General features: G+C 36.1%; 9 protein-coding genes and 1 non-coding gene across 11 annotated transcripts; 4 read left to right on the forward strand and 6 right to left on the reverse strand.

Moving 5' to 3' along the window:
• The first annotated feature begins 15,386 nt into the window (after positions 1–15,386).
• On the forward strand, positions 15,387–30,549 carry LOC137942044 (delta-1-pyrroline-5-carboxylate synthase-like). Its single transcript, XM_068787719.1, has 20 exons — positions 15,387–15,560; positions 16,170–16,241; positions 16,370–16,473; positions 16,964–17,066; positions 17,178–17,339; positions 17,432–17,709; positions 17,814–17,964; positions 18,066–18,230; positions 25,698–25,775; positions 25,984–26,073; positions 28,017–28,103; positions 28,207–28,293; positions 28,376–28,472; positions 28,583–28,686; positions 28,774–28,849; positions 29,371–29,521; positions 29,667–29,735; positions 29,872–29,938; positions 30,039–30,109; positions 30,236–30,549. The coding sequence occupies exons 1-20, from the start codon at positions 15,510–15,512 to the stop codon at positions 30,318–30,320; spliced, it is 2,148 nt and encodes a 715-aa protein (XP_068643820.1). The 5' UTR covers positions 15,387–15,509; the 3' UTR covers positions 30,321–30,549.
• Positions 30,550–35,918: 5,369 nt separating this feature from the next.
• Positions 35,919–38,271, reverse strand: LOC137942052 (NADPH-dependent aldo-keto reductase, chloroplastic-like). Its single transcript, XM_068787732.1, has 8 exons — positions 37,999–38,271; positions 37,748–37,912; positions 37,500–37,550; positions 37,296–37,372; positions 37,119–37,206; positions 36,764–37,039; positions 36,430–36,675; positions 35,919–36,123 (listed from the first exon to the last, which is right to left on the reverse strand). Exons 2-8 carry the CDS (start codon positions 37,883–37,885, stop codon positions 36,052–36,054), a joined length of 948 nt encoding a protein of 315 aa, XP_068643833.1. The 5' UTR covers positions 37,886–37,912; positions 37,999–38,271; the 3' UTR covers positions 35,919–36,051.
• A 5,409-nt stretch (positions 38,272–43,680) lies between these two features.
• On the forward strand, positions 43,681–47,498 carry LOC137943052 (uncharacterized). Its single transcript, XM_068788749.1, has 13 exons — positions 43,681–43,867; positions 44,286–44,307; positions 44,879–45,116; positions 45,232–45,381; positions 45,538–45,609; positions 45,801–45,836; positions 45,888–45,977; positions 46,089–46,225; positions 46,384–46,542; positions 46,677–46,750; positions 46,852–46,903; positions 47,077–47,128; positions 47,244–47,498. Exons 1-13 carry the CDS (start codon positions 43,681–43,683, stop codon positions 47,496–47,498), a joined length of 1,524 nt encoding a protein of 507 aa, XP_068644850.1.
• A 556-nt stretch (positions 47,499–48,054) lies between these two features.
• Positions 48,055–49,727, reverse strand: LOC137942063 (uncharacterized protein At2g39795, mitochondrial-like). The gene is made up of 3 exons (XM_068787741.1): positions 49,384–49,727; positions 48,517–48,863; positions 48,055–48,429 (listed from the first exon to the last, which is right to left on the reverse strand). Exons 1-3 carry the CDS (start codon positions 49,645–49,647, stop codon positions 48,270–48,272), a joined length of 771 nt encoding a protein of 256 aa, XP_068643842.1. The 5' UTR covers positions 49,648–49,727; the 3' UTR covers positions 48,055–48,269.
• Positions 49,728–50,094: 367 nt separating this feature from the next.
• Positions 50,095–55,358, reverse strand: LOC137942072 (uncharacterized). Its single transcript, XM_068787752.1, has 6 exons — positions 55,115–55,358; positions 53,475–53,514; positions 53,145–53,213; positions 51,345–51,516; positions 50,976–51,249; positions 50,095–50,464 (listed from the first exon to the last, which is right to left on the reverse strand). Exons 1-6 carry the CDS (start codon positions 55,166–55,168, stop codon positions 50,276–50,278), a joined length of 798 nt encoding a protein of 265 aa, XP_068643853.1. The 5' UTR covers positions 55,169–55,358; the 3' UTR covers positions 50,095–50,275.
• A 5,684-nt stretch (positions 55,359–61,042) lies between these two features.
• Positions 61,043–66,945, forward strand: LOC137942081 (uracil phosphoribosyltransferase). The gene is made up of 12 exons (XM_068787764.1): positions 61,043–61,186; positions 61,310–61,420; positions 61,537–61,615; positions 62,497–62,555; positions 63,103–63,180; positions 63,406–63,487; positions 63,691–63,739; positions 64,440–64,501; positions 64,795–64,862; positions 65,849–65,904; positions 66,069–66,116; positions 66,590–66,945. The coding sequence occupies exons 1-12, from the start codon at positions 61,094–61,096 to the stop codon at positions 66,639–66,641; spliced, it is 837 nt and encodes a 278-aa protein (XP_068643865.1). The 5' UTR covers positions 61,043–61,093; the 3' UTR covers positions 66,642–66,945.
• A 759-nt stretch (positions 66,946–67,704) lies between these two features.
• LOC137942423 (PRA1 family protein A1-like) lies at positions 67,705–73,076 on the reverse strand. The gene is made up of 7 exons (XM_068788061.1): positions 72,606–73,076; positions 71,662–71,702; positions 71,472–71,550; positions 68,358–68,444; positions 68,181–68,269; positions 68,018–68,089; positions 67,705–67,931 (listed from the first exon to the last, which is right to left on the reverse strand). The coding sequence occupies exons 1-7, from the start codon at positions 72,761–72,763 to the stop codon at positions 67,828–67,830; spliced, it is 630 nt and encodes a 209-aa protein (XP_068644162.1). The 5' UTR covers positions 72,764–73,076; the 3' UTR covers positions 67,705–67,827.
• Positions 73,077–73,140: 64 nt separating this feature from the next.
• On the reverse strand, positions 73,141–73,214 carry TRNAV-CAC (transfer RNA valine (anticodon CAC)). Its single transcript has one exon. It is a non-coding gene; the product is annotated as a tRNA-Val (tRNA).
• Positions 73,215–77,090: 3,876 nt separating this feature from the next.
• LOC137942090 (transcription factor ILR3-like) lies at positions 77,091–81,704 on the reverse strand. Its single transcript, XM_068787776.1, has 5 exons — positions 81,335–81,704; positions 80,346–80,414; positions 78,695–78,772; positions 78,443–78,605; positions 77,091–77,558 (listed from the first exon to the last, which is right to left on the reverse strand). Exons 1-5 carry the CDS (start codon positions 81,442–81,444, stop codon positions 77,295–77,297), a joined length of 684 nt encoding a protein of 227 aa, XP_068643877.1. The 5' UTR covers positions 81,445–81,704; the 3' UTR covers positions 77,091–77,294.
• Positions 81,705–98,465: 16,761 nt separating this feature from the next.
• Positions 98,466–109,922, forward strand: LOC137942118 (folylpolyglutamate synthase). Of its 2 annotated transcripts, XR_011110477.1 has the most exons (17): positions 98,466–98,811; positions 98,984–99,126; positions 99,276–99,341; positions 99,449–99,558; positions 100,101–100,161; positions 100,447–100,530; positions 100,662–100,718; positions 101,095–101,155; positions 101,431–101,477; positions 101,940–102,017; positions 102,157–102,318; positions 102,409–102,732; positions 102,826–102,904; positions 103,043–103,195; positions 103,598–103,746; positions 103,869–103,981; positions 109,619–109,922. XR_011110477.1 is itself a non-coding variant. In XM_068787809.1 (16 exons), the coding sequence occupies exons 1-16, from the start codon at positions 98,802–98,804 to the stop codon at positions 103,926–103,928; spliced, it is 1,644 nt and encodes a 547-aa protein (XP_068643910.1). In that variant the 5' UTR covers positions 98,466–98,801; the 3' UTR covers positions 103,929–104,231. The 2 variants fall into 2 exon arrangements, 1 of the variants encoding a protein (XP_068643910.1); XM_068787809.1 differs by lacking the exon at positions 109,619–109,922 and having other exon boundaries at positions 103,869–104,231.
• Positions 109,923–121,931: the final 12,009 nt, after the last annotated feature.

The following is a 121,931-nucleotide window of genomic DNA, read 5'->3' on the forward strand; positions in this document are numbered from 1 at the left end:
AGGACTTCCTCCCTCCAATCCCTCTCTAGTTGAAGTGAGGTGAAAACAATGATAGAGTGTTAAAGTAGTATGAGTGACATCTCTTGTAATTGAGTGAGTGAGTGGCATAAGTTATAACTATGAGAGTTTTTTAAATTCTTTTTTTTTTCTCTTGTATTAGAGTTTCTACCTTAAATCTATAAATAAGATGTCGAGGGCAAGGGCATATCCGACTCACGCCCTTCAAACCTCTTTTCCTCTCTTTTTGCCTCATGTGCTCATTGACTCTCTCATCTAATCTCTTCTTCTCTTATTTTTTTTTTCTTTCTTCTTCTCCTAAACACTAGTTTTTCTAAGCATGAAAACCTATAATCTAATATGGTACTAGAGCAAAGATTCTTGGATTTCAAACAAAGCTACTCCAAAAGTGTGCTAAGGAGGAATTTTTCAGTCATTGAAAGAAGTAAAGTACTGGGTTTTTTTAAAATTCTAGCATAGTTCTAAATAAGATAAGTGCCTTGTAGTCATTGCACTTCATTTTAATTCAACCAAAACCAAGTTCTAAACACTCAAAGTATGTTTTGATTTCATATATGCATGATATCTTGAAAATCATGCTCTTTTCTACCCATATTTGGCTGAATTCCCATTTTTTTTCTAGGCTACCCATTGCTCTATTATTTAGCCATTAAATTGATACAAAAAAAATCGGTCCTTAAAAATTTAAAACTCCTCTTTGTTGTTGGCTTCAATATCCTCTTAATGAATGTTAAGTTTATTTTTTAGATCAATGAAATCCTAAAGTAGGGTTTGAAGTTAATTGTAGAAGAAAATTATTTGTTAAGGCCAAGTTTCAATCTCATTCTAAAGCTCTGTTTTTCATGGGTTAATTATCAATATTTTCTGCACTGAATTAGCGTTTAATTTCTGGTATTGATTCACCTAAGTTCAAGTTCATTGTGTCATTTGCCTCTTACATAAATTCAGTTTTTTCATATAGTTGTTCATCATCTATGCAACCATACTTTGCGAATTGGTGTTGATTCTAGTTCTAAAATTGTGTGTTTACCTTGTTAATCTCTTAAGTTAATTACAAAACAAAGTATTTGTAATTGATCTAGCATAGCAAAAAAATTAAGCAATTCCTGTTCTTCCTCATCATATGCTGATTTCAACAAACATGATCCTTAAGAATCACTACGATTCCTCTCAAGGGTTTGAGTAACTTGTCTTAGTCTCAATCTATTAAACATTTTTTGATTACTAGGGACCTTGTTGGACATATAAAACCAGCCACCTATGCATGTTGATGAGCCTTCCTATCACAAGTGGTTGGGAAGATACCTTTGTTATCAATTGGCTAATAAATAACCTTGAAGAACCAATTGCAAACAATATTGTTCACTTGGAAACAACTAAGGAAATCTAGGATACATGTCTTGAATTATATTCTACTCCTAACAATATTCAAAAGTTTTATGATACAATTCATGAGATGTGCATGAAAAAGTATGGAGACAACCTTCATGAATATTTTGCCAGAGGTCTGCAACAAAAATGGAAGGTTGCCCAACCATATTCAACCGATATAGCAATCCAGGAAAGCAAAGAGAAGATCTGCTCTCAGCCATATGCCTTGCAAATCTAAAGCCTTATTTGATTGTTGCAAAGTCAAATGTACGTAGCTCTTTAGGTAGACCTTGTTTTAATGATGTATGTGGTTCCATTCATAGGATTCAAGTTAAGGGATCTCCAACTCAACAAAGAAAATTTAGTAAAGCTCTCCCCAAGCAAAGGGGAGTCACAACTATAGAAGAGGAAGAGGAAGAGGTGGCAAATCATGTGGGAGAGAAGAAGTGGTGATGAATCCACTTCTAACTCCCCAAATATTGGTTATGTTGGCCCAGGTGGTTTCTCAAGAGGGGGTGAATTGAGATTATAAATTATAATTTTAACTAAGCTAATCATTCAATAAGTTGTGGTAAAATTAAACGCATAAATCTCAATGTGAGTATAAAAACGATATAGATAAACACATTCAACACACAAGCACACACCATGGGGACACAATTTTTTTTGTTATAGATGTTCCCCTATTGGTAGTCTCCCCCTCCTCCTCTGAAGAACCTTTGCTTGGGAAATTTTCATTATATGCTCTAATAGCTGGAAATTACAAAGTGTTTTTAGCACTCATAAGCCATGTGCAATCCCAATTACACAAATTCCAATCTCCCAAGAGATTCAATTCAAAGGACTAGATTGTGACTCTACTCAAGCACTCCCCTTCTAAATTCCTGGTTCTAGAAACCAATTCCTCTAGCTTTCTAAGCACTAGAGAAATGAAATACAAAAGTAAAATAAAAACTTAAAATTTCTTCTTAATATGGGAGAAAACCCTTCTCCAAATGAGAACCAAGCTTCTAGATGTTTAATCATGAATGATTGTAGTGGAAGAGTTTGATAGATGTTAGAAGATATAGATAAGCTTGGGTGTCATTTATGTAATGTTTCCTATGATCTTTGTCTCTTATTCACTCATACCAGGGTGAAGGGGGAGGATTAGGACACAAATCCACAATCCTAAGTCTCTTCTCCTTCTCTCATTGACGTGCTCACTCCTCTCCCTTCTTCTCCTAGACGAGGTCTTCTTATCCTCTCTCTTCTCCTCTTCTCCCCTTCTCCTTCTACCTCCTCTCTTTCATCATCTTTAGTTGAAGACCTTAATGGTAGGGATAAAAGAATCCTTCACCAAACTTCTTGTATCTACACACCACAACAAAATGATGTGGTTAAAAGAAAGAATAGACACCTTTTTGTGGTTGTTCGAGCTCTTCTGCACCATATACATGTGCTTCACTTCTACTGACCACATGCCATCCTTACAACCTCTTTTCTCATTAACAAGTTTCCTTCCTCAGCACTTGGTAATGAGATACTATACACTCATCTCTTTCCTTTTGATGAGACGTTTTCCTTTCCTTTAAGAGTCTTTGGGTGTATTTTCTTTGTTTATGTTACATCCACACATACTACAAAATTGGATCCAAGGGCAATTAAATGTATCTTTTTGAGCTACTCTCATACTCATAAAGGATATGTGTGTTACAATCCTTCTCTCAAGAAGATGTTTATCTCTAGCAACGTAACATTCTTTGAAGAGCAGTCGTTTTATTCATCCACTCTAGCCCCACTTGGCTTCTCTATAAGTAATGATTTTCCTAAGCCTATTGTGTCATTCAATGACTCAACAGTTCATGGTCATGATGACATGTCTGTTTTGGCCCTTGAAACATTGGCTGACATTATACTTGTGGAGTCTCCAAACTCCTCTGAGGTAAGTTTTCCTTCTTCTCCTTGTATTTTTTGTCCTCCATTTGACACTTGACCAATCGTTCTTTGGAAAGAGCTTAGGTCATGCAGACGCCCATCTACCTCTCACCCCATCTCCTATTTTTTATTGACTCATCGGTTATCCTCATCTTGTTGTCAATTTCTTGCCTCCATTTCTTCTATTTCTATTCATCGGTCTTATCAAGAGGCCCTACAGTATCCAATATGGAAAATAGCAATGGATGAAGAGATGGCAACTCTCTATGAGAATCAGACTTGGTGACTTGTTACCCATCCATCCGATAAAAAGTCAATGGGTTGTAAATGGGTCTTCATTAAAACATAATTTGGATAGCTCTGTTGCCCGCCTTAAAGCCCAACTTGTGGCCAAAGGCTATAATCAGTGTTATGAGGTTGACTATGAGGAAACTTTTTCACTTGTCATGAAGCTCAACTCAGTACGTCTTTTATTATCTCTTGTTGCTAACTATCGATGGCCTATTTTTCAGCTTGATGTGAAGAATGTTTTTCTCAATTGCGATATTAGGTAGGAGATTTATATGTAGCAACCATGTGGATATGTGGTTGAGGAGGAGTTTCTATGTCGCTTACAAAAATCCTTATATCATCTAAAGCAATCTCTGCGGGCTTGGTTTGACAAGTTTACTCAAGCTATGCTTCGATTCGGGTTCACAAGGTGCTCTATGGACCATTATGTATTTGTCAAGCATACCAATAAAAGTGTGGTGCTACTTTTTGTGTATGTAGATGATATTATTTTGATAGGTAGTGCTACCGATAACATCAATCAAGTCAAACACAAGATACGCAATGAATTCAAGACTAAGCACTTGAGACACTTAAGTACCTCCTTGGTATTGAAGTTCTTTAGTCCATGCATGACATCTTTTTATCAAAAAGAAAATATGTGTTTGACTTACTCAAAGAAATAGGAATGATGGGATGTCTCTTTGTTGACACTCCTATGGATATAAATACAAAATTATGTATTGGTTCTGGAGAAGAAGTTGGTGTATACAAGTACCAAAGGCTAGTTGGGAAGCTAATTTATCTCACTATGACAAGACTGGATATTTCTTTTATTCATAACTTTGTTCCTTTCCAAAACAAGTTCAACCCCAGGGCTATCAAGTGTATTTTCTTGGGACACTCAAAAAATCAGAAAGGTTATGTGTATTATTCTCCTAGTCTCAGAAAGACATTTGTCTCTATTGATGTGTAATTTTTGAAGATCAGTCATATTTTTTTCACTAGCTCTCCTCCTAGGTTTACACCTTCTGCATGGATGCCCAAACCAGTTGTTTCATTAGATCACCACTTTCCGCATAATGGGGAGTCATTTTCGACATCATAGACTACTCTCTCTCCTCTGACCAACCACTTACTTGGGGAGTCTTTTGACGCTTTTGAGGTAAACTCTCCTTCATCTTCTCCTATTGTATTCAACACCATATGACACCAATCCAATTGCCCTTCATAAAGAACCTCAAACCATCACTATTAGACAACCATCTACCTCTCACTCATTGCTAACTATGGATGAGGAGATCAATGCCATGTATAAGAACCTTATTTGGGATTTGACCTCCCTTCCATTAACTAAGAAGGCAATGGGCTGCAAATAGGTGTTTACCCTCAAATATAACCCTGATGACACCATGGCCAAATATAAAGCTAGATTGGTTGCCAAAGGTTACACTCAGAATTATGGTACTGTTTATGATATAACTTTTTCTTCGGAAGCCAAGATGAATTTAGTACGAGTTCTTGTTTCTTTTAGCTACCAATTTTAAATGGGTTATCAATTAGTTGGATGTTAAAAATGTGTTTCTCAATGGTGATCTATGAGAGGAGGTCTATATAAGTTAATCACCAGGTTATGTAGTTGAAGGGGAGAACGTATGTCAACTAAATAAGATAATGTATGAGTTGAAACAATCCCCTAATGTTTGGTTTGATAAATTTACTATTGTGGTTATTCAATGTGGGTTCACATGATTTGAAAGTGATCACTTCATGTTTAAAAAAAAATTCACGACATTATTATTGTCGGGAGTCACACTACGGGTATTTAATAGGCCAAAAAGGATTTAAATAAAGAGTTTTAAACCAAAGACCTATTAAGTTGTGGAGCCTAATTAACACCTTACGCAGAGTTGGTCGCAAATCGACCTTCACAGTATGGTCGTTGTGGGGGTTGTAAGGGAACAGGAAGCCCCCATCCGATCCACGATATATTGAATGTTGTTTCATTAAGGGCAGTTTGGGAATTTTACTCTTGTATCACGGTTGCATTAATTTTCTCTTTATAATTGAAGGGCGCCGCTATTAGGGTTTGATCATCTTAATCTGAGGAGCATCTCGAGTTGCAGCCCGAGAGGTTAGAGAGAAACACTTGTAAGTGTGCAATTTCTCTTCTAAACTATTTCATCTTTATAGTGGATTATTGCAGCGACGAAAGACAGGACGTAGTCTCACTTTGAGGTGAACTTGTATAAATCTTGTTTTTTTTTTCGCGTTTGCTTTTCATTCCTTCTGAGATTATTATTATTGTTTTTGATAGTTTGGAATTAGGGCGTTTAATTCTTAACAAGACCTAGGACTACTCAAATATTTTATGGGTATAAAAGTTCTTCAATCCAATCATAGCATTGTCTTGTCTCGGAGGAAGTATGTCCTTGATCAATTAAAACAACTTGAATGCTTGGAAGTAAGCCCATTAATATACCAATAGAACCCAAGATTGAATTGTGTGTTGAATTTTGGGATACAATTGATGTTGGATGGTTCCAATGTTTGGTTGAAAAATTAATTTAGCTCACAGTCACAAGACCATACATATCATATTACGTAAGTGTTATTAGTCAATTTATGCACCAACCCCAGCAATCTCATTGGATGACATCCGAGAGAGTAATATAATATTTAAAGAAAAATCTTGGTCTAGGATTATTATATAAATGCCAAGAACATACTTATATCGAGGGTTTTACATATGCAAATTGGCCACTTCTCTTAATGATAGAAAATCAACTTTCGGTTATTGTACAATTGTGGGAGGTAATTTATTCACTTGAAGAAGTAAAAAATAAAATGTTGTGCTAGGTCAAGTGTCAAAGCAGAATGTAGGGTCATGGCTCATGCAATATGGTTTAAATTCTTGATGATAGGGGTCGAGTTTTAGACAATCGAGCTTATGCAACTACAATCGGGTTGCCATTCACATTGCAACCAGCTCAATTTTTTATGGAAGAACCAAGCACATTGAAAATAATTTTCATTCTTTTTAGTAAAAATTGCAAGCAGGTGTCATATCCATGCAATATGTTCTTCCCAAGAATCAGATAGCGGATATTTTCATGAAAGCTATCCCTACAAGTTCTCTCTCTACTAAATCTACCAAGTTGGGAATATTTGATGTTTTTGCACAAACTTGAAGGGGAGTGTTGAAGTAGTGTAAGTGGTATATCTTATAATTAAGTGAGTGAGTGACATAAGTTATAATTATTGGAGTTTCTCATGTATGGTTTCTACCCTAAATCTATAAATAAATGTTGAGAGGGAAGGCATATACAATTTGTGCCCTCCAAGCCTCTTTAGCCTCTCTAATCTAATATCTTTTTCTCGTTTTCTCTTCTTCTCCTAAACCCTAGTTCTTCTAAGCATGAAACCATAAAATCTAACATAGAGGTCCACCCCCACCTATACCATTACCTTCTGATCACACATTAAATTTAAATACTTATCCTTATGTAGAATTTATAACTTTACTTTGCATTTTAAAAAGAAATTTGGAATTACAATAAAAATTGACTACTAGATTGAAATAATTAAAGAAAAATAAAAGAAAACCAAGACTATTCCAAGTAAAATTTGAAAGGGCAAGACTGGTTATTATATATATAACTAATTGAAAAAAATCTTTAACATCCATCCATGGCTTGCTTAAAGAAAAAAATTTAAGCTGTCTAAAGTTTTCATTATTTGTATCATTTCCCATTATTTAATCTATGTTTTAATGTATACCATATTTATGTTTTTAAATTAATTTCGTAGTTTTTGTGGAGGAATTGCATCACCTATTTCTGATTTCGATGAAGTACTAAACTATCAATAGCCCATTGGGCGAGGCCACTCCAATCCTGGTCTAATGAGTTGGGATCAAACTTCAAAGACTATATCATATCTCATGGTATTGGTAATATATTTAGTTTTTAAGAGATTAAAGACAATTGTAATCAGGACTCCTATGCTAAACAACCCTCTCATTCTTTAACTTAGAAATATCCATTAAACGAAATAAAAATACCAGTTTCATTTTACAAGATGATTAGGTCATTCGGTAACATAAAGAGTAATAAAATACATTACACATTTTGAATAAATAAAATAATAGGATAAGTTTTAGTTAATAAGATAGGTAATAAAACAATCCTTATACATTTTCATTTTAGTCTAGACACCATAAATAAAATACCAATTTTGGGTATTTAATTTATTTCTCCTATTGGGCTAGTTCAGATTGTTTCTACTAGTTAGGTAGTCCAACCAACCTTTAATCAGTCAATAAGTCATATAGTAACTAAATTCTCTTTTATTCAATGCTTTTGTAAAGATATCACTTAGCAGCGATGACGAGTGAATACACCAAGTACAATTTTTTTTATTAAATATATTATCTCTGATAAAATGACAGTCCACCTCAACATAGTACTCTCATGGAATATGAGATTGCTTGTAATAAAAATAATGACATGATTATTATAGCTCATCTGCATTGGACCTATAACTGGAAATTGAAATTCCTCCATTAACAACGTCCGCCACATAAGCTCACAGGTTGTATAAGCTATTACTCTATATGTTACCTCAAAACTATATCAATTTCTACTTCTTATTTTTCTATATTACCAAAGTACCTCTAACAAAGTGCAAAATCCATTGGTAGATCGTTGAACTAACTTTGAACCAACCTAATTTCCCCATAAAAAAACATGTAATCTCAAGATTTTTACGAGATTCGTACAACAATCCCGTCCTTGGTGTGAACAATATTATGATGAACAACTCGTGGTGAATCCATAAACTAACTAATTACACTAACTACAAGAGAAATATTGTGGTGCATCACAATTATATACAATAACTTTACGACCAGTTGCTCATATTATGTTTTATCTTTTAGCATTAGACTATTTCGACAATACAAGTCATTGTAGTATCTAATAGTTTTGCTCCCAACAAATTAGTATCTTACAAAAGATTAGCAACATATTTTCGTTGTGACAAAGTATAGAGACCGATTTGAATTATTTGAATACTAAGAAAGTACCTCAAATCAAGTACACTAGGACTTGTACTTCAATTCCAGCTCTTTCTACCTCTTTTATCCTGTATTCTTTGTTTTGGCATTTTTTCCTTTTTCATTCCCCCTCCCTTCCCTCTTATCTCTCCTATCTATTTTGGCTTATATTGATTTCTTACCTAAAGTAGCAAGAATTCCTCTTGTTGTAAATCAGGTCGAATGCCACCCTGTCTGGCAACAATCACGCGCAAGTTCTGTCACTCCACAAACGAGGAGAGGGTAAAGGAAAACTTTGATGTATTTTGTTGGTCCATCTTTGAAGACTTGATGGGAAAGTTCGCAGAAATTGAACAGGCAAGTAGTTTTCTAGTTTCATTGCTTTTACTAACGATCTGTCATCAGATTGATTTAAGTCTTTGTGCGGTTAAAACTGTCCTGTATCAAAAGCGACAAAAAACTTGCACGTGAATATAGGAGACAAGGGTGATCTGTTAATTGAATCCATAACCGGATGATGTACTTCCAGCTTGCCTACTCTCCGAATGCAACTTGGTCTTTAGGGGGTGGTGAGAATGTGAAGGACTAAAAAACCTATTGAAAAACAAGAATTGGGGTATTTTGGTAATTTACCTTTTCGTTATTTATATTTCTTGATGTAATCATATTCTATATGTCAAACTGTATCTACAAACCAAATTTCATGTAAATGGGACACGTAGAATAGGAGATATAGATAATTAATGTTTTCACTTAAAGTAGGGGTACTATTGTAAATTGACCTCTCCTACTAAAATATAAATCTATAAATAGAAGTTGGAAGAAGTCCAACCACAAATTTTCAGTATTCTTTTCTCAATTTCTTTTCTCCAAGCTCTCTCCTTCTCATTCTCTCTGTTCAACCTTTCTTCTTCTTACGTTTTACTTGGCATCAAAATTGTAGATAACATCTAGGAAGGAGTTTTTTCTCCTCTTTGAAGCAAAAACCTATATAAAGAAATAACTTTTCGTAGGTTTTTGGTTATTGGTTATTAAAAATCCAATTTTTTCTCATTTTTCTCTGCCAAACCCTACGGTTACTAGTCCTATTGTTCTAAGAACATATTTTGATGTTCTAAATTGATCTGGAGGTGTGCGCCAAAATTCCAGAACTATAACTACTGACATCATCTTCACACTTGCTGACATCAACCTTGGTGTGGGTTCTAGTGCACTTTTTCTTTTGAATTTAATCCCCTAATTGGATTTTCTAGATTGTTTGATCTGCGAACATCTTATAATTGCCCCAATTTTTTTACGTGATGGGGCTCACTTGAGCAGGTTGATTTGGAATGTTTTTGAAAGGTTTATTTGATCTATTTATTTGATCTTCTATATATCTAATATGGTTGACTCTGGTGAGGTTAACACTCCAGCAAAGGGGTCATATAATCTTGATGGTAAAGATATTATCACTATCACCTCTGATAGGTTGAATGGTGGTAACTAACTTGGTCTAGATCTATTAGAATGTACTTGAAGAGCTGGAAAAAGTTAAAGTTTATTAGAGATGACCCTCCTATTCCTCAGGATGATGATTTGGAAGTTGAAGACAATCAAGTGATGATTTAGCTTCAACAACATGAAATCTAATATCAGGAGCCAAACTATGAACTTTGAAACAACCAAGGCTATGTGGCTGTCCTTGGAAGCTCTTAATGGACAAGAGAGCAAAAATTTTAGGGTTTATGAGTTATATACATAATTTTTTGGCATGAAAAGGAGTAACAGAACTGTTATAGACTACTATAGTTCTTTTTTGAGTATATGGCAGGCAATTAATGTAACAATAGAGTCAACTCCTTATGGCAATATTTCTAGATAGATTAGGTGCTGAATTTGACAACATAAAGGCACAAAAATTGGCCTAAAATGAAATACCCTACCTCTCTACTACCTTTAATAGGGTACAAAGAGTTGAAAAGACTATTGTGTCTAGAACTGGAAAATACACTAAAGCGTGGGCAAATGCTAGTACACATATAGGTACAACACCAGGGTCTGAAATTACAATCCCACATGGTGCACCAGATAAATTACAGAAATTGATCCAACAATAACAACATTTTTCATAGCAGCAACAACAGATTTCCCAAAATATGGCACAACTATCTATTCCCTCTGCATCCTTGGCACATACGATTCCTACTGCAGGTATGTTTTCACTTTCAGTGTTTTATTCCCCATTTTGGGTTCTTGACTCCAGTGCTACAAAACACATGTCAGGTATGTCTTCACTATTTTTTTATTTAAAAGAGTCTATTCTCATTAAGTATGTTAATCTTGATGATGAGTCAGTTTCACTAGTACATGCAGTGAGAAATGTTACCCCTACACCTTTTCTCTCACCTCAATCTGCACTATTACTTCAAAATTTCCTTTAAATCTATTGTCTGTTAATCAAGTGGCTAAGTCTATGAATTGTTCTCTCACCTTTTGCCCTACTTATTGTAGGTTTCAGAATCTTGTGACGAGGAAGATGATTGGTTCCGCTCAAGAGAGAGGGGGACTATACTATCTCGATGCAAAACTGATTCAAGTAGTTCCAGATGTTCCTTCTAGTATTACTTTCCAATGCGAGTCATGTCAACTAGGCAAGCACTACCGAAGCTCCTTTCCTATTTCATCTAATAAACTAGTAGACCTTTTGAACTTGTCCACTCATATGTCTAGGGTCATTGTCATGTGACTAGTCAGTTTGGTCATAGGTATTTTATTTTCTTTATTGATGATTTCAGTAGATATACTTGGATTTTCCTCATGCGAGAAAAATCTAAAGCTTTTGATATCTTTCAACTATTTTTTTGATAAAATAAAGAATTAGTTTGCAACTTCTATCTATATATTTTGCATTAAACAATGGTCTTGAGTTCATGAATCTTAAATTTGACTCTTTCTATCAGTCAAAAGGAATCATTCATCATACTTCTTGTGTGTATACTCCACAACAAAATGGAGTTTCTAAATGCAAGAACTGTCACTTACTTGAGGTAGCTCGTACTATACTAATTGACATGAATGTACTTAAGACTTATTGGGGTGATACTGTTCTTATTGCATGCTTTTTGATAAATAGAATGTCATCTTCTGTTCTTAATGGCAAGATCCCTATTCAAATTATTTTACCTACTGGACCTTTGTTTCCAGTGACACCTCAGGTCTTTGAGTGTGTATGCTTTGTACATGTTTTTTATCAGTCAAAGCATAAGTTGTTTCCACAGTATATCAAGTGTGTCTTTCTGGGGTTTTCTCGAACACAGAATGGCTACAAATGCTATCATTCATCTATGAGAAAAATATTTGTCTCTGTTGATGTTACCTTTTTTAGGATGTTTCCTTATTTGCATAGGTTCCACCTGCACCCTCTATACCTACTCCGGTTATTCCTCTTCTAGTTGATGAATGTGTTCCACCTTCATGAGACGCTCCTACTAAAAACCATTGTAGGTATACCAGTGCCGATAATAACCTTCTCATTCGGATACAGACCCCCTCCTCACATCCAACTATGACTCTTCATTGTCTCCTGATCTTGAGGTAAGTGATTTACACCTTCCTATTGCTCTTCAAAAAGGTGTTCGTAAAGATACTTGCCATCCTTTATCTCATTGTCTCATTCGATTCCTTGTCTAATAACTAACATAAGTTTGCTTTGCCCATCTCCACTTGCACTATTCCTTCTTTAGTGCAAGAGGCCTTTGTGCAACCTCATTAGAAGAAAGACTTGGGAGTTATGTAACTTACATCCAGGTGTTGTTATAGTTGGATGTTGATGAGTTATACTATTAAATATAACTCAGATGGATCAGTTGAACGGTATAAGACTCGTCTTGTTGCTAAAGGGTATACACAAACATTTGGGGTAGATATTTTTGAGACTTTTTCTCCAGTTGCTCGTCTCTATTTCAGTTGTTCGTTTACTTATTTTTTTTGTAGTCCATCATAGCTAGTCTCTATTTCAGTTAGATCTTAAAAATGCCTTCTAATATGGTGACCTTGAGGAAGAAGTTCATATGGATCAACCTCCAGGGTATGTTGCTCAAGGGGAGACACATAAAGTATGTCGACTAAAGAAGACCCTTTATGGCTTAAAACTGAGTCCACGAGCTTAGTTTAAAAAATTTAGCCAAGTGGTTATATCCATGGGATTTCGTAGAAGCCATTGTGACCACTCATTATTTATTGTGAAACAATCATATAGAATTATTATCTTAATGATATATGTAGATGATATCATTCTATTTGGGAGTGACGAATCATGTATTGAAACAATTAAATCTTAGTTGGCGAATCACTTTCAGATTAAGAATCCAAGTCAGTTGAAATATTTTTTAGGTATCGAGGTTACAAGAAGCAAAAAAGGAACAACACCAACTCAGAGGAAATATGTTACTGATATGCTTTAAGAATATGATCTTCTGGGAGCTAAACCTGTGGATACACCTAAGGAAGTAGGACTTGATCTTCATGATGATCAAAGTCCAGAACTAAAAGATAAAACAATGTATCGAAGGCTACTCGACAAACTCATCTATTCTACGGTTACTAGACTAGATATTTCATTTGTAGTGAGTGTAGATAGCTAGTTCATGGAGCATCGACGTAAAATTCACCAAGAGGTTGAACAAAGAATTTTGAGATATCTAAAGGGAGCACCAGGAAAAGGTCTCTTTTTCAAACCTAATAATCACTTGAGGATTGAAGCTTTCTCTGATGTTGATTATGCAGGCTCTAAACTTGACAGGAAACCAACCACTGGATACTGTGTATTATTGGGAGGAAATTTAGTCAGTTGGAAAAGTAAAAAATAAAATGTTGTTGCTCGGTCCAACGCAGAAGCGGAATATGGAACAATGGCCTACACTGTCAGTGAGCTAATATAGATAAAATATGTTGTCTATGAGTTTGGCCTGGATCAGTAGGATCCTATGACTATGTAATGTGATAACTAAACAACAATCTTTATTACAAATAATCTAGTATTTCATGAAAGAACAAAACATATGAGGTAGATTGTCACTTCATTTGAGATGCAGTAATGAGGAAAGAATTAACTACTTTGTATGTTCGGTCTAGTGATCAACTTAGCGATATCCTGACTAAAACATTAAGAAAGAGTGAATTCTTGAATTTTTGCAGCAAGCTGAGATTATTCGACATATACTCTCTAGCTTGAGGGAAAGTGCTAAAAAACAAGAATATGATCATTTTACCTTATCATTATTTATATTTCTTGATATAATCATATTCTACACGTCAAACTATGTCTACAGACCAAATTTCAGGTAAAAGGGGACACATATAATAGGATATATAGAGAATTACATTTCTCAATTAAAGTAGGGGCAATATTATAAATTGTTAACGAATAGTCTTACATGGATTAGTGAGAATAAATATATTGAGTTTATTAGTTGGAAAAAAGATTTCTTAAAAATGGTTAGTCATTTTAGAATAAGCCTTGGACCCAACTTCACATGGTATCAGAGCAGGTACTTATATGTGGGCCTCTACCCAAATTATCCACATGTAAGAGCCCAGAGGGCAAGGGGGAGTGTTAAGGAATAGTCCTACATGGATTAGTGAGAATAAATATGTTGAGTTTATTAGTTAGAAAATAGGTTTCCTAAGATGACTAGTCATTTTGGGATAAGCCTTGGACTCAACTTCACAATGTTGAATTTATGGAAAAGAGAAAAACTTCATTGACTTGATGTAATCAAAATACATAAACTCCTATTTATAATAGAAGAAAATAGTAGAATCCAATTATAATTAAACTACCCTTGTCCCAATTACATCCAAACTCTAACACTTAAAATATAAATCCTAACATAATTAAGTAACTCAACATAAATAGAAGATTAATATAATTAAAACACCTTTAAACTGAAACTCTTCTGTGAAACCTCGTTCCATAATAATTTTGGTTCTATAAGACTTCTTATTATAAGAGAGTCAAAATTAACCCCACCTATTCAACTTTAAATCTATAAATAGAAATCTCTTCTCGAAGCTATCCCCTTCTGTCACTAACTTCACATGGTGGGTCATACGGTCTAAAGGAAATGTTGATTACTAACTTCTACCCGGAATCGTGCCACGTATTGCCAGAGCATTTAATGAGGATGGTAGTCAAGGACAGTTTTGTGTCCATGACACTCTTAGTCCTTGCAAGAGCGTTAAAGAACCCGGCCTAATTGGTGGATTGCACGGTGGGTTTCATTGCAGTACAATGCCACCAGCCTGAGATTGAAAATAAGATGCTTTTTTTAGTGGAATATGCTACTTTGGAAGTTGCAGATTCACGGGGGTTTCCCTCCAAAAAATAATCAATTAGACTTATCTAATAATTAGATTTGAATTAATTTTTTATTATATTTATTCATTATTCCATACGTGTTAAAAGTTCATTCAGATATTCTAATAATTAAATATAAATATAATATTATTTTAAACATAAGGGTTTACATTGGGTTCACTCACGTCTTTTACAGAGTTGTAATGTTTTAGGGGGCAAATATACGAAGCTTATGAGAAGCCCAGATGGGCACTTACCGTTTAGGTTAGCGGTTACGTTTGGTGCGTTTACCTGCTTCTCACTTTAAAAGGTCTTTTTTTTCCTTGTCAAGGTTGCAGGAAGATTAAATCTTCTGGTAACTTAGGCGGCGCCAGCTACGCCATTGACGTTCCTTGTTCCACAACTCGGTTACAACTTAAAATACAGAAACGAAAAAGCCACTCTCGCGCAAGTTCTCTTATTTTTCCCTTTGGTTGGCTGAATCGGTCGCGCTGTCGACGGGCGAGGCAGAGGCCCAGGGAGTCTTCATCTTCTCTCATGGATCCGACTAGAGCTTTTGTCAAGGACGTCAAACGCGTCATCATTAAGGTATTTCTGCGTAGCTCTCTCGACTAAGATTGTTTGCTGCTCGACTAAGATTATTTGCTGCTAAGATTGTGTGACTTTCACTTATGGAAATTTTAGTGTGCTGGAATTGTCTGAGGTTCTCTTCATTATTGTAGGAGTGATAGTAGTAGCATTGCGACATTTTTCTACGGTGTTTTCCTTATCCATTCTCAGTAATAGCAAAGTTCTGTGTGTTGTTCTTTTTAATTGCATGCTCCCGATTTATTGTTACTTATAATGTGTATCTAAATTGTCAGATTTATGTAGCTGTGTCAACAGTGTAGCTTTTGTCTGTGAATACAGAAAAAGTGTCTCGACTTTTACGTTCGACGTATTAATGTAGCCTTTCTTCTACTTGATGTTTTATCTGTTTGTAGCAAATTAATGCTAAAGATTGTTTCAAGTTGTGATCTCGCACGTCTGTAAGTGTTTTAGCCAATTGCATGTCAAAAGTGCGATTTTTTGCCCTGTTTTAATTGATTGTCCCAAGGTTCGACTTTTAGTTGATCAATTTGGCCTTGGATATGTGTATGTAAACTTTCTTGGTTCGTCCTTCGAGCTCCTGCTAATGTCATTTCTTGAACTGTAAAGGTTGGAACAGCGGTTGTAACAAGAGCAGATGGGAGACTAGCCCTCGGCAGAATTGGAGCACTCTGTGAGCAGGTATGGTGTACATTTTAACCCACTTTACTACTTTAAGCTGTTTTAAAAGGATAATCTCTACTTTGTTACAAATTTTGGCTGCATGGTCTGGTTCTTACATCCTCTTGCACTCGATGCAACTTTTGTAGGTTAAAGAATTGAATTCTCAAGGCTTTGAGGTTATCTTGGTTACATCGGGTGCTGTTGGTGCTGGCCGTCAACGGCTTCGATATCGCAGATTAGTTAATAGCAGGTTCTTTTGTTGTTTTACTTTTTCTTGCTTCTGTTTTTTAAGATTTCATATATTAACTACTTTTTTTTTTTTCCATTGGAGATAATATTTCTTGACCCCTTATTGCAATTCAATAAATATTACAATTATATGGTGTATGAAATTGTCAGCTGTGATGTCTTATGTGGTGCAGAGATAAGGTATCACAAGCTGAGGAATTTACTGTGTTTTATAAAAAGTTGCAACTGGGCTCAGTTCAACGTCACTGAGTGATATGTTTAAGTATTAACAGGATACTATTAGGAGCTCAAGGGTGTTATTGAACATCATCTTGCAGTAGAGTGAACAATTTGATTTTTGAATTGTCCGTTCGTGCTTTTAAAAATAACACGTTATTACTTTATACTCTGACATCTATGCTATAATTTGTTGAAGGAAGTGCTACTGATTATCAAATGATGGTAGAGGTTCTCTTGTTTGAATGGTTTCCATTGCTTCTTGTATTTTGTAGCTTTGCTGATCTCCAAAAACCACAGCTTGAGCTAGATGGAAAAGCCTGTGCTGCAGTTGGACAGAGTGGTCTCATGGCTTTATATGATGCATTGTTTAGTCAGGTGAGACTTGTTTCCTTTTATTTCATGATTACACACTTTACTTTTTAATCTTGACTTCTGACCTATTCTTTTTTGACACTGTTTATGGGACTCTTATGTTCGGCTATGCAGTTGGATGTGACTTCGTCTCAGCTTCTTGTGACTGATAAGGACTTTCATAATCCAGACTTCAGGAAGCAGCTGTCTGAAACTGTGCAGTCACTATTAGCTTTGAGGGTTGTCCCCGTCTTCAATGAAAACGATGCAATTAGTACCAGGAAAGCTCCATATGAGGTATTTTTCATGGCAACATCTTTCATTCTTTTGCAGTTGAGTCTATCAAGCTACTTTCGGTTGACTTATGTGGAAAATAATGTTATGTGTAGGATTCTTCTGGGATTTTCTGGGATAATGATAGTCTGGCAGCTTTATTGGCTTTGGAGTTAAAAGCTGATCTTCTTGTCTTGATGAGTGATGTGGAAGGTTTATATAGTGGTCCTCCAGGTGAACCACATTCAAGGCTTATCCGTACATACGTTAAAGAGAAACATCAAGGAGAGATTACATTTGGTGACAAATCCAGGGTGGGAAGAGGGGGTATGACTGCTAAAGTGAAAGCTGCTGTTTATGCAGCTGATGCAGGTACCCCTGTGGTTATTGCCAGGTACTCAATCTTTTTTTATTTTCATGATAATGAAGGGTACAGATTTTTCAAGGGACAAATTCATGGTTGGACTTCATGGTTAACACTTCTTTTCTCTCTTGAAGTGGTTATGCAACTGATAGTATCATAAAGGTGCTTCAAGGAGAACGAGTTGGTACTCTTTTCCATCATGATGCACGTATGTGGATTCCTCTTAAGGAAATAGGTGCACGTGAAATGGCACTTGCTGCAAGAGATTGTTCTAGACGGATTCAGGTAGCAACTTTTGACAACTCCTCTTCCTTCTCTTTGCTACTTGTGCATTTTTAGGTTTTATATGGTAGTTCCTATAAGTGACAGGGTATTGTACGTTGTAGGGTCTTTCTTCACGAGAACGTAGGAAAATTCTGTTGGACATAGCAGATGCCTTGGAATCGAATGAGAGCGTGATCAAAGCTGAAAATGAAGCCGATGTTGCTTCTGCTGAACATTGTGGATATGAAAAATCTTTAGTATCTCGATTGATGCTGAAGCCAGGGAAGGCAAGTTACTCTCTTTCTTGTTGATGTGTAAATTTATATAGTTCTTTGTGTACTCTTTAGATATATTGACTGTTGTTTCATTAAGGGTAGTTTGGGGATTTCACATTTACATTTTGGTTGCCCTAATTTTCTCTTAGCATTTGGGGGCGCATTTATTAGGGTGATTGATGATCATGAATTTGCTGAGAGAGGTTAGAGAAAAACACAAGAGTTTGAGTGTGTGCAATTTCTCTTGTAAACTTCTTCTTCATTCTAATGAATTATTGTATCGGCGGAAGAACAAGACCTAATCTTACCTTGAGGTGAACCTGTATAAATATTGTGTGTTCGTGTTTGATTATTTCTTCTTTTGCAATTATTATTGTTTTCGATAGTATTGAATTAGGGTGTCTAATTCCTAATACTTTGGTCCTAGTTTTCCATTTGGCTTTTGTTTTTCAAATTGTAGTTTACTCATTTTTTAAAAATATTTTATGATTTTATTATTTTTAATCATTTTCTCGAAATGACGGAAATTTTTATTAAGGAAACAGAAGGCCACATCCTACAACAAAGAGCACCTCAAGGCCCAGCAAACACAAGAGAACAACAAAACAGAAAAATGCAGTAAAACAACACTATCTAACTACGCAACAATGTGAGGCTGAAGGTAGCTCAGCTTAGCAAACCGTCCACTGGAGAATTTGCAGATCTGAGAATGTGGGACTACTCAATTGACATAGATACAGGAAGGTCCTCTATTTCGAGGAACTTCAGTTGAATCTCCATCCATGATGCCCCTCTTCTTTAGCCCAAGAGATAACCGTTTTGGTGTCCCTGTTAACGATAAGAGGGATAGAGAATTGCTTTTTATAAATTGACATGCTGTGAAAAAGACTAAAACCTTCTGCAAATGTCAAATCAGAGAGTCCAAGAGGCCCCTTATATGACAAGAGAGTATGGCCATTGTAATCATGAACAACCCCCCAAAATCCAGACTGTGGTAGGTTCCCAAGTGAGGTCCTATTGAAATTAAGCTTCAAAGCACAGGCATGAGGGGGGTATACAATTCTAACATTTTTTCCCGCTTCTGTTGACCACTAAAAGCAATCACTTTCTAGTTTTGACGAATATAGGCACCCGACTTGTCATTAAACTCATCAATGAGCTCGTCCATTATGGGGTTAAGTACATAGCTTTCTCAATAACCCCACCAATGGAGCAGCCAGCAGCAGAGAACATTCAGTTGTTCTTCTCAAGGCAAGGACAACCAAGGAACTGCAGCAAGTGTGATTCGCCAAATGAGGATTCCCCTTCTTGGGAGGCCAAGTGATAAGCTCCCTGTGATCAGCTCTGCAGGTGTAGTAGGCACACAGAACTGGATCTCATATCTGTGTGAGGAGGCTCAAACTTCATTAGGAAAGGAGCAGTAAAGAAGAGAATGGTCGATAGATTCATCAACCTGGTTGAAGAATCTGCAGTTAGATCACATGTCAAAATTCTGCCTTTCATCAAGTTCCAGATAAAGATTTTGACTATTGGATGGCAATCAGCTTCCACGCATTGGCAAGCAAAGTGGGTTCCTTTGCTAGAGGTTGGTAACCAGATTGGACAGTATAAGTCCCAGATCTTTCAGCAGTCCTAAGGAGCCTGTCATCCCCTCTTCCTTTCATATAAAAAACTATTTAATCCTTCCAGCAACTGATCTCCTTGCTCCGATTCACGGTCAAATAGAGGTCTTCTCAAGTTCGGGTTCCATCCACCCCCCTCCTTAGGGACAAAGACTTGATAGTGCTAGGGGGATCCCAGCAAGTCTATAGATGTCTAGAAACTCAGTAGCAACAGTTTGGTCCCTAGCCACTTATCAGAGCAGAACAAAACCCCTGCTCCTGACCTGATACTGAATCTGGAGTGCCTGAAAATGATGTTAATGCTTTTGCTGGTGCTTTTCCAGAGGCCTGAAGTGATGGATGGTCTGATTTCTGGCGAAAGAATTACCTCAACTGAGATCGGATGTTTAGAGTGCATTATTTGTCTCCATAAGCTGGTTCTTTCAGCCCCGAATCTCCCATTTGACAAGAAAAGCAAGATTAAGGTTGTGGATCTTCCTGATGTCGAGACCCCTGAGAGCAAAAATCGTTGCATTTGATGAGATGGCGGTGGAAATTTTCATTGGTTCTATTCCACAGAAAGTGCCTGCCCAATTGCTTCAATTTTGAGTTCCACGCTTGCAGGGCAGTGCAGCAGAGAGAGCAAATAGTGTAAGGCAAGTAGCATGGGATAAGTATTTACCTTTCCAAGAAGAAAGCCTCCTTTCAAGCTTCTTGATGACTGGCACCCAAAGGGAGCGATTAATTCTACCATCGAATAGAAGCATTCCCCGGTAGTGGAAGGGGAGGCTATTGATTGAGCAGCCTAGAAGATCGGCAATGCCATGAACAGATACAAGTGCCATATTTTTTTTTTTTTGAAAAAAGATGTATATATTAACAAAAGAACAAAGAATTGCAGAGGGATGAGGAGCAATTCCCTAACAACAAGAGATTGTAAGGAAGCTCCTGCTTTGGCAAGCACATCTGCCACCGAGTTAACAGATCTCAGAATGTGAGACCAAATACAAGAAAATTAAGAAGAAATTTCAAGGATTTCCCGCAAAGAATCCATAGTTTTCCTCCTATTAACTTTATGATCCTATAGAAGCTCATGTAAAGTCAGAAGTGCCTTTGGGTTGAGGAGATGCTCCATGGTTCCATCACAAAAACAGATTGTCATGTGCTAATTCTAAAATGGGGATATCTAGAGAGTAATTGCTAGGATTGGCAGATAGTCAGTCTTTGCTCTGGGCACCTCTCAAAAATCTTATTTATAGTTTCTCTCACGAGGTTGAAGAGGAGGGGAGAGATGGGATCCCCTTCGCGCAAACCTTTGGAAGCTTTAAGTAACCGTTGGCAGTCCCATTAAACAGAATTGAGAACTTTGCAGAGGACACACAACTGTTAATCCATAGGCTCCAATTTGAGTCAAAACCCATTTTCTCCATGACATTATCTATAAAGGCCCTGTTCACCTGGTCAGAGGCCTTCTCTAGATCTAGCTTGAGGATGATTTCAGGATCTGGTTTCTTGAAATAGAAGTGGATTACCTCATGAGCCAAGAGGATGGAATCTAGGAATTGGCTATGTTTGATAAAGACACTTTGATGAGCACCAATCAGCTGACCAATAACTTTTCTTTGTATGTTTGCAAGCACCCTCAGAATCAAATTGTAAGCACTTGAGAGAAAATTGATAGGTCTGATTCAGAGGCCTGGACCGTTTAGAAACTGTTGGAATTAAACAATAAAGGATCCCCAATTGCTTTACATTTGATGCCAAACCTGCGAAAGTCATCAACCATTTGATTATGTCATTCTTGAGGAGGTCCCATTTTGTTCTAGCAGATTGAGAGGGTAGATCTTTTGAGCAAGATCACATTCACCTGATAATCTCCAATTTGTTTTGATGATCAGTCTTTTAGCCTCTTGTGAGCTTAAATTTGAGCAAGAAAGTTTTCAGTGGCGGGCCATCGTTTGGAAGGCTCGTCCATTCAGTCTTGACCCATTCAGGGAAGTCTTTGTCCTACATCCAAGAAACCTCAAATCCGAATGGACTGGGGCCTCATATAACTCCACAATCTAAGAAAATTGGGTAATGGTCCAACTTTGTTTTGGGAAGAATTCTGCAGCTTGGATTAGGAAAGATTGTGAACTATTCCGGGTTCACCAATTACTTCTCCAGCTTGGAGAGGATAGAAGGATTTTGATTGTTCATCCAGGTGAACTGGCCCCTTATAGTTGGAATTTGATACAAACAATAGTTATTAATAAAGGCTTCAAACTTTCGCATACCAATAGTGATTGAGCTCGACCATGGTATTTTTTATGATAGTGATAAATTGATTTAATGTCCCCATCGAAAAGCCAAGTTGTGTCTCTTAAAGTTCACATAAATTTCAAATCCCCCCTTTACAATCTCTAGAGCCTTCAAAATGTTCTTATCCCAAATTAGTACCCCCTACAAATCCAACCACATTAATTGATTCCCAATCCCAGAATTGGTCCCAAATCATGTTATGAATGATAGTCGCACAATAATTGTTCATCTTGGACTCTTGAAAGACGATAATATGAGGCCTTGAATGCCGAATGGCATCTCAGATGATGGCCCTCCTGGCGTAAGAGTCTAACCCTTTAACATTCCAAGACTTTCATTGATTTTCAATTTCTTTTCTTTGAATAGTACCTTGGTCCTCTTGAGTACCAAGCAGCTTCATGACCTTTTTCACTTCCTCAATACTTACTTTGAATTCATCAACAAACTCTATAACCTTTCTCCAAAGGACCCATTCTACTTCTTTTTGAATTAGTTGAATCGCGTGAGTAGGAGTAACCGTAATGGCTTCCTAGTTAGTGAATGTGGGTTTGTTTTGTAGTTGAGTCCCACCAACTGTCCTTGAAACATCCCTTGCTCACGAATCTGAGAGTGGGGCTATTGCTTGCGATGGAAAGAGATTGCATCTCATCAAGAATGGAATGAAGTCATCCGAAGGTGGATGTCATCGAGTTTGGGTTGGAATAAGATTGATGGGAGGGCCTTTGGCGGGAATAGGTTGGTTGACGACCGTTCTCCCCTTTCTTCTTCTTGATGCTGCTGAATCGGAATTTCTAGAGTTTTGTTTTGATACTCTTCTCGTTAGGGCTGTTTCACACTACATCGATTATCTGTTTCGTCCTTTGGATATGTAATCCTTCTTCAAATTTCATTGTTTTTTTAACACATAATGTGCCTCTCAGTGGGCCTGCTACCATTGCGTGACATGTATTAAATTTCCCCTATGATCTACATGGTCTTTGTTGTCCCCATCGATGAGGGTTGGGTGCACCCAGAGGATCATGCTCCATCTGCTGCCACATGTGCCAAATTTCGTCTCTCAGGGGATGGTTGAGCCCAATAGCTTTTGAAATTCAAAATTCTGTGGTGTCATCTATCTCATTGTCAGTCTAGAAATTTCATTGCATCCTGCCATCTCGATATTTGTTAGAGATGAATTGTCTGTCCTATATCAAGCAATGAGTCATTGTAGCTGGGTAGACTCGGTCAGCCAGCTTAGAAGCCATGGGTATTGGGTTTCTGCAGGCCGTAGGCTGCATAAAACCGGTTTCTAGAGCTCCCATGGGTCCAGTTTTTGGTCACATGAACGTTGTAGAATGTGCCACTGAGTTCAATGTTCAACACCTTTCCATGAATGATTCATTGGCTATCAGCTTAATCTTCTCGATCTAGTTTTCTTGCTTCTATTGAATTGTCTTCCAAATTTACAAAAATTTCCACTGTGTTTGCAATTGCTGCTAGTGTCAGAGCGTCAAAGTTCCATCTAGAGGTCCTAAACACAGAACCAATCCGCCTGCAAGCCTCTGTCTGCTCTTTCCTAGGTATGAATGTCATGAACAGGTTTTGCCAAGGCTAGTGGTTTCATTATCAAGGTTTGTTGCTTTTGCTTGTATAGACTGCACAATGAAGAGGAACAATAGCAGCCCCAAAAATGCGACTATAGACTCCTCATCCAGATTCTATTGTTTTCTTTTGCTCAGATTCTATTGCTTTTCTGCCCAGATTTCTAGGCTCTTGGGATCCTAGCTATCCTTGTTCTTTTGCTAATCAACCCTCTTCCCGTATGCTGTCTCATGTTTGCACCGAGGTTGGATTTACAACTACAATGTGTTCCTGCCCATGCTGATAGTTCGATCTGTCCCGGCCAGGGAAGTCCAAACTTCATGCGCCCCCTCTGCAACCTCAATGGAGGATTACTGGTACAACTCTACAGACAGTGGTGAGGGCAGCAGGAATGTTTCCGGTTCAGCTGTGTCTCTGCACGTTTCAAAATTTTCATGACTTCTATAGATTTGTGACAAAATGTTGAGGCATTTGTTCCAGTTCAAGCCAACTCAATCTCTTACTGGGATGATGATATTGGCGATTCTTCTATCATCTCTAGTTTCATTAAGCTTATATACGTCTATCCCCACCTTTTTTGTGGCTTGAATCAGTATATCGATTGTCCTGACCAAATCTCCATTTTGACTTTTTGTGGCACTGCTTTTTCAAATTGCTTGATGCTTCTCTTTAGAGCAATAAAGGGGATGCGTCAGAAACAGTGATAGTGAATGGATTTGATGGAAATTTTTGTGACATTCATCGGTCCTATAGAAACAACAGCAATGAAGGGCTTCCTTTTCTTATTTTGGAACCTGCATGTTGGGTATTTCCATCCATTGTGAATCTTGAGTGCCTGACCTCCTAGCCTTTGCCATCCTCCTGCGATTCAGACAGATCTCACCATCACCACATCTCTCTTTTTGTTTTCAGTCTCCATGGCGTAATCCAATGATTTGATCCTCAGTGTCCCTTCGAACAATCATTTCGGTGTCTCTCAGCTGATCGTCACTTCTTGCCTCTCTCGGTTTCGCTCTTGCCTTCTTAACAGTACTCCCTTCTATATTTAGTTTTTAATCATTGCTATAGAAACTGGGACCACCCATTGAAGTGTTGGCCTGATTGGTTCTTTTTAATTTGTTTCAATTGGCTGTTGTATCTGTGTGTAGCCCTATTGATCATTTATGTAATGTAATATTACTTATTGAAAATATAAAATTTCATGTATCATTTTACAAATCTAATTCTGAATGAGTACGAATTCAAACAAAAAAAAAAAAAAAAAGGAAGAATAGCCAATGTGCTATGGTAGAATGTGTGAGTTATTAGGGGAAAATCACTATCCAATTATTAAACATGTTAAAATATGTCTATAGTTATAAATATAATGTCATACTGAGTTTAATGGGTAGCTAGACTTGGTTGCATCACAAAGCCATGCTTAAGCCATGCTTAGTATGTATTAAAATGCTGCTCCTAATATGCTTTCTTCTAGGTATCTAGGGGTTACTCTCTTTTGTTTCTGTCTTTTTGAGAAGGAAAATTTCTCATACTTCTGAATTTTATTTATTTTATGACCCTAGATCCAGGTCATCACATGTAAGTTTGTTGGAGAAAGAAAGAGAGGAAAAGAGAGGAAGAGAGAAGAAAGGGGAGGCACGTCAAGAGAGGGAAGAGGTTTTTGGAGGAAGCATGTTGAGAGAGAGAAAGAGGGGAAAACTTAGAAGGAGAATTGGTTTGCCCAAGCATACCCACATCTAATTTACCTCCTTTAAATACAGGATGTCATAGAGTTTGAATAGGAAAAGGAAACTAATCCTAAGTTAACTCAGACACCCTAAATTAACTTTTCTGTCAATCTAACTAGTAAAAATTGAAACTCCTAAACTAACTTAGATGGCAAGTCTCTCATATTTACACTTTGCCCTCTTACACCCTTTTTTACACTTGTTTCCTTGTAATTAACCACCTTTTACAACCGAGTACTAACAATTTGTTGTTGTAATTTTATTTGCAGATATCCAGTCTGTCCAAATCAATCCGCATACTTGCAGAAATGGAAGATCCCATTGGACAAGTTCTGAAGAAAACCGAGGTGAAAATAGTGAGACCGTGCTATTTTACCTCTGCATGAACTTTCAATTATTTACATCCATGAATTGAAATGTGTCCAGTGATGGAGCTCTAATTGAATATATCATGCAGCATGAAGCATGTTGTTTAAAGCTTCTGAGTACATCTAGATTCTTGACCTTGTATCCTGTTGCCCAATCTTATGGTTTTAGTTGAATTCTGACTTTCAGCTTGCTGATGGGCTCATCTTGGAGAAGACATCTTGTCCCCTTGGTGTCCTGTTGATTGTTTTTGAGTCTCGGCCAGATGCACTAGTTCAGGTAAATTGATGAAAATGAACGTTTTTTTGTGACATGCCCTTGTAAAATAATGACTGATTGTGTAGAAAGTGATAGTTGAGAAGAGAGAGAGAGAGAGAGAGAGAGAAAAAAGAGGGAATTGGAAGCACTAGAGGAGAGAAAAGAATGCGATAGATGAAGCACTTGATGGGGGACAGGAATTGATCCCCTTTTCCCTTATATATTCACTTAAGTGAAAAAGAGACTCAGTTAAATAAATGTTCCTCTATACTTAAACTCTTATAACTCTCTAAGTACATCTCAGAACTAAATAAAAATTGGACCATAGAACTCTTATATGAAGGCAAGCTTACTGCTATCCTAAGAGGAACAATATGACAAGAATAAAATGACCAAAATAACCTTCTATAATTATTTTAGCATTCCTCTTATATATTCACTTAAGTGAAAAAGAGACTAAGTTAAATTAATGTTCCTCTATACTTAAAACTCTTATAACTCCCTAAATACATCTCAGAACTAAATAAAAATTGGACCATAGAACTCTTATATGAAGGCAAGCTTACTGCTATCCTAAGAGGAACAATATGACAAGAATAAAATGACCAAAATAACCTTCTATATTTATTTTATCATTCCTCCACAAGTTGGAGCATATATATATAAAAAAACTGTAGTTTGTTACAAAAATTCCCAAATTCTTACTTACCTAAGGGTTTAATGAAAATATCGCCAAGCTGGTTTGCATATCTAATGTACGGAATGACCACAACACCACTCATTATGGCGCATCAAGAATGAAATGATAGTCTACTTCAACATGCTTCTTTTATTCTTGAAATACTGGATTAATAATGAAAATGGCTTCTTGAGTATCATCACCATTCCAACTTCTTTGGGAGGTTTAACTCTTGCAAAACTGATCCAACTCATAAGAGTTCACTGATTGTGTAAGTTCTTGCTCGGTATTCTGTTTTAAGACTCGATTGAGCCACTATATTTTGCTTCTTGCTCTTCCAGTTAATTAAATTCCCTCCAACAAAAACACAAAAACCAGTGGTAAACTTTTTGGCCAACTTAGATCCTACATAGTCAACTTCGCTGTATCCCTCAATCTGCAAATGAGCATGTGCCTCATACATTAAACTTTTACCGAATGCTCCCTTCAAATATTGAAAATATTGCAATATTTTGTGTAGCCTTAGGATGGATCTTCCTTGGGTGCTTCATGAATTGACTTACTTCCCTTACAACAAATGAGATGTCAAGCTATATAAGAGTGGCATAAATCAACATGCCTATTAGCATCGTATACTTGGCCTTATCTTTAAGTTTAACACTATCGTCTTTATGAGGATGGTGGTTGAGTTCCAAGGGTGTCTCAAAAGGCTTTACTCCCTAACAATCCGTACTCTTGTAGCATATTTGTAACATACTTCTTTGAGTCAAAACAATCCCTTCTTGCTACAGTTCCAAGAAAATACTAAGAGGGAATCCCTTTTTGCTATATGTATCAACACCCTTTGTATCGCTTTTGGAAAACACTGTGTCATCCACTTACACTATTACCACTACAACTTCAAAATACCTCTTCAACGCAGATAACGAATGATCACAATGATTTCTGGTAAAATAAATGACATAAGCACTCTGTTGAACTTGTCAACCCACACTTTGGGGCTCTTCTTGAGGCTAGAAATGGCCTTGTTCACTCTACACATGAGTGAACAATCTCCTCTTGTGCAACATACCCAAGAGGTTGTTCCATATAGACCTCTTCTTTGATAGCATCCATACAAGAAGACATTTTTTAGTGTCTAATTAAAACAAAGGCTAACTTTTAGTTACAACTTGATCAGGTCTCATTTCTGTGTGAATGTATATCTTTGAATTTGTTATTAACAATATTGAACTCTGTATTTTTCTGCTCTTCCGACCGTTTAGCAATGTTGGCTGTTGTTTAGATAGCATCTTTAGCAGTTCGGAGTGGGAATGGACTTCTCCTGAAAGGAGGGAAGGAAGCAACTCGGTCTAATAAAATTTTGCATAAGGTTTGTATATTGATGTTATTTGTGGGATTGGTGAACTTTTAATAGTATGATATTCCTGCCTAGTTTTCAATTATCATACACTTTCCCTTCTTCTCTTTTGTAGGTTATCACTGACGCCATCCCTGATTCTGTGGGCAAAAAGCTTATTGGTTTGGTGACTTCAAGAGAGGAGATTCCTGATCTGCTTAAAGTGAGTAACTTAGGCAAATATGTGAAAGTAGTTCTGAAGATTTTGAAAATGTTCTCCTTAAAATATAGTATGCTTTTTGTAGCTCGATGATGTCATTGATCTTGTGATTCCGAGGGGCAGCAATAAACTAGTTTCCCAAATTAAGGAGTCAACGAAAATTCCGGTGCTAGGTCATGCTGGTAAGAATATTAGTGGAGCCTTGTGTGTTCTATTTGTGATATGATGTTTGCTGTGGACTAGGTGGTTCATCAATTTGAAAATTGAGTTAAATTTTTTGTGTACTTTCCAGATGGAATATGTCACATTTTCATTGATAAATCAGCAAATCCAGACATGGCCAGGCGTATTGTTTTGGATGCTAAGATCGATTATCCAGCTGCTTGTAATGCTGTGGTACTTCCTGGTTTTGTTTTAGTGCGGACAATCTGTTTGATTTTTCTTTTGGGTTTGTATGATCACTGACAAAGAGTATGCTTTTAGGAAGTCATTCTCGTGCATGAGCATCTGTTGAAGACTGGTTTGATAAGTGAGCTCCTTGTGGATCTAAAAAATGAAGGTCAGTTGATTTGTTGCATAAATTACCACACTATTCCTTGAGGAAGAAAACAAGGAGGATGCCTTTGACTTGGCTGGCCTCACATTCATTTATTGGTGTATTGTAGGTCTATCAAACAACATGGATGAAATGGTTGAAAGATTTTAAGCATGCAATCTTAGCAATAGAACTAGCAATGATAGTGTAGAATTGAGGATTCATGTGGTTAATTCTACCATACATGGCACAAGGCTATAAAAGAATTCACATATTTGCTTTCATGCATGCTGAGTTAGTTGATTGATACCTTGAATGTTCATGATAAGACCATATAATTTTGAAGTTGGTGGGCTCCCAATGTGAATATCTTTCTATTCATTTAGTCTATGTGGGACTTTTTTCCAATACCTATCATGCCAGAATAATTACTCAAATACTTTTTCGTTTTCAAGTAATTGCATATTTAAATATGAATGTAGTCTAGGTGTTAAAGAGTTATTGAGGTATAGTAATTTGTTTGAGTAACTGAGAATTTGATGCAGGTGTTGCTCTGTATGGAGGGCCAAGAGCAAGTGCTGAATTTGATTTGCCAATGGCACACTCGTTTCATCATGAATACAATTCTTTGGCCTGTACAATTGAAATTGTGGACGGTGTACAGTCTGCCATTGATCATATACATAATCATGGAAGGCATGTTATGACCTCTATTTCATATATAATTCTTGATGTTTTTATTAGATGGGATGAAGATGACTTATCGGTGAAATTTTTTGAGATTCATTATCTGTTGTTGTTATCAAAAGGGGTGTCACTGACTACATTATAATTTTTCCAGTGCCCATACCGATTGCATAATTGGCGAAGACCGTGAAGTAGCTGAAGTCTTCTTACGTCAGGTTGATAGGTATGCATGTTTATTATTAAATATGAGATGGTTAAATTATTTATTTATGCTTGATGCAAATTTTTTTATTTTTTCTAAAAGTTGTTGACTCCACATTTATGAAGATATTTTGTTGTTTTGCTGTTTGCCTTTGCAGTGCTGCTGTCTTCCACAATGCTAGCACACGTTTTTGTGATGGTGCCCGTTTCGGTCTAGGTGCTGAGGCAAGTATTATTTAAGTCTTGCATTTGTTTAGGTTTTGGTGGTATTTGTTTAATTCACTTAGTTTGGTGTTTGATCATATTGTTCTTCTTCATGCAACAGGTGGGGATAAGCACGGGAAGGATACATGCTCGTGGTCCAGTTGGAGTAGAAGGGTTGTTAACCACAAGATGGTATATTCTTTCTTTTTTCCTTTTTTTTAATGTTGGAAATATACCATGCCGGCATGCCATTGGCTAACTCCCCATATGACTTTCACAATTTCTGATTGCTAGTTTCTGTTGCTATTATTAATACAGGATTCTACGGGGGAGTGGACAAGTGGTAGATGGTGATAGAGAAGTAGTTTACACACACAAGGACCTCCCTATAGCGAAGCATTGAAGACTTTAAAGTGCCTATGATCAATTCGTCTGGTTTATTTTATTTAATTTTTTTGTCATTTATTTAGTTCGATTATGCTTAGTGGGTTATATCTTACTTACTTTTTCATTTTTATTTATTTTAGTACAACTGTCTTGTTGACAACCCTTGTTTGTTATGTTAAGAAAGTAGCTTGTTCTTGTGTTTAAACCATACGGTTCAATTGTAGACCACTATTATCTTTGATCAATTCTCTCAAGTTTTGCTTTATCTATTCTTTGATACGGAGTTGTCCATCAATCACATCACAATAGAAAATGGTTAAAATATTTGCTTTGGCATCATGGTTGTTGGTGTTCCCATATGAATCAATAAATTTGTACATGGCCAAGCGTCTTGTTTCAAATTCTAAGATAGATTATCCAATTGCCTTTTAATTCCGCGAAAAATTAAGAATAGATACCCTAGGGGACGAGATGCTCATAAGGTTCTTCAAATTTCACCGTCCCATAATTCTTGTAGCCATTTACGATAAGCCGGAAGGGTGTAAATAGATTTATCAAAATTTAAAGGCTAATTCAATCTTTAACTCACTTTCAAAAATTCAACCAATAAACATGACAATCAATTCGACCAATTAGAAATGCACAAATATCTTTATTCACAATTCTATCTTGGATTGTTAATGTACTCTGAATTATGGGATATTAATGACTTAGAATGAGTTGTATAAGTGGCAATCAAATAAGAGAGGCAAACATAGTCTCCTCACAATATAAAATGCTAAACAAAAATTGGGATGTGGACTAAGGGTTTTGGCTGCTCCAATGGTCTCTCTCAAAGGAATCGAGAAGATTGGTAGAACAGGGGTGCCTGTAGGTCCCAAAAATGGGCATGTAGTTGATAGCAGAATTTGAGTAGCTTCGAATTTCACAAGTTGGCCATCATTGAAGGGGAGAATAGGTGTGCTAACTCAACTAATGTAGCCTCCTCACGCATGGTTTGACCCTGCTCTGTAATAGGGGAGGATGGTGGTGGCTAAGTAGTTGAGTTACCAAAGGTGGGTTTGATCCGGATGCACATGTGGAAGCTCTACCTCTCTCAAGCATTTGACACTCAAACTCCCCACTTGTTCCTCTACCTAATGTCGATATATTGTATTCTCTTCCACCACAAGACCAATATCTATGTAGTGTGATCCTCCTCCTCTCCAAGGAAGTCAAATTACTTTCCATGGTATCTACTCTCTGATAGAGAGAATTAACATAATCAGTTGTTAACCGTGCTTTGACTCCTTTTTTCATTTTGATGATAACAAAACTTAATATAATTAAAAATTTAAAATAAAGTATTTTAAATACTTTTCCTTCAAGAGACATATATTTCAAGGTCTAAAGCATAAAAATAATCAAGCTTCCTAAAGACCTCAAACTTCATGGAAAGTTTAATCTTGAAAAAGCACCCTTGGAAGATGAAGACAAAGTGAAAACTAGAGGTTAGGACTTACTGAGAAATGTCAAAACTTAGTCTATGTAAAAGAGAACTATCCAACTACTGAGAAATGTCAAAACTTAGTCTATGTAAAAGCGAACTGTCCAACTCCTTCGATTTGAGATACAATGCAACCTAGGAGTTTTAGGACATACTTTGCATTCAAACATGTTTTAAAATCATCGTATACACATTTCAAACATGTTAGAAGCACTTACGATGACTCCTTCCAATTCTTTCAAAGTCAAATTAGTTGAAATGACAATGGAATATTCTATCAACATCTACCAGTAATCGATCATCCAGAAGTGCACATGCCATAATTATAAAGCACGATCGATCAATCTAACTCGATTGATTGATCATCCAGAACATGGCCAAACTATACTGAAAAACATGATTGATCATCCTAATTGGACTGATTGATTAATATTGTCCAACAAAGAAATTTCATGTTGATCGATCGATTAACCTATATGAATTGATCGATCATACAAAAATTTTCCAGTCAGGGACATAAAGCATGATCGATCATGCGAAGTTCATTGATCAATCATTCTTGCAATACACTACTCGAGGGAATTTTGATTGAATGATCATACTACAACTCTCATGCACTTTAACCAAGCTTTCATGCTCATCAATCTCTCATGGTGAATTGCATTCAAATTTTCTTCCCAATCTTTTCTTGATTGAGCGTTTTTGTACAAGGAGACATTCACATTTTTTCATTCTTATGCTTGATTTTGAAAATGCCTCATTTTTAAGGCGAGAAGAACCATCTTGGTTACTTTCCCTTCCAAGGCTTGTCCTTCAGTTTTGGAGTAAGCGAGAGTTTCATCCAAGTGTCAACTCTTCAAAGCCGTTTTCTTCAGTTTCTTTCTTCTTTCTTCATGTGCTTATTCTCTTTTCCTTTCTTGAATGGACAATTTCCAAATAAAATGATCTTTGCTTCTACACTTGGAGTATTTGTTATTGTCCTTCTTCGATATTTGTCTTGTTTGTCCTTTTAATTTCACAAGTTGTTCCTTGCCCTTTTTGTAAATCTTTTAACTTTTCTAATAAATATGGCAATATCATCATCATCATCCAAATCAAACTTCTGAGAAGAGTCTTATCTATCATTAACCAAAAAAACATTTTTTTTCTTAAGTGTAATGTTTTCCATTCTCGTATTCTTTGAGGCTCATTTCATGGGTAAGAAGGTTACCCATCAAATCTTCTAAATTGACAATCTTTTCAACCCTAACCTCATTTCAGGTTGTGGATTTGGATATTCATTCTTTAGGTAGGCTTTTAAGGATTTGATCAACTTTTTTTTTTTTTTTTTTGGCCAGTATAGGTAATGTTTAGTAGGGCCAACTTACTTAAGATTCCATAAAATTAGTCATGCTTTCAATAGATTCACTATGTTTCCTATTAAAGTCCTCAGACTCTTTAAGAAGATATACCCTCATGGGATACTTCAAGTTTATCCTATACTTCCTTCGTACTAGATGCAACAATGACTTTAGATTGCTCAATCATATTTAGAGAAAGAAAAAAACATTTTCCATGCCTTGTGATTGAGGAATACTTTCTTCTTTTTCTATTGGTGTACTCTTTTTGGAAAATTTTCTACCTCATTTTCTCCTTCCTTTCTCATGGGCATGCAATGTCCTTGCGGAGCGATATCCTAAAGATCAAAATCATATCCTAATAGGAAGTGTTTCATCCTATATTTTTAATGGGTATAGTTACTTCCATCAAATAATGGACTTTTTGGCAAACATGTCATGCTAGTGTGGCAAAGCCTTTGGTGGTGCTAGAACTAGCAATAGATAGATCTTTAATATTCAACTTGACGTTTTGACCAAACTTTTTGTGTACTCTATGTATACTCTCTATAATACCAATTATTATGTCCTAGAAGGATAAGGTTACAATGGGGATCAATAACGCACTAATATTTTTATAGTGGTTCATAATCCTATCTTGGATTATTATTCCACTCCCAAGAGTTAAAAATTGACTATGTAAACGCCAAACAAAATCTATAATAATAGACTACAAGGGTCCAATTATAGTGCTTGCCCAACATTTGAGACTTGTAGTCGACAACTATTAGGTACAAAAACCTAAACCCATATAAGGGATTTTTAGTACCTACTAATTGGCTTATCCAAGTTTTGATGGGTTTACAAAAACAAAAGTTAATTACTTTTCAATTCAAGCATTATAATGCCTCTTGATTATGTAAGAATATAGTCAAAATCAATCAATGATTCCATCCATTCTTTGGTCAAATCTACCAACAATTCATCAACTCAAAGAATCAATGATTTAAAATAAAAATTATAAGTAATGGTTGCAAAATTGGTTTAATAAGGAAGTAAATCAATCAAATATTTAATTTAAAAATACTAAATTAAATATGATGTAAAAATTACTTGGCCCACGCTCAACAATCAAATATGTATTCAATTTAGATTAAAAATACAATTTATACAATACTTAGCTCTATGAAGAAAACTACAAGATTTGACTTCTTTTTAAGTTTTGGGAGAGTCAAACATTTTAGAATATACGAGAGCACTTGAAAACTTTGAAATTCACTTTGTATGCGACTTTGGCTTAAATAGTTAGCTCCCCAAATGTTATAAACCCTAGTATGTGATTAGATAATGACATTTTGTCACTTAGCAAAAATATGTCTCTTACCACAAATAGCATTTTTTGCTACTGAACATGTTGGTAGGTCACTTACACATATTCGAGACGTAAAACAATTGGATCTAAACCTGATAATTTGTAAATTTGAATTATAGGGACAAGGTTACTACTTTGAAAAGGATTTGGCAACCGAGAAATCTTATAGTGAGTCCATCAACTTAAAAATTGTATGGATTTATTGCTAATGTAAGGGTATCAATCAATCGAATTAGCATGCATAAACTAGAATTTGTAACTTTCTTGATACAAGTCATCATTGTCAAACTACATGAATCCTACATTTAGCATGGCCATTGCTAGTTCTATAGCTAAGATGGTATGATTAAAATCTTTCAACCACTACATCCATGTTATTTGATAGACCTACACTTGCCCTATGTGCCAACAAAGGATAGGAAATTAGCCATGTCGATGACAATATAATCATTGTTTTCCTTCTCCAACGAAGTCTTTTGTAATACTAAATTAATTATTTAAAACTTCTTGGTGTATAAGTGTAATACATATTTTGGTTTGGAATTAGACTAGTTGTTGAAGAGTAATTGAGCTATTGTGATTTATTAGATTAAATGGAAATCTAATGTAGGTGTTGCTCCATATGGATCGAAAAGAATAAGTGTCCAATTTTATTTACAAAAGATACACTTGTTTCATCATAAATATAATTCTTTGGTTTCCACAGTTAAGATTGTAAAAGGTTTGCAATTTGCCATTGACCATATCTATGATCGTGGAAGACATCTTATTACATTTGTTTCATGTATAACTTTTAATATCTTTATTAGATGGGATATGGACGATTAATTTCTTTGGGTGGAAAGTATCTCATAGATTCATCCACATTTGTAAATAAAATTTGAAAATTCATTATCTATTTGTTGTCGTCAAAGAAAAATATTATTAATTACTTCATAATTTTTTTGTGCCCATATTGATTACATAATTGTTGAAGACCGTCAAGTAATTGAAGTCTTCCTATTTTAGGTTGAAAGGTTTGCATGTTTATTGTTATATATGGGATTATAAATTTACTTATTTATTCTACTTCAAGTTGTTAACTCCATATTTACAAGATTGTTTACCTTGTAATGTTGTTGGCTTCTTGAATGCCAACCCGCTTTTTGTTGATGATGTCTGTTTGGTCTAGGTCCAGATATAAGTACAATTTAAGTATTGTGTTTGACTATATTTTAGTAGAACTTGTCTAACTCATATAACTTGGTATTTCATCATTTTTGTTTCTTTTAATGATGTACAACAGGTGAAGAAAATCGTGAGAAAGATTCTTGCATGTCTTGAAATCCTATTAGGTAAACTTTGATATGAACTTGCCCATCGACTACACGACAATAGATAACTATTAATATATTTTCTTAATCAAGTAAAATCATATTTGGCAAAATGTGATGTCTTCATTTAAGAGGATCAAAACTGTTGTGTTAAATTTTGGCTTAACAACAATCTTCAAAGCAAAAAGTAAAAATAATTAAAAATTTGGATCTAAATCATCTACATTTTTGCCTCGGAGACGAGATGCCCTTAAGGTTCTTCAAATTTCACCATCCCATAGTTCTTCTAGGCTTTGCGTATGAATTGCAAACTCCCCCCGCAACAACCTAGCCTGCACAAGAGAACATGTTACTTGGGACAAGTAAACATATCTCACCATTGAAACACACAACTCGATTAATCGAAAAGTTTAAATCGGTTGTGTTAAAAGTTTAAAACTTAAGAATCGATTTGTAACAAAAGATAATGAAGCTAATCCTCATTTTCAAGTATGTAGACATACAATGTGAAACTAATTTGATTCAATACGAAAAATTATTTAGTACAAAACATGCAAAACAGCTATCTCCGTTGTTTGATCATTGATCATGATCGGTTTTATACCAAATGGTTTTTCGTATTAGATCAACCATCTTACCTGCGGAATCTCAGATATCTTTGTGAAGAAAAGTTGAGGGATACTCCATTTGAAAAGGTCAAAGTTTTGTTTTATCCTTGAATCGTTGGTACTCTTTGGAAGGACGCTATGACCCATCTGGAGGCCCCATCGGAGGGCAGCTTGTGCCGGCGACCTATTAAGCTTCTCAGCAATTTCCACAATCACGGGTTCTTTCAATGTCTCCCCCTTCAGCCAAGTCCCCGGAGACCCTAAGGGAGCGTAAGCCTGAAAGAACACCATCAATTCTATGCCCATCTTCATGTCTGTTCCAGCGTACAAGAAGATTAAACAGTGATGAGTACGGTGCCCATACCGTGAGATGGACGCCGGTAGATTTACAGAAATTGTGAAGGTCCGACTGCTGCCACCCGGGGTGGCATTCGACCTGGTTCACCGCCGGGGGCACCTTCGCGTAGGACAACAAGTCCTGCAACTTCTTGGTGGAGAAGTTGCTCACGCCGATCGCACGAGCTTGCCCTGAAGCGAACAATCCCTCCATCGCCGTCCAGGTGTCGGGCAGGCACAAGGGAAGCATCACTTCTTGGTCCCATCCTCGAGAACCCGGTTTCGTCCGAAGCGGCCAGTGGATCTGCGAAGCAGAGATGATTCATTCAATAGCAGTGGGTAGTGAAAGAACAGAAATGGCGTTCAATCTTGTTGCCGTGTACCAGATATAAGTCGACGTAGTCAAGTTGCAGGTCCTCCAATGTCTTGCTGAGTGCCTTCGATACGTCCTCCGGTGAGTGATCACTACTCCTGATAATAGAAATTGAAGGAATGGCCTCATCAGCTTTTCCCTGAATCATTTGAACCGAGAGAGGGGAATGAAGGAGATCTTGAATTACCATAGCTTGGAAGTGATCCACAATTCATCGCGCTTGACTACTCCGCTCGAGAGTAATTCTTTCAAAGCCGCTCCAACCTATGATTTTTTCACCAACAAGACGAGTTTAGATTTATCAACAACACGAATCCGTCCGGTTGCTGCGAATAGAAGCCGTGTCGAGAGTAAACAATTCGGAAACAAATTCATTTGGAGACAAAATTACCTCTTTTTCGTTGTCATAAACTCGAGCGCAGTCGATGTGCCTGTAACCAGCCTGTGCATCACCATAAAAAATTACATTTTTATTTTTTTTCGTTTTCTGGAACTGTCTTATTTCAGTTGATTTGACCCATTTGTAGTTCCGATGGTCGTTTCTCATTTACTAGATTGTTGAGAGGTAGAACAAAGGTTGCCACAAAAGCACAGCGAAAACGAAAGAAAGAAAGAAAGAAAGAGAAGACGAATTGTTACCTTAACAGCAGCAATGACAGCGTTCCCTACCTCGCCCGGCTGCGCTTTCCATGTCCCCAATCCAACCGACGGCATTTTCGCTCCAGTATTGAGTTCAAAATAAAAAGGACCATCTTGGGTCGATTTCTCGTCAGCCATTTTCCTAGAGACTACCACACCACAGACCTAACAAGAAGAGAGCAAGATCAGAGGAGATACAGAAATCGATAATCGTATGAGAAAGAAGGGCTTCCTCTCCAAAATTTCATTACCTAGAAAGCTTTTAATGCCAGTGGCTCTGATCGAGCAACCCACTCACCGCTTGATCACAGAATCAGAAAGGAAGGGGCAGATTTGGCCTCCCTCAGACCAGAGACAATAAACGCAAACGAGAGGAATTTCTGGAAAGGCGACTTTTTCGCCTCGACCATCTTTTGAGCTCTTCGCGCAAGAGGCCCGAGTCTTTCGGAGACGCAGTTCCCGACACCATCGTGTCTCCTTGACTCCAAACTTTCGGGAAGCGGGATTCTTCGCCTTCTAAGATGTTGGCCCGAGTTCTCGTCCTCCCTCACACTCAGTACCAACGAGATAGGGCATGTATACATGTGATCCCCCATATCACATGTGTGACATATGTGACGCCAGGAAAGATTATGATTGGACTATTGGGATGGATGATGAAGATCAGAGCTCTGCTGGATAAAATAGGTTTAACTCAGAAGATCATGAAACAGGGAAATCAGGAGCTAAACACAAATATAGTAAGGGTGATCCTTAGTGTTTTGAGCTACAGTTTATATGACCAACATTTCGATGGTAAGACTCTGAGAGGTTTATGGAAAATTTTAGGGACAAAGTACGGGCAAGAAATTGAGTCTAAACAGAAGTTTTTCATAGGAGAATATTTTACCTACATGATGGCAGATGGTAAATCGGTAATCGTTCAAACACATGAAATTCAGAATATTGTAGCTGAGATTATTGCCAAGGGTATTCCAATAGATGATAGAATACAAGCATATGTCCTCGTAGAAAAACTTCCTCTATCATGGTTAGACTTTAAGATCCAGATGAAGCGTCAAAGAGAACTTCCCTCGATAGATGAAGTTTTGGTTTCAATTCAAATTAAAGAAAAACACGGAAACAACACACAAAAAAACTTGGGTAATAGTTAAGAAGTTAGTGGAAAAGTGAATATCATAGAATGCACGAAGACTAACTTCACAAATAAGAAACCCAAGAAATACCTTGGTAAGTATAAACAAAAAATTCAGAAGGAACACAACAAAAGAGCATGTTATGTTTGTGAAAAATTAGGTCACTTTGCCAAAACAATGTAGACAGAGAAAAGGGAAAGACAAATGGCAAGGTGATAATACAACTACGCAAGCGAACATGATAATTATGACTACCTCAATTGGAACTAATGACATGTTAATTTTGACTAACTGAGAGATAAATCTGATGTTTAATTCAACCGATTGGTGAATTGACATAGGAGCAATTGTCCATATTTGATATGATATTTCCTCTTTTTCTTACTACCAGAAGGTCAAAGGGAGAACTATGACAATGAAAATTTTTAATGTTGCTCAAGTGATAGGGGAAGGAAAAGTAGAGTTGAATTTTACATCTCGGAACAGTCTTACGCTCCACAATGTGCAATACATGCCAAACATACGAAAAAATCTTGTTAGTGGTTTCCTTTTGAGTCAACGAGGCTATAAATTAGTATTTGAGTCAAATGAAGTTGTAATTTACCGATGAAGGTTAATGTTTCTAATGGATTATTCAAATTTTTTTGTCAAGAATATTTATGAGAAAAAAATAGTCTTATGTCATGTTAGTTGATTCTTTTGACTTATGACACAGTAGTCTTAGACACATAAATATAAATAATCTAAAAATAATGATAAACTTAGATTTAGTGGCCAAAATAATGTATATTCAAAAAATAGATGTGAAATATCATTTGTGAGATGAGTGGTAGTTTGACCACAGGAGAAAAAATTTATTTTATTACCTTTATAGATGATATGTCAAAATACTAGTATGTGTATTTGATCAAGAATAAATATGAAGCATTAGAAAATTTTAAGTAGAAAATCAAACCAAAAAAATAATAAAAAGATAGGTTAGATAGAGGAGGAAAATACAGTTTTGTAGAATTTTGAAAATTATGTGAAGAACATGGTATCATTCATGAGACGATTCCTTATTCTCCCCCAGTCTAATGGAGTTGTTGAAAGGAAAAATAGAACAATTTTAGGCACGATTAACTCTTTCTTCTAGTTCTGGTCTTCCCAACAGAATGTGGGGAGAAGCTTTACATTCAACACGAAAAATAGTTAATTGTATTCCATACAAGAACAATCATAAAACATCATATGAGCTATGGTAGGGAACAAGACCAAGGGGGGGTTAGTCAACAAAATGAAAATTTGAAGTTCATCTTCATCTTCTGCTTCAAATTTATTTCATTCATCTACATGAACTTTATCTTCAAACTTGGTGCTAGTGTGAACGAGTTCCTATGCACTAGAAAATAATTTCTAGTGTTAATGCCCCAACATGAGAAAAATATAAAAAACAAGAGAATTAGTACATTGTAAAAGTATACTTAATTAAAACATAATACTTAACCCCAAATTAGGTAAAACAAGTATGATTGCTACACAATTAAGTAATTTAATGTATAATTAAAATATATTAATATACTAATTAATTAAATTAGATATTATATTATTTAATGATTACAGTTTATTGTACATTAATGCAGTGATTACGTGAGCCAATTAACTATGCACATGATTAATTATAAAAAAATAAATAGAAACGAATGTAATAAGTTTAATTATTAATTTATTAATAACATATGACATACTTTAACCTATAAATAAATGATTAAATAGGAAAAATTGATCAAATCATAACTTTAACACACTATATATTTTTAAGTATTATTAATTAATAATATGTTTTCGTTAAATTTAAAACAATTTTTTTAATTAAAAAATTGGGTTTATTAAACCAAAATAATTGATCAAATGTTTGATTTAACAATAACCACTATTAAATCATTAATATAATACAGTAATTAAAAAATAAATAAATAAATAAATATTTTAGTAATAACACAAAATGAAGTTTTTACATGGTATTAATTAATAATATATTTCCAAAAAATTAAAAATAATTAATTGATCAAATGCGTACTGTAACTATATTTTATTTACCAGATTTAAATATCTAGTTTAATATAGTAATAAAATTTAATAAAAATAATAAATAAATAAATATACATGTAGAAGTTAGACTAAAGCGGCCATTATAGGTCAAGGATTGAGAAACGAAAGACACATTCAGAGGAAATACAAAATTTATTTTTATTCTATGAACAATTCAAGTAGCATTTTCAACTTCTCAAACCTCTACATGGTTCCCCTGTTCCCTTGTTACCATAAAACACATTAAATATTTTTATCTAGCCTTTGAAAATGGCTGCTGAAGCCTCAACCTGACCACTATTTGCTTTGAAGTGCAGAAGTGGGCATCTAGAGCAGTGTCTCACAATATCTAGTGCTTGAGGTGCCTCACTTTGGTAAAGAGAAGAGAAACCCCATATTTGTTGCAACAGTCAATGGCATCTCCATCTCTGATACTTCCACCAGGCTCTGCAATCACTGCAACCCTACTCTTGCATGCTTCCTCCACTGTATCATTCCAAGCTACAACAGAGAAATTAGTTAAACAATAAGAAATCCTCACAAGCAGTAAATGGGAAAAAAAGCATCACTAGCCAAAGCTGCTCCTTTAGCCTCTTCTCCTGCCTTCCTCATATCTATTCTTAGACTTTCCAACCGGTTTGGCTGTCCACTACCCATCCCTAGCATGCAATTATTCTACACAAAACCCAAATTACCAAGTATCATGAGTTATTCATCCCTTCTTAAATTGACATTTAATAAAACTCTAAAAGTATTTGGCAAATACATCAGACAATGGCATTGCTCTTCACATGCTTAACACACAGCCATACAAACTCTGCATCATGATGCACGCTTTCTCTTGGACTCTTTTTCTGAGACTACATTAATTTCAATATCTTGAGGTACGAAAACATCAGAATCCTGCACCAACCAGCCCCCACCAAGCTGTTTGAGTGAAAGTTTTCCAGTCTCATTCTTTTTTGCCTCAAGAATTTGTAGGATTTTTTATTTTCCATGGAGGACCTCAAGACCTTTCTTTGTATACCTGGGTGCAACCACTATCTCACAAAACATCTGTGTTTCACCATCTGTAGGGCCACAAAATTTGGAGAAAATCGAAGCCAAATTGAAAAAATCGATGCCAAAATGTCAAATTTGGAAGAAAATCAAAATCGAAATGGAGGAAAACAAATGAAATTGGGAGTTATTTTGGGGGACAAGAGAGTAGCGACAGGGAGAAGGGAGTGGGAGGCCGAGAGGGAGAGGGAGTGCGAGAGAGAGAGAGAGAGGGAGAGGAAAAAAATTCGGAGGAAGAAGAGACGAGAGAAGAAGGAGACAGAGAGGGAAGGTGCGGGAGAGAGTCGGAAAAAAAATCGACGAGGGTTCGAAGCGCCGTGCCTGCTTCATTTGGATGATTCACAATATATTGTGGAATTCGGATTCTCAAAATTAAACCGTGGAGATGATTTTTGGGTTCATTTGATTCATCAACATGAATCAAATGGTAGTGCTCCACTAACGATATCAGGAGATGAATTGAGTAATGTGGTTAAAATTCATCTCCTGCATCAGTTGACTAATTCAGTTTTGCTCAATTCATTCTAAACCTACCTGTCAGTTAAGAACGCCAAGCTTCCTTAGTCTCATATTCGGAAACACAACAATTTGCCTTCTTGTATTAAAACGCACAAGCAGGTTTGATGAATTACTCTTTTCTCTTGATGCTAGACTTGATGCGGATTTTTTTTTACGCGGGAGTCGCTTCATAACAAGGTTCTCCTACTTTCAACTCATCACTGTTGATCAGAAATTGGAACCTGATCCCGTGTATTACCGTTTTATCATCGCACATAACAAAGGATACCAACTCGTTGTTGTTCACGCTGATGTCGGGAATTTGATCACTGCGTGCCACTGGCTCTTCACCCAAAAAGCACGTCGTTGCTATTTCTTCATAAAATCCCTGTCTGTCTTGTAATAGATAGAGGAAAGCAATCAGAGAGACCTTGATCTCATCTAATCTCTAGAGAGAACTTACAACTGTGTTTTTTTTCCCAACAACAGAGTATTCGGAAGTCGCTGGACTTGGCAGCAAGATTTGGCTCATATTCTGCTAGAAGTCTTCCTGGAAGTTTTCTATATTTGACACCACCCATATTGATCCATATTGCCTGACTCAGCCCGGTGATTCTGTTGTCTACTGATCACTCTGTTGAACCATGCTGATTGCTCTGCTGGTTGGCATTGTCAAGATATTGATTTATCCGACTCAGGGATTCAGCAACGATGGAATGGTCTACGCTGGCAAATTGCTAAATTGACAGCATTACGTGGGTGTTGTTCGTAAAGTTTTCGATTACATCTGATTTCTTCTGCTCGGCTTCTCTCTGCTGTCAATCGCTGGAAGACGATGATACTGTTCTATTTCCTTAAATTATCACCAAGAATTTGATACGCTCGAGCTAAGACCGTGATTCTGTTCTTGTTGTTTCGGATTTAACCCGCGCGAGTTAACACGAGTCAGCTCGGACGGAGTCAACTCAAACTCACGAGTCATCCTGACTCGGTCATCTCAAGTTGGTCACTTCATTCCGTCTGAGTCTTCTACCCTACTCGATGTGACTCAACTTGACTCATTCACTGATTGTCAAAGCTGTTATCTGATATTTGCTATCTGCTACATTCTTGACTTTGGCTAGGTTATTACTTTGGATTATTACTCACTGACCGGTGTCAACTCGTACTATGATAAAAATTGTTTCTGTCAAAGAATTTATACTACTACAGAAGATAAAGCATCAGATGGATTATCCAAGCATCCAGACCACCTCCAACAAGAAATCTTCTATTGCTGCTACTTCTCTGACAGGTGTGGTTTCCAGTACTTCTCCATTCTTGATTATTGACTTTGGAGCCTCTGAGCACTTAATAGGTAATGATACTCTCCTAAATTCTATATCTCCTTGTTTACCTGCCAAGTTTGCCTCCATAGCAGATGGATCCTAAACCAACGTACAAGGGGTGGGGGTCTACTTGTGCTACACTTTTTATTTAAAAGATGTCTTATTTGTTAGTGAGTTTCCATTAAATATTTTATCAATTAGTCAACTAATGGAAAATTCAACTGTTCCGTCACTTTTTTTTCCCACTTCTAGCGTTCTTTAGGATCTGAAGACAAAATAGGTAATTGGTGGAGGCCGTGAAAAAGGGGGGTTCTATTATCTTGATTCACTAGCATTGAAAGCTACCACTAGTGCTCAACATACGACTCTTCAATGGCATAATAGGTTAGGACATTCTTCCGCTTAATCACTCAAATAGATTCTTACTACGTAACAATTTATTTCTAGTCTCAATTGAGAAAGCTTTCAGGTGAGAAAACACCAACGGAGGACTTATTCTCCTCGTGGTGAAACCAAGAGTGTTACCCCATTTTCTTTATTTCATACTAATATATGGGGGCCCTATGGACATCTCCAATATTTCCCGATCTAAGTATTTCGTTACATTTATGGATGATTTCTTCCGAGTTACATGTTGTTCCTATTATAAGAGAGATCAAAATTTTTACCTCTTTTTTAAGTCTTTTTGTGCCATGGTGTCTACCCAGTTCAACACTACCTTAAAAATTATTTGCTCCGATATTGCCAAGGAATATTTGTCCTCAGACTTTCAAACTTTTTGCTTGGACAGATGCATCACTGACCAAACCTCTTCTTTCTACACACCACAGTAAAATGGTGTGGACGAAAGAAAAAATAGACACCTTCTTGAGGTTGCACATGCTCTATTCCATCATAGGCATATACCTCATTTCTACTAGCCCTCGTGCCCTTCTCACCACATGTTATATTATTAATATAACCTTCTTCAGTTTTTGGTCAACAAACACCATCTTCGTGTCTTTTTCCTGGTAATAAGTTGTTCTATCTTCCTTTGATAGTTTGAGGTTGCTCTTGCTCTATTCCATCATAGGCATATACCTCATTTCTACTAGCCCCCATGCCCTTCTCACCGCATGTCATATTATTAACAGGTTACCTTCTTCAGTGTTTGGTCAACAAACACCATCTTCGTGTCTTTTTTCTGGTGATAAGTTGTTCTATCTTCCTTTGAGAGTTTTTGGATATACCTATTTTGTTCATAATACTTTCACACATACTACTAAATTGGATCCCAAGGCACTTAATATTTTTTTTTTTTGGGTACTCTCTTACTCATAAGGGATATGTCTATTACAATCTGTCCCTTTGGAAATTATTTGTTTCAAGTGATGTCATATTCTTTGAGGATCAGTCCTTTTGTTCATCCACTGGTGCCCCACCTGGTTTTTCTACTGTTAATGAGTTTCCTAAACCAATGGTGACAATTGATGACATCGCACCTCATGGCCGTATTGAAGCATTGGCCGACAATACACCTGTGGAGTCTACAGATTCATCTAAGGTAAGTTCTCCTTCCCCGCCCCTTATTTTTGGTCCTTTATTTGATACTCGGCCTATTGCTATTCGGAAAAAACCTAGGGCATGCATCCAACCTTCTACCTGTCACCCCATTGCTCAGTTTTTATCTACTCATTAGTTATCACCATCTTGTCGTCAGTTTCTTGCCTCCATTTCTTCTGTTGATATTCCTCAATCTTATCAGGATGCCCTTCAGAATCCAAGATGGAAAGTAGCCATGGATGAAGAAATGATAGCTCTTTAAGAGAATCAACATGGTGTCTTATTTCGTTACCGTTTGGTAAAAAGATGGTAGGTTGTAAATGTGTCTTCACTATCAAAAAAAATATGGATGACATGGTGGCCTGCCTTAAAGCTCGACTTGTGGCTAAAGGTTATACCCAGTATTATGGGATTGATTAGGAGGAAAAAAATTCCCCTGTTGCCAAGCTCAACTCGGTGCGTTTCTTATCATCTCTAGTTACTCATTCTTGATGGTTTGTCTTTTAGCTAGATGTAAAAAATGTCTTCCTCAATTTCGATATTAAGGAGAAAATTTATATGCAAGAACCACCTGGATATGTAGTTGAGGGGGAGTTGGTATGCCATCCTACAAAATCATTATATGTGGCTTGGTTTGATAAGTTTAGTCAAGCTATGATTGGTTTTGGGTTCATAAGGTGATCTATGGACCGTTCTTTATTTGTCAAGCATACTAATAAAGGAGTTGTACTATTAGTTTTATATGTGGATGATATTATTCTAACAGGTAGTGATTCTGATAGCATTAGTGAAGTAAAAAACAAGATATGCAATGAGTTCAAGATGAAAGACTTGGGACTTCTTAAGTATTTTCTTGGTATTGAGGTGTTTTAGTCCAAACATGGTATTATCTTATCACAAAGGAAATATGTCCTTGACTGGCTTGAAGAAACAGGAATGATGGGATATCGTCCTACTCTGTTATGGTCCTGGGTTAAGTACCTGTGTCTTCTGCTCCTAACAGGCTGGTTTTTTGGGTAGTATTGGCTAGGTGTTTAGCATTTGGTATCAAAGTGGGATCCCACATCGTAAGTTCGAATCTCGGAGGGGGCGACCTAGAGGCCAGATTAAAATTACTAGTAGGCCGTAGGAACTTAACCCAGGTCCGGCCAGTGTCGCTAGAGTGGGTCATCGCTAGAGTGGACCATCGTTAGAGTAGGCTATCGCTAGAGTGGGCAGTTGTGGTCATCGGCTCGCGAAGGTGGGGTGTGATGTTATGGTCCTGAGTTAAGTACCTATGTCTTCCACTCCTAACAGGCCAGTCTTTTGGGTAAAATTGGCTAGGTGTTTAACATACTCACACCTCCATGGAAATAAATACAAAACTATGTGTTGGCTCGAGAGAAGAAATTGATGTTGGCAAGTACTAGAGGCTAGTTGGCAAGCATATCTATCTCACTGTGACTAGACCAAATATTTCTTTTGCTTTCAGTATGGTCAAGAAATATATGCACTCATTGGCAAACATTGGAGAGGTTTCTCAGGTACTTGAAAAAGGCACCAGGATAAGGGCTCCTATATAAATATCATGGCCATCCTAATATTGAAAGCTTTGTCGATGCAAATTCGGTCGGATCACCAGATGAAAAAAAAATTACTTCGAGATATTGTACTTTAGTTGGAGGCAACCTTGTTACGTTGACAAGTAAAAATAAAGTGTGGATGTAAGATCCAGTGCAAAAGCAGAATACAAAGCTATGACACATGCGGTAAGTGGGCTTCTATGGATTAAATCTTTTCTAGCTAAAGTAGGATTCCACAAAGAAGGCCCTATGGAACTCTATTTTTATAATCAAACAGTAATTTGCATTCCCTCCAACCCAGAGTTTCATGAAAAAAACTAAGTATATTGAGATGGACTATCACTTTGTGAGAGAAAAGCTACAAGTAGGAATGATAAGCCTCAAACATGTATCAACTCATAGACAACTTGTTGATATGCTCACAAAGTCAGTCAACTCTAAAATTCTCTCTACTACATATACCAAACTAGGATTATTCGATTTTGGATGTAAGATCCAGTACAAAAGCATAATACAAAGCTATGGCACATACGGTAAGTGGGCTTCTATGGATTAAATCTTTTCTAACTAAAGTAGGATTCCACAAAGAAGGCCCTACGGAACTCTATTTTTATAATCAAATAGTAATTTACATTCCCTCCAACCTAGTGTTTCACGAAGAACTAAGTATATTGAAGTGAACTATCACTTTGTGAGAGAAAAGCTACAAGCAGGAATGATAAGCCTCAAACATGTATCAACTCATAGACAACTTGTTGATATGTTCACGAAGTCAGTCAACTCCAAAATTCTCTCTACCACATATACCAAACTAGGATTATACGATTTTTTTCACCACCAATTTGAGGGGGAGTGATTAAAGACATAAACAAGGTTGAGTGGTATTATCGTAATAATCTTAAATTTGTGTCTCTCATTTACTCTCTCTAGGATGAAGGGCATACTTATAATTTATGTACCTTTCTCATCTATAAATAAAAGGTCAAGGGGGAGGGTTGAGTATTCCACTAAAACTATTATTCTCTCTCTCTCTATTACATATAACCTAAAAGTAATATCAGGATGTATAACAAAATCCTTCAAAGAACAAGAGAAATTTTAGGATAAAATTTCCAAATACACAATCCCAAACTCATCACAAGAAAGCATATTTTCTTCCACGTTGGGTTTCGTATCAAGGATAAGTTTTCTCAAACCATTTGACGGTTGCAAATTAGTAAAAGATGCATTCAATTATCAAATTATCATATCATGGAGTCGGTATAGCAGGTAAGGCAAAGAGAAACATCAATGAAAGTTTGCCGGGATGACATTTCTGTGCTGCTTATTACTTCTCCACGAACTTCTTCACTGTTTGTAGCCAATTCAAGTATTCTCTGCTGTCTTTGTTGATCATGTACTCGTGCAGGAAATTTGTGGTGCTCGGTTTAATTCCCCTGATCTCCAGATACTTGTGGAGAGCTTTCTGTAGATTTTCGTCCAAATCCCTTCAAGAAAACAAACCACAAGTAAAGATAATATCTCCAACAAGTTTCAGATAAACAAATCTTCTGTTTTATAAAGCCAATACTTACGCAAAGTCTGGTCCTTCATATGCTAGTTTATCTTCAGAAGTCTCTTGTTCTTTAAGAGACAAACCATCAATTGAAATTTCATCGGGGAAGGCCGTGACACTAAACTCCATAATAGGCCCCTGACTCTTAGAAATGCTGACAACTAATGGGATGCTAGATTGGTTCGGATTATCATCATTCTGATCACCATCATCATCATCATCCTCGTCATTCTCACCAGTAACAAGGTCAGGCATGTGAACCTCCACAGTGATGGTCTCTCCCTGGTACTCTCTCTTTAGAGTTATAGTTTGGTCACCAGGATTATCTTCGATAGTGAAAGGAAAACCCCCTGGAACTTCCTCCACCTATCATGAGGAAAATCAAAACAAGCAGTTGATACATCAATGGCAGAAGCAACATCTAGAAAGTATATTACTTGATCTTTGGGAATAGAATACAAATTTTAACAGATTCTAATGTTCGTCCAGCACAATATTTCAAGGTTGTTTAAATAACAATACGTAGATTTCTAACCATTAAATCGTATCAGTTAATAGAATAATTCTTGACGCCGTTGGCAACTAAAGACTTAGACTCATTCTATTCTCTGAAACTAGGACTTTTTTTTTTCTCGATCAAGTAAATCAACAAAATCATGGAGACCACACCAGATAAAGATCGAAATCATTAAAGGAAAGGTGTAACATCTCTACCACTGAAGCATAGATAAGAAATAAGTTCGTGAAAATCAGGTAAGCGGCAAAAACCTGAGCACAAATTGAGATTTAAATATACAACCAAGTAAGTGTAAATAAGAGATTTAAAAAACAACCCAAAGAATCAGAAAAAATGAAGCGAAAACAAGGAAGAGCCTCGAGGGATCACCCGATCATGATCGTCTGATTCCTCTGCGCATTTGATCTCAGAGTCAATGACCTTCAATAGGTTAGCATCTGAATTTGTTGTTTTAGCGAGTGAAGAGAAATTACGAGAGCAAACAACAACCGTTCCTCTGCAAAGCTCCCGAGAGACACTATTCAGCAAATAAGAGATATTGGCTGGCCGGCAAGAGGTCGGGGTCCCAGTAACCCGAGTAACGAAAGGCGAAACCACAGAAACTGCTCGACAGAGAACGCGAGAGAAAGCCATTGTCGTCGGAAGACTCGAGGTTGCGAAGAGAAGCGGCTTCAGAGCTTGTGAAGTATCTCTTTTAGGGTTTAGCTGGGTTTTAGAGTGGTTCTAGAATCCAGACGACACCGTCACGCCGCTTGAAAAGAGGTGGGTCCTTGGGGAAAATTGATAGACGGTCCAGGTCGGAAGCGGAAGTGAGACGTCGGTTACGTAAATAATTATGATTATTTTAAAAAATAAAAAATGTCATACTTGGTATTAATTTTCGTTCTATAAGAAAAAAAAAAAAAAAAAATATTACAGAGCAAAGCAACGTAAGTTGATGAGATGGAAATGGACCCAGTAACAAACCAATAAATAAAATATAATTAAAATCAACTCTTATCGCATTTCAAATTATTAGATTGTTAAAACTAAATGAATTGAATTTAATTATTGAAAGGTAACAATTAGGATCAAAGCAACATCACAGTTCAACTCTTAAAACGGTCAAATAGTCATGGAATGCGGTTTACAGAACTTGTGTTAAGCATTATCAGTCCCGTTAATCCAAACCAAGGTTGTTGATGTACAGAGATTTACAAGACAAAATCCACCTGTAGTAAATTTGAAGTTTCCTTTCCATAAGAAACAATGACATTCCCACTCAAGGGAAGAAGTAAGCCTTCAGGAAGATTGCCAGAGCAAATTGCAAGACCAAGGCACTAACTATTACCAACATTTCTGCCCCTACAATGTAAGACTTCAGATTTACTGCAACAAAGCAAGCTGATGCACATCCAGCCAGCAGGATGATGATCCACCTCACAAACTCGACAGGTATAAGCAGCAGAATCTGAAAATTTCGTAATGGAAAACAATGGCAATCAAATATAAATTGATGTTATGCGTGAGTAATGAATACAATAAATTCAATTTCACTAAGATTTAAGTAGGTTTTATTGAAAACCCTAGGCCTTTCTTTTATTAGTTCTTAGCTAGTTAAGTGTAATTCAGTCCCAAATTCGTCCACCTCGCCCTTCTCCCACATTTGTCCAAACCCCAGCCTCTGGGTTCTATATCAGATACCCTTCTGGTTTGTGTCCTTATAATTAGTCTCACTTTTTTCTTTTTTTTCTTTTGTAGGGTCATGTGTGGAGGGAGGGACTGGGATCAGGGAGGGAGGGAGGATTGTCGGTTTGATTGTTGAAGTAAATGTGAAAGATGGCACAATCTCCCAGCCGATTCTCCAGCATTACGAAGAGCTCGTATCAAATCTAACCTTTCACATGTCCTTGTGAAAATGCATCCAAAAAAAGGTCTTCCGAAATTTAAAAGACAAAAAGCAGTTCAGGTCAGACTATTACCGAAGCAATCACAAAGATGAACATTGAGTACCCCCACATACACCAGAGGCGTATGAGACTTGCATTTGATCCAAGATATTGAAGCAAGAAATAGTAGGCAACAGGAACTGCACCTACATAACCATAGCTAACACCAGCTGCAACGTTTATTTTGCTCACATCAAAGGTCCACGTTGTGCTTTTGTCGGTTCTTTTGTCCATAAAATAAGTAGCACAGTTTCCAAGGGCAGTAAACATGAAAATCAATGTGGTGGAGATCCAAAGTGGGCCATACCTTGAAAGAACATCAATAACATCGGTAACAACAATCATGTTTGACAAACATGAAGCTAGGTACAACAAGCAAGTTACAAAAGGAGAAAAACTTACAGGTCAGGATTCTCATCAATCTTGGAAAAAAAGCTTGCATTGAGGGGGTATAGTGAACTCTTGATTCTATCAAGAACAACATCAGTATCCACATTGAAATATGGTTTGTATGATGAGATGCTGAAAACCCCCTTCCAACTAAACGTGCCCTGGTCTTCTCCACCTACATATGCTGAGAGGAACAAGGATAAATGGAAGGACCACTGAATCATAATGACAGCAATTTTTTCTACATTAAGCACAAAATTTATGCAAGTGTAACAAGAGTTACCAGCGGTGTCATTTACTTTCCAAAATATCTTTTTTTAGCAATGTCATTTATCATAAGAAGGTTATTATAGAATTTTATGAGAAGAAAAAAGTTCAAAACCAGTACAACAGCTCCAATCTGTCAAAACCTGTTAGAACCAACAAACATCCTCTCTAGCATTCCATTGGCAAAAATTGTCCTCCCTTTTGTTGAAGTTGAAAATTTCATTTTTTTCTCAACATAAAAACGAAGTAAATGAATGTTGTGAAGAATTCAAACAAACACCTTAACTGTGTGTCGATGGATACTAATGACCTCAACTAAGTTAAATAAGTTCAGATTCTCATTTTGAACCAACCGCATACCGAGCCCAAATCTGGGATCCAATTTAGACCCAATGGATCTAAATCAACTCCGACTAGACATGTTTGCAAATTGATATATCATGAGATGGTGCAATTTCCTTATATCATACATACTGTGTTGTCTTCTCATTTCAGGAAATGTATATATTAACACATTCAAAATAAGAAAGAAAGCATTATAACCAAGACCAGGCTTGTGCTCTATCTTATCCAAATCAGGTTAAATGAAAATCCATTTGGGACAACCACTACACGACCTATCTATTGTATAACCAATAGCAGCTAATCGCCACAGTAAATGGCCAAAGATATTCTCCAAAACTACCCACTGTATAATAATCCAGAATTGGAGATAGTTTCATTGAAGTTCCAGAAGAAAATAATCCCACTCATCAGCAGTTGCCAGAGAGGAAGCCCTATGGCAATGAAAGCATATTACATCATGGTTCAGCGCCTTAAGCCATCACATATAACCAATCAAAAAATGATACCATGCCCCTGAACCATGCATTTTTCAATACAATACAACAGATTTAGGTTCTCCTCTAAAAAAAAACATTGATATACAGAGCTTCAAATAATTTTCTCCTGAAATGCTTTTTTTTAAAAAAAAGAAGTATGGACCGAAGACCATATAATCTCAGGTGTACCCAATTTAAAATTTAGGCATCCAGTTCAAATGAAATGAGTTAAAAATTGATCTCTTCTTATTCTAACATTATTTATTATCTCAAGCATTCAAGTTAAAATTTATTTGATTTTTTTCTTTTTTATGAATTTTTAAAGATAAAAATGGAGGTAAAGAAAATGAAGTCAATAGCATTCTTGTATGTAAAGTAACTTTTAAAAAAAAAAAAAAAAAAAAAAAAGGTGAGTGCAGAAAGAATGGGGATTATATCTTATAAAATGAAAATTTACGGAATACCACCATATCTTTTAAATCAAAGTTCCAGCATCTACAGCATCCTGCACATTAACTTTCATCAGCAACCACACACATGACAGCAAATCATGCTTTATGACGTTTCCAACGATGAAAAAGGTTACGAGAAATTCTTCGAAAAAAGGAAAAAGAAAAATATACCACAATATATATCTTAAAGTTGAATTTTCTTATTGAAATATAAATTAAAAAACTGTATGCTTGAACTTCCGGAAAGAAAAAGGATTTTGTAAGTATCATACCATTTGAACTACCAGGCGAATGATATCCTCCACTGGCGGGTGGAAATATTTGCAAATTTGATTCTGGGACTGCAAGTAGTTAGGCAAACAGATGAAGATTACTGGATGACAAACAAAACCTAAAACTAGCAGACTGCAAGTTGGTCTAGCATGGAGTAAATAAAAGTGGGTCAGCTCAAATTATTCAGGACCATTCTAGACACAGGCTGTGATTCAAGGCTGAAATCAGAAAATAATTTTTATTTTTTAGAATGTAAATCAGACAATAATATCATGTCATCATTACAAGGAAACAACCCATTTTAAAAAATTATATTGAGATCCTTGTACCTTCATAGGGGGTGGTTTTCCTTTCATCAGAAATTACAGCCTGTAGATAAGTTGCAACATATTAGCATTTGAACAGAGGTCTACTTACAGAATCATAGAACTTTAGGACTTGTCATAAGAGCGAAATAAATGTTTAAAATAGAAGAAACTATCTCTAAGTTTTCCCAAATTGTCTTTTCTCTTTCTTAAAAACTAATTAAATTAATAAATACATGGATGAACTTTTACACCACAAATCACGGTAAACTATTGGATAGTTTTTGTTTGAATAAGCAAATAATTGTTGTTTGAAAATTAATGAATACATACTTTGGTACAAGTCCTGGTGAATAATTTACATGTAGATGCACTTAACTTTCCTTCATTAACATGAACCCAGAGGGTTCACAGCAAGGGTTTCTGGAAGGCCCCCTCAAATCCTAAGCCTTGAAAAATAGACAAGGCCCTACAGTTAACTCCCATTAAAAGGTTGTTTCAAGGACTGATGGCCATCATGTCCCTGCTGTCAACTTGTGAGTAAATAACCTCAAGAGATGTATTTTTTTATAATTTCTCCTCCATTCAAACGAATTTTGAGTGCATAGTTGATTGTGATTATCTATAGTCAAACAAGAAATCAAACAAGCATTTCCAACTGTATAAGGCCGTGCGGTTGGTCTTAACAGAGTTGCAACATATCATTTAAGAACAAAGTTCAGGAAGCCCTACTTCCACTTATCTGCCTTTCACAAATGATTTTACCTTAAGCACTTTCCTCTCTAATTGAATTATGAATGGCAATGTTTGGGAATTCTGACATACTACCAATGTTCTCGACATACACTAGTAAAATTTAGTCCAATTAAATGTGTAAGAATGTCTATTACTTAAAGGTCTCAGGTCTACAGAATAACAGTTGACTATTTATAAACTTTTCCTTTTTTCTTTCCTCTTGTACTTAATGGTTAAAGAGTACCAGACAGCAATGAAAAAAACACAATGCAACCAGAAATTCTGTAGGCCAATTAAGAGTGATTGCTCGACACACAAATACTGTACCTACGAACTTCCGCAATAAGTTAAATTTGGCATATACAACATTCTGATACTTGACTTTTTTTAATCTCTGCCAGCTAATTCGGTTTTGACCAGCAATAGAAACTCAAAAGGACACGAAAAATCGAATCTATGGGACCTATAGGTCGACAAGCAGAAACTAGGTCCAGAACTTTTCCAACAACAACAACAACAATAATGGTAAGAAGTAAAAGAAAAGAATGAAGAATGAAGCAAAAATGGTTAATCTGCGCAGAAGTATATCAAGAAAGGCACATGCAGAAATGAAACCTCTTCTCAAAATCGTCCATAAAACTGGAATAGGCATTTCCGTAAACAATGACTACATCTACTTAAGAAACTACTGGCATTTCCAACTTCAGAAAATTCGCCTTCAATTAGATGATCCAAATTCTCGTCATCAATTTTCATAGAGTGGACGAACAGTAGCTTAATTACTAAGCATTTACAAAACAAAACAAAAAAAAAAAAACTAAAATTTACGGATGATAATGCCTATTTCAAAAGAGGACAGTGGGGATTGAAAAATGAAATAACAAAATACGCATGTAATAGTCTATCAGAAAATATAACACATGACATACTGGAACGGAGCCGAGCAAATGACTGGTAGGAAGACTGCTGGCAGATTCATCCATGGTTGGAAAAGAGAGTGACGGATCACCTAATTACACGAGCAAGGAAAAAAAAAAACTCAGATCGCCATTTTGGCCTCGGATAGCGGCCGTTTTTGCCCTCCCACGTTGCGCCTTCCTTCGCGCCGAGGTCGAAACTCGAAGCTCTTATCAGAAAAGATGTAAAAGAGAAGCGAAATTGGAAACAGTTTACCGGTGAATAATCTTAAATAAAACGCCCGGTCGCAAAGAGGTAGGTAGACGATGAAAACTCAAGAACGGGCGCGATGAAACAGTTCATCCGTCCTTTTCTCAGCCGTCGATCGGTGGTACTCTTATTTGTAACAATATAAGATGAATTCCTATAACCTTTACAGGCATCTAAGGTTGGATTCACTATTTTTAATTATTTATTTCTTGTAATATCAACCTACATAAGAAGCGTTTATTATGTGCACACCGTAAACATGTATCTCCACTTTATTGACATAGGCTAGATGGTTAGAATTGGTATGTTGAAGGTTGAGTGAATGGGACACTCACTATTGTAAAGGCATCGATTGCCTAAGCTACTATAATTGGGGGGCTTGTGTGGCCAAATCGAGTTTATAAAAGGCCTATGAAGGGCAATTTCATGAAACCATTTGTTAAGGCTATCTTATTGTAAATTCCATTAGGTTTTTCCAATAGTGGATTGAGCTCCAAAGTGTGAAAACACTTTAAGATTGGACATAGTAGCTAGAGTTTGGGTTGAAAACCACTACAAATATTAATACAATTTATATATCTTATATTTTTATTATTGTATCAAACTATACAAGAAACATTAACGATATTGTAAACTCAAGAATATTGTTACTATTTGTGTTGAAATTTCTTTTAAGATTTTTTACCTTAAGAAGAAATCCTGTAAATATTTCATAAGTCCCAAAATTTTGTAAACTCTGTAATCCCTATAATCACTCGCAATTTTTCCATGTACAATTCTGTAAAATGGTTATTTAAGCCGACGGTGTTAATAAGAAATATGAGAGAAAATTGAAGTATTTTTCGACTTGGTATCAAAGCCGGAGAATCCTTCTCCTTCTCCTTCTTATCGCCGAAGAATAGAGCGAAAGCTCTGTCCCGTAGTCTCTCGTTGCCGAAGAACAGATCGAAAACTATGTTCCATAATCTCAGTCACTATTCGGAAGTTTCGTTGGCCACCGACGACCGTAACTGAGCCACCACTCGGCCTTCAATCAGAAAGCATTGCTGACCGATAACGAAGAGCCTCACCAGCGCCGCACCAGTGTGCTTCTCGATGAAGACAAACCTACTCCAGCAGACCTTCTGGACGTCACCGACGACGACAGCCGAGCCACCGCTCGGCCTTCCAGCAAACCGCCAGCCCAATCGGTGCCGGCAAAGAGGAAGAGACGCACTGTCTCGACAAAGAAGATGAGGTACAGGAAATTTTATTTTTTTCGCCTAAACTTAGGTCCCATGGTTGTTATTATTTTTGCCGAGCGACCCGGTCTCGGACCGCACCAAGATCAGTTCATGGAAGACCGAACCGGATCCATTCACGGACCATACCGGACCGAAAACAAAAACTCAAACCTGGTCAACCCAATGAATAGAAAACGGACCAGACCAATAATCGGATCGGATCAATATTTTTGGGTGATTTTTTATTCTGATCACTACCGATCTTCTTTCATCATGTCGAAGGAATCAACACCGATTATTCATGTGCAATCCAAAAACTCTGGTTTTACAACCAGCATCATTCTTACAAAAGTAAACTACGATGTATGGCCCCATATCATGGAGATGCAAATTGCAGGACGTGAAAAGTTCGAATATATTATGGGAAAAACACCACTCTCACAAGAAATGGATGCCTCCTATGCAAAGTGGTATGCTGAAAATCAAAAAGTCAAGGGGTGGTTGCTAACCTCTATGTCACCAGATATTATAAAACGCTATATTCAGTTGCGCACCGCATGTGAAATATGGAATGCTCTAGCAAAAACTTTCTATGATGGGTCAGATGAATCACAATTATTTTCATTGAATCAAAGAGTTTTTTCCACCAAACAGACTGGTCACCCTCTGTCAACGTATTATGGTGATCTTGTAAAAAAATTTCAAGAACTTGATCATCATGACATGATTATAATGAAAGATCCTGACGATGTTATCGCTTATAGAAAATCCGTTGAAAGATTGCGTGTTCACATTTTCTTAAACGGATTGGATGCAAAATTCGAACAAGTCCGTGGCGAAATTCTTAGAAAATACCCGATATTGGATCTTGAAAAAGCATATGCTTACGTATGTCGTGACTCTATTCGTCGAACCACTTTAAATAGTAAAGTTGATCGTGTTGAGTCATGCCTAAAATAGCTAATCGAACATCAGGATCTCAAAATAACAACTATGAGGTTGGAACAGTAAAACCAAAGCACATTTGTACGCACTATGGTTAGATTTGGCATACAAAGTCACGATGTTATGAACTTATCGGGTATCTAGAATGGTGGGATCCTATCAAATAATCATGCTTCCGTTGAAGTAGCAGAACCTTCCACCTCTCACACAACTAAGAATGCATCAGATAAGTGCTACATCTGGTAAGGTTCTTAATACTTCCGTTCCTAGTAGAAATAATGAATGGATAATTGATTTTGATGTTACTGATCATATGACCTTTGACAATCATCATGTTAAAAGTATGAAACCATCTAAACAACATATCGCATTGACAACAAATGGTACTCCCTCTCACGTTATTGGAGAAGGTTCCATCACCCTTACTAAAAATCTAAGTCTTGATTCTGTATTAGTTGTTCTAACACTCAATCATAATCTATTATCAGTTGCTCATATAACTCATACTCTGCATTGTATTGTGATTTTTTGGCCCAACCTTTGTGTTTTTAAGGACATTCGAACTCAAAAGACAATTGGTTATGGTACTAGAAGGGGGAAACTCTATTACCTTGATCTGTTGCTAGAGAGTTCTCATCAGTTAGCCCAAACATTCTCCATAAAGAATAAATCTGTAGATTTTGAAATTTGGTTATGGCATAAACGGTTGGGTCACTTATCCTTTGGTTATTTAAAGAAATTGTTTCCTAAACTTTTTGCAAAATTATATGTTTCAAATTTTATATGTTCCATTCCAAATAAGCATGAATAAGAATCCAACACCCTTTATGATTATTCACTCTGATGTATGGGGTCCAGCAAATATAAAATCATAAGTTTACCTGTTTTGTCGAATCTGCCACCTAGAGTTTTTGGGTGTATAGCCTTTGTTCACCTCTATAAGCCATTGAGAAATAAATTGGAACCTCGAGCTCTAAAGTGTGTTTTTGTTGGTTATGCTCAACATCATAAAGGTTATCGTTGTTATCATCCTCCCTCTCGTAAATTGTATGTCACTTTTGATGTGGTATTTCACGAAGATAACAAGTATAAATCTACTCCCGAGTCTTTAATACAGGGGGAGAACATGATTGAATTGAAGACCATTAATCATTATTTGGACACCTTAGATACTACAAGTGGTGAGTATTCAGATTACAGCAGTAAGCATCAAAATGATACAAATGAGCATGATTCACAGGATGGAGACAGATAAGACCAGATGGAAGTGATGAAATCAGAATCTTAGCTGACATCTTCCCCCCTTCATAGTGTACCAATGGATTAATTGCTTTCTGAGTCCGAGTCCATGTCTAAGCCTCAGGTAAGTTCCGAAACTCAACTACGAGTGCTACCTCATCGAACTACAAGAAGAAAATCTAGAGTCAATTATGAACCTCTTCTCACCTCTAAATCTCAGTATCCCATGCATAATTATGTGTCTTGTCATAGATTGTCAAAGGCAAATAAAGTATTTGTGAATCAATTATCTGCTATATCTATTCCTAATAGTGTGCATGAAGTCTTGAAAGATCCTAAGTGGAAAGAAGTTATGAATGAAGAAATGAGGTCACTCCAAAAGAATTCAATATGGGAAGTGGTTTATCTACCTATAGGAAAGAAACCAATTGGATCCAGGTGGGTATTTACCGTCAAATATAAAGCCGATGACACCATTGAAAGGTTCAAAGCAAGGCTTGTTGCCAAAGAATATACTCAAACCTACGAGATCGACTACATGGAGACATTTGCACCAATGGCCAAAATCAATATTGTTCGGATTCTGCTATCTCTGGTTGTGAATCTTGACTGACCCTTATATCAGTTTGATGTTAAAAATATATTTTTACACGGAGATTTCCAAGAAGAAGTATATATGGAATTACCTCTTGGATGTATTATGCAAACCAAAGGACGCAAACAAGTATGTAAACTGAAGACATCACTATATGGTCTGAAGCAGTCCCCGAAGGCGTGGTTTGGAAGGTTCACAAATTTTATGAAATCTATTGGATACAAGCAAAGCAACTCAGATCACACTCTCTTCCTGAGATCTAACAAAGAGGCAATCACAACTCTTATTGTATATGTTGATCACTTGGAAAAGTAAGAAACAAGAGGTGGTGGCTGGATCGTCAATTGAAGCAGAATATAGGGTAATGGCCAAGGCAATATGTGAATTATTATGGATAAAAAATCTGATACAAGAACTACCTATTGAGCAGACAAGTCCTATGAAATTATACTGAGACAGTAAGGCAGCATGTGATATTGCCCACAACCCAGTCCAACATGATAGAACTAAATATGTTGAAGTTGATAGACACTTTATTAAGGAAAAATTAGAAGCAAAAATCATTGAAGTCCCTCATGTTCGGTCTCAAGATCAGCTTGCCGATGTGTTGACCAAGGCAGTATCTTACCGAGCCTTTAACAATTGTCTCGACAAGTTGGGCATGAGTGATATCTATGCACCAACTTGAGAGGGAGTGTTGAGATTTCTTCTAAGATTTCTTACCTTAAGAAGAAATCCTGTAAATATTTCATAAATCTTGAAATTTTATAAACTCTGTAATCCCCGTAATCACTCGCAATTCTTCCATGTATAGTCTATAAAATGGCTCTTTTAAGCCGACGATGTTAATGAGAAACATGAGAGAAAATTGAAGTATTTTTTGACTATTTGTACTAAGTAAGTTTTGTGTGAGTGAAATCCTCAACCTTTATACTCAAATCATTTGAAAGGCCTTTGTGACAAGGTTTGCCAGAGTGGTTATCGGTGTACCTCTTTGCAACTTATTGTTGTTGTGACAATTGTAGCCAATGGATAGACCTTTATTGCTTGTAGCTATTCATTTAGCATTTATGGCCAAAAGCTATTATAAGGGTTGTCGACTCTTTAATGCCTAAGCTTTTAGTAGGCTAGTTGTTGTTGTAATTATTTTGAGGGATTTTGTTGTTGTAATCATTGTTGTGACAATTTGATTGTAAGTGTTGTTTAATTTTTTTAGTGCATTTAACTCGAAGGTGTGGAAATAGCTTAAAAATGGATTAACAACCTAAGTTTGAGTTATGAACCACTATAATTAGGTTTAGTTATGCTTGCATAATGATAGTGTTTGGCTTGCATTTTAAGTATGAAGGTCAATTAAGAAAGAATTTTAAACGTTATAATTTGTGTTTATAAACTTATCTACCCCATTCATAAGTTTGTATAGTATATTACGAAAGTAACAAGGACTTGATAGAAGTCGATTAATAATGGAGCTCTCAACGAGTGGCCTTAACCAATTTGAATTGTCATATTTCAAATAAATGATTGGGCCAGTTGGACTCCCATAATCTACTTAAATGGGTCGAAGACAAGTGTTTAATACATGAGAAAATGCCTTGTGTCTATCGATGGAGCAGCTATGGCATTTTCGTAATTACAGCCAGGGAGTGGTTGCGGGGGAAGAACCACTTATCTCTCACTGGAGTCGCAATTTGCTTTCTCTTCTCTCCTTATTTCTTGCTGCCAAGATTTGGGATTCGATGGCGGGTGTCATAAACACTCCGACACGTTTATCGACCGATTCGCCGACTATTTTTGCCCGAAATTCTCGTTTTGCTTTCCGCACCGAAAAGGCAACTGTGTTTTTCTTCCTTTTTCGTCTCTCTCTCTCTCTCAGTTGTTTCTCTCTGGTTCTTCAGTTAACATCGGCATACAACATCATCTAATAGTCTCTGCATCACGTCATTCCTTTTCAGCTATTCTTCTCACGATCGCCACCGCTTTCTGTGACCAAAAGAGTGTCCATAAGCGTGACGAAATCTCAGATGGCGGCGGAGAGAAAACCCATTTCGGATGAGAGGATGCTGGTAAGTTTGGTGGAATTTTCTTTTCTTTTTCTTGTCGTCCTGTCGACATATTTCGCGACTCGTGAGTTTTTAACGTTTATTGAATTTTATTGTTTTTGGATTTCTATTTGGTTTAGGTGTTTGTTCCTCCACATCCGTTGATAAAGCACTGGGTTTCTGTTCTTCGGAACGAGCAGACGCCATGCCCCATTTTCAGTAAGCGAAGCTCTAGTTCCATCTGGGAATGTGTCATTAGTTCTGAAACCTTCTGTCTAATGATTATTTGTATGAACAACGATATTTCCTACGTGCTATGGTCGATTATTCACCATGAAGAACTCGAGGGATATCCACATGATAAGTTAAGGCTTTCGAGCTTTTGAGCTGATCAACAATTCAGTATTCATTCACTGTTGGTCTAGAAAGTCAGTTAAAATTCCCAAGTGATATCTTCTGTCATACTTGTGTACCTTTTAGTCAGCGAAATCTAGACGATGTTGTTGTAACCAATGTATCTACTTGGTCATTCCTTCTTTTTCTACTTTTTCTTCCATAGAACCGCAAGGCTGTTGCTACAGAGTAATGATCATATTCATTTCAAAAGAAAAAAAGTTGAAAATATGCTATTATGTATTTTTTTCTGGATCGAATCATTGAATTGTCATTAAATATGTTATTATCATTATTTGACTTCGTTTTAGAAGACTTATCTTTCCTACGCGTGCTTGTTTTTGTTGATCATAATTATCACAATAGTCGGTGATATGCTGCAGAACTACAGTCATTATACATGTAACTAGGCTAACTCTCCTCCTAATCGTTAAGAATGCTGATTTTTCAATGTATATATGTACTGCTATTTGAGGAAATGGCTGCTCTTTTCCACTTTTTCATCTTCAAATAAGAGACAGATGTACATTTTCGAAAAATAAAAATAAAAAAAATAAATAAGAGACAGATGTAGATTTTTGCTCCGTGATTCTTAACCAATTCTATCTCTTGGTTTTAATCAAATGCTTCTGTTAAATTATTCACATTATTTCTGTAATTGGCTTATGGATTGCCACTAGTGGTGACTAATTGCTTCTGAATTTCAGAGAATGCCATGGCTGAACTTGGAAGACTACTTATGTATGAAGCTTCTAGAGATTGGTTGGTGAGTTTCTTTTTCTTTGTCTGTGGGTGCCTTCCTAGGTTATAATACTTTCTGCTAGAACTTGGGTGATATCAAAAGAAAAGCAAGTGAGATTGGGGTTCTTAAGTTTGTAGGTGGAAACAAATTACTGCAATAGCTGTCTTTCATGGTATATGTGGTGCCTGTTAATTCTTCAATTTCTTATAAGGGTGGCTTTGTCTATCGCAAACTACTTGTGGCACATTTTTAAGATAACCTGCAAAAAGTTGCTTTCTTACCAGCAATTTCATTAGAACTTTGGTGTACTGCCTTCAGTCTGAATATAGTGGGTAAAGGTGGTCATCAATCTGTAAAGGACATGTTCAATCTTATTGTTCAGTCAATGAGATTATGCTGCTGTCTTAAATTTTTTCTTTTTGATAGGTAACAAGGTAATATTCTCTGGAGGGAAAGGGAAAAGAAAAGAAGGAACTTGAAAATATTGTATGTGTCTATGCATGAAGAATGTTGAGGGGCTAATAAATTAAATAGTCATTTTTCTTACTGTTTCTAATGTGCTTCGCTGCAGCCTACCATCACTGGAGAGATTCAGTCACCAATGGGTGTTGCCACAGTTGAGTTTATTGATCCCAGGGAGCCTGTGACGGTTAGTAACCCCTTTTAGGTGTGGAGAAAGAAAATGTTTACATTATATATTTGTAGTCATAGAAGGCAAACTACTTTACGTGATGCTTTTATTGAGGCGAGCCCTTTTAACTTTGTGCTGAGCTATCCAGTACTCTTATCAGTGGGTTAAGAAAAGTCAACCTTTTCTTTGGGCAATTTGAAATTCTTATATTGGTTGTCATTCTGCTATTTTCTTTATCTTCAGGTTGTTCCCATCTTGAGAGCTGGTCTTGCTTTAGTAGAGCATGCATCTTCAATCTTGCCTGCAACAAAAACTTATCATCTTGGTAAATTTGCAGGATTCACTTTTTTTTAAGTAGATTTCCTCATTTATTGTCAAATGTAATCTGTTACTTTTCTCTTTCATATAGCTAATATGGTGTTTATCAAAAGTAAATGGTGTGACTGTGCCTTTACTATCCAATCATTATTTCTCTATATCTTTTGTTTGACATCATCCATGGCTTATTAACTTTTTTTATGATCAAAGGAATAAGCAGAGACGAAGAAACACTTCAGCCTACTATATACTTGAACAAGTAAGATTTTTTCACTTCATTTGCTATTTTGTAGTAGTAGTGATCATGGAAATTGAAAAGTAGTAGAACTGAAAGGATGACTAACATCCTTGCCAGAGTCATAATGAGTTTCAAGGGGCATTTTGTTGAGGGAAGCCAAATATTTTCCAATTTTCCTTCGGAGATGAGGAAGGGTGGATAAGGGATGCAAAGCAAAAGATATCCGAGGACCAATGTTGCTAAAAATGAGCCTAACCAGCCAGTTGAACCAGTGTCTTCATCAGTTCTAGAATTGAAAAACCTGGGGGAGGTAGAAACCGGTTAACCTGGTTGGTTTGAATTGTTTGACCGCCAAATGTTGAACCGGCTTTAAACTCCTCTTTGTTCCTGGGGCTGTGCCCCCTTTCTTCTTTTCTCTTTTCCTGACCAAAAAACAGAGAGAAAAGGAGGGAGGGTGAGGAAGGAAGGAAAGGAAGAAGGGAGGGGACTTTGTGTGATCCTTCCCTGCCTTCACAAAGAAAGGGGAAGGTGATTTCAGTTAAAAAATTCGCTCTTTAAGATTCTTGTTCTATGAAATTTTAAGAGAGAGATTTTCACATTCTTCAGCAGTGTCTGCAGTTGATGTGGAGTTTAGTTACTTCACTATTTTACACTAATTTTGCAATATCATGGCCATTTTGGGGCGTCATTTATTGTTGGAATATATATTTGATGTCTCCAGGTTGCCTGACAAGCTTCCTGAAGGATCTCGTGTCTTTGTAGTTGACCCCATGCTAGCAACAGGTACTTTTTTTAATTGCTTGAGTTAATATTTGAATTGATTGTTCCTGACATTCATATCAGTGAGAGTAAATAGGATATCTGGTGATGATGTTATTGTGTGGAAGTTGATGTTTAAGATGCTAAATATTTAATATTATAACAGCTTTATTCTAGAAAAACTTTATAAACCTTGGTTAGAATCACGTCATTTATTTATTTTTTCTTATTCTCATATCTTCCAATAATGCTTTCGTTTGCAGATACTTTAATTTGATTAGAGATTTTTATTTGATGTATCTTTAATAATGTTCTAGGTGGCACAATAGTAGCTGCAATTCAAATGGTTAAGGATCGTGGAGTTGAAAACAACCAAATAAAAGTGGTAAGCTTTTTGTTTTGTTTTATTTTTTGCTTTCTTTTTCTTTTGTAGGTTCTTGTTTAACTCACATTATGCATTAAATGGTAAAGAACTCAAGTCTGTGTTGTTTTATACAAACTTGTCTATGGGACTAGAGCCATCTCTGATTTTTTCTCTCATCCAATTTTTTCGTTGTACCTGTTTATCCCTTTGGCGCACTCTTTTACTTTATTTTCTATCTCATCCAATTGTGGAATATCTTGTGTCAGAATAGATGGATCCCTAGGTTAATTTATATGTTTACTTGGTAGCATCCAGCTATAATTAATTGGCACACATATGATTTACATCCGTTTCTATTTAAAATAAACAGTGAAAAAAATTACATCCATTTGAGTTTTTTATCAAGGTTGAAAAAAAAAAAAATGGCAATGAAGTTTTCTGTTGTTATGTTATGAGTAATCTTGGTCCCCACAGAGTTAAGGTGGCCACATTTAGGTCTCTACCTCATTTGCATTGCAAAATAAACTCCAGTCCTGCTGAAAAGGAAACAGGTTAAACTGGAAGATTGTATCTGCATTTACTGGGATTTAAGAAACTTGGTCATTCTGGATCTTAACATACTATCACTACTCAGCAAGCTTCAGATTCTGCTCATCTGGGTTGAATGTGTGGATACCTGAAATTCTCATGAAACTGTTTTGTATGTAGGTTGGTTGTACAAACCATTCATATAACTGTCAGGTAGTAAAAGATAGAAATTTACTGAAATTTTCATATTAAATCTTTTTTGAATTAATACATGGGCAGATTAACTTTCTTGATATTTTTTGTATTTTTACTAAATAAATTGGGAGGTTTATACTGATTTTTGTGTACTGAGTGTGTATAGAACTAGGGTTACATAAGATTTAATTTTAAATACTAATGTCAACTTTGCATCCCTAGCAAATTGATAGTTTTTATGACAATTTGTTTGTTGTTTTAATCTCTTTGTCGTTACACTGCAGATATCTGCTGTTACTGCCCCTCCGGCTCTCCAGAAGCTTAACGAAAAATTTCCCGGGTAAATGTTGTATTATGCACTAAGATTGATCTTTGTAGGTGTGACAGATTACTAATCCAGGCTAAATACTGGTTCTTTTGAAATATTGTATTATGCACTGAGATATTGGTCTTTGTAGGTGTGACAGATAACTAACCTAAACTAAACTGTGGTTCTTTTGGCAGGCTTCATGTATACACAGGAATTATTGATCCCACTGTAAACGAAAAAGGGTACTCAATTTTTTCTAGATATTGTATGGGTTTGTATTGCTTTAAGTGGTTTAGTTTTGTCTAACCAGCCATTATCCTATGACTTGGCCCTTTAATATGTGAAATAAAATAAAAAAAATCTTTTATATTGGCAAGTATTCCTTTAATATGTGCAAATAACATAAAAAAAAATTAGTTTAGATTATCTTGTCAAGTATTTAAGTATGAATTCAAAGGTTATTTTATAGACCTTTAGTTGATTGCAGTCATCTGTTTCCTTTTCAAACTCAAGAAGTTGTGAGAAAGTAGGGCAGCCATAACTTCTTGGATGGTTCATTGATGTTGGACTAATATGTATTTCCCCAAATTTTGGTGTTTTAAAAAGATAAAGGCTTGGTTAATGTCAATCTAGGTTGACTGTCTGGCTTGATCCCATTGAAATACATTGTCATGGACTCATCTTTAATTGACATTTATTGCATGTGATATTTTAGGTTTATAGTCCCTGGGCTCGGAGATGCAGGAGATCGGAGCTTTGGCACTTGAAGTTTGCAAAGATAACTGGAAATTGAAGTGGGACAATTTTTAAATTCTCCAGGACTGGGAATACCTAGCAAGATTTCTGGCATTCCCATGAGGTCCTGAGGGGAGATGTCTGCTGGGTTAGTTTTAAGACTAGAGAGACCTATTCCACGGCTGTTTAAATTGGACCTGCTAAGGTAGTGTTTAAATTGTTTGAGCTTCCATTGTTTCAAGTTAATCCAGTTATTTCACATGACAGTGAAAATCTGATGGCTATTTTATTTCTCCACTTTTCTTTACTTCCATTTATTGACTTTTATTATTATTATTATTATTTAGAATCCAGTCTTTTTCTTGATGAATTTTCCGTTTTGAGTTTTTTTGAATGTGGTTCCACTTCTTTTTGGCCTCCGACTCCTTTTCCCAATAGATTGTACTCCGATGGATCTAGCGAAAATTTTGTCCAGAGATGCGAGGTGATCAACCAAAGCAGGTTCATAACACCTTGTGCTCAAGTTTTACAACGGGGTGAATGTGTCTGAGAAACCAGCATTCAAAAATTTGCTGAAAACTTGTAACTTCACTTCCAGAGTTTAAAAACACAGCTAGGTCCCAAGTCCAACAAGCATTGTGGAATACTACCAGTTCACTCCAATATTGTGATCTTTGAGGCTAACCTTACCATGAAAATTTCTTTCCAAAGCTTTCAATTTTTCTTCGGGACAATCCAACATGTAGATGAAGTTCTATATCTTAAGTTCAATCTTAAAGTTAGTATCTGCTAACCTTCAAAACGTAATTCTCTCATCCCAAGATCATGAAAAGTTCCCAAACCAGTGACTGCTAAAAGCAAATGCTTATCATCTTTTCATGCAAACAGAGACAGTTCTCACCCGAATAAGATCTATAGGCATGTCAAAGCTAAGAACACAGACCACTAGAAATCCAAAAAGAAGTTTCAGGCCCCATGAAACCTCCCATTTTCTATCAGGTTAGTATGTATTATAGCTCTCTTGAATTCCAATTGATTATGAATAAAGAGACGACTTCCTCAAAAGAAGAGAGCTAGAGAGATAAGACAACAAAATTGTGAAAGATATAGATTAATGACAAGCAACTATCCATACGTCATCCATCATATTTTACAATTAGATATGGTACTTAACCTGCACTACAAATCCCATAATCCCACAGGAGGACACTGCTACATTCATAGCTCACTATAATTACGCCAGACTGCACGAAAATCCTCCCTGAATGTGTTCAGACGAGCTTTGAGATTTGGTGTTCTAAAGCTTGCATGAAGAACTGTAGCTGTAAGAGAAGTTACATGTTATTCAGTAGATCAAGTAAATGGCGGGGATAACAAAATTGTACACTTAACTGGTAATAGTGTTTACCAAGTAGACCAATCACAAATACCCAAAAGACTGTAAGGAGCCCGCATGAAGTAAACCACAGGATACAACCAGCTGAAGAGAAACATTTAATGTCTGGTTAGTTGAATTAAACTCTTCTGCCCAGTAAGATAGCAGGATACAGACTTCAAAGAATGTTTAATACCTAATGCAAATACAGAAACAAACAGCCAACGAGGCTTCCCACATATATGAATTGCTCTTTTCACAGAGGAACGCCCACGGATAACAGGCCTGCAAATGGAGAATTAATTCATCATGCATTAAACCTAATATAACTTAAATTCCCAGCACACATGACAGTAAAACCTATTACTCTTACGTTATAGAAGGTCGCATTTTTGCAGCCAAGTGGGGAGAAAACTGTCTAACAGTCCTTGTGACCTTCTCATTGAAAGTAACTGCAAAGCTGTGAATCAAGTCCTCAGAAACAACACAGGATAAAAAAATAACCACTGGTTTGCTAGCAAGAACTTAATAGCAACATAATTGAGAATTTAGTACTAGATGATCAACAAAAAAATCCAGGTTAAAAAAGTGTAGTATAAGATTGATGAATTAAAAGATCTGGTGAAAAGTGTCAGTAACTAAGCCATTATATTACAAGTTATCAAGGGGTAACAAGGGGCTGGGGGAGGTCTTGGCCTCAAGTCTCACCAGAATTATTGGGCGTATTGTGCATGTGTTATCAATGCCAAAATAAATAAATAAATACATAACAAAAAATGTTCCCTGCTTCAATATGACTCTTGATCAAGGATAGTGGAACAAAAACAAAAGCAATGTCTAATATACAACCAATGAGGTGGTTATTTATATGATCTAATGGATGGTTCAAACTCTTTCCACTTAAGTTGCAGAAACACTAGACAGACAGCCAAGTTTCAATAGAAAAATGGTCCTGGGGGGGGGGGGTGAGGGGGGAGGAGGGTACCCTTCATTTTCATGACTAATATAGCTCTTTAGTTGTTGATTTCTCCTTCTTAATGTAATTTTGGCACCTTGCCTTAGCGATGGCTTCTGTAAAATTTTCCTTTCTTTAATCAACATGCTTATCCTCCAAAAATAACTCAACTGGATAGGTTGCCATTATTATTTTTAATTGCCAGGTTTGAAACATGCACAGACAAAAAAGAGAGACAGAAGTTGACAACAGTGGGGAAAATGGTTTGTCATAGAGGAGAAGAGAAGAAGTAAAACAATAGAACTGGAGTCAAGCGGAACTTTAGAAATGGATTTTTTTTTTTAAGCAGATGCCAAACAGGTGCCTGACAATTGTAATGGCTGATCGACTCTTGCTCACACATCAAGCTTTAAACTTGATTCATAACTGAAGAATGGAATAGAAAATAGCACCTAAAGATGCTAAACATGATACAGCCCAGAGAGAAATCGGTGGAAAAAGGTGGAGCATTTGAATAGTGTGATGACTCACAATAAGGAGGTATTCCAAAATGAGGTCTTGGAAACCTAAGAATCTATCAGTTTTAAATGAATTGCACAATCCGAATGGGCAAGCTAACAAGTATATTTTCCAAGGAGAAGTTACTAATGACAAGAAGAACAATGAAGGGATAACCATTGCACCCAACATCTGCCAACCCTGGGCTTCTCAGAATTTCAGATATTGGATGACCTAGCAAACTGGGGTCACAGGGTAGATCAGTTCTGTTACTACTATGATATGTCAGACAATCAAGAGGTGCTGTTTCACATTTCATTTAGACGACGAGGCTGTTATGAGTTCCAATCATACTCTCGCTTGCAGTTGCCACCATTGGCAAGAATTTGTCAACTTAAAATGAGAATTTTGATGCAGTCTCACAAAGCTAATTAAATTGGTTTGGTATGATCAAACGAAACAAAGTTTGATAAGTGAGAGAAAAAGGTAGAAGTCATTCAAAGAAAGTGCTACTGAGCTATTCCATCAATGGCATAAAGGAGGCCACTTTGGCAAAGGTGAAGACCTTTTGTCCCACTATGCTACTACACACAAGGGACCTTGCCAAAAGGAAAGATGGTTTTACTTGGCAAAATTCATCTAACACATGAAGAGTTAGGGCAGCCAATGGATTGGGTTAATCCGCACCCCATCTTCCCCCAATATCCAATGTGCAAATTAGAAGGGATTAGATTTTATTTTAAATTTTAAATCCCCTCCAATTCATGGATATCCAAGTCAGAATTTGAGATTATAGATCCTCCAATGTCCAGAATTCTTAACTAAGTGTTTCTTTCCAAAGACCTGAACTGGCCGATCAATTCTTAGTTTTTACTAATCAGATGATTTCCCAGTGCATCTCTTCAAGTACACGTTCTTTGTAGCTATGCTTTTTTTGCACCAATCATTGAAGAACACTAAATTCTTCTTTTCATGCTATTTTTTCTTTTATCTGTGTAAGTTTTGATGCCAAATATCATTCATTTTGTTTCAATGTATTTTAATGAAATTTTTAATGTTTCAAGCACCATGCGTATTCCGGGTATCAAATTCCTAGAAGTACAAATGGACTGGGAAAGTCTGTAGCTAGGGAGAGTGCTTTGAGCAACATCTTGCTGTCAGAAATACCTTTCCCATTTGATTTTAGTTTGATTTTTTTTGTATTTTTTGTCCTTTTTATGGTCTTTTGTTTTCCAGTAATCTCTCCATTCTTGGAGTTTCCTCATCAAAAACTCATTTCTCATTGTTCTCAAGAAAATAATTTGCGCCAATGTGCACCCAACGCGATTCACACGAAAACTAGATCGCACGTAGACTTTGAAGTCATCAGATCCGATTGGTATCATGTGCAAATGAATAAAAAATTTTAACACCCTATATGATCCAATCCACAATAGAGTCTGGATCAATTTTTTTATGCCCAATCTGCAACAAGTTGCATGTGGACTACTTGGTCTCCCGATTTGACAAACCTCATCTGCGACCCTACTTAGTGCACGTGAACTCCCACAACCAACAAGACAGTCAGTGCAGCAATACTGCACTGGGAGTAACAATACATTTTAGGGTTTATGGTTTAGGTTTCAAGGGTTAGGATAACATGTTTATTTTCATATGCTTGGAACAAATACTATAATGCAGTTATGAGGTATTTATTTGTATGATCTGATGGGCATGCTGTTATGAGCAATTAATTTATGTTATTTGACGGACAATTCAAATCTCTTTCCGTTCTAGTTTTATGAACACTATACGTATGGATAAAGGGGAGCAAGAGAGACAACCAATTTTCAGTCCCAAAAATCATTTTTAGAACTTAGGATGTCTGAAATTGTGTTCTCCAAACTAAGCATTCACCCCTTAGATTTTAGAAATTTATCCTTCTTTTGACATAAAAATTATTCCCTAACATACTGTATTAGATCAAGATTCATAATAAACCATAACAATACAAGCAAAGTTGCTAAAAAAATTCTAATGGACAATGAAGCTTACCTGTCATTGAGAAAAGCAAGACTTAGTGCTGTTAATAGAGCAGCAACAATAGCAAGTGGTTTCCTGAGAAATCCCATGCCTGCAAATCAGACAAAACAACAGATAATCAACCCCTGAGCAGTTTATGAAATTATTAGCCAAACACCGATCTTAACAAAGAAGGAGAAAAAAGAAGCAGGAGACAATTTACCTAGTATGAAAATTACCATGATGAAATAGTTCGTGCGATAGCTGCATACCAGATACCAATATAATACAAGGTGAGTTAACACAGTAAGTAAAACAAATATAAAAAAATGAATTACCTAATAAATGACAAAATTCCATGATAAAAAGATTAAAGACTAACAATATTGACAGGCTAAGAATAATAGCAAAGACCTATCTGCTAAATTCAAGGACAAACACAAAAGTGGAATCAGAAAATGATAACTGCATTTGCTTGTTAGTTTGAGTGGTGGAGAAGAAATAAATACTGGCACAATTAACTACTTTCAAATCTCATAAGCAGTTTATAACAGAAAAAATGAGAAGAGGATCCTCAGTCAAGATTGCTAAAACAACTAGAAAAACACAAATTTGACCGCATTAAATTTCAGGCAACACTATCCAATCATCAACGGGATTCTCAATCCAAAATAAGCACAGGATATAAGAAATCACACATATAGACTGATAAGTCATGCCGACACATTATTTCTGCAAGAAACATGATCCCGTCTAATAATATAAGTAATCACAAGTATAGACTCTGAAATTAATGCCGACATCTTTTCCGCAAGAAACATGATCCCGCGTAATAATAAAAGCACTTCATATTTCGTAACAACAGCGCACAACAAGTTCACAAGAAACCAAAATAAATTAGACAAAGACAATAAAATCAACACTGATACAGAAACCCTCCTGCTAAGAAATAGAAGTCCTACTTCCGGGCAGCGTTGGAATATGTAATTCGTATGAAATCAATACAAACGAAAGCGCCACTCACTATAGTCAATTTGGTATGAAGTCCTCCGTAATATGTAATTCAATATCATCGTTAGACAATTCAAGGAGACGATCAAGGAAGATCTTCTTTACAGCAAGTGTAACACAATCGCTATCAAAAACAAAAAAGGGAAAACATCTTACTAAAAGAGATTGCATTTGAGGCGGCTGTTCCACTTGGAATAGGATCTGGGAAAGGTAAACTTGGAGAAGAACTCGGTAAGAGGTCGCGGAGGTGAAGACCAATCCACCTCTCGAAGACCATCCATTAGATCTTCGGCAGTCACATTTGTCCAATCCATCTCAAAAAACCCTAATCAAGAGACTGGGGGAGACCAAAAGAAACCCTACTAGAAAGAGAAAAAAGGTGAAAAGGAATAAAAAAGCACGGAAAAGAAAATTCTGTTTCAATTTTTTTCTGCTTCCGTTGGAGTCTTTAAAGATAGCTGAGCTCTGAGAGGAGTTCTGTCTTGCCAGAGATGAATACACTTTGGTAGGAACTCCGAGGTGGAGACTGGTGGTGGCTTGCGTGTTATGCTTTATGCATTCGCTGACCTGCTGCCTTGAAACTATTAGGTGACGAACCTGTCCTCCTCGACTCTGGATTATGCAAGAAAAACTGAGAGGTAAGCGAAAATCAGGAAGGAAGCAAAATAATGGATAAAGTTTAAAAAAATAATGTCTGAGCCCGGGTTCGAACCGGGGACCTCTAGTGTGTGAGACTAGCGTGATAACCAACTACACCACCCAGACTTCAACGCTTTTCATTAGCCAATTTTATATTGATTGCTTTTATCCATGAAGCCATTTATTTAAATTTTGATGTTCCAAGAACATCTCATCAATCATTAAACACATTAAATTAATTCCCAAATTAATAAATGAATAGAAACATAAATTTTTCCATGTTTAGACTAGAGATTAAATAAAACATAATAAAAAATAACATAAATTTATTCTCTTCTAGGAAAGTCATCCAATCCAATGTTGGCCTAGAAATGCAGGTTCATGTCAGATAAAAAGATATTGATTCTAACTCTTCCTTCACTTTGTAGAAAATAACATTCAAAAACACAAAAATCTGAATAGAGAAATCTCGTTACAACGTAAAGGGTAATCTGAATAATAAATTATGGAGCCAATCACATTAAAGAAGAGAATAGAGAAAGGAGAGAAGAAATTATGAGCAACATGTGCAGTAAAAGAATAAAACAATGTAGTTCCATTATTAATGGCGTAATGGTGATACGCAAGGTTGAAGAATAAACAAAAAGAAATACAAGAGTAGGCTGGTAGGATTTTATTCATTTTCACCTCCAAGGGAACCCTAAGTTCCTCTTCAAGAACCCTCATTTTAGATAGGCTAGTTTGATATTTGGACCACCTTGATGAACATAAATGTGCATTCTTGTTGCCTTTGGCTTGGACTCTTTCAAAATGAGGAAAACTTTAATGTAATGGAAGCTTGAGAGAAGAAGAAATGCTTCTAGAAGTGTTCTAACTGAAGCTCACCTTCTCCCTTAAGGTCCAAGTAATGCCATTAAAAGTAGTAGCAACATTAGTGAACAAGATCACAGTGGCAAATGAAAAGTGTACATTAGTGAACACTATCACAGTGGCAAATGAAAAGTGTGGATAGGATCCCACCTATGAAGCATTTTGATTTTTTTAAAAGAAAACCACCAAGAGAATTCAGGCATTTTAACATGTTATCGAACTCAAGTGTGAGATGATTAATGTAACATATCTTGAAGAAACTCACCTGTCAATCCTCAAAATATATTTGTGAAAAGTTTTGTTCAAGTAAATTTAGAGGGGGTGGGGGGTGAATAAGTTTACTAAGATTTTTAAGTTTTTAAAAAACTCATGCAGACACGTCCATTATACCAGAATTTTGTAGTGGTTTACATTTACTATTTCAAATTTCTACTACACTCTTAGGGAACTTTTTCCTTGGAATTAAATGATTCACTATGAATATCCAAACAACATCTACAGCTTTGAACCTCATAGGTTCGATTATAGCACATACCCAAACACTTTTGGACTTATGATCAATAGGTCTAGGTATCAAACGTCTAGCCAATACAACCCAAAAGACCAGTCTGTTAAGTACGGAAAGCCAAGTACTTAACCCATCCATGGCAGACAGAACCACCCAAGTGGATGGAACCATCTAGCTTTGACACCCACCGTTCTTATTCCCTATCGCTTCACCCAAGATTTGAACACGGAACGTGGTGCCTAGCTCTGATACCATGTCAAACATCTAGCCAATACAAGTCAACAGACCGGTCTGTTAAGTGCGAAAAGCCAAGTACCTAACTCATCCGTGGTGGACGAAACCACCCAGGTGGACGGAACCACCTAACTCTGACACTAGGTATAAGCACCTAGACCCAAAAGGGATTTATAAAATTACAACAAATCAATCAACTTCAATTGACTTAAGATTAAAGATATTTTACTTTAAAATATGCTCAATAAATACCTTTTAACAAGCAAATATTCAATAAAAAACAATAACAATGTTACAACATAATTTCTAGGTTAAACTATAAAATTAATTAGTAGAATTATAATAGATTTGAAGCAAACTCAATTGATGCTAATGAGAATTGAAGCTTTAATTTGATAAAACAAATACTCAATGGTTATTAATCAAAACTTCAAACACTTTGAGAAAGTATTCAAGAGATGTAAAAATAAATATAGAAATACTTAGCTCAAAACTTGAGTGGAGAATTCAATCTCATATTTCAAAATCAAACCTTTTGAAACCACTTGAATATGACAAAGATTCTTACCAAAGCTAGATAAAAACTTGGGTATTTTGTGGATAAAATTCTTACCAAAGCTAGAAAAAAACTTGGGTATTTAAAGGACAAAATTCAACTTAAAAAAATAAAACTAGTTTTTGCAAAAAAAAAGAGGCATGTTTCTAGCTCTTGTAAAACAATAATGAAAAATATTTCTGAAATTATGTAAAATACTTAATAAATTCTACTAGTGTTGTTTGTCATTTTGATAGGTCACTCACATAATTTGAAGACATTTGAAAGATCTTGAATTTCCATATTTATAATTTAGGGTCAAATCTTTTGCTTTGAGGTCAAACCCTTGGTGCTCAAAGGCTCTTTTGAGGGTGGAATGTTTTGCCTTACTCAAATCTCATATCTTCTATCTCCTATAGGGGTTGACTCCTTTCTGCAGGGGCCAGATCCTTCTTGTTCAACAACTTTAGTTTGGGTTGAATCCTCTTGATGTAGTCAACTCCTTTATACTGTATTTTCTTATAGGGCTTGACTCCTTAAATAATCCAAACTTATTGAAATTCAGGTTCAATTTCTTGTTCCTTGTGGCTAACTATATATAGGGTCAACTCCTTTTTGTGATGCAATAAAAATTTGATTTGAAAATAAGTTTTTTGAGCTCGATTTATTGCATGTGGGCTTGACTCCATGTACATGTGTTTGATCTTTAATAACAAGTAAGAAGAGTGGTATCAATGTAATTTACTTTATAATTCAACACTTATTTTTACCTTGTAATAAAGGGTATTTATGTAAGTGTGTAACTCAAAGTTTTTATATAAAGAAAAAAGCAGAGGATTAGGGTTTCACTTCGAAAAACACTAGTCTCCTTCCTCAACTTCTCTCACTCAAGCACCTCAACTCTTCGATCTTCTTCCCTCTCTTTTCTTCTCACCACAACTCACTCACTCCTTTTCTCTTAATTTTCTTCTTTCTCTAACTCAATATCGTCAAAGAATATAATTATGGAATACTAAGATTAAACATGGCATCAGACCAAAAGGCCTTATGGTTCCAATTTTTTTCTGCTCGATTACGTAAAAAGTTGCATGGGACAGGTTATTGATGAGTTGTTGGCAATCACTCAAACTAGATAAGTTATTCAACTTGATTTTTTTTTTGTTTTAGAACAAAAATGCAAATATCAATTGCATTTGATACCACAATGACACACAAAAGTGTGGACAAAATCACACCTATGAAGTATTTGATTAAAAAAACATAAACAATATTCCTGAGTTTACTTTCTTATACCAAAGTAAATGGGAGATGTCAAATGGACTATCTCAAGCAGCATACCTTCCAATGCAAACATTTACAACAATGAGTACAGAATGTAAGAGATCAGCTTGTTCAATTAGGCAAAATTGGAAGCCTAATCCATTCTGATTCTTAGATCATAACAGGAATGCAATACATCAAAATGCAACTTATGATGAAGAAGATCAATCTCTCGCAATTTATCCTTCGTTTAGCTCAAAATTGTCGCGCTTTAAAAGATAATCTGTCATGGTATCCCTTACCAAAGAATAAAAAAACCCACTTCTATCTCCCTCCATGGAATGAGCTATTGTACTCCTAATTATGATGGAGAAGATCAATCACTCACAATTTATCCTTCATTTGACCTTCTCTCCTGATTTCTCAGTACTGGGAAGATATGAGTTGCCTGTAATCTTCTCTCCCAAATTCTTCTCAACCCATGTTTACTTAAGGGCCTGAGTGGGCAAGAGGAAGAGTGGCCATGTCGGCAAACTCCTTTTTCCTCTCGACCCCCATTGTTTACTAAATATATATAGATTCGAGCCACAAGAAGTGAATCTGAGAAGCGTTCATCTTCAATATCAGTTCAGTCGTACAATGATTTCCAGTTTACAGTTAAAATCATTAAACAATCCATAGTATGAGATTGCGTCCAATTAAACTGTTAAAACAGTAATTTACATAAGAGTAGAAGCAGACAGCTATCGACTGGTTTACAGCTTCTATCAAGTTTTGAGTAGGCAAATTTAGCCGACTGTCAAGCAACAGGAGGCCTGAGTACATGATCTTGAGAGGTGTCTAAAGATGCAGGCGGCATCCATTGCCACATTGCAATCGGAGGGTAGTTTGGAAAAGGGACTGCCTTGTTATTTGTGGCGAAAGCAGCAGCAGCAGCATGGAACGCAGCAGCTGGATGAGGCATGAACGGTGATGGCACACTCATTCCTTTCAGTAACTGTTCCATCTTCTCCTTTTCTGCCTTCAGTCTCACTTTTTCATCTCGCAGCTCCGTCTTCTCAGCCTGAAATTGAAAAACAATCAGATCATACACTTAAAGGTATATTTGATGCCACGCCTAGATGACATGCATAACAATATCAGAAACCTATCATTGTGCCAATATCTCAACATGGTTACCATGATTATGCTACCAAAGTTGGCGAGAATCGATGTAGCAATAGTGCCAGTATGCTCCTGAATCCAGTTTCCTGAATTGGCATTGCTTTCATTTATTTTAAGAAGTCAATATTTTCCAAAAGTTCAAAGATTACAGAGAAAACTTTGATTGAAACACATCCAAATGGATAGAGTATATGATCTGAAAAATTCACCCATTCTGCAGGACACGGAATTCACCAATTCAGAGGGAATAATCATCCATGGTCAGATCTGTTAGTACACATGGAGAGGGTGAATAGGACCCATAACTCCATGTGATTGCGTCTCATCCATCCTCTCCACATGATTGGAGGGGACTATGACTGGCTTCTAGTCCACATACTAGCAAATCTGAACTCTAATTATCCTCCCAAAAGGGACTACAACCATTATAATTCAGGACCAAATGAAGACAATATGTCATTGTGGCTCTAGGTTTGTCCTTTTCTGGCGAACAACATTTGTGTAGCTCAGAAGAAGCTAAAGTATGTTTTGCTGGGTTAAAATGGATTTTGCTGGTTGTCAGGCTATATGTAGAAGATTTATTGAACCCACCAGGTCGGAAATAAGTTCTTGAGTCAGCAGGTGTATAGGAGCATGCCCTTTTACTAAATTGGGCAAATCATTCTTAATGTAGACCAAATGTCCAACCGGCTTGCATGAAGTTTCCAGGTAAAGAGATGCTATTTCCCCATAGTAAGGTTTGACATGAGATACGTCAAAGAATAGGAACCACATAGAAAGTACCTTCAGATTCTTTATGGTATCTTGAAGTGCCTCATTTGTTTCTTTAAGCTTCTGTTCTTCAACACGAAGCTGTTTTAAAAGGCGAGCAGCATCACTTAAAATAATGACTTTGTCGGACTTTGGTGGCCTCCCAGGGTCTAAAATGGAACATAACTCTACAAACCTGATAGTAAAACAAAATCCACTATCAAATGAGAATGAAAGAAATCAACAAGCATCAAAATGAAAGCATGAACTAATGAGACTTTGAACCTATCATTAAGCCTATCTCTTCGCATTTTTTCACGGCATGCTTTCGTGCCAAGGCCTGCACATGACTCTGCGCGAGTTCTGCAAGATAAGGATTGGTTAATGGCAAATTAACATTAAAAAGGAACTAGAAGGAGATACAGAATATCAGCAGATAAACATATGCAAGGCAGAAGAGCTAGTAAGGATCTCTTGAGTAAAGATGGGTCTCAAGAGCAGTTGGTCAATTGATAAGTCAGCCAATTCAAAGCAAATCAAGACTGCAATTTAAAAAATGGCATGACGTAGTGCCTGAACCAGGGCACTGGATCATCTGAAATGTTTGATTTGAGACAATTGTTGTAGAATATATTCTAATCCTTTACTAAGACATGAAATCTGCAGAACAATGTAATTTAGAGAACAGCAACAAGAGTAAATTAGCAGCAGAACTTCCAAAATCTCCACCGTTAAGTTTACCAAAACCCAAATAAATCTCTTTTCTGTCTCTTATACACCCATACCAGTAAGTAATTCTCATATCATCTAACCCGTCTACTTATTGAGAAACATCATAAAAAGCTATTAAATACTTAAGTTAACAATTAAAATATAACACAACATAAAAGAATATTTGTACATATGCTTTTCACCATTATTTTTCTTCCCATTTATACTATGTTTATCAAGTAGCATTACCATGTAAAAATACCTAATTCAAATATTGACTAATTCATGGTTGATCCATTGTTGGGTCATTCAGATTAAATCTTTTAACCCTTAGTGATTCAAAGGCACAACCGATTTATTTCTAAGTAGCGTTAGTTTTGCAGAACTAATGTCAAGATTTTCCACTTTTAGAACAAAACCAAACAGAACCTTCTGAGTTTTGCAGCATCTCATGACTTGCAACACCATCATAGCACGCCTCGTAATGAAGGTCTGTGCAGAAAACTAGCCTAATCTCCTTTTGAATCTCCATCATGGATCATACATAAAAGGCAAGAACAATCACAATCAAGTCCAACTTATACCCTAAGCTCTCCACTAGGTAAATGTCCCAATTAATGTCCATAACCAATATCACATCCAAGTACAGGCCATTTCATTGGTCTTGACTTTGTCTATTATATTCATTATGTATCTCCTTTCTGTTACTCATATTCCTTTATGTTTCAGTCCATCAATTTCCATACGCATTCCATATGGAGTCAGTCACAGAGTCCATGTAAGCGTCTAGCCACAGGGATGAGCTGTTGTCATGGTATTTCACCCAGTTGGTGAAGATCACACTCTCTTCTTTTTCTTTAGATAGTATATATATAACCTTGGTTATTGGAAGCTCCATAGCCAGCAGTATAATCCTCAAATAGTTACAAAGCTTTGTGCTTCTAAAACATCTCTACAACCAATTTGGTGTAGATTTTAAAAGCTTTACAATAATACTTGTTGTGTAACCACAACATGTAGAAAAAAGGGAATACATACTTCTACACATCTATGGGTATGTGATGTAAACCATAAAAAGAATATGTTAGATAATGAACTACCCGTCTCTTTTACAGGTAAAGGTTACTGCTCATCATCAGGAAAGAATTTTAAGCATCAAGAAAAAAAGTTTCAAGCATCAAGTGATAGAGCTGGCTGAAGGATCAGCAAAAAGTTAAATCCTTGCCTTTTTCTGGAAGATGCCTTATCAGAGCAGTTGCTTTCTTTGCTTAAGATATCAAGCCCCTCGCCTTCACTGGATACAGAAATCATAGCATCAATTTCCAAACAAAGTTAGCCGAGTTCACAAATTTCCCCACGAATTAAAGAAACCAAATAAAGAAAAAGCTTCTATTGGCAAACATTAGCTTTGAAATAAATATTGGACTTTCAACAAAAAAAATAACAGAATCTTGTGGAATGAGATTGGAAACTTTAAGGCCAAACGAGTTTTGGTGCAGTTAAGCCTGGAGCTTACAGGTAACCAAATAGATAACATGAAAATTTGATAAATCTGTTCATGTTTGTAGACAAAAGTATCTAGAGTAGGACTATGTGGTAGAGTAACTCTGTGAAACCTCAGAGAAGGGAATCATTTGGTTTTTTTCTGAAAAGGGGCGTATCCATTAAGAGCCTGAAGGCTAAAAATAGAAGTTTTGGAACAAAAAAATTATAGTGAACCCATGCTTCATAAAAAAAAGCCCAATCATCCACAAAAAAATAATAAATATAAACTAAGAAATCCAATGGTTCATCCATCACAGAAAGAGTTTCAACTAAATGTGACGCGGAACTCATCTATGTCGGTGTAGCCCTGAACTATGTAGACACAAAATCATAAAGATACATAATTGCCAACGAATCGATATGAAAAAATAAATTTCCAAACAATCAAATAGGATTACCGTTAAATCACCAATATGGACAAGAAAACGGAGAAACTGTAAGTCACCGCAATCAAATAGCACACAAAAAGTTCCCATCAAACAAATAGAACCAGGCAAATCGTCACAGCACGCAGAGGAAAACAGTCAAACAAGAACCAGTACGACGAAAAATGAAGAGGAAAACCTGCCCAAAGTCCCGGACGAATTTCGGCTTTGGCCATAAATCGACGAGAAACAAAACAAAACAACACAAAGAGCAAAAAAAAAAAAAAAGGGAATGGGCAAGTACCTTCCAACCCCTTGATCGTTGATAATCTGAGGAGCCCAGATGAAATCAGATGCTTGCACTTCATCGAAGGAATTGTAATCAAGAATCCAGCCGCTTGGAGGAGAACCCATTTCCCCAGGATACAGAAAAAATAAAACTAAACAATCAATTTGAAGAAGAACCTTGTAAACAATCGAGACACTTACAGATATATGAACTAAAAGTCTAAAAAAGATGAAAAGAAATGCATCTGATCTTCAAAATGCGGAAGACCAAATCACGTCAAGCTGAACCAAAAGATGCAGACGTTTACACTCGGACAAAATAATATATTATATGATTGCTTTTCCCGAGTGACTTCCTCTGACTTCATCTGCTCTTTTTCCTTCGTAGACAGAATGCTCCGTGGCCAGTGGTAGAATCTCCACCCACCCACCCACTTTCATGGTAAAATGATATTACCTTCTACTGCTAAAACCTTTCAGGGGAACACTACATAATCACCCTCTGAATCAATTCCGTGGCCCTGAACAGAATAAATAGATTAGTCACCATCCCTCGGTGGCCTGAGTTATTACCATGCTCTTTTATATTAGACAACCAACCCGGAGTTACGATCAATCTCAATCGTCCACGACTCCAAATGGAGAAAGCTCGACTGAGCTGAGAGCTCGGCCCGAATTACCATCCGAGTCGACAGAGATATTACCAAGTTGGAACAGATTGCTTGCAGTGAGTATTTACCCAAGATGTTTGCAGTGAAGAAATTGTCTTACCAGTTCAAAATTGACATGAAAGGAATTAATGAAACTCTGGAATTACGTCAAAATTTAACACTGAAGTTTTCGTGACGATGAAAGAGTGGAGTGAAAGCAAAGGGCGCCCGTCAATTGCAGAAAAAGACCTGTCCATGCGGATGCCACAAGCCAAAAGAATGATGTCTTTGTCCTAGAGCAAATTTCTCTCTGCTCAGTGCTCCCCTAAAAAAGTATCACTTTTAGTGATGGAAATAGAAAACGAAACTTCAACCATAGACGTCCCAATCGGCACTCGCTGTATCTTGCTCGCCTGAGAAAGCCTTCTTGGCAATGGTGGGCGGGCATAGGATAAGGGACTGAAGCGTAGAGCATGGCTTAATAACACAAGACCATGCTTAATATCCTAGCATGCATGTGAGTTAATAGAATCTCATGTAAAAGATATACTAAGTGAAGGAAGATATACATACATGAATGGAAGAAAATCAATCAAAATCAATAAATTTACCCAAAAAAAAAAAAATCTTTCAATTGAAAATTTTATCTCACTTTATTTTTTATGATGACAAAATGGGTCACTGACACGAATTTTGTCTAAGTGAAAGAAAGAGATAGTTTGTTGAACCCCCAATAAGATCAATGCAAATGAAAGACTCAAGGATTCTATCTTGAATAAGAATGAGAAATGTAAGGTTTAATAATCGAAACGAGCTAAGTTTTACCTAAGAGATCGAGTTAAACCATGATTTTTACTTAGACAAATCCAATTCACTGAGCTCAAATTTGATCCTAGTTGTTATGGCTCAATATGAGTCTAAGCCTCCAAAAATTCACTTAAACTCTTCCTCCTCCTACAAGAAGAAACCCATCTTGAAGAAAAATAAAATATACAAAATAAAAAAAGGAGCTTCCGACGTCCATAAATTTTATTGCTCATCTATCGTGTAGGCAATTGTCAAAATAATTAACAACATTGATCATATCACCTTGAAGAGGCTAGACCACCATTAAAAGAAAAAATCCCTATCACATGGACTTATCGATTGTTGCAACATCAATTTTTAGGTTTCTCTTTCTCCTTAGGCCAATGGATTCTAAAGTTCCTATTTAGATGCATAAGGAAAGTTTGTGGAGAATGTAAAAATCTCCACAAAAAAAGTGTCTAAAATTTACTATGGACCTAGAGAGTTTGAGTGATTCAACTATATAGAGTAGTGTGGACAAGTTCATTTTCATCTTCATCTTCAAAATTGAAATGGGGAAATCAAACAAAATCGGAAAGTATTTTGGGGGAAAGGAGAATAGCCAGAGAGAGAAGGGAGTGGGAGGCTGAAAGGGAGAAGAGAGGGAGAAGAGAGAGAAGAAAGGGAAGTCGAGAGGGATCAGAGAGAGAGAGAAGCCAGAGAGAAAAACGGGAGCTAGTCCGAGAGAAGAGAGGGAGGCACAGAGATGAGAGAGGGGGTGTGAGAGAGAGAGGGTGAGTCCAAGAGAAGACCGAGAGACAGAGGCCGGAGACGAGAGTCCGAGAGAAGAGAGGGAGCAGCGACGTCGGGGGCGCAGGGTGACGAGAGAGGGAGTGAGGGAAATGAGGACGCGCGAGAGAGTGGGGTGCGAGGAGAGAGAGGGGGAAAAAAAAACAAGTCGTGCGTGTCCTTCATCTCGAAGAAGATAAAAAATGGTCTTCAACGAGATGAAGGATTTTAAAACGTGGAGATGAAGGACCGCTTCATCCCTAGCATCCAGATGAAATGTCATATGTGCTCCACTAACGACTTCAACTGATGAAGGGCATCATGCGGTTGATCTTCATCTCGGACTTCAAGTTGACTAACCCCCCATAAGTGAATCATCCAGAGTGAAGTTCTATTTTCAAGGGTGCAAAATCTGTTACTGTAACATGAAAATCTTACTGAATATTATTAAATTAAAATATTTAGATAGATTAAATTATATTTTTTGGGGGTTAGACAACTTGAATAAGGAGATAACTCCACCGCATTATTAGTAGTGTACCAGCATTTGGTTCATGTTGATGAACCAGATGAATTCGAAGGTCTAATTTTTGGAATCAAGATTCCTTAGTTTTTTTGGATTCATCCGGATGATTGTCGGGACGCGTCGTGGTTCACTCCCAATTTTTTTTCCCTTTCTTTCCCACTCTCTTCTCTCTCGGTCTCCTTCTTCCCTCTCCCTTTCTCCCTCTCGGTCTCCTTCTGTTGGGGTTTTCTAAATTTCGGAGAGACGACGACCAGAGAGAAAACAAAGAAACAGAGCGGGAGTTCAAAAATTTTCTTGATTATTCCACAGTAAACCAAGGTTAAAGGAAGTTAAATACTTCAAACAGAAAATTACAAAAAAGGTCTAAACAAGACCAGTATTTAAAATTATGTCCCAAATAAAATCGGGACCCAACAAAACTCATCCTCCCGATTCATGAGGTAGAACCCTCAACCAAACCCGCTTTGTCACGACAAGCTTCAAGCTTCAAAGGAGGTAAGGACTTTGTCAACATGTCGGAGCCATTCTCACTCGTGTGAACTTTCTCCAACATCAATTCTTTCTTTTCAAGCACATCACGTATCCAATGATGACGTAGATCAATGTGCTTTGATCTCGAATGAAATGTGGGATTCTTGCTCAAATGGATTGCACTTTGACTATCACAAAGTAACACATACCTCTCTTGCCAAATGTCCAATTCTTGAAAGAACTTCTTCATCCACAATAGTTTTTTGCATGCTTCAGTGATTGCAATGTATTTAGCTTCGGTTGTGGAGAGTGCAACATATTTCTGTAGTCTCGATTGCCATGAGACAGCACCATTCGCAAAACAAACCAAATAATTGGATATTGACTTCCTCGAGTCAACATCTCCAGCCCAATTGGCATCCGTATATGCCTCTAGAATTGGTTTGTTAGCCCCGTAACAGAGACAATAACCAGTAGTACTGCGAATGTACCGAAGAATCCATTTTACAGCATCACAATGAGCTTTTCTAGGGTTAGAGAAATAACGACTTACCACTCCAATAGCATGAGCAATATTCGGCCTTATACACACCATTGCATACATCAATGAACCCACCACGGATGCATACGACATCTTCTTCATTTTTTCTTTCTCCTTTTCATCCTTTGGACAATCATCAAGTGTCAACTTGAGATGACTACCAAGTGGAGAAGAACCCGATTTGCATTTGCTCATATTGAACAGTTCAAGCACCTTTCCCAAATACCTTTCTTGTGACAACCAAAGTTTGCACCTTTCTCGATCTCTAGTGATTCTCATACCAAGAATTTGCTTTGCGGGATCTAAACCCGTCATTGCAAACTCATTCCCAAGTTTTTCTTTCAAAGCTCCTATCTCCTTTGTATCATTATCGACAACCAACATGTCATTGACATAGAGTAAAAGAATAATGAAATTACCACTAGAGTACCTTTTCATGAAGACGCAATTGTCGGAAGTGGTCTTGCTAAAATTATTGTCACACATAAAGGATTCAAATCTTTTATACCAGTTTCGCGGTGCTTGTTTCAAACCATAAAGGCTCCTCCTCAATCTGCACACCAAGTCCTCTTTGCCTTTTTCAGCAAATCCTTCGGGTTGCTCCATATAGAGCTCCTCCTCCAAATCACCATGGAGAAAAACGGTTTTCACATCAAGCTGCTCAATCTCCATATTCAAACAAGCGGCCAAACTGAGTATAACCCGAATAGAGGACATCTTGACCACGGGCGAGAATATCTCCTCAAAATCAATCCCCTTTTTTTTATCAAATCCCTTCACAACTAACCGAGTCTTGTACCTCGGCTTTGAATCTATGCCATCTGATTTCAAACGAAACACCCACTTGTTCCTGAGTACCTTCTTACCCTTAGGCAATTCAACTAACTCAAAGGTGCGATTTTTATGCAAGGAATTCATCTCATCTTGCATAACTTCAAACCACTCACCCTTTTGCTCATAACACATAGCTTCTTCAAAGCTTTCAGGTTCACCACCGTCAGTGAGCAAAACATACTCATGTGGAGAGTATCTTGAAGTAGGTCTTTGTTCACGATTTGATCTTCTCAACTCTTGTAAAGGTAGACCTTGATTTTTTGATTGTTCACCTTGATCTTCAGTTTCGGTATTCTGGTTGCTTTCAACTTGTTGGTTCGGGTGTAAGATCAACAAAGTGACTAGAAGAGGTTTTCACATTTTCAAGATTTTCCAAATTTTCAACAGTTTCTTCTTCAAAGAAAACTACATCCCGAATCCTTAACACCTTCTTCTCAATCGGATCCCACAGTCTATAACCAAATTCACCGGTTTTGTAACCCAAGAAAATGCACTCCTTCGTCTTGCTATCAAACTTGGCTATTTCATCTCTAGGAATGTACACAAAAGCTCGACAACCAAATACCCGCAAGTTTCCATAAGACACATCTTTGCTGATCCAAACCCGCTCGGGAACATCACCATCTAGGGCATGAGAAGGCGAGAGATTAATCAAATGGACAACGGTATTCATCGCTTCACCCCAAAAAGCTTTTGAAAGCTTCGAATGAGAGAGCATATACCGTATTCTCTCACAAATTGTGCGATTCATTCTCTCGGCCACTCCATTTTGTTGCGGGGGTTTTTGGCACCGTTCTTTCAAGCTTGATTCCATTAACCTTGCAGAAGGTTTCAAATGGCCCGCGGTACTCACCACCATTGTCAGATCGAATGCATTTCAATTTCTGACCTGTTTCTCTTTCAACTGCAGCAAGGAACTATTTGAACACTTCCAAAACTTGATTCTTTGTCTTCAAGGCATAAGCCCATAGCTTTCTAGAATGATCATCCATGAAAGTGACAAAGTCAAGAGTTCCTCCAAGTGTGCTATCACCCATGGAACAAATATCAGTGTGAACCAAATCCAAAACATTCACTTCTTAGTGGTAGGACTTCTCTTGAAAGCAATTCGATGTTGCTTACCCGCCAAACAATGCGTATATGATGTCAGAGATGTACCATCACTCGGCACACAATCCTTTCTAGCAAGAATTTGAAGCCCTTTCTCACTCATGTGACCTAACCGCAAGTACCACAAATCGGTTGAGTTACCTTCTACTACGTTCACCTCGCCACATAATTTAGCCCGCGTTGTATAAAGCGAGTTTGATTTCTCACCCGGGCAACAACAAGAGAGCCTTTGGACAACTTCCACTTCCCGTCACCAAAATGACTACGGTACCCTTCATCATCAAGAGCACCAACAGAAATCAGATGAAGCCTCATATCCGACACATGCCAAACATTCTTGAGAAGTAACCTACACCCCACACTGGTCTCCACACACACCTCCAATGTCAGAGATGTAATATACCCCATCATTCCCCATTCTTACCTTGCCAAAATCACCTTGCCTGTAAGAAGTGAATCACGTCGATAAGTGACATGAAATGAAGCTACTGAGTCTATCACCCAAGCGGAGTCTTGACTTGTGAAATTGACAAAACCAACATCACAAGCAATGATCACTTCACCGTCATATGCAGCAGCAGCGATAACGGTGTTTTCCTTCTCATTCTCATCAGATCTAAGTCTAGACTGATCCCTCTTAGTCTTTGCCTTCAGCTTTTTGCACTCAAACTTCATGTGTCCCGGTTTTTGGCAATAGTAACAAACAATACCCTTGCAAGATTTCGATTCCATGTCCGTTAGAGTTTCTATGTCTACTCCTTCCTTTTTATTCTGAAAAACCACATCACTCTTCATCCTCGGTACAACTTCCCAGATATCATAAACCTCATCTAAAATGGATATTGATCTTTTATCACCAACATATTTCTCTTCCTCAAACTTGTGGGCCCCCAAAATTGCCAATTTCTTGAGCTCAACTTCCTTCCTCTGTTTGCTCTTCTTTAAGGAGGCGAACAGCATTAGCCTGCTAATAATCCCAGTACTTGACAAAGAAGGCCAACTGGGAAGAACCTTTCTCACTATAATTGGTAAGCTCCAGAAGCCTCTTGAAATCTACAATAGAAGGTTCTTCAACAATATTAACCTCCTCCAACATGTCTTGGTCTGCTCCAGGCTTTTCTACATTAAATTGCTTTGCAGCTTCTTTTCCAAGATCCTCGGGCCACATAGACGGGAGACAATCGATCTCCAACTCTTCTAATAAATCACCTCCCATCTCACAAACCATGAGAAAGTCCAATCTCACATCAGATATCAAGATCCTATCGATGTGAAAAATTCTGCTGGTCGTAATCCAATTCCTTATCAACACATGCCGGTTTCATCTGATGAGTGAACAGGTCCTCCAGAAAATATCTGGAGTTGTTTGTAGTTTCTCTGATGTCTTGCTCGTAATGGAATGTTGGGGTTTTCTGAGTGTCGGAGAGACGACGACCCGAGAGAAAAAGAGAAACAGTGCTGCAAACAGAAAATTACAGAAAAGGTCTAAACAAGACCAGTATTTACAATTCTGTTCCGAATGAAATCTGGACCCAACAACTCTTCCTTCTCCCTTTCTCCCTCTCGGCCTCTCTCTCCCCCTATATGTCATCCTTGATGATACAAAACGGAACGAAAAGACGGAGTAGATCGAGAGTAGTACTGTACACAACAACAAATCTAGTTCGCAATATTTTACAGAAACCTAGTTACAAAAAAATCAAAGCTTCAGACGAGCCAGGCGGAGAGGCTCATGAGACAGGAAGCGGAGAGGGAAGAGAGGTGGAAAACCCAGAGGGGTGGATACCAGAACGGCTTGGCGATGCCCTGATACTTGTCTCCGTAATCGAAGAGGTTGATGGTGACAACGGTGAGACCGAGTGGGACGGCGATGGCAATGCATAAGGATCCGAGGCCGCGCCGCGCCATTGAGACTGAATGACATCAGTAAAGAGGGGAAGTCATTCCTTGAGAAATTAACACTGGCAGAATGGGTCTCATGTTCTGTTTGCTGAAGGTGAAAGAACAATCTCCCATGCTGCCTCTTCCTGTTGCATTATTAGTAGTGCTCTTAAAGGGTGATAAAGCGTAAATTTCTTACTAATTTAAGTTGTGGGGTGTGATGGCTGCTTGATGTAGAAATAGAGGAAAAACAACCATTTCTGTGGCTTGACCTCTAGTAAGAAAGGGACATTTGAACCAAATGAACCATTTGAGAACTGAAGGATGGAGACCAAAGGAACAATTAATTTATTTTATTATATTTGTTTATGTTATTTTTTTATTTTTTATAATTAATCAATGCATAGTTAATTGTCTCACGTAATTATTGTATTAATGTATAATAAATTGCAATCATTAAATAATATAATATCTAATATATTTTAATTATACATTAAATTACTTATTAGTATAGTAATCATGTTTGTTTTAGCTAATTTGGTGTTTAAGTATTATATTTTATTTAAGTATATTATTACAAGTTATTCATTCTCTTGTTTTTTTTCATATTTTTCATTTTGGGGCGCTAACACTGGGAAAACAGTTTTTCATTGCACATGAACTCGTCCACACTAACACCAAACATGAAGTTAAAGTTCATGTAGATGATTCAAATAAATTTGAAGTTGAAGTTCATGTGCCCCTTTAAATATTAACAATAATTAAATTTTATTGAATATTTTAAGTCATTAAGTCTGTTAACTAAAAAAACGTGAAATAATTTAAATTTTTATATTTGTAAATAAAATAATATATGACTAATTTTTTAAATAATTCTTATTAATTAATTATAGACTAGGATATTTAAATAACTGAATTATTTCAATACATACATACATTTACTATTATTTGCTAATTATCATACTTAAATTAAATATAATTTTTATATTTAATAGTTTACTTAATATTTAATATTTTCATATTACTTAATATTTTATATAATAAATAATTATAGTTATTATAATCATTCAATTTTAATTATTATTTAAAATATAAAAATATAATATTATAGGATAATTTTGATCATTTATTTTAAATAGTTTTAGAAGTTTAAAATTTAATTTTGAGTGTATAATAATTTAAATGAGTGTGTTTATTTATATAAAATTGAATTTATTTTCAATTTTATTATAAACTAATAGCTTTAAATAATTAAATATTTATTTTTTTTAAATTACTATATTATTAAAATAAAGAAAATATTATTATTATAAAATCAAGAAGTAGTAAATTTTTTTTTCTATTTTTCATCCTCATCTTCATATCAGCTCTTGGATAATTAAATTGGAATTCTATATAGTTACTAATAAAGTTAGGGCTTTGAAAAAAATTCCACACCTAATTCCAAAGAATACTAACTTAAAAATTAGTGTTGACTAGAACTAAATTCCAATTCCCAACCCCTCCCCCCTCCCCCCCTTAATGAGAAATTTTATGCCCCTTTAGTACCCCTGGTTGAAAATTTATATCCCAGGCTTTTCCCGGGATATAGATTTCTATGCAATCTCCAGGATAAAAATCTATCCGTGCTTTATTAGGAAATTACATGAAAATTTTAAATCTTCTTACAAGCCTTATTAGTGCTTTTTCCAAGGTAATAAATAGGAATTATTAATCAATCTTATACATTACCATATTTATTGGATAATTATTTTAGTAAAATAAACTATCAAATACAAATTATAAAATGTTAAATCAACTATATTCTACTCCATATATTGTCTCACATTTGAGTTGTTGTATTGTTACGAAAATGGTTAGCTAATTCAATTTGTTCATTTCTCCTTCTCTTAATATTGAGAATATAGGCGGTTAATTAGTTCCTCCAAATCGTCTTTGTCTTCTTCTTGATCATGTCCAAATTCTACATCATCCCCAGTAAATTCTATTGGTTCCTCTCATTCAATCCCTTCATCACTATAAATTGATTCGTATAAAATTGGGAATAATACAACATGCAATGACAAATTTCACTTGAGTATTGTATGGGTATTGTAAACCATTGCTTTAACATACTAAAAGTCCTTTGAATTATGCTTCTTACTTATGAATGTTGATAGTTGAATAACTTCTATACAATCTGAGGGAGATAATTTTATCATACTTATTTAAACAATATCTAGTTGAATGATAAGGTGCCAAAAAATCGAACAAGTTAACATACCCGACATCTACCAAATAGTACTTCACTACAATATGAAACAACAATAATATTAATAAAACTAAAGCTAGTGTATAAAAATAAATAAATAAAATATATTACCTCTTTGGACAATAAATCCGTTAAGTGACAAACAAGCATAGTACTCTAGGCCATGTATCATTCCTCTATTGGCTATTTCCTAATGTGGACCTTTATTAACCTCCTCTCACAAGATAGTAAAGATAAGCATGTCATCGTACGGAGTCCATGTTTCACATGGTTCCTATAGTCACTTAGCACTTCCTTCATACATCTATAAGATAAAATACAATGAAAAATTTTGAGATAGACAACAAGCTCCTTTCAACTGTAGTCGATCATTGTAGAAATAATTTTAAACAAAACCCACAATGGGTTCATGATCTCATAGTGTAATATCACATATAGGGGTGATGTTGAGTAAAACAACACCAATCATTGTGTAATATCACATATAATTGTTGTAATATCACATAAAGTTGGATTGTAAGGATTCTTAAGCTATATGCGATATTGAGACACCTTTGTTCACAATACAAGGATCGAACAATCACCTGATCACACCAACAAAGATCACTTACAACGGGAGAAATGAATCTTATGTAGAACCCAACAGAAGAGTCAACTAATTTCACTAGCATTTTTTCTCAAGTTCCCTATTCCCATTAGCATTCTCCATGCATAAAGACAAATAGAGATCACAAAATATTGTTGATTGTGCATATTAGATTATTAAAAGAAAAAGAGAATTGGCTAATAAATTGAACATACGCACAGAGACACAAAGAGAAAGATAAATAGAGAGAGAGAGACAGAGAGAGAGAGAGAGAGAGAGAGAGAAACTCTCTTTACACCAGTTTTCTGAACATAATGAATAGCTGGGAATTAACGATACTCAAATGTACAATGGGAATGTCTCTAGATCTTTTTTACAATGACAGACTGCCCAAGAGCAATTTGCAGCCAAGAGACTCCCACTTTAGCTAATTGATTATATAATATGCTGACTAAAGTACATGAATCCCTTGTATATTCCAACATGAAGATATTACTAAGTTTTCATCTATATGTACCCCAATTTCCGTGGGGATCAACATGCATGGACATCCAAGAGATGAAGTGGTTGAATCACCATCTATAATGACCAAGTTGGAAAAACTAATAACCATAACTTGTCTCCATAATTATGGAGCACAAAATCTAAAATGCACAGATAGAGAGGATATAAAATTATTTGAAATTGTTCTTCAAAATTAATTTTTATTGGAGATATGAAGAACTTGTAATAATACAATTCACCAAAGCAAGCGTCATGTTGGAAGACATCTCAAAGGAGCATTAAGGTAAATACCTTCCCCACGTCAAAGAGATGGCAAAGGGTATAAATTAGTGTTCTTCTCATAAGGATGACACAAGGGTGCAGTTAGAGAAGATGATATATGTCTACTTATATAGTTTCCTTTCGAGAGTTTATAGCCCTAAGGCCAATGTAGTCATTGTACACTTCCTTCATAAACTATAAATAGAGATTCAAGGCAAGGGGTAGATCATTAAGTCTCCCCTCTTCTTTCTCAATTTTGTGCTCTCTCTCTCTCTCTCTCTCTCTCTCTCTCTCTCTCTCTCTCTCTCTCTTCATCTCCTTAGCCGTCCCACTCTCACATTTCTCTTCTCTTCCTTCTTCCTCTCCTTTTCTCCTTTTCTCCTTCTTTTCTTCTTTCCCTCCTCTCTCACCCTCTTGGTCGAGTACCTTATCATGGGATCCTAAATCTAACATGGTATCAGAGCATTAGGTATGGGATCCCAAAATTATAATGCTAGTTAATCAAGGTTTTATCAACTCTTTCGATGGAAGTTGAGGTATTGAACAAGGTTCGGTTTTGAACAAGGTTCGGTTTTGAACCTTTTTTGGCTCACAAAAATAAGTTTTTTCTTCTCTTCTTTTCCTTGAGATGATTGTTGCTATATATCTCAGAAAGTTGAAGGTTTACTAAGCATGCTTTGATAAAAAAAGATAGAGTTGTTGCATCTTAATATCAATGTGCTTATTCCATGTTATCTTCTGTAAAAGAGATCAATGTTTAAACTGATATAGCTTGTGGATTTCTGTTTCTTTATTTTTTAAATGAAACATTGTTATTCCATTGACGATTCCATTGTGTTTTATGATTGAAAAACTATATTTACATACTTTGAAGGTTGAAAGTTGATGTCATAGTTCATTTTTTTTAAACAAAACTCATGAATGTGCTTACATTGGTGCAAGAGATATTTAAAAAAACTAATTACATGATGTTCTTTCACGTTGGAATGTATTCTATCATCAACTTTGGCTCTTGATCTACTTTCCTAAAAGTTTAAAAGAACAAAAGGGAAAAAAGGTTGGAGTTGAACAATTAGTTGGTACACGACACATAGAAGGAAAGTACCTTCTTTAGAAGATTCACAAAATTGATTGAGATATCTTCTTTCCTAAAAGTTTAAAAGAACAAAAGGGAAAAAAATGTTAGAGTTGCATGATTAGTTGGTACACGACTTATAGAAGGAAAATACTTTCTTTAGAAGATTCACAAAATGGATTGAGATTTCTTGAGTTTCGGTATAATTTTACATTACTTGATCTTCTCATTGGGGTGTATCCCATGAAAGGACAAGATTAGAAAGTCTTAAAAAAAAATTAAGAAAAAAGGCAGCAAAGGCTGGTTCTTTGGGTTATTTGTTGGCACCAAATACTGGAAGGCAATGTTCCTTCTTTTAAAGATCTCTAAGATATTCAAGATCTCCTCCTTGGTATGATTACTAATTACCTTCCTTAATTATCCTCTTGCCTAAAATATTTAAGGCAAGTCAAGGATTGAAATTGATTTCCTGAAGTGGCACCTAAGACACTCAAAGAATGTTTCCTATCTTATTTTTGGAAAGTGATTGATTGAAGGAAGATCTTCCTTAATTTGATTTTTTGCTAAATATTCTTTCCTAAGTGAGAAAGCCTTCCATTCCCTACTTTTTTTTTTATCACAGCCAGAATGGACTCTCCTTATTTAGTGCATGATTAATTGTTGCAAAGATTACATCTTTGGTTTTTGGGTTAGATCTTTCTTTCCCAAATTAGTTCCAACCCGTGCTAGTTAGCTTTGGTCTCCCTCTTCTTGAGTTGGTTCATTCCTAATGGCTGAAGATCACATGGAGAGTAAGAGTGACCTTCTCAAGTTTACCATTATACCCTTGAAAGGGTTATCTAATTATTTGAGTTGGTCACAATTGGTTAAAAGATTTCTCATTACATGGGACCTCTTAGGACATCTCACCAAATCAGTTCCTCCTATTGATGGGAGGACAACTCCTCTTTGAAGTTGTTGAAGAATAATACATTGGTAATCAGCTGGCTGACAAATAGCATGGAGGAGTACGTGGCTAATAATGTGGTCCACCTTGAAACAGCCAAACAAATATGGGACACTTGTGCAAAGTTGCACTCAAGCACAGAGAACCTCCATAAATTGTATGATGTTATTCAGAATATGTTCAATACCAAACAAGGGGACAACCAACATGAGTTCTTGGCATGGTTTTGAGGGTTGATTCAGGAGTGGAAAATTGTTCAGCCCTACTCCACTGATATATCAGTTCAAGAAAAGCAGTAGGAAGCCTTAATGTCTCAGGAGCTTCTGAGCATCTAACAGGTAATAAAAGTTTATTACACTCCATGACTCCCAGTTTATCCAACAAATTTGTTACCATAGCCAACAGATCCCAAACCAAAGTTCTTGGGAAAGGATCCTCCTCTGCTACACCTTTGTTTCCTTTTATTGATGTCTTATTTGTTCCCTAGTTTCCCTTAAACTTATTGTCTAGTTGCCAGCTCACCAAACTTTTCAATTACTCCATCACTTTCTCACCTTCTTCTTGTGTTTTTCAAGATCTAACAACGAAGCAAATGATTGGTGGAGGCCATGAACAAATGGGTCTTTATTACATGGACTTGTCTTCGATGACTGCAATTTCCACTTCTCGGATAGAAGCAAAATTATGGCACAACCGGTTTTGACATCCACCAATAGCATCACTTCAACAATTATTTTCCTTTTTTTAAAACATTTTCTAGTATAAACTGTGAAGTATGTCAGTTTAGAAAATACCAAAGGACAACATATTCTCCCTGAGATGAAATTAAAGGTGTTGATCCCTTTTCCTTAATTCACTCTGATGTATGGGAACCATCAAGTTAAATATTTTGTCACATTTGTGGATGATTTTACTCAAGTCACATGGTTGTTTCTTTTTAAAGAAAGGTCTAAGATTTTTTCCATCTTTAAGTCCTGTCATACCATGGTCAAAACTCAGTTTAGTTAAAACATACAAGTTTTTCGTTCTGATAATGCCAAAGACTACATCTGCGGTGAATTTCAATCTTTTGTCAAGATCGAGGCATTATCCATCAAACATTATGTGTCCACACCCCTCAACAAAATGGTGTAGCTAAAAGGAAAAATAGACATCTCTTAGAGGTAGCCCATAGCCTACTCGATTCTATGAATGTGCCCTATTTTTACTGGCCTCACACCATTCTTACTGTCTGCTTCCTTATTAATCGGGTGTCTTCCTTGGTATTTAAACATAAATCCCCATATTCGTTGTTATTTCCTGATGAAGACCCTATCTATCTTCCCTTGAAAGTTGTTGGATGCACATGTTTTGTTCATGTCACATTCCCCCCAAAAGAGTAAGTTTAATCCTAAATCTCTTTAAGTGTATCTTCTTGGGTTACTCTTGTACCCAAAAAGGTTATGTCTTTTATAATCCTTCTCTTCGAAAGGTACTTATCTCTAGGGATGTTACTTTTCTTGAGGACACGTCTTTTTATTCTTCCAAGGATGCTCCTTCGGGTTTTTCATCTGTTCAAACAACTCTAAGACATATTATGCTACTTTATGCGAATCTCCTTCAACCCCCTGAAATCACGGCCAATACCACACCTATGGAGTTTACGGATCCCTCTGACATAAACTCATCTTCGCCTATCATATTTGGTCCACAATTTGAAATTAGGCCCATAACTCTTCTTCTTATTGTCAATTTTTTGCATCCATCTCCTTTGCATTTGTCCCACAATCATATCAGGAGGCACTGAAACATCCAGCATGGAAGGTAGCAATAGAAGAGGACATGAATGTTTTATATGAGGATCAGAAATGGACATTGGTTATGCTTCATTCTGAGAAGAAACTTGTGGGTTGTAAATGGGTTTTTACTATCAAACACAATCCGATGGTTTTGTGGCTAGTCTTAAAGCCCATATCCTCACCAAAGGCTACACTTAGAGCTATGGAGTTGATCATGAGGAAACCTTCTCCCCGTTAACCAAGTTAAATTCAGTATGAATCCTATTATCACTTGTTGCAAATTCTTCTTGGTCGATATATTAACACGATGTGAAAATTGCCTTTTTAAAATGTGATATTAAGAAGGAGATCTATATGCATAAACCACCTTGTTTTGTGTTGAGGGAGAGCTGGTATGCAAATTGAAGAAACCCTTATATGGCTTAAAACAATCTCCTCAGGTTTGGTTCGAAAAATTTAGCCAAGTAATGTTGCAGTTTGGGTTCCATAGATGCTCAGTTGATTAGTTTGTATTTGCCTAGTAGTTTATGTAGATAATATTGTCGTAACTAGCAGTAATGCAAAAGAAAATACAAAAAGTCAAAACGAATATATGCAAGGAATTTAAAATAAAAGACTTTGGACTTCTAAATATTTTTTGGGTATCGAGGTCTTCCAATCAAAACATGGGATTATTTTATCTCAGAGGAAGTATATTCTTTATCTACTAGAAGACACATGGATGATGGGATGTCGACCGGTAAATACTCCTATGGATGCTAACACTAAGTTGTGTGCAAGCTTCGGCAAAGATGTAGAAGTAGAAAAATATCAAAGGCTTGTTGGGAAACTCAACAGTAACCAAACCATATTTAGCATATGTTATAAGTGTGATTAGTCAGTACATGCATAAACCATAAGTTATTCATTGGGAAACTTTGGAAAGAATTCTCTGATATTTAAAATGAGCTCCTGGCAAGGGACTTCTATATAAATTCATCCATTAATTAGGATTGTCATTCATCACTGTCCCATTTATTTGTCACTAATCAATAAATGCATATTATTATATTTGTTACTAATTCTTTATTTATTATTAATTATTATAGTTGTCATTTCTTGATTCTTATTAATTATTTTATAAAAATAAATGTTATTTATAATTAATATTATCAATTGATATCAATATTATTTCTAAAAATGTTATTATTTTTTATTATTACTATTTTAAATTATATATTACTATAAAAGTCCCATTGATGATAAATATGTATACAAAACATACTACCATATAAATTAATTAAATTTACATTATGTTGTTAATTATTTAATAAATATATTAAGCATATGTTCATAATTGAAATTATAATAAATATAGACATTATTTTATATTAATTAATGAATTGTTACTAATTATAATAGTTGTCGATTGTTATTAATTATTTTTATAAACTTAATTTCATTAATAATTAAACATATGTTTGATATTAATATTATCACTAAATAATAATGTTGTCATACCTATTAATCATTAATATCAACTATTATTTCTAAAATTTATTATTATTATTTATCTATTTACTATTATTATTATGATTATTTTATTCTATAAATTATTATAGGAGTCATACTAATCATAAAGTTTGTAAATAAAACATACTATCACATGGATTAATTAAATTTACATCATGTTGTTAATTAATTGACAAATATATTTATGATATATTCATAATTGATGAATATAATTACTGTAGACATTATTTGCTATGAATTACTGAATTATTAATAATTACCACATGAATTACTATTATTAATAGATGCTTAATTTTGCTAAACTTATTAGTTATTATTACCAATTATTATTTAAAAAAAATTATTGATTATTATTATCCATTATTATATTATATATTATATATTATTACAGGATTCCTATTGATTATAAATTTAAAAATAAAAATATATTCCGATCCTGCCCGACTCTCATAATTAAGGCCAAGTCGGACACTAGGGGCGATTTTGCCCTATAAAACCGACCCTACTCCCTTATAATCCGGGTCGACTTGCCCGAATTGTGACTCGACCCAGCAAGTTGCAAAACTGTGGTATCGACTAATACATTCCCCTGTATCGGCCGATTCTTCTCCTACATCGATCCTCGAGGTGAAATCAATACATATCTCAGCCGATAAGCTATACGTATCGGCGATATACCCGCCCGTTCCCCAAAGGTTAGGAAGGAGACGGTCAAGTGCAGGAAAGCCTCCACGTGAGCTCGCCGTTATCCGATACGAAAGGCGGCTAACCCGTACTGTGAAGTTGAAAATCTCAGAGAAGGGTACTTGCTTTTAACGAACTCGATGCAACACTCAGCTTTTGCCCCCGGCATATGCTGTTCGCCTGTTTCCACTGACTTGACGTACTACGGACGCGGATATCTTTAGTACGAGGGCTCTTTTCTGATTTTACTCATCGAAAACTTCTCTGCTTCTTTTCTATTTGGCAGTTTCAGCTGGACATGGATGGAGGTATCTCGTTTCGTTTGTGCGTCCTTTGTCGATTCCATGAATGCCCAGGATCCAACACTTTTTACTCAATCTATTCATGCGAAAATTAACAAAAGACAATGTTGTTATGTTTGTTTTAAATGGGACTTTGAATTACTCAGTTCCTTTTTGTGATTGTGCTGGGCTACTGTAGACGATGGATCGCCGCGTCAACAACTTTCTCAGTCGGCATATGAAGAAGCTCTGGATGCACTGTCCTCTTTAATTATAAGGCGTACTCGTGCTGATGGGTCCAACAAAGGGGATCGGTTTGATTTGTTGTTTGATTACTTGAAGGTATATCCCCTGTGTCGAGTGGAATGGGGATGCCGTGCTTTTATTTCGTCTTGAATTTTGTTGTGTATTTGCAGTCCGCCTCTTAAGTGTCTTGTGGTTGTATATATGTTGACATTAAAGAGATCTTTGTTTATTATGTGGATGAATAGATATTGGACTTGGAACGACCTATTTCTGAGATGAAGGTTATCCATGTCGCTGGCACTAAAGGAAAGGTAGTTCCATTTCATTGTTTCCGGTGATTACTCTTGTTTCTGATGCTTTCAGAAATAAGGTCTTTGAAGAATCTAACGCGTTTAATGAGTCAAATGTATTCATGCAGGGATCCACTTGCACATTTGTAGAATCTATTCTGCGTCACTGTGGCTTTCGAACTGGACTTTTCACTTCTCCCCACTTAATTGATGTTCGAGAAAGATTTCGATTAGATGGGTGGGTTTTATGGTCACCAAATGTGGTTTGTTGCAACTGCTCTTTCATCTCTCTTCCCCTCCCCCTCATCTCTCGTATTATTCATGTTTCACTATTAAGAATTGATGTCCCAAAACATGTTACAAAGATTAAATTGATAATTACGTAGCACTCACTCTGCTTATCTCCCAAGTAATAAAGCGTTGTCCACATGTCATAATCTAGGATTCAGTGCTGAATCTTGTATTCAAGAAATTGTTTCAAGGAACACTCAACTAAGTCCATAGAGCACCTCTTCCTTTCCATTACGTTATTCACTTTACCATGGATGGGAGATGACAACATAACCGGTGCACCTTCAGTCCTGGGTACATGTGCATGCAGGCTTATGGCCAATATTTACGAATGCAACAATCTAAAGTTGCATCTAATTAGATGAAAACTCCCAGTATACCAAGCTCAATAAGTTATCTTTTCTGACATCTTGTGTCTTATTCACAATTATGGTGGTTGTATATCTGATTATAGGAGCATGAAAATTTCAATTTTCTTGCCTCTTGCAGAGTGGAAATTTCTGAAGAGAAGTTCCTTGCATACTTCTGGTGGTGCTGGGATAGACTGAAGGTAAGCATGCTTGCCTTAAAGGACAAACGACTACTGACTGCTATAGCCAGTAAAAAGCAGGCAACCAAATCAACATTACATACAATGAAACCCACACAGCATGAAAACTTAAGTGTTTGGGCACGCCCATGGTGTTTTTCTGATGTGCAGGATGATATGCAAAAGTTTTATGTAGATTGAGTTGGTCTGTTTCTTTACCTTTTTATCTCTTGTGGTCATTGTGTTTTTTGGCCTGCCCTAGAATGTGACCTGTACTAAATCATCAATAATATCCACGGTTTTTAGGAGAAAACAAATGAGAATGTGCCCATGCCAAACTACTTCCGATTCCTTACATTACTTGGCTTCAAGATATTTGCAGCAGAGCAGGTACATATATCCTCCTTTTGTTTCTTTAAAAAAGAGTCTATCTAATATTTGTACCCTCTTTCTTTTTATATTAAATGGAGACGGAAATATTATAACCTTATGTTACTGCCAACATTCTACCTCTGGAGCAGGTGGATGTTACCATTTTGGAGGTTGGTTTAGGAGGAAAATTTGATGCAACTAATGTGGTAAATAATTTCTTCTGGTCCTATATTGTACTTTATTTGAGGAAGAGTGAGGGGAAATATTATGGTGTTTCTTTCTGGGATTTTAATACAAGGCAAGGCTAGAATATTTCAGGTGGAGTGGCATGGTTCTGCTCTGAGCTCATTGATTGTAGGGTCTTATCAGTCTTTGGACAAATTTTACAATTGTATAGTCCTATTTGTTTAGTTTTTGGATTAAATGTAAATCAATGCATCTATTCCAAGCTGTGAGGCTACTGACAGGATAACTAGGATCATCTGATTTACTGGACCTGGTTTTGTCTATTATTGGATGCTTCAATCAGTGAGTCTTGTTTGAAAGGAGTAAATGGCTTGATAACTTTTCGTTATGTTTTAGGTGAAGAGACCAGTTGTCTGTGGAATATCTTCCTTGGGATATGACCATATGGAAATCCTAGGTGAGGAATGAATACATTGGTTCTCTTTCTTTTCTTTTGCTAAAGATAATTTTTCTCAGTCCCTTTATTGTTACAGGTAGAGGTTTTGAAGCTTTTTCACTTTTTTCTTTTTCTTTTTCTATTTTTTGTCTCATGCAAAGACCCAAAATTCTGATTGATGTATTATTATCAGCAGAATTCATGGTGCTGCATATCTTGTGGGAGCCATGTGCTTATCAATTGCTTATTGTTGTCATTCTCCTTTTCTTTTATACTTAATTGTCTTGTTTGAACAGGAAATACTCTTGGTGAAATTGCTGGAGAGAAAGCTGGAATATTAAAGGTATTCATTGGTAGAACTTCATTGAAATCTGATAATCTGCAAAACTAGGCAATGAGTCTTCTCTGTTATTGGAAAATATTTCATTCCTTGTGCAATAGTCCTTAGTTTGAAAATTAACTGTGATTTTAGTTGGTCTAGAGTGAAGGGCATCACTTGTCTCAATATTTTTGAAGCTGACCTAGAGTAATCTTTGTAACAAAGAGACACTTATATTAATCCATCCGCTGGTGGTATTGACGAAGTAGCTAGAAATTGTTCTATGGAGCATCTGCAGTCAGATCTTTCATGTCCGGTGGTTCCTAAATGCAACTTGTACGATTTAAGAATTCTTGTCTCGGGTTTGGACTTCCTTAGACGTCTTGTTGTTGTTGTTGTTGTTGATGTAGACATATATGGATATTTTGTTTATCCTCATCTCAAAATTCTCATCCATGTATTTCTTGGTATATTACTTCCATGCAGGATGGAGTGCCAGCATTTACAGTCTCCCAACCAGAAGAAGCAATGACAGTAATTGAGAACAAGGCTGCTCAGTTAGGTGTAAGTAGGACAACTAAGACAAATACATTGTACAATATGTTTTGTTCATATGCTTATGTGGTCTAATCCACATTAAACTGTTGTGGAAATCCACTTTGGAATCCTCCAACTAATCTGTATACTCAATACTTCTTTGTAGGTGCCTTTACAAGTAGCCCCCCCTTTGGACATTGGTTTACTTAATGGTCGGCAACTTGGACTTCAAGGGGACCACCAATGTCTAAATGCAGGACTTGCAATTGCCCTATGTCATACTTGGCTTCAGAAAACAGGACACATCAAAGACACAGACCTAGACCAGGTTGTATGTTCTATTCTGAGATCTTTGCTTCTCTTCACCCTATTTTGCTTGAGATTTCTTTTTAATATTAGTGGCTTGCCCCCAAAATAGAGCTATCTAGCTGATGAGTTTGTCAAAGGACTTGTAATGGCCAAATTACAAGGTCGGGCACAGGTGATCATTGACCCACATGCTGATACACAAAGTGAGGGTAGTTGTAAATTTGGAGGTCTCGTTTTCTTTTTGGATGGAGCACATAGTCCAGAAAGCATGGAAGAGTGTGCAAAATGGTTTTCCCAAGCTGTGCAAGAAGACTTCCAACAACTTTCTGCAGACAAGCAACATTATAGTATTCACAACATCAAACAAGATGAGGAACAAAATCTCCCAACTGACTTGATTAAAGAGGCATGCAGTGTGAAAAAACCCGAAAGGGTAAGACAATATGCTTCATTCTTACCCTGGTCATAGTTTAAGATATTCAAACCTACCAAACAGACTGAAGTAAGCATTTGAAACAAGCTGCAGATATTGTTGTTCAATTGCATGTCAGTGCGGGATCCTCAATTGCTTCTTCCACGGCTACTAAATGCTTGTGCTAGTCATGGTAGAACAACTTTCTTGTGTTGGTTTCGTCCATGATTCCTTAAATATTTGTGTTTGAATTAGTTAGTTGGGTATATGTGGGTTAAACCACCTATGAGTTTACTGATCTTATCTGGGTTTTCCTCATATGTAATTTCAGGAATCTATTTCCAGAAGGCCCTTTTTGTTCCCAACCAGTCTGTGTTCAACAAGGTTGGGACCCATGCATTACCTGCAAGTGATCCTCTGGTTGATTTGTCATGGCAACATACACTACAAAGAGTGTGGGATAATCTTCTTTTGGCTAGCAAAGGTATCTTAGTATCCTTTTTTTCTGATGATCACTATATATTAATCACTTTGGAGACATTATTACTCAACATTTTATGCATTACTTTTTAAGGATTTTATTGTTAGGTTGTGTGCATTCATAAGCAGGCTGTTTACTGTTAAATGCATTACTTTTTTAAGGATTTTATTGATTAGGTTCCTACATGCTACATGTATGTCCAGTGTTTCAGGTGTCTTTTATTCTTCTGAACAGCCAAAATATCCGGTTCATGGTCTCTTTAGTCCTAGTTGTCTTTACTCTATACAGTGTACTGTCCTACATGATTTAATCTGTTACGAGTGGCATCTATAAATTTTGCCTTCATATGACTTTGCTTTTAAGTGGATGTCTACATGGTTGGCTTGTTTTGTCTCTTCAAAACAGCCACAGGTTCTACAGATGCTGTTGGAAAAGATTCAGAATATTCGAGCAACACTGATGACTCCAAGACCAGCGCAGTGTTTTCTTCCCTGCCATTCGTACTAAAGTGGCTTAGAGACAGTAGTCAAGAGAACCGGTCCATTCGTTTCCAGGTAAAATGCCCGCTTTCAGATTCTTTGTTTTGAAAGAGTAAGCCTTCAAATTAAATTGAATATACATTTTAAATAAAAATGAAAATACACTTATGACATCCAGTTAAACTATGGTCTGTCAGGTTCTGGTGACTGGCTCTTTACACCTGGTGGGTGACTTGTTAAGATTATTGAAGAAGTGAAACCTTGACGGATTGTAGGGGTTGGATACTGATTATTTGCTGCCCCATAACCGGTAAGCTTGTTTCATGCTTCTGTAAGTTTGCTTAATTTTCTTTTACTCATCAAGGGGTTTACAGACTCAAAACCTCCTCTTCTATTTGTTGTCTCAAGTAAATTTGGATGTAGTTTACAGACCAGTATGGTCAGACCTTAGCCCCTCAAGAACTTTCAAACCCCTTTTGGACAACCTGTAATATGTTCAAATCTGCCAAAAACCAGATCGTATCAATTGGATCCAGGTTTTATTACCAGGCTTAATGATAACAAAGGAATTTATATTGAAAAAAAAGGGGAGAAGGAGTCATTAGCTAGTAGAGTTTTTTACAGGAGCAAGGAGGATGCACAAAATAGAAAATAAAACACAAATATTGAGTTGACTTCCCCCTCTCATCTAATTTTTGTTTTAAATAAGTTTGATTACAAAATGAAACTAAAAAAACAATATAGTATAAAATAAACCTCTCTACTAGAATAGGAAACTACCAAAGCTAACTTTTAACTAACCTAGGAAATCAGTAGAACTAGTAATCTAAGGACTCCAAAGAGGGACGAGTTCCTCCTCTCATTCAAGCACCCTATGTACAATTTAAGGGACACCTTTACCTCTCATAATCCCCATAAATTCCTCCAAGTCTTTCTTACCCAGAGACGACTCCTCCTATAAAAGACATAATTTTCTCTATTAAGTGAGATGGTGCCTAACATTCCACCTCGTTTGGAGACACTTGTGTTAGTTGAAACACAATCCCTTGGTTTGACGAACTTCCATATTTTTTAGATGAGCTTTTTAAAGGGTCTTTGGCTCTCTCCAACAACCATATTATTTCTATATTATTTGATTTGGGTCTTCTTGTTTTATCAAGAGATGACCTGATACCTTTGTTCAAGCATACAAGCTAATTCTATGGTCTCCGCTAAAGTATTAGGCTTGCAATTTGCACATCCACCACTAAATCAGCCTCGAATATGCTTACAAAACAATCTACTTATGTCATTTCCAACCAACCACACAAATAGCTAACATTTCAAACTCTTCTTGGTTGGCCTTCACCACACTAGTTTGACTTAGCTTTCTGAGGACAAAATCGAAATTTTGATAGTCCAAAGGTCTAAATCTAATGGACAAAGCTTTGACATATGAATCTCAATTTAGATAAGGCTAGGACCTCAATTTAGATAAGGCTAGGACCTCAATTACAGCTTGTACCATGGGAGGATGTCACACTCTGGATGGAGGGAGGGCTTGCAACACAATTTGGTTCATTGTGGTGTTGTGAAAGACGAAGAACTACTAGGCTTTATAAGCCTAGTCGACTAGACCATCTTCAGTTTTGTACTTAGCACAAGCATATTGAGCATGTCAGATTTGGAGGTGACCGTGAAGAGTATTAGATAGTTCTTTTGGTAGAGTGATAAGAACCTCGTCAAGGTCTTATCTTCTCAGCTTCCAAAGAAAGATCTAATGCTCTTCTAGGCAAGGGAGAAAGAGAGAGAGACTAAGTGGGAGAAAAGTAGAGAGAGGGAGATGAACTTTAGGAGAGGGAGAAGAGAGCAAGGCAAGAGATACTTAAGGAGTAGGCTACATTGATTTTTCCTTCAACCAAGACCCTTATTTATACTTTTGTCATTACATGTTTAAGGAAACTCCTCAATTAATTAGGCTTCCCAATTACATTACTCAATCAATTAAACTCACTAATTATATCAATCAAAGGGAGATAATAAAACCAAGGGAGAGAATCTAGGAAACTTCTAAATCAATTACAATCTTATCTTCTATAGATTCTTTAACAAACTAAAATAGAAATTTTAGGGTTCCATCAAAAGAAGGAAGGCAGGACTCCCATTTCTACCATTGACTTTTAACTTTATTTCCACTTGTGCCCTTGAGTATCATTTTCCTCTTTTACCCCCTATGCATGTGCATGAATCAACAAGTGTGCCACATTTTTTCTCTTGCTTCTTCTTCCTTCTTCCTTGATTTTTTGGAAATTTGAGGGTTCCTATCATTCCAACCCTCCTGAAGATCAACCTTGTCCTCAAGGTTAAAAATTCGAAAAACGAAAAAGGAAATCATCCTCATGTTTCCACATGGTTTCTTCTAGTCGGTTTTCATCCCATTGAATGAGGACCTCTGTATGGAAGTGAGAGTCATGTCGTACTCGAGGTTTCTTTAATATCGCCAATGGAAGAGTGATAGAAATGGTTTGTGCTTCTCTGAGTCATTTTTTTTAGTTGAGAGACATGGAATACCAGATGGATGGTGGATTCATTTGGTAGCTATAAATAGTATGCCATTTTTTCCAATTCATTGGAGGACTTTGAAAGGTCCAAAAAAATTTGGAGCAAGTTTTTTATTCTGTTTAACGGCCAATGATTGTTGTTGATACAGTTGGAGCTTGAGGTAGACCTAATCGCCTACGAAAAACTCAACTTCCTTGAGTTTGTGGTTGTGTTGACTCTTCATGTGTTGTTGCGTTAAGGCAAGATGGCGCTTGACTAGTTTCAAGGTCTAATCTTGATCTAGCAAGTCTTCTTCTAGAGCAGCGATATGTGTGGAGCTTTTCACATATGATGAAATGACTAGGGGAGGTTTATAATATACAACTTCAAAAGGAGACATCTTCAAGGAAGAATGATATGAATTATTGTAAGAGTATTCTGCCAAAGGAAGAATGATACGAAGTGTTATAAGAGTATTCATCCACAAGTAAGTACAACTGAACTCTTTTGCATATGTGACCCAATGTCAATTTATTGTCGTAGTTGAAACATAGACCTTTTCTTTGTTTTTTATCCATTTCTTCAAGGGAGAGCCTCTTGAATGGCCTTCGAGTTTGACCATCCCAAAAAGAAGTGTTACTCCAAGCATGAGGAATTGTGGTTTGGATGGATTGAGGGAGAGGTCCCTTAGGTCGGAAGCGTAGGAGGGACTTTTTCTTCTTGTATGTGAGTTTGGTAAATTGCTTCTAAGAGTTATAGGATGGAATACCCTTACCTCAGCTGAAATTTCTGGTTTAAGGCCTCCAATGAAGCTACCAACTTGAATATGCTCTAGCCAATGGACTCGGTTGGCAATGCGTTCAAATTCAGTTTGGTACTCTTTGACAAAGCCGATTTGCTTGAGCTTTGCAAGAAGATAATTAAAATCTTGATACTTCATTGGCCCAAACCATATGTGAAATGCTTGTACAAACTCATGCCAAGTGATAAGAGAGTTAGTACAGTTGTGCCATTGGAACCATCGTTTCTAGAAGGAACGAAACTAGAAGCACTTTTTGGTTTTCTTTGGTTTGTTGAAAAGCAAAAAATTGTCAACCATATAAGCCCACTCCAATGGGTCATCTTTGGGTTTATACTTTGGAAAATCTATTTGGGCCATGGGAGCTTGTACGGATCCACTTCTTGTATTCATGGTTTCGTATGGGAGAGAGTGGTAGTCAAAGGAAGGTGACTTAGAATGGGAGAAATGTTGGTGGGGCATAGATTGTGTAACATGAGGATGATCAAGAGGATAGGAAGTGGAATATGGTGGTTGAGGGTAAGTGGGTAGGGTTGTGGTTGGAATAGTCATGTAATGGGGAAGATGATGGAAGGTAGAAGAGTTGTGATGAGGAGGAATATTTGGAAGAGAAGGGGTAGGTAGGATTGGTGGTGGAAGGGAGGATAACTTACTAAAAATAGGTTTGTTTGAAGCTTCATGACAAGGGGAAGAAGGTCTTGCATTCCACTTTTCCAAAAAAAGCTTGAAACATGGTGGTCAATTGTTATAATTTTCCTTGCAAACTTGAGATTTCATCAATCAAGTTTTCTTGGTTATACACTTGAGCAACAACCATCTCTTGTAATTGAAATTCTATACTTCTTGCATTGACTATGTTGATGATAGAGGCCAAAGAAAGGTCTTATCTTCTCACCTTCCAAAGAAAGAATTAAGGCTCTTCTAGGTAAGGGAGAGATAGAGATAGGGAGAGAAAGAGAGAGAGAAACTAAGTAGGAGAAAAAGGGAGAGAGGGAGACGAGCTGTAGGAGAGGGAGAGGAGAGTAAGGCCAGAGAGATTTGAGGAATAGACTTGATTGATTTTTCCTTCAACGAATATCCCTATTTATACTTTTTCCATTACATGTTTAGGAAAACTCCTCAATCAATTAGGCTCCCTAATTACATCAATCAAGGGAGATTATAAAATCAAATGAGAAAATCTAGGAAACTTTTAAATCAATTACAATCTTATCTTCTAGAGATTTTTTAACAAAAGAAAGTAGAAATTCTAGGGATCCATCAAAAGAAGGAAGGTAGGACTCTCATTTCTACCCTTGACTTTTAACCTTATTTCCACTTTTATTCTTGAGTATCATTTTCCTCTTTTACCCCCATGTATGTGCATGGGTCCACATGTGTGCCACTTTTTTTTTCTTGCTTCTTCTTCCTTCTTCCTTGATTTTTTTTTTAAAAAATTTGAGGGTTCCTATCATAGATGGGGCAAGCTCCCTTCTTAGGTTGGTCAGTTTTCTTTGACTTGAACATGGGTGGACGATTGCAACTAGTTGAATAGGTTTTGTATCATGGTTTAGAGAAGTTGGTTCTCACTATAAAAAAATTTGGTTTATTACTCCAAGATTATAAATCCATTTGTTGCATTGTGATTCTATCTAATCCTTGCATACATACAATCTTCTTATTGTAGTATACAACTAATGTCATCTCTAAGATTTCAAATATGGTAATAAAGTGTACACTTGGTGATACTAGGCTGGCATGGGATAAAAGAGATTGCAATCTAGCCCAAAAAAAATGAAAAAAAGTCACCTATGAACAAGAATACTTGGGCTTCCTTCTTTGCTTCTCTAATCGTAGCTTTAATACAAATTGTTCACATTTGGAGAAGAGAAGAGGTTTCTAGTTATGACAGTAATGAAATTTATCACGAAAAAGAAGTTCTTGAGGCATGGTAGGGTGCATGGATTGTGGTAATGCAAGGTTATATTATGAGTGGAAGTCAGATAAAAGAGAAGAATGGATGTGAAAAGGGCTGAGTTGGATTGATATTGGGCTGAAGTGGATGATGGTTTTGCATAGTTGAAGTGGGGAAATTGTAGATATATGAGATGGAGAAGGATAGGTTGGCTAGGTGAGGATAGAGTGGGTAATAAAGGTGGTGGTAGAGTGGGAGGATGGACTTGTGCAAAAACTAACCTTGAAGAAGACTCTTTCCCTAGTAAATGAGTAGATGTTAGAGCCAAACTTGAAGTCTTTTCCTCTTGGCATTACTTCATCCACATAGAGACTTCATCTAGCCTTGTCATAATGTTGGAGACCTAGTCCCCAAATACTTTAAATTGAGCTAGAGGTCCGACAAAGTGCTTTAAAAATGAACATAGTCGTGTGGTTTTCATCTACAAAATAAATGATTGCAATTAAAGGATTCATGCTTCAAAGGTGTCCAAACCAACTATATGTTGTGTTTCAATTTTCAACAAAGAATACACATGTGGATCCCTGTATTCATTAGAAGACACACCCACAAACTACAAAAAAAACGATTGCACATCTCATAGAGGAAAATCTGTGAGATAGTCTAAATTATAGTTATAGAGAAATTATCAAAGAATGGATTGAGATTATGGAATTTCATTGAATTATTTGCAGGCATGACAAGGAAAGGAGGTTGTTCAAGAGGGAATTCAGGAGTCGATGGCCGGTGCATACAATCTAATCCCTTTGTTGATATTAAGATCAAAGAGATAAATCTAGGTTGCTATGCAATATTTTTATTAGGCTTCAACAACTCTTCATCTCATTTCATGCACAATTTATTGGTTTTAAGTATGCATGGCAATTGGTACTATTCATTGATCTTACATTTTTGAAAGACTATTATAAAAATACGATACTCTCGAGTATAGTACTTAATGAGAATAACTAGATTTATCTAGTTATTTATTTTTGGTAGTTCTTGGTGAAACTGAATCAAATTGGGTGTGGTTCTTATCACAATTGAAGATTATACTACAAGAACATCAACTTGTGACATTTTATCTCTAATTTGTTATGTTGGTTTGGTGCAATTTGTAACTAGCATTTTTTCAAATTATCATACGATTTTGTGTGCATCAACCTATGAATTTTTTTTATAAATTTTCTAAATTTTGCTATAAGAAATGCAAAAAGGGTGGTTGAAGGACTATTTTATGATGTTGCATGTTCAACTAGTATTGATAACTTTAACATTTACATGAAAACCATTAGAGACACTTTTTTAATACATATGATTGGATAATCAATTTTTGAACTTGATCATTGGGTTAAAGAATTTTCCTTATGGATGTCAATATATGCAATTAATGACTAATGTGGTAGAAAGTTTCAATAATAGATACTAGAAGCATGTAAATTATCGATACTTCAAATGATTGACAAGGTAAGATTGAAGTGAATACAACTATTTTATCTGTGAAGTGAAGAGTCAAAAGCTTGGACAAAATCACTTACTAAGTGGATGAATTCTATTATATAAGGAGTGGTTCAAGAAATCACTCAACAATTGACATAGATAAAACATATTGCAAGGGTATGTGAACTAACAAGAAGAAACATAATTGAATATTGTTCTAAGTATTATATGACTAATCTATGGAGGTTAGCCTATAAATCCTTTGCAAATGAGTGTATGAATGGAACACAAGTTGCAATTTTTTGTCAAACAAACGACAATAATATTGGATACTTTGAGAAATTAGACAACCAAAATGAACGCTTTAAACATTTTATATACTTCCATTATAGTAGTTTGTTGAGTACCTAACTAATACTATCCAAAAGACTGGCCTATCAGGAGCGAAAAACATAGGTACTTAACCCAGGACCATAACATCACACCCATCGTCGTGAGGCCGACGCCCACGGCGGCCTACACTAGAGACGGCCTACTTCTGTCGACATCCCTAATGTGCGGGAACACCCTCAGGTCGCCCCTTCCGCTTATAGTGATTGCCCATGGTGCTGGAACACACTCTCGTCGCCCCTTCCACTAGGTCACCCCCTCCGCCCAGGGCTACATACCTCCACACGCCGCTTGCAGCACACAGGAATCGAACTTGCGACATAGCGCTAGCTCTGATACCAAATGTTAAGCACCTAGCCAATACTACCCAAAAGATCGGCCTGTTAGGAGCGGAAGACATAGGTACTTAACCGCAGGACCCTAACATCACACCCCGCCCGACTCAAGCCGACGACCTCGACGGGTCACTAGTCGTAGCGCTCGCGCGTTGTCCACCCGGCTTGGAGACAACACCTCCAACGCCGTTGCTGCTACACTCGGGATTCGAAGTCGGGACATAGCGCCTGCTCTGATACCAGATGTTAAGCACCTAACCAATACTACCCAAAAGACCGGCCTGTCAGGAGCGGAAGACATAGATACTTAACCCAGGACCATAACATAGTCCTTATCTAAATCTACCTAAAAGAAAGAGAATTGAGTCATAAGCATCACTGGAGCCAACTTTGCATTGCAACAAGCGTGGAAATATCCAAGGCCATAATTGAGCGACATGAAATGCAATAATCTGAATTATATATATTATTATTAAGTTTTCCTATTATTGTAAAAATTATGAACATTTTGGTTCTAGTTTGTTTAGATAATATTCTCTAAATTTAATTGATAAACATAGCTTATTTTTAAAATTATCGATAAATAGGTACTACATAGAGTGTATCTCTTATTTTCTTTACTCACATTTATATGGTTCATATATTTTATATATGGAACTTAATATGTATGATCTATTATCATATTCTTACCATATTAATCTTTTAAAATTAACTTTTCACAACAATCTACAATTTTATTATATCCTACCTTGTATTAGATATTCTAATTTGTCAGCATTTAAAGACTTTGAACTTTGTCAACATTGATAGTGATATAGTAGTAGATGAAGAACTATTTTAATTTATAAAAGATAAGTATTAAGATAGTAAATTGGTCATTGTTTAAAAAATTGAAAGTCATGCCAATGAAATGGTATATGTGTGGTTATAATTTGTAAGATTAACTTGTGAAATCAAGTTGTCATTGCATGCATATGAGAAAGAATATTATATAAAAAACTTATCAAATCTAATCTAGAAGAATTGCTTAATCTGTCATACTTATCATACAATTTTTTCAGAAGCACAATATGTATGGACAAGATTGGAATTTTAAATGTTAACAAAAAATAGGCTAAAACGTACTTTTGACGGGAAAAAATTATCTTTACATATATTGCATTATGATCTTACCAATGGATCAATTGTGATTTTATGAATTGGTTACTTATAGAAGAAAGTGCTTGAGGGTATTTTTGTAGAAGATTATTTTCTTTAACAGCCATTAATTAATTTTATTAATAAAGGGGTTAGAAATTATGACTTTGTCTTTCATTAGGGTTGACTAAAAGAAAACTTTGTCAACGAGAACTATTGTTTGCCCCAACACTTGCACTTAGCTTTTCCTTTTGTTTGTTTTTTTTTTTTTTTTTTTTTTTTTTGTTGTGAATCGAACATGTTCATAGAGATGTTGGAGTTCTGAGTAAAGGTGAATTCTAACAAAGAGCTGACAATCTATGAAGAGGCCAAGATTATCTTTCTAGTTCGATTCTTGGGATGAATGAGAAATTGGCGATAGGTGTGCATCCAGAAGCTTTCAAGGATTTGTCAATTTTAGTTTACTTATTTTTAATCTGTGTATCCTTCTTGAACTACACAATGCTCTACGAAGTTAAAGTCGTTATTTTTTTCTTTTTTGGGATAATAATTTGTTATTCCCTTGTCCATTGTTTCCCTCACTTTCATTAGGCCTCCCACTAGCCCACGCAACAACTTTATTTAGCCCATGCCAGTGCCAATAGTAGCCCCCTCACCAACACCATAATTCCTAAACTCATACTAACCTTAGTTATATGTGATTGAATCACACATTCAAGAATTGGAGGCTCAATTTGACTAAAACTTCACTCGCTCTCAGTGACAATGGCTAGCTCAACACTTCAACAAGTCCACTAACCACACTACTTGTTGATAACACTTCCCAATTTATTAGCTGAAGTGGGTGGATCTATTACAGTTCAAGAAAATGAGTCTATCACTACTCAAGATCTTGACTTTGGCCCGTTCAAACTCATATCTTTGCCTACACCTATGAACCAGTTGCCAACAAACCCAATGGCAATGTCAAACCACTAATCTCTTGTCTTGATCACCCAACTTATCAATTTTTCAGGGATATTAAACTACAAGTGGGTTGCTTCATAGTTGTGCAAAGAAGGCACTCCATCTATTAGCTAGCAAACCGAATTGGGTGCTAAAAATTTCTCCTTGCACACAAAAGGTGCCTCCAATATACTTGTGCATGAGATTGAATGGCTTTTTGGCATCTTTGTTGGTTGACCACAACTCTTACTACTAATGACTTTTGGGGACCTATCACCTGAGTATTATTCAGTTCTCTTTTGAATGCAAAAATACAAGCTCTTGGTACATCGGATGACAACCATAACATCAACCATATTCGAGCCTCGAGTCTCAGGTTCCTCAAAGAAGGGTAGAATGTTAGCTGTCAATTTACAAGCGTATTTGGTAATTGTTGTAAGGGACAATTTAGTGAAACTTGTATAAGTGGGTTAAGGAGACAGAGAAAGTTCACATGTAGTTCATGTTTGCTGACGTGGTTTCTCAAGAGGGAGGGAGGCAAGGGGTGGGGGAGCTAGGGTGTTGAATTGAGATTCTAAATCAAAATTTTTGCGTTTATGCAAGGTGCAACCAAAATAAATGATTAGAAAAATCAAAGCACACACACAACCATAAGGAGACAAAGATTTTTTATTTTCAATATTTTCCTATTGTTAGTCACTCCCCCAATAACCCTTGCTTAGAAAATTTTAATAATTGATCATACAAAGAGATTTTAGGCACTCTTTATGACGCATACAATCACTAATTACACAAATTGATCTCTCCCCTAGAGATTTAATTACATAACTAGATTTTGGCACTAGTGGTTGCTCCCTTTCTAGATTATAAGTTCTAGAATGCCAATTGATCTAGCTTTAAGGTACTGGAGAACATCTAGAAATAAAATGTATAAAAATACAAAAGAGAAAATAAAATTTATTACTTCCGTTTGGAGAGATAGCCTTCTCCAAGTGAGATCTTCCAGATCTTTAAGATTGTGAGACAAATCGTTTAGAGCTTGATGGAACAATGTATGTAAAGAGAATGAAAAGAAAAGGAAGGTTTGGGTAATTTTGAGCCTTTTCTAGTCTAAAGCTAAAAAAAAATTCTAAAGGTTTGGTACGCTAATAGAAGCTCAACTTGATCCTCTACGAGTTTTGGGGCCTATTTATATGTTTTTCATCCTAACTATATTTTTTAGGTTCCCTAAGCTTGTTGATCAATCATAGCATCGATCAACAAGATTTCCTATCTTTTAGAAAACCTGATTGCTTAATCGATCCTACTCGATTGATTGAACATTTTTTGAAGCCGTGGTACTATAGAAGTCACTATGATTAATCATGGTAAGGGGTAAGATTTATCGTGCTCTATGTTCGTTTTTGGTAGACTTTTGTTCAATCGATCAAGCCAATTAGTATGATTGATCAAGCTTTATAGTTTGATATGACTGAACGTAGTATGATCAATCAATCCAGTCCAGATGATCGATCATGCTTTATAGCTCATTCTTGAAAGATATTGTATGATTAATCAAGCCAAATAGGTTGACTGATCATGCTTTATATTGTTTGTTAGACTACGCTTTGGATGATCGATCATAACTAACAGTATTAATCATGCTTGATTGAGCATTCTATTGTCTTGAGTTTTTTTCATAAACCTCGTAATATATGTGTTGGAAGGCACATGTCTAAAATACATAAATAACCCTGTTAATAGCATATATTCAACCTACTTTTTTGTTATCATCAAAATAATGGAGACCAACATGATTTTACCATTTTGTCTAATAGTTCAATTCAATACGAGAAGATAATAGATACCTTGTTGACATAGGTCTCTAAAGTAGAAGTTACCTAAAAGGAAGTTGTCATGAATGTAAACGTTGTGATCATCTATCTCATTGAAAGAATTAAAGATCATCTTGAAAATGGTTTCTCTTAGTATCATCTCTCCATGCTCCTATCTACACCCTCTTGCTTTATCATTTTTGTCTTCTGGTTCAAGTATAAAGGATCACAACACATAACACACCAATGACCAACCTTTTTTGATCCCTTTGGAATTCCTTTTTTTCAAAAAAAAAAAAAAAAACATTAGAGACTTGTGTGAAAGCTATAGGTTGTAAAAGATATATACAATAGTATTTTAGTTATATTTAGATACTTTACATTTAAAATCATAAATGAATGTTTAATCTCGTTTTATACATATGTTATTTGTCATTTTTCTATTACTAGCATCATGTCCCATGCATACATTTCAGTGTTTTTAGTATTAATTTAATGTATGTTTATATCTTTTTGGGCTTCTAACACACGACTTTCATATTTTCTTGAACCCAAACAATTACTTACAAGTTATGCCACTTAAAGGATAAGTCTAAAAATAAGTTATGATATGAGTTTTTCAAAAAAAAATATGGATAAATAGAAATAAAGCACCTTAAAATTTTATAGTTTCTATAGTTAAAATAGGTATCTTGTCTTGTAGTCTATATGGCAAGATATCCTAGCATGAAATAAGATAAAATATGTCTCATAAAACTTTCTTATATTTTCAAGATGCCAAAATGTCTCAAAAATTCAAGACAACCACTCCTACGAAGAGCAACTACTCGAAAGAGAAGGGAAGAGAAAAGAGAAAAAAAAAACTCATTTTTCAAAATCTCTTATAGTTAAACGTATTTTATGGTATTTTTCACAATTTTATATTCTTCTCATGAGATTTTTCAATAATATACACTTTATTTATATTTTGATTTTGATTAATATTCTAACTTAATTCAATGAACAAAGAGTAATTTGAATTGGGAGAAAAATATTTTTGTTTCAAAGGTGTAATATAGGTTACATTTTTAGTTTTCAAAATCATATTTTCTACCAAAGAAATTGCAAAAGTAAGTTTCATAGGCAAACTTGAGAAAAAATCACTTAAAAATAAAAAATAGAAGAGTGGATTATTCTAAAATTTTTCCCTTTAGGGCATGTTTAGAAAGTGCATAAAAGAAAAAGGAAGAGAAATTCATTTTCCTATGTTTGGCAATACAAATTTATGAAGAAAAAAATATGAGAGGAATTATTTTCTCTTTAAGCTAATGGGCTCTCTCAACAAAAAAAAACATGGAATTTGAAGAGAAGAGAAAATAAAATGAAATAAGAGAGAAATTTTTAATTATCAAAATTTTTAAATATTACCAATTTTTATTTTTTTTTAAAAAAAATCCGTATACATCCAAATAAGAAAAACTATATTTCTCTTCCATCTTCTTTCTCAATTTCCATGGGCATTCAAACTAGAAAATATAAAAAAAAAAAATTGTTTTTTGTTTTTGTTTTTGTTTTTTTATTTTTGCTTCATTTCTTTTCTCTCTATGTCCAACACATATGTAAACTTGAATCATCTTATACTATTAGTGATCGTGATTTAGCGTTACTAATTTTTCTAAAATTATTTTGAAATACTTAAATTATGTTGAATTACATTTGTTGGACTTGGGAGTAGAGGTAGGATCGAACAGAGCCGGTTCATGAGTAGCTCAAGCTCGGCTCAATTTGGTTCGCTTTATCTCGATCTCGAATTGAATTTGAGATAAAAATCGGGCTCATTTAAGTTAACGAGCCAAGCTCAAACAAACCATGGTTCGGTTCAAATTCTCGTGAGTCGGCTCATCACTTAACGATGCTTCGGATGAAAATCAAGATTTGATAGCGGGCAACAACGAGTTAGGGGAATCAGAAAATGGGGATTTGGGGCTTGAGAAGATCAAAAGAAAATTGGTTGTGAAGTTCATATGTTCGTGATTCGCCGACCTTTCCCAAAAAGAATCGGACTGCAATCTCCCTCTTTAGGGAAGTTTTTGTTTTTTATTTGATTTCATCTTCTTTTTCTTCAATGTTCCTCTTTGATCTTCTTCCTTTTTTATCTTCATCGCTCAATCGGTTTTTGTAACTGAGCATCGCAGATTAAAGTGACAAAACAGAGGTATTAGGTAAGCTAATCGATTTTTTACATTCTTTATCTACTGGTATTCATGTTATTTTTGTTTTCGTCGATGGAACAGTTGAACAAAGGTAACCCAATTATATTTTGCACTTTTATCTGTTGGTATTCATGTTAATTGTTATGTTTTGTGTTGGTTCTGAGTATACTGTATTCCCATTCTTTTTCTTTGACCTCCATTAAAACTGTTATGGACAAACACATTCTTTATTTGCTAGTCTTTCGTCAGAGTGGTTCTGTCCACTCTTGTAGACGGTAGCTTTTCGCACCTAACAGATCGGTCTTTTGGGTGTATTGGCTAACCGCTGTCATGGTATCAGAGTTGGGCACGCCACGTCCCACAGTCGAATCCTATGAGAGGCAGTCAAGAATGGTGGGGGTGGGTGGGTGTTAGAGTGGTTCTGTCCACTCTTGTAGGTGGAAGTTTTCCGCACCTAACAGATCGGTTTTTTCGGTTGTATTGGCTAGTTGCTGCCATGGTATCAGAGATGGGCATGCCTCGCCCCATGTTTGAATCCTGTGAGATGCGGTCAAGAATGGGCGGGGTGGGTGTTAGAGTGGTTTCGTCTACTCTTGTAGGTGATAGCTTTCCGCACCTAACAAATCGGTCTTTTGGGTCTATTGGCTAGCCACTGTCATGGTATCAGAGCAAGGTATGCCACGTCTCGCATTCGAATCCCGTGAGAGGAGGTCAAGAATGGGCGGGGTGGTGTCAGAGTGGTTCTGTCCACTCTTGTAGGCGGTAGCTTTCCCGCTGTCATCTTTAAGCCATCCTTCGGAGTTAATAGCAGTTTTAAGTAATTAAGCCATACTTCAGAGTTAATGGCAGTTTAAGTACTTTGATATATATATATATAGATAGATAGATGACAACGGCTAGCGAATACAACCCAACAGATCGATCTGTTAGGTGAGGAAAGCTACCGCCTACAAGAGTGGACGGAACCACTCTGACACCCACCCCGCCCATTCTTGACCAGCTCTCACGGGATTCGAATGCGGAACATGGCATGCCTAGCTCTGATACCATGACAGCGGTTAGTCAATACACCCAACAGACCGATCTTTTAGGTGCGGAAAAATACCGCATACAAGAGTGGAAGGAACCACTCTGACAATAGATAGATAGATAGATCTATATATTTATGTCCGAGCTATATATCCTTGACTACCTCTGGTCATTGAATCAAATAAAACTTTGATGAATAACTAATTGATTTCTTTTCTTTCAGTCATTCTTTTCCCTCCTTCGAGTTTAATTAATAACAAAACAGATTCTTCTGATGTATAAAATAAAAGTTCCAATGGTTTTTACTACTATGACCTTCCCAACCACGATTTTTAATTTCTTTCAGGCATTTGCATTTCGCTCCAAAATAAAGTTCTTTCGACCCCATTTTTGAAAATTCGATTTTTGTTCTTTCATGGACCTGATGTTGTTGCAGAAAGTAAAATTTTTTCAATGGTATCATTGTTTACTGACTGGCTTCTGAATATCCAAGAAACGTGACGGATTTTTTGTTTTGGTGGTGATGTTTTAGCCTTGGAAATATCGGGGCAGAGGTGGCAAAAAGCGAAAGTTTCTGTTTGCTTGAATTTATTGGTTGAAGCTTTGAAGTTGAATTACCACTTGCTTAAAGGTATTGACTAATTTTTTAAAAGAATCCTCATTTTAGTGATCAAGAATCAAGTTTTAGGATAGTGTGCACTTTGGAATTTAAACTAAGAAGAATAACTAGCAGTTTTTAGTCTTGTTCATTGATCAATTTTTTTGTTTGTGTCCAGTTCAATTTGGGGTTTAATCCAATTGAACCAGTTTGCATGGAACCACTCATCATAGTATGTGACACTAAACTATTGGTGGATAAGTTCTTAATAATTTGCACGGAGAAAAAAAAATAACCAATTGGTGGATAAGTTCTTTATAATTTGCATGGAGAAAAATGAACACTTGACTAATGAACCAATGCCTCACTCTCTCTATATAACTTACATGATAGAAATTAGAAATTGTTTCTGTCTCCTCTCCCATCTATGTGCCTACATTTATTTGTTAATCTTTCTTTTTTTTGGATTTATCTTTGTTGTTTGGATTTTTTTCTTTATGTTTTTAATTTATAATATTTTTTGTAGAAGTAAGAATGTCAACACCTCTTGCTCAATTGACATCAGTAGTTAACACTAGATCTAGTGTTGCCATAAATAATGACTCAACTCCACCAGAGTCAAATCCCCCTAGAACTACTAATGTAACATAAGTGAGCCTACATAAAGATACCCTAAATGAGGAAGAAGGTGACTCTATCCATTGTTCAAAAATACAAAAAATGTCTCATGTGTGGTTGGAATTCAAAGAGTCTCACTTATTGATAGTACAAAAATGCTCAATATATTCATTGTAAAACCAATTTGAGTATTATTAGTAGTTGAGTAACCACACATAAGTCAATATTTGAAACATTGTCCTAGTAGAAAAGTAGCAATGAGAAAATAAAAAACCATAAACTTTCAACCAGTGGGGTCTAATATTAATCAGAGTCCATCTGGCCTTTCTTTTATGGATTTTGGAAGCAAATTTGATCAAACTAGAATAAGAGTACTCATTGTTCAATGAATTCTTATGCATGAACATCCATTCATGATAATAGAAGATGAGGGATTTAATTTAATGAAGATGGCAAATGTGAATTATGAAAAAAAATCCCGCAAGACCATTAAGAAGGAGTGTATGGAGATGTATAAGGTAGAGAAAAAGAAATTGAAAAGTTTATAAGAGATTAACAAGATTAGTCTTACCACAGGTCTTTGGAAGTTCCAGAATCAAAAGATTGAATACATGGTTTACTGGGCATTTTATTGATAGTATTTGGAAGCTACAAAAATGAGTCTTGATTTTTGTGCATCTTCCCCCTTGTCACCGTGGTGTTGACATAGTATATGCTATTTAAAAGTGTTTGAAAGATTGAGAAATCAAAAATAAAGTATTTAGTATCTCATTTGATAATGTTGCATATAATGATGATTGTTTTGAAAAATGATTTTTAAAGAAATAAGAAATTGGTTTGTGGTGGGAAGTTATTTCATGTGCGTTGTTGTGATCATATTCTGAACTTATTAGTCTAAGATGGTCTTGTTTAGATCAAGGATATCATTGAGAATGTGCGTGAGAGTATCAAATTCATAAATCTGTCGGAGGCTAAACTGTACATTTTTTCTAAAATTGTGCAGCAACTACAATTAGGTGCAAAAAGGTTGGTTATTGATTGTCCAACTCATTGGAACTCCACTTATAACATGTTGTCTTCATCCATTAAAATTCAAATATGCATTTCTTAGATTTCAAGATAGAGAACCAACTTATAATTGTTTGCCAAGTCTTGATGAATGAAAAAAGATAGACATGGTGTATGGGATTCTAGAAGTTTTTAATGTAGTCACCAATATAATTTTTAGGAGTAACTACTTTAGTTCTAATTTGTACCTTAGTGAGGTATATAGGGTAAAATAGGTTTTGAATTTTTACTCTACAAAAGAAAATATTTTCATTAGGACAATGGTTAGTAGAATGAAAAGGAAATTTGAGAAGTACTAGGGTGAATGAAATTTGATGATGACTATTGCTTCAGTTTTGGATCCAATGGTCAAATTAAGATTGATTGAAATATGTTTTCCATAGATATATTATGAGAAGGAAGCTACAATGAATATAAACTTAGTTTGACGGACTTTATGTGAGATTTATGATGAATATGTATCCATATATAATGTAGAGATTAATAATGAAAGGATTACTTCAAGTATTAGCTTTACGAGTGTTTCCACAAGTCGTATGTCAAGTTCTTCATCAAATTCAGGTTAGTCAAAGTTAATGACTTATATGAAACAAGTGGAAGTAGTGAATTCACCAAGGTTAGAATTGGAAAATTATCTTGAAGAAGATGTGTATATTTGTGAGGAAACATCACAATATGATTTTGATGTTTTAAAATAGTGAAAAGTGAATAATTTAAAATTTCGGGTATTATCTAAGATGAAAGCAGATACCCTTGTAGAGTTCCCATATCCACTGTAACTTTAGAGTCTACCTTTAGTGTTGGTGGTGGAGTAATAGACCCATATCACTCTTCATTGGCACCAAATACAATTCAAGTTTTAATTTGTAGTGGTGATTGGGGTCGGACTCTTCACGGTGTCAAGAAAAATCAAGAGGTGAACTACTTTTGAATAATTATTTATTATGATAATTTTGAGTAAAGTTTTTTAGTTTCATTTATTAAATTTTTGTTTGATTTTTCATCTTTTTCTCATCTTAGTAATTTTAATATTTTTTACTAAATTAATTAATTAGTAGTGGAAGAGTATTTTTTATCAGACAATAATAAGTTTTATTCTTTTTTTTTTTTTATAGGTGGAGATTTTGCTGATTTAAACAGGGATTTTCTATATTGTTTTCTAGCATGAAGAGAAAAAGCTAGAGTTTATAAATTTATAATGGATGTATAATTTTTATTTGGGTGATTGTAAATTAATATTGATATTTTAATTATATTTTTACGTTTGATTATTGAATAAGGTTTATGTATAATATTTTGCATTGTTTATAGACAATTTTATATAAGGTTTATGTACAGAGGTCATGCCTAATTTTATATACCCAATTTTATATATAATTTTATATTCAAGTTATTTAATATATATTTTATATATTTTTTTTAAATTTAATTAAAATTATTGA

This window comes from Aristolochia californica, unplaced genomic scaffold (genome assembly GCF_029961685.1).
Source record: "Aristolochia californica isolate CCGP_79_NKW_82.1479 unplaced genomic scaffold, dmAriCali1.0.hap1 SCAF_10, whole genome shotgun sequence".
NCBI classification, from domain to species: domain Eukaryota; kingdom Viridiplantae; phylum Streptophyta; class Magnoliopsida; order Piperales; family Aristolochiaceae; genus Aristolochia; species Aristolochia californica.

Excerpts from the sequence above, each read along its gene's own strand:
- LOC137942081 (XM_068787764.1), top strand. The coding sequence starts at position 61,094 with ATGGCGGGTGTCATAAACACTCCGACACGTTTATCGACCGATTCGCCG. Across the intron at positions 61,616-62,496 it reads GACGCCATGCCCCATTTTCA|AGAATGCCATGGCTGAACTT; the intron begins GTAAGCGAAGCT and ends TCTGAATTTCAG. Across the intron at positions 63,181-63,405 it reads ATCCCAGGGAGCCTGTGACG|GTTGTTCCCATCTTGAGAGC; the intron begins GTTAGTAACCCC and ends CTTTATCTTCAG.
- LOC137942044 (XM_068787719.1), top strand. The coding sequence starts at position 15,510 with ATGGATCCGACTAGAGCTTTTGTCAAGGACGTCAAACGCGTCATCATT. Across the intron at positions 29,736-29,871 it reads TTCTTACGTCAGGTTGATAG|TGCTGCTGTCTTCCACAATG; the intron begins GTATGCATGTTT and ends TTGCCTTTGCAG. Across the intron at positions 30,110-30,235 it reads GGGTTGTTAACCACAAGATG|GATTCTACGGGGGAGTGGAC; the intron begins GTATATTCTTTC and ends TTATTAATACAG.
- LOC137942052 (XM_068787732.1), bottom strand. The coding sequence starts at position 37,885 with ATGGCTGACGAGAAATCGACCCAAGATGGTCCTTTTTATTTTGAACTC. Across the intron at positions 37,373-37,499 it reads TTTATGACAACGAAAAAGAG|GTTGGAGCGGCTTTGAAAGA; the intron begins GTAATTTTGTCT and ends AAAAAATCATAG. Across the intron at positions 37,040-37,118 it reads ACTACGTCGACTTATATCTG|ATCCACTGGCCGCTTCGGAC; the intron begins GTACACGGCAAC and ends TCTGCTTCGCAG.
- LOC137943052 (XM_068788749.1), top strand. The coding sequence starts at position 43,681 with ATGATAAAAATTGTTTCTGTCAAAGAATTTATACTACTACAGAAGATA. Across the intron at positions 45,978-46,088 it reads ATGTAGTTGAGGGGGAGTTG|CATACTAATAAAGGAGTTGT; the intron begins GTATGCCATCCT and ends TTATTTGTCAAG. Across the intron at positions 46,751-46,851 it reads AAATAAATACAAAACTATGT|TATGGTCAAGAAATATATGC; the intron begins GTTGGCTCGAGA and ends TTTTGCTTTCAG.
- LOC137942063 (XM_068787741.1), bottom strand. The coding sequence starts at position 49,647 with ATGGCTTTCTCTCGCGTTCTCTGTCGAGCAGTTTCTGTGGTTTCGCCT. Across the intron at positions 48,864-49,383 it reads AATCAGACGATCATGATCGG|GTGGAGGAAGTTCCAGGGGG; the intron begins GTGATCCCTCGA and ends TCCTCATGATAG. Across the intron at positions 48,430-48,516 it reads TATGAAGGACCAGACTTTGC|GGATTTGGACGAAAATCTAC; the intron begins GTAAGTATTGGC and ends GTTTTCTTGAAG.
- LOC137942072 (XM_068787752.1), bottom strand. The coding sequence starts at position 55,168 with ATGGATGAATCTGCCAGCAGTCTTCCTACCAGTCATTTGCTCGGCTCC. Across the intron at positions 53,515-55,114 it reads ATTTGCTCGGCTCCGTTCCA|GCTGTAATTTCTGATGAAAG; the intron begins GTATGTCATGTG and ends ACTTATCTACAG. Across the intron at positions 51,250-51,344 it reads ATTGATGAGAATCCTGACCT|GTATGGCCCACTTTGGATCT; the intron begins GTAAGTTTTTCT and ends TGTTCTTTCAAG.
- LOC137942090 (XM_068787776.1), bottom strand. The coding sequence starts at position 81,444 with ATGGGTTCTCCTCCAAGCGGCTGGATTCTTGATTACAATTCCTTCGAT. Across the intron at positions 78,606-78,694 it reads AGAGATAGGCTTAATGATAG|GTTTGTAGAGTTATGTTCCA; the intron begins GTTCAAAGTCTC and ends TTTTACTATCAG. Across the intron at positions 77,559-78,442 it reads ATACCATAAAGAATCTGAAG|GCTGAGAAGACGGAGCTGCG; the intron begins GTACTTTCTATG and ends TTTCAATTTCAG.
- LOC137942423 (XM_068788061.1), bottom strand. The coding sequence starts at position 72,763 with ATGGATTGGACAAATGTGACTGCCGAAGATCTAATGGATGGTCTTCGA. Across the intron at positions 68,270-68,357 it reads AAAATGCGACCTTCTATAAC|GCCTGTTATCCGTGGGCGTT; the intron begins GTAAGAGTAATA and ends CTCCATTTGCAG. Across the intron at positions 67,932-68,017 it reads ATTTGTGATTGGTCTACTTG|CTACAGTTCTTCATGCAAGC; the intron begins GTAAACACTATT and ends CTTCTCTTACAG.
- LOC137942118 (XM_068787809.1), top strand. Across the intron at positions 100,162-100,446 it reads GGTGCTGGGATAGACTGAAG|GAGAAAACAAATGAGAATGT; the intron begins GTAAGCATGCTT and ends CACGGTTTTTAG. Across the intron at positions 103,747-103,868 it reads ACCGGTCCATTCGTTTCCAG|GTTCTGGTGACTGGCTCTTT; the intron begins GTAAAATGCCCG and ends ATGGTCTGTCAG.